The 144,179-nt window shown below is 43.1% G+C and overlaps 1 protein-coding gene across 1 annotated transcript; it reads right to left on the reverse strand.

Moving 5' to 3' along the window:
- Positions 1–40,585: 40,585 nt before the first annotated feature.
- LOC126474764 (protein-L-histidine N-pros-methyltransferase-like) lies at positions 40,586–78,314 on the reverse strand. The gene is made up of 3 exons (XM_050102241.1): positions 78,085–78,314; positions 50,362–50,543; positions 40,586–41,173 (listed from the first exon to the last, which is right to left on the reverse strand). Exons 1-3 carry the CDS (start codon positions 78,312–78,314, stop codon positions 40,959–40,961), a joined length of 627 nt encoding a protein of 208 aa, XP_049958198.1. The 3' UTR covers positions 40,586–40,958.
- Positions 78,315–144,179: the final 65,865 nt, after the last annotated feature.

The following is a 144,179-nucleotide window of genomic DNA, read 5'->3' on the forward strand; positions in this document are numbered from 1 at the left end:
GTGCTGTTTCACCAAGACAATGCACCCGCACATCGAGCTAACGTTACGCAACAGTTTCTTCGTGATAACAACTTTGAAGTGATTCCTCATGCTCCCTACTCACCTGACCTGGCTCCTAGTGACTTTTGGCTTTTTCCAACAGTGAAAGACACTCTCTGTGGCCGCACAGTCACCAGCCATGCTGCTATTGCCTCAGCAATTTTCCAATGGTCAAAACAGACTCCTAAAGAAGCCTTCGCCGCTGCCATGGAATCATGGCATCAGTGTTGTGAAAAATGTGTACGTCTTCAGGGCGATTACGTCTAGAAGTAACTCCAGTTTCATCGATTTCGGGTGAGTAGTTAATTAGAAAAAAAATCGGAGGCCTTAGAACTTGAATGCACCTCGTATTACATTTGGCAATAAAATCCCATCTGTATTTAAGACTGCATATTTTGGGCATAAAAGAATGATGCTCTACATGTCAATAGTGGGTTCAGTGATTAACTTCATTTTTGCTGTCAAAAGTAAAGTTCACTGTTATGCTCCTAATAAAGGAAGTCAAGGTAATCTTCAAAATCTTGAGAAATAAATTTACAATTGATATAGCTAACATATCAAGAACTTTTCTCAAACCAGAGGAGGTCTTCAAGCAAAAGATCCCCTTGAGACTGATCATCTTCAGTTATTTCCTGGAACTTCCTTACTGCCACTGCTTTGGAACAAACTTGTTTCTTCAATACATAAAATAAATCTAATATTCTCAGGAAGATGGATCAGCACAAATGGTTAGGCCACCAATGTCCTGAGATCTTCCTTGTTTAAATAATTGCCTATGGGGATGACTGAAAGGTAAGGTTCACAAGGAAAAAGTAAATACAAGAGATGAACAAATTTTTTGATTATGAATAGCATCCGGATTACCTTAGAAAAGCTATGTCTAATGTTGTCAAAAGTATTCTTAAGTAAATTGAAGACAGAGGTGGAATTTATACTATCCAACTTCAGACTTACTCATTTGCTTTTAACACCCACTGTGAGCATTTGTTTGAATTACATTCTGACAGCTTTATTCCTGTAACCAATAAAACTGGGCACAAGTTATATCACATGCGTTATTTGAATTACAGTCTGTACTAATACCTCCTAAAATATTTACTACTCCTCCTGAAATACCATGTATATTGTCACATAAAATCTAGAATTAAGTAGGTCTCCATTCTTGACAACAGGGCCACCAACAAGAATCATAACTGATAAGTCATAAGGAGACAGGAATCAAAACAGTGACCTTCACATCACAACACATGAACTAAACCTGCTACGTAATAGTGGAAGATGTACTGCTGTTTCACAGTGGGTTATAGCTTCCTGCGTATGTGTTTTGGTCATTGTGTCATGTACTCACCATCATTAAAATGTTTAAATGGAATTGCTTTAATTGATCCATTATGATTGTAGGGAGATCTTGTTATGCCTTATATCAGAAGCCTCTAATGTTGATCTGCATCTAAGATAAAAGTTTCAGTAGGACAAAAGTAGTAATTTAATATATTTTATGACTGCCTGGCCCTTCACACACATGTAAAAGTCCATACAATGTTGCCTAAGCACACAGGTCAATGTTTGGCATTAAAATGTTCATGTTTATTAATCTTGGGATCCAAGGCCTGTATGGATGCCAGCTGCGTCTTGTTTCTTCACACTGAGTGATGAACCATTTAATTGGTCCATAAAGCCAAACATATGTGTGTTGTTGACAGTTGTCATCTCATGGACAATGTTGCTTTTGTAAAGTTACTTCTGAAGCTAGTCATGACTGATACATTGCTCCACAATCAGGATTCATTATATATAGCTCTTCAGGTTTTACAATGACTTTTACAAGAAACATTGTGATTTCTGGATCTTCAGACATTGCTAAAGTCTTGCTGACAACATAGTGGGTGAGATAATCAGTCCACAGTGTCACCAAATTCCTGATGTAGGAAACCTCTCAAGAGGACAGTTCTATTCTGGCGAAATGGAGTAACTAAAGGAGGAATTCATATAGGATGTTCTGCATGAACTGAGGCATATGTTTATGTTACTGGCATTCTCTACAGTGGCTTATTCAATCTCTGATAAATCAGTAGACATGACCAATAATACCTGCTTCTGATTCTATCAAATGTTTTCACAATTCCCAGATAACCTGGTGTCACAGCATCATGAAAATGCTTCAGTATGGCTGGGTGTAAATTATCTGAAATTATGGCCAACCATTTCTATCTCATTGTGTCATAATTCCTTTCGTACAATATTCTGTCTATTGGTCTGAATTCTCCTTTGACAGCTTCTCCTTTCTGTGAGGTCTCTGTTAATGCTTTATCTTCTCTGTGTTTAGCTACAGTGTTTGTTGATACAGTGATGACTGGGATAGCACCAGTGCTGTAACGTTCTTCTAATGTGTGGTGTGAAAGGTGGCCAGCATTCTTGTGTTTGCACAAATTTTTGTATACTAGTATGAAGCATCAGTACCCACCTACACAATTGTCCTGATTGTTAGCCATAATAAATAATGGTGGTCAGTCTCAGCAGTGAATGGTATGCTGAATAAACAGGGTTGGACAGTACTGATGATCCAAATGCACCAAGGCACACTATCTCATTTGTAGTGTAGTTCTTCTTGAACTTGGAGATTAGTCTAGAAGTGTAAGAAGTCACTCTTTTAGTGCCTCCCTGCATCTGTCCTATATCTGCACCTATGTTGTAATCACTAGCATTAGCTCTGTCTTGACATTCTCATCGAAAAGTGTCTAGAATGGTGAAGATGTCAGTGCATCTATAAGGACGCACAAAGATTTTTTGCTCCTTGGTCATGGAAAATTTGCTGTCTATTGTAATGGCTGTGCCCTTTGACTGAAACCCCTTATGAAGTGTCTGTAAAGTGAGCACATTTTCAGGATGTCTCTCACATCACATATGTACCAAGAAGTTGGAAAATCAATTAAGGCTCTTACTTTTTCTGGATCATGACAGACTCTGTTTCTGTTTACTAGGTACCCCCAAGATATTTATTTCTTAGCTGACAAATTTTCAAGCAGCTTAGATCCTCTTCAAATGGCCTCAGAAAAATATCAGTGTCAACCAGGAAGCAAAGACAAAACATCCACTTAAAATTTATAAGTGGTGTGTTCACTGTGTGCTGAAAGTCATCTGGAACAGACTAAACTGTATAAATTTGAACCCATAGAGGCTATTAGGTGTTAAGAAAGCAGTTTTCTCTGCCACTCCATCAGTCTTGATCTGCCACTAGCCAGTCTACATATACACAGTAGAGAAATGCTTCACTGCTTTCAAACAGTCCAAGATGTCATCATTTTGCAATATTGGGTGTACATTCTTTTGTTGGTAATTTTGTTCATCCATCAGTAATAAATGCAAAAATACAATGTACAATTTTTCTTCTTCATGAGGGCCACAGTGGCGCACCAAGGACATTCTGATGGCTGGATGATGTCATGCAGAAGCCTCTTCACTTTGTCTTGAATAATGTACCATTCATCGTGTTGAGGCATCTTAACTGATGAGTGGGAAGTGGCTGGGTGATGATTCTGTAAGTGACATCTAGCAATGGTGAATTACACTTTTTTAAGGATTCTTCTGACAAATGTCTGACTGACATGCCCACTGATTAGGATGTTCTATTTGTCCCATCTTAACTGTTGTAGTCATATACTCCTAGATACTTGTCAGTGATGATTCATTGCAGTGACTGATCACTAATCATGTATTCAAACAATGCCAGGACTCTTTATCTGCATCCACTGCATTACATTTACTTAATGTTGAGAGGGATATGAAAATCTTTTCACCGAGTGTTGATCCTCTGTTTAAGTTTCTCTGCTTTTTGTTAACAACTTTCTAACAATGTAACCTCCGTGTATACAAATGCACCCTTTATGGAATGCCTCAGAGAGGACAATGCAGATCTAATATTTCAAAATATGGAAATGTTGTGAGATTAGCAGACATCTACCTAAAATTACCTGGTTATCGCAAGTTACTATGATTTTGATAGTTCTAGTGTAGGTGCTGAAGACAAAATGTATATTAAGCTGACCAAACTCATGTAATATTGGCATTAATGGCCAAGCTATTGTGCACCCCACATACAAAAAATTTTCAGCTATAGCATATTTTTTTACTATCTCTAACACTGCTAATTATTTGGATGATACCTCTTTAAAACCCACTGTCAGCAACACATACTCCAACCTCACACAGAACATACATACTTAAAGGGAAGCTGACTGTCAGAGTACATATATGTTCTCGCCATGTACTTACATGGTGTTTACAGCTTTTTATATTGGCATCACAACTATCAAGTTTTCACCAAGAAAGAATGGTCAGAAATAAACAATGTATAAAAATGCACAATTGGAACATAACATCAGCAACATTCCTAACATTAATTGGAATGAGAGCCTTCAGAATCTCTTAGCCACCAATGTCAGTGCTTCAAAGCTCTTGGAAATCAGAAATTTGTCTCAAGCTCGTAATTCGCTTTCATCGTCTGCTGGTTCAAGTTCTCTTTGTCCCAGTATTGTCACACCTTTTAACACCTTTTTGTTGTTAATTATCATGTTACTTTTGCTTATTTACACCCTGTTTTACTCTCTTGATCTTTTCTTCAGTTGTAATCCACGATTTTTCTTAAGTTTGGCTCTCATCTTTGATGTACCTAGTAGTGGCAACCAATCAATGAAAATCTGGGGTTTGGATCTTGAAAGATAGTCAGTTTTTATTTTGTACCTCCCCTGAACAAATATGTCTTGATCTACATTCTACATACACTCACCCTCCAGAACCTGCTTATTCATTTCTCCTGTTATTTGTTTTTCCTTTTTTCCTGACTGAAAAAAATTTGTTCTCTTAGATCTTTTCATCAACTTCTACTTTTGCTTTTGGGAGGAAGACAATTCATTCATTCATTCATTCATTCATTCATTCATCCACCCATCCATTCATTCATTGTGTTCTCTAGATCCCATCAACAAGAAGAATATTTCATTTGTTTACTTACATTAGCATAAGACAAAGACGTCATGAAAACTTAATCTTTTTACTGTTTTAACAATAAAGTATCACTATAATTCTTAGTGCTACTCAAGCTTATGCCATCTAAATTTTACAGAGTAAATTAAAAAGAAAGTTTCTGCCTCTACATAACTGCTATTCATTTGTTATTAAGAGCTTGCTTGATATTAGCTTTAACATGATGGTAACTTGCAAAGAAAATATTTTTACATCTATAAATTCTGAGTCCAACTTATAGCACATTATTACTTGTCACACTGCATTATAACACACATAGCTACTTGCTAGAACTTTTTATTCCATGAATCTAGATTCAGATAATATCTATAAATATTAGCTCATAAAGTATGTTTTTAATCTTCCTTCAATTTTATGGGGATTCTGAATTTCTTCCATGTTACACTACTGGCCATTAAAATTGCTACACCTTGAAGATGACATGCTATAGGTGCAAAATTTAACCAACGGGAAGAAGATAATATGATATGCAAATGATTAGCTTTTCAGAGCATTCACGTGCTGACATGAGGAAAGTTTCCAACCAATTTCTCATACACAAACAGCAGTTGACTGGTATTGCCTGGTGAAACGTTGTTGTGATGCCTCGTGTAAGGAGGAGAAATGCGTACCATCACGTTTCCGACTTTGATAAGGTCGGATTGTAGCCTATTGTGATTGTGGTTTATTGTATCGCGACACTGCTGCTCGCGTTGGTCAAGATCCAATGACTGTTAGCAGAATATGGAACCGGTGGGTTCACGAGGGTAATACGGAATGCCATGGTGGATCCCAACAGCCTCCTATCACTAGCAGTCGAGATGATAGATGTCTTATCCGCATGGCTGTAATGGATCGTGCAGCCACGTCTCAATCCCTGAGTCAACAGATGGGGATGTTTGCAAGACAACAAACATCTGCACAAACAGTTCAACAATGTCTGCAGCAGCATGGACTATCAGCTCGGAGACCATGGCTGCGGTTACCCTTGACACTGCATCACAGACAGGAGCGCCTGTGATGGTGTACTCAATGACGAACCTGGGAGCACAAATGGCAAAACTTCATTTTTTCAGATGAATCCAGGTTCTGTTTACAGCATCATGATGGTCGCATCCGTGTTTGGCGACATCATGGTGAACTCAATTGGACGCGTGTATTCGTCATCGCCATACTGGCGTATCAACCGGCGTGATGGTATGATGTGCCATTGGTTACACGTCTCCATCTCCTCTTGTTCCCATTGACGGCACTTTGAACTGTGGACGTTACAGTTCAGATGTGTTATGACCCGTGGCTCTACCCTCCATTCGATCCCTGCGAAACCGTACATTTCAGCAGGATAATGCACGACAGCATGTTGCAGGTCCTGTACGGACCTTTCTGTATACAGAAAATGTTCGACTGCTGTCCTGGCCAGCACATTCTCCAGATCTCTCACGAATTGAAAACATGTGGTCAATGGTGGCCGAGCAACTAGCTCGTCGCAATACGCCAGTCACTACTCTTGATGAACTGTGGTATCATGTTGAAGCTGTATGGGCAGCTGTACCTATACACGCCATCCAAGCTCTGTTTGACTCAATGTCCAGGCGTATCAAGGCCGTTATTACGGCCAGAGGTGGTTGTTCTGGGTACTGATTTCTCAGGACCTATGCGCCCAAATTGTGTGAAAATGTAATCACATGTCAGTTCTAGTATAATATATTTATCCAATGAATACCCGCTTATCATCTGCATTTCTTCTTGGGGTAGCAATTTTAATGGCCAGTAATGTAGATGTGAGCTTCTTGGGTATCTTACCACCCGCAAACATAACTCCATTTTGAGCACTGGATAAGGAGATGAAGTCTACATGAAAATCATTTTTGTGTGTTATGTTGCGACTGCAAATGTCCCAGTTCAGTTAAAATTGACTTTTATCACATGCAATAAAAAGTATTAAGCAAAAATGTACTGGGAAGTGAATAGAATTCCAAGATTCTTAAAAAGGTTTCTGCAAGAAGTGCAGTTATCTACTTTAAATAATATTCTTACTGTTCACTTCTGCTGCTGAATAAACAATTAATTTACTTGTACAGGGGTTGAACAAAAATATGGGAACACGAAAAAACAACACTATAATGTCTAATATGGTGCAGGAAACCTGTTGATATTTTCAAAACAGCTTCCAGTCTTCTTGGGAATGGATTGACACAGGTCCCATATGGTTTTCAAGGGAATCTTATACCATTCTTCCTGCAAAATAGTGGGAAGCTCAGGTAACAATTGTGGAGTTGGAAGGAAAGAAAAGTACAGTTTAATATCCCATCGACAGCACAGTTGTTAGAGATGAAATGGAGGTGAACATTACCTCATCCCTGTCATCATACCTTTTTCTCTCCAAAGTAGACTACAAAGGCTCAATAACATTGAGATATGGTGACTATGCCATCCAGGGCAGACTCAACAGTTCATCCTTGTGATCACTAAATCAGTTCTGGTCAATGCAAACTGTGTGAACATGGGCTCTGTCATCTCGGAACACAGCATCACCATTGGGGAAGGAACATTGCACCACGGGATGGACCTGATCAACCACAAACATCACATAATACTTGGCAGTAGTGTGTCCTTGCAAAGTAACCATGGAGCCCACAGAACACCATGAAATGACTGCCCAAATCATTGCCAGACCCCATCATATTTCCTCTTGGGACATAAACTCAACCAGAAGATGGAAGCAGTGTGAAACAAGGCTCACCTGACCAAATGACTTTCTTCCATTACTGCACACTTCAGATTTTAAGACTTTGGCTCCAAGTTTTCCTGTTGTGTGCATTTGCATCACTGATAAGTGGTTTTCGAATTCCAACCCATCCTGAGAGTCCCTGCTTTTGGAACACCTTTTGATACTGTTGTGATGCTGACAGGGTTCACGAGTGCGACGTTCAGTTTTAAAGTCACTTTTGCAGCTGTCATCCTCAGTTTTGTCACAATCCTCTTCAATGATCGTCTGTCACAATCACTCAACACAAAATTTTGGCTCTGTGATTCCGTTGCTCCAGTCCTGGGTGGTACTAAGTACCTCATCCTCATTCATCGCTACTACATCCCAGCCCTCTACCCCTTGCCTGATGGCCCTCATCCCTGTAACAGACTGAGATGCAGGACCTGCCCCATACATTCTCCCACAACTACCTACTCCAGTCCAGTCACAAGCATCACCTATCCCATCAAAGGCAGGGCTACCTCTGAAAGCAGGTGTGTGATCTACAAGCTAAGCTGCAGCTACTGTGTGGGCATAACAGCCACCAAGTTCTCCATCCACATGAATGGCCACTGATAAACTACGGCCAAGAGACAGCTGAAACACCCAGTTTTGAAAATGCTGCCCAACACAACCTTCTTCACTACAGTGACTGCTTCACAGCCTGTGCTGTCTGGATCCTGCCTAACAACACCAGTTTTTCTCAACTGTGCAGTGGAAACTCTCCCTGCAATATATCCTATGTTTCCATAACCCCCACTGGCCTCAACTTTTGTTAGCCCCTGTTCTTCATCCACCTATCCCCTTGCCTGCTCCTACTCTAGCACTAAACAGCCTTCTATTCCACCAACATACCCACAGTCTTTTTCTCCCTCCTCTACATCTCTCTTTTTCTGCTCCCGTTCCCTCCCCCCTCCCCGTTCTAGCCTTTGAACCATACCTACTTGCCCTACCCTGCCTTTCCATGTCCCCGCAAGCTCCCACAAGGAATACTTTGTTGTCCTCCAACCCTACCCTGCTATATCCCCCCCCCCCCCCCCCTCCAATGCCTCCTCCTAACCCTACCACCCAGATTGCCAGATTGCTTCTCCTATCATGTACAGTTGCTAGTAGTCTGGTCTCAGTGACCAGAGACAGCAGACATGCATGTGTGAGTCATGCTTGTGTGAATGCAGGTGTGTATTGTCTACTTTAGAAGACCTTTTGGCTGAAAATTCAGATGTTTAGCAGTCTTTTTGTTGTGCCTGTCTGTGATTCATCATCTCCTCTATACAGTAAGAAGCAGTCTAACCTTTTCATAATATTATCATTATTACATCTGCATTTAGATATTTATGAATGTGTGCAATGTTTGCATACATTGTGATGAAGTAATCACTGAATTTTGAGGACAATAATTTGAAAGGGTTACCACTTCTGCCAGAGCTATTTTCTCAGGACCCAATTTATTTTAATAATTAGCTTAGTTTGTTTCTTGTTTAATAATGTTCCAAACAGTTTTTACCTTATTTTTTGGGTGTTTTATTTTTTGAGCATAGTGCATGAGTCCTGCTTTTTTAATGACAGAGTATAAGATTTGGCAAAATTGATGGTAATGGAGTCTCAAATCATATTTGTTGCTTGTTCTGTGAATTACATACTGCTTTCTCTTCTTAGATTGAGAAAGAGTTAAATTTGCAGTCATCACTGTCTGCTTTATTTCATTTTCAGTGAAGTACTGAATTGGCCTGGCTACATTGGTCAGAGAGATTCTGTTAATAATATGAAGATTTTCCAGAATAAAACTAAGCTCAAATGGAAGGTAGACAGACCCATAAATGAAGAAACAATTATTGTTGTGGCCTTCAGTCTGAAGATTGGTTTTGATGCAGCTCTCCACATTACTCTGTTCATCGTCCCCAAATAATGATTACAACCTATAACCTTTTGAACCTACTTACTGTATCCATCTCTTGGTCTTACTCTACAATTTTTACCCCCTCCCCCCCCCCCATCCCCCCACACACACAATTCCATAAAATACTAAATTGGTGACCCCTTGATGTCAGAATGTGTCCTATCAATAGATCCCTTCTTTAGTTAAGTTATTCCACTAATTTTTTTTCTCCCCAATTACATCTAGTACCTCCTCATTGATTATATGACATACTCTAGATGTGTAGTTACTTTTGCAGCATCACATTTTAAAAGCTTCTGTTATCTTCTTTTCTGAACTGCTTATCATCCATATCTCACTTCCAAACAAGGCTACATTTGAGACAAATACCTTCAGAAATGACTTCCCAACACTTGAATCCATATTCAATGTTAAAAAATTTCTCTTCTCAGAAATGCCTTGCTAGTCTACATTTTATATCCTGTCTACTTTGGCCACCATCAGTTTTTTCTGCCCAAATAGCAAAACGCATCTACTACTTTTATTGTCTTTATTTCCTAATATAACTCCCTCACCATCATCTGATTTTATTCTACTCCATCCATTGTCCTTGTTTCAATTTTATTAATGTTAATCTTGTATCCTTTCAAGACACTGTCCATTCATTCAGCTGCTCTTCCAAGTTCTTTTCTGTCTCTCCTAGAATTACAATGTCATCAACAAACATAAAAGTTTTCATTTCTTCCCCCTGAACTTTAATTACACCTACAAATTTTTCTTTGGCTTTGGCTTCCTTTACTGTTCAATCAACGTACGGATTCAATAACACTGCCAATAAGCTGCACCTCTGCTTCATGCCATTCTCAACCACTGCCCTCCTTCCATGTTCTTTGACTATTATGACTTCGATCTGGTTTCTGAACAAGTTGTAAATAGCCTTTCAATCCTTGTATTTTATGCCTGCTATCTTCAGAATTTTAGAGTGTATATTCTAGTTGACACTGTCAAAAGCTTTCTTCATATCTATAAAAGCTATAAACACAGGTTTGCCTTTCCTTAACCCATCCTCTAAGGTATATCATTGGGTAAGTATTGCCTTGTGTGTTCCTACATTTCTCCAGAATCCAGTCTGATCTTCCCCAGCTGGGCTTCTACCAGTTTTTCCACTCCTCTGTAAAGAATTTGTGTCAATAATTTGCAACCATGACTTATTAAACTGACAGTTCAGTAATATTCATACCTGTCTGCACCTGCTTTCTTTCAAATTGGCAGTATTATATTCTTCTTGAAGTCTGGGGATGTTTTTCTTGTCTTATACATCCTGCTCACCAGAGGGAAGAGTTTTGTCATGGCTGGTTCTCCAAAGGCTATCAGTAATTCTGACAGAATGTTGTCTACTCTCGGGGTCTTGTTTTGACTTAGGTATTTCAGTGCCCTGGCAAATTCTTCTGTCTCACTTTCATATAAATCCTTTTCCATGTCTGTGATATTGCCTTCTAGTTCATTTCCCTTGTACAGCCATATTTTCAGCTTTCCCTCCTTTGCTTAGTATCTGAGCTCGTGATATACATACAGCTGCTTTTCCTTTCCTCAAAAATTTCTTTTGTTTTCTGATAGGTGGTATCTATCTTTCCCCTAATTATATTTGCTTCTACTTCCTTATATTTGTCCTCGAGTCATCATCTAAGTTTTTAGATGTTTGTACTCTCTTTTGCCTGTTTCAATTGCTGCATTTTTATATATTCTCATTTCATCAATTACATTCAGTATCTCCAGTGATGCCCAAGGGTTTCTACAAGGTCTTGTCTTTTTACTTACTTGATTGTTTGCTCCCTTCATTGATTTATTGATTTCATCTCTCAAAGCTAGTCATTCATCTTCTGCTGTATTCTTTTCACCTGTTTCAGTCAGTTGTCATGCTCCCTCTTAAACTCTTACAGCTTCTGCTTCTTTCAGCTCCCAGGTCCCATATCTTGAATTTCCTACATTTTTGCCATTTCTTAAGTTTTAATCTACAGTTTATATCCAAAAAATTGTGGCCAGAGTTTACATCTGCCCCTGGAAATGTCTTACAGTTTAAAATCTGGTTTGGAAATGTCTCTCTTCCCATTGTGTAATCAATATGAAACCTTCCAGTGTCTTTAGGTCTCTTCTGTGTATAGAACCTTCTTTAATGATTCTCAAACCAAGTGTTAGCAATGGTTAAATGATGCTCTGTGCAAATTCTATCAGCTCCTTTTCATTGCTTTTCCCTAGTTCGTGTTCACTCACTATTTTGCATCTCTTCCCCTTCCTACTACAAATGCCAGTCCCCCACCACAGTGAAAGTGTCTTCTACTTTAACTGTCTGAATAATTTCTTTTACCTCATCACACATTCTTTCAATCTCTTCATCATCTGTGAATTCAGTTGGGATATAAATTTGTACTAATGTGGTGAGAGTTGGCTTCATGTCTGTCATGGCTGCAATAGTGCATACACTATGCTGTTCATAGTAGCTTACCTGCATTCCTATTTTATTATTAATTATTACACCATTCCTACATTTCACTATTTGATTTTGTATTTATAAACCTGCACTTGCCACTACATGCAACTTCAACATATCCATCTCCCTTTTTAAATTTTCTAATCCAAATGTCCAATTAAGAGATCTTATTCTCCATGCCCTAATCCATAGCTTGATAGTTTTGTTTTTCATGATGATGACATCCTCTTGGGTAGTCCCCATTGTGAGATCCAAATGGAGGCAATTTTACATCCAGAATATTTTATTAAAGAGGATGCCACCATCGTTTAACTACAGAGTAGAGTTCCATATCTTTGGGAAAAATTATGGCTGTGGTTTCCCCTTGCTTTCAGTTGGTTGCAGTACTATCACAGCAAGGTGGTGATGGCTGATGTTACAAAGCCAGGTAAGTCAGTCATCCAGACTGTTGGCCCTGCAACTACTGAAAAGACTGCTGCCCTGTTTCAGGGACCACATGTTTTTCTGGCCTCTCAAGAGATATGGTACAACCATCTGTATCATTGAGGCACAAAAGGCATCCAACCCCAGAAAAGTCCATGGTTTATGGTGGTGGGGATAGGGAGAGTAAGAAATGATTGCCTTTAAATCATGCCTCCAGGATGCAAACTGGAACTGGAGGCACATCAATTATGAACCAGATGTCATCCAAATATAATATGACTAGCAATGAAACTGCAGCAATATTTGAAGATTCTTCCCCCCCCCCCCCACCCCCACCCCAAAAAAAAAAAAAGGATTATGGGAATAAGTCAAAAGAAACTACAAAAAGCCTTAGATCACAAAGGGAGTAAGGATATTTTACAAACAAAAATGACAATGGTACATTACAGCAAAAATTCAGGAAACCTTACCCAAATAAATTGTTTCAAAAAATACTGTAAAATATTTAAAAAAGTAATCAAACAGTCAAAAAGTTTATATTCTAGCACCGAAATAACAAATCCTGCAATAAAATCAAAGCAGTCTGGACATAACGAGTGAGAAAAGTGTCAACTGTGCAAGTCAGACCAAGGACTTTGCCTTAAATATTGGTGATAAAAATACAGGGTGTTACAAAAAGGTATGGCCAAACTTTCAGAAAAGATGTTATGTGGACATGTGTCTGGAAATGCTTAATTACCATGATAGAGCTCATTTTAGTTTCGTCAGTATGTACTGTACTTCCTCGATTCACCGCCAGTTGGCACAATTGAAGGAAGGTAATGTTGACACGTCATCAATACAGATTTTCTGTGAACGTTTGGGCAGGCATTGTTGGTGATGTCTTGATTGGGCCCCATGTTCTTCCACCTACGCTCAATGGAGCACGTTATCATGATTTCATACGGTATACTCTACCTGTGCTGCTAGAACATGTGGCTTTACAAGTAGGACACAGCATGTGGGTCATGCACGATGGAGCTCCTACACATTTCAGTCAAAGTGTTCATACACTTCTCAACAACAGATTCGGTGACCGATGGATTGGTAGAGGTGGACCAATTCCATGGCCTCCACGCTCTCCTGACCTGAAACCTCTTGACTTTCATTTATGGAGGCATTTGAAAGCTCTTGTCTACGCAACCCCGGTACCAAATGTAGAGACTCTTCGTGCTCGTATTGTGGATGGCTGTGATACAATACACCATTCTCCAGGGCTGCATCAGCGCATCAGGGATTCCATGCAACAGAGGGTGGATGCATGTATCCTCGCTAACGGAGGACATTTTGAACATTTCCTGTAACAAAGTGTTTGAAGTCATGCTGGTATGTTGTGTTGCTGTGTGTTTCCATTTCATGATTAATGTGATTTGAAGAGAAGTAATAAAATGAGCTCTAACATGGAAAGTAAGTATTTCCGGACACATGTCCACATAACATATTTTCTTTCTTTGTGTATGAGGAATGTTTGCTGAAAGTTTGGCTGTACCTTTTTGTAATACCCTGTATAACCAAGTGAGACATAATTGCAAAAATCTTCAATGACCATTCCTTAAATGCTGCTGACCAAATCGGTTGCAACCACTCCTTATAAAGTGTCATCCCCCATAGCTAGAAATGAAGTACTGAGCAACATTGCCTCTTTAATAAGCAAAGGGTCATGAGATGTAGATAAAATTTCATCTAAAAGTCTACTCAGATCAATTATGCAAAATTTTGGCTCAAATATTTAATACTTCTATGTATCATTGTGTATTCCTTGAGGGAGATAAACTTGCTATATTGAAGCCTCTCTAAAAAAGGAAGACACAACACAAATAACAAACTATCATCCCATCTCCCTCCTGACAATATTCACAGAAGTTCTTAAGAAAGTACAGCATTCCAGAATTGTGGAGTACTTCAAAAATTGGCATCAATAAAAGACAGTTTGGTTTCCAAAAAAGTATGTCCACAACTGAAGCTATATTCTCCTTCATAAACAATGTACTGTAGTCCCTAGTTAAAAAATGAAGCCGATTGGGACAGTGTGAATCACAAAATACTTCTCAACAAATCATGCCAATAAGGCATCAGATGGAAAGTGGGTAACACGCTACCTGCAAGACAGAAAGCACAAAGTAGTTTTTGATGAGAACAGCAAAGCAGGTGAGGGGGTAGAGTCTGATTGGGGCACTGTGTTATAAGGAGTTCTTCAGGGATCTATCGTTGGTCCACTGTTGTTTCTTATAAATACAGATGACGTACCTTTGTTGTCCAAAGTATGCAAGTTCACTATATTTGCTGATTGTACTAGCATTGTGATGAACAACATACAGTCTACTAATGTCAATAAATTACTTTCACAGCTCATAACTCAGTTCAAAGGTAGATAGTTAGTTTCACATTCCATGGACCATTTGCATGATAAAGTGTAATGATATGGAAATCAGTCATTTTATGCACAAATAACAAATTAATTTGTAAACATGGCTGCATGCTGTCCATTTACATTTTTTCTTTTCTCTCTCTCTCTCTATATCTCTCTCTCTCTCTCTCTCTCTCTCTCTATCTCTCTCTGTCTCTCCAGTGAAGCAGAGCAAGAATAAATAACAACACAATTCACTGAAGGAAACATATGAGCTGGTTTGCATGTTGTTTATTCCTAAAGACTAACTGCTACAACCAAACATAATGAATTTAAATTTTCAGAATTAAGAGGTGCCCTCATTCTTGGTGGAGACTTTTAAATGGAGCAAGGCATTTCACAGTTTACAGTATTTTGTTTGGCAATGTCTGGTGACTTGAAAGAAGAACAAACACTGAAGGGGAAACATTACTGCAATGGTATCATTGAATCAAGGGAGGGGGAGGGGGAGGGGGAGGGGAAGGGGGAGGGGGAGGGGGAGGGGAAGGGGGAGGGGGAGGGGGAGAGGGGAAGGGGGAAATTGGTTCCAAGATGTGCTTTCCAAGTGAAGGGAACCAGTGTGATCAGACAAAAGAAACTCATTTCTGGGTGTGCTTGGTAGTATGGGATTGGTGCAGCAGAAAATCAGGGGACTGAGGTGGTGGTGATGTAATGCGTGGTGTCATGCTGCAGGTTTCGGAGGGCTATGGGTGGCCATAGGCAATAATGTGAAATTTTGCAAGGAGCTTGGCATACAGGCCTAAAATTGTCAGCTGTTTCACAGAGAAACAGGTGGTAGAACAGGAACTGTAGAAGACGGACCAACCAGAGGCTATTATTTGCTATGTCAGATAGTAGGCAGTAATGACCGAGAAAATCTGCAACCAGAAAGGAGTCAAGAACATGACTGTGGAGGTCCACAGGAGTATGTGGTGAAAGCATAAGTCAAGCAAGCTGGTATGCACCCTGTAAGTAGCTGAATTGTTGGGATCAGTGATCAGGAGAGGAGGGGCAGGGCCTGGATTCAGGAGCAGTTTGTGGGGATAGGTTGGAACTGGTGACAGTATGGTAGTGAACAGGAGAAATGGCATCATTCAATTGCCAGATGAATAGATGCTGTGAAGTAGTACAGCAACCAAGTGCACCTAATGCCACTGGTGTTTGGGAACCAGGGACAAGGGGGTTTACAATGTGTGGCATCTTTGGCAGTACCAGCAAGCTGCAGTAAGTTGGCCATGGTCATCGGAGGGCAGCTATAACTGCACTAGTGGGGGCGACTGTTTTCACCTGAGCCTGTGTTACGCGAGGGAGCACAGTCAGTACCCCATGAAAGGTGCGTAAGGTGTAGGAGAGTGATACTGGGGGTAACTGCTGCCACATTGGAACTCAGTCATGTTGAATCTGGTGGAGGTCAAGGACTGTGTGTTGGACAGGAGGTCGCAAGCAGCAGGGGTTGCGAGTGACATGTGCAAGCACAGGCTTGGGGTAGGGTGGAGGGGACAAGTGAGTAGCTGTCATACTAGCAGTTGCTGCCAGCTGCTAACGGGTGCCATGTGGCGATATATGGTGGAACAAATCACAACAGTAGGTGAGAAGGAATTCGGAGCCTCAAACAGTTTGTTGGCCAAGACAGTTGTGACATCTAATGAGGTCAGAGTAGCCTGTATGGAGGGAGGAAGGTGCATGAGCCAGTAATTTAGAAGCAGGCCTTTGGGAAGGACATGTGGTTCAGTGAGTGCTTGGATGTGATCCAGCAACAGATGGCATATGTCACTTGTGCTGATCGGAATATATATTGTGTGTCCATTGCAGCAGTGAAGGTGGGAAATGATGGACTCTTTTAGTTTAGTGTAGCTGCCTGGAGAGAATGGGTGTGAAATGACATCCTGGACATGGGCAGCAGAGGTCAGATCAGAGTGGCCAATGACCATCCCATACCTTGTTGCATTGTTTGTGACAGAACTTGCTATGAAAACTGCCTCGACGGAAGCAAACCACAAGCATTGATCCAGTGGGTTGGAGGGTAGCCTCAGTGGGATGCACTGGTTCTAGACCCATGGCCCTAGTGGTTAGCTGAGACAGGCATTTATGTGGTGCTAACAATTGTGTGTGGGGCTCTGAAACCTCTGAAGTGTTCATGAGCACTGTGTCAGGAGGGATAATGGGAAGGTACTGGAAGGTGCTGGCAAAAAGTAAATAAATAAATAATACTGTGGAAAGTGAGCATGACCCACGAGGCAGGGATCAAGCAAAGATAAAGTTCAGAATGCCACATGATAAACCAGTGACTGCTCCAAGAGTACAGTACCAGGGTGTGTGGTGACACACTCAACCTACTGACTGAGCAGTGGGAATGAGGGTGGGACGATGGGGTGTGCAGAAAGTGGTGGTGCAAGCTGAGAGTGGGGCACAGGTAGGGTGCATGCTGAGAATGGGGGGTGTGAGTGGAGGGTGGTGAGGAGGGGGGCATGAGCAGAATGTGTCCTGTAGACTTAATGAAACATAATTGCCCTCATTACCATGTGGACCATGCCAAATGAATAAAGTAAAAACCAGTGGGTTTCGGTAGTGAGACTTGGTGCTTGTATTAGAGTGGGTCACCAGTGAAGGAACAACTTAGGGTTTACAAGTTTCTTGGCTTAGACAAATTTGGCAAGAATAAATAATTATCAATGAAATGTACTACAGGAAACACAGAAACTGAATACCGGCACAAAATCCTGCTGTTAACGCAAATTCCAGTTAAGCACAGCCGCTAACAACAGAAGCCAAGTGGCACTGTGTGAGGGTGTGGAGATATTACCTCATCGAAGCAGGAACAGAGATTGGGCAAGTAATGGAGAAGGCACGTAGCTCCATAAAAGTTTAATGGTCAAACATCTACCTGCAGTGGAAGTGAGTAGTGTGGTGCTGGAGAAATGTGGCGACACATTGGACCTGCAGGAGCTTTGGTGATTGTCAGTTTTTGGCCAGCATGGCACATCATCTGCAACTGTCAGTGCAGCCAAACAGAGGGAGTCACCATGGCATCAAATTCATGAGCCTCCACATAAACAGGAGGGCTAGCTGCTGTCATCATATCTTCAAGACCATAAAAAGTTTGTCCTCTGGTGCTTTTGCCATTGGGATGATCTCATGTATAGGACACATCAATGTCACAAAGTCAACTCACTTTGGGTACCTCCACTCTATCATGTACCATGGAATTATCTTCTGGAGCATTTCATCCACATCAAAGAAGATTTTCTTCTTGCAGAAAAATGATGTCCAAATTATGTGCAGAAGATGACAAAGAATTCCTGATGTAATCTCTTTAAGAAACCTTGGATACTTACTACAACTTTCCAATATACTTATTCCGTATGAGCTTCGTGGATGAGAATCCTGTGCACTATGAAACCAATGAAATGTATTGTGATCACAATATGACCAGGAAGGCTGTCATCCATTGAGATTCAAAAATCTAAGATGAGTACAGAAATGTGTTCAGTATTCCAGTATCAAAATATTTAATTCATTGCCAAATAGCATTACAGGGCTACATATAAACCTTTTTATTTATCAGATGAATTTTTTGAGAGACATATAGATTTTGTATGCACATATTTTTACTACTTGTTCGTTACGTATTGTACATCATGTGTTAATACTTGTATGATGTCTTTTTTTGCTTTGTTTCTGTTTTTTCCCTAGTTTCATGTTTTTGTTTTGCCTGAAACTATTTTTGTAAATTAACTTAACTACATCTAAGTAATTGACATTTATATATTATTTAGCTTATTCCATATCCTAGTACTGTACATGCATAGAAGAATCTACAGAATATGTATATAAATAAATAAGTAAATATAAATTTCTCTCTAGCTTTCTTGGCAAAATTTCTCACTAAAATCTGTGATTGAATCATTGTTTATGATTTTGTGATACAATATCTTTCTTCTGTGATCTTTATCGTACTAAACTGATCAGTAAATTTTGTGGTGAACATTTCAACATCACGGTTAAAAAAACTGTTCAGTACTACTGATTTTACAGCTAAGTGGTTGCACGTTATTGAGTCTAAAAACAAACTGTCAATAGCTGTTGCACTATATCCTCCAATCCTTGTGGAGAATTTTGCTGTTGAAAATAATCTAAAGTTGGTCATCAACTACTCTAGCTGCCCTCAGCCAGGCATTATCTGACATAAAATGAACATTAAAGTCTCCACAAACAATAATTTTCCAGTTAAGTCTACGTAACATTATTAAAACAGCTCATAGCTGCTTTATGAAGCTTGTGATACACCTTACTACCGGTCTGAAAAATGTCAGTATTACAAGCTTGTGTGTTTTCTGATTCCATGATTGTGGCTAAGCATCCGGAAAACTATTCAATACAATACTCATTAACTTAAAGGACCTGGGAATTAACTCCATATTTTGAATATATAGCCACTCCACATTTCTTTTCTTATTGGTTCTACAATAGTATGACATCAGCTTGTATCCATCAGCGTGTATCTGTTCAGTTTTCAGTGATTTCCATGTGATGTTCTGATATGCACAAGTCTGCTGAAATTCCATCATCCTTTTCATGAAATAGTGTCTGTTTCAACTGTGACTATATTTATTCTGCAGCCCTGTCTGTTGGATGAATCTATCCTAGAAGCAGGCTAGTGAACACAATGGGATAGGATGGATATGCTTTGGTCAGCCTAGAAGCCTAGTTGCTTCTGGCAATTCACTGTGCAAATATACCATTCTTACCTGAGTCAAATGCAGTTAAAAACAAACTTGTAGAGTGTAGAACAATATACTAAAAATAAATGCAGAGATACAGCTTACGTACACATCCAGTGGCATCGTATCAATATTTCACCACCGTCACTCAGTGAAAAAATATCAACCAAAGTGGAAACATGAAAGTATATGCCAGGGTGCATTATCAATATCAAAGGGTGCAATATCAGAAAATAACTGAATTCAAATGGATCAGAGTGATTGACATCTGAGAAATGGGTTTGTCATATAGTGACAAAACGTCTTTTAGAGGGCTGGCTATTATGAAAGTGATGGATTGTTTAGAAACAGTAGTAAGAAAAGGATCATAAGCAGCAAAAATGGTTATTGAACCACATAGTGTGAGCACAGGACAGTGTGGCGGTCTTCTGTATGTGTGTTAATTCATTCACATTCATCCACAAGTTTGACTCAACATGGAGCACTATAATGGGTGTGAAATGATCTGTGTCAGCTGTTCAATGATGTATGTCTACTATGGATTTGCCAGAACAAGGTGGCATGGCGGTTAGCACACTTGACTTGTATTCAGAAAGAGAATGGTTCAAACCCATGTCCGAACATACTGATTTAGGTTTTCTGTCATTTCCCTAAATCGTTTCAGGCAAATCCCAGGGTGGTTCCTTTGAATGGGGATGGCTGATTTCCTTCTCCATTCTTCCCTAATCCAATAGTCCCCTCCCTCCCAATAAACCAACCAGCAAAACCTCTGATGTGAGCCAATCTAGAGCTTCTTTGCTTATAGTGGTCACAGATTAGTCCGGTACATTGTCTATCATAATGGTTGTGTTGTCAGCAAATAGGGCAAAGTGTGTTTTTTGTGTCATACACCATGGTAGCTCATTGATAAAGATTAGGAAAAGTGAGGGACCAAGCATTGAGCCCTGTGATTCTCCACATTTCACTGTGCTCCAGTTGGTTTGGGGGAGGGGGGTTGTTTGGGGGAAGAGACCAAACAGCGAGGTCATCTGTCTCATCAGATCAGGGAAGGACGGGAAAGGAAGTCGGCCGTGCCCTTTCAAAAGAACCATCCTGGCATTTGCCTGGAGCAATTTAGGGAAATCACGGAAAACCTAAATCAGGATTGCCGGATGCAGGATTGAACCGTCATCTTCCCGAATGCGAGTCCAGTGTGCTAACCACTGCGTCACCTCACTCGGTGTGCTCCAGTCAGAGCAGGTTGGTGCCAATGCAGAATTATTGAATACTCTTTTGTCATCTAGATACAATTCGAGCCACATCCCTACTTTACCATATAAGCTATAGTGCTCAGTCTTCATAAGTAGAATTTTATGGTGTACACAGTCAAATGGATTCCAACTGGTGACATTTTATCGTTTAGAGTTTCAAGCAGTTGGTTGACAAATGGGAAAATGGCATGTTCATTTGAAATATCCTTTTGGAATCCAAATTGATTTTTATTAAGAATGTTATGGTTTTAAGACGATCCATGATTCCCTTGAACACAAATTTCTCAAGGGTTTTAGAAAGCCTTGTTAGCAATGAAATTGGCTTGTAGTTGGAAACCTCATGTTTATCTCCATTTTTGCACAGTGGCTTAAAAACTGCATATATGACTCCATTAGGAACAGTACCTTGATTTATGAAATCATTAAATATGTGACAAAGAATTTTAAGAATCAATTTGCAGCAGTGCTTCAGTACTTTAGTGGATTTTATACTGTAGGCATCACTTAAGAAGGGATTTTTCGAAATTCCAAACCTAAAGGGGTGAAACAGGAGATGAGGAATTTTTCTATTTTTGCTTTTTTGAAAAATGTCACTATTAAGGCAATTTTGAAGCTTGACCTACAAAAACTGCTATTTGATTTCTCAGTCAGAAATAAAGAAATACATGTGTCACAATTTTTGGAAATTTAACCCCATGGGGTGAAATAGTGAGTGAAAGCTTTCCTGTAAATTCATCCCCTAAGGGAGAGCAATAGGGGATGAAAATTTTTAAGAAAAATTTGTTACACTACAGAAACTTTAAAGCTAAATTTATGAAAATTGGTATTTCACTTCTCAGTTAGATATAAAGAAATATTAGTCAGGGTACGAAAGTTGCTACAGAAACATCTTCACATGAATGCAAAAGGCATGATTAATAAAAACTTATGACTCTAGCCACCAAAATCACTTTTTGGTCAGAAGTACATTCGGAAAAGACCATGCTTATATGGGTTCATTAGCATGAAAAGCTTAGAAGGTGATGCAATTTGTGAACAACAACAAAAAATTTGATGAAATAAAAACAAAAGATCTCCGCCAGCCATACAGTCTGTGTGAGCAAAGCTGCAGGCAGTAAGGTAGTATGGGGTATATGCAGCTGACTAATTTGTTCTGCACTGCTTTTTCAAGAAGATTCATGGCTTGAACCCTACCTCTTTTACAGCCAATTTGATCTGCTACTGTCAAAGAATGGTTGTTGAAGATATTGACATCTGTATCACCTTCATCTACAATGCTTCCATTATGACATACTTTGATACTGTCTATATCTTCTGAAATTTTTACTGTCTCCTTTTTGACCACCTTCCAAATAGTTTTTATTTTGTTATGTGAACTGTCAGTTTCAGATTTAATACACATGCTCTTGGATTTTTGATTACATTCTTTAGGACGCTGCAGTATAATTTGTAGTGCTCACTATCCTGATGCTCATTAGAATTTCTGAATGAAAGATAAAGCATTTGTTTTGTTTTACAAGATGTTTCGATTACTTTAGTGAACCATTGTCTCCTGTAATTACTTAGGTTGGTACTTTTTGAAATTTTCATAGGAAATGCAGATTCAAAAAGGGTAACAAATTCATCATAACTGTTTTTTAGCCTTATATAATGTGTCCCATTCTAACTGCTGTAAATGTCTGCTTAAGGATTCCAGATTCTCAGAGTTGGTTACTCTAAAAGATATGTTGATAAAACAACTCCTGTTAGCATGGCTTATGTCATGCCTTTTCACACCTGCCCATCATGGTTGGAAAGGCCATTTAAGATTTGACAAATATGTCATGCCTTTTCACACCTGCCCATCATGGTCGGAAATGCCATTTAAGATTTGTGTTACACAAATGTCATAAATTCTGTTGCTGTCTACAAAAATACTGCCAGTCAGCCTTGTGCAGTCCCTTGTCATGCTTGTGGGAAAGACTAAAACTGCCCTCAGATTAAAAGAGCTCATTACAGTCTTAAAATCTGCTCTGTCATTATTATAAGTAAGAAAATTTACGTAAAGCTACCAAGCATGATTATTTCTTTAGTTTTTGAGAACAGGAGAGTTAAAAGTGATTCTAATTGCTTGAGGGATATACTAAACTTTCCTGAGGGAGTTCTGCAAACAGTAATCACATAAATAGGCAAAGTATCAACATGAAGTTCAATGCAACAAGCCTCAAAATGTTGGTCAACATAATACTTTTGTTTTCATCTGTATACTTGTATGCTATATTATTTATAACATACATTATTACTCCACCTTTATCCATTGTATTCCTAATGTAATGTGCTGCTAAGTTGTACTTACATAGTTGCAAAATTTCAATTCTTCTTTCAAATTATATTCAGTAAAATATAATACATGGCCATTTTTAAATGCATTGCTGTTATTAATGCAAACATACAACTGGTCCAGTTTGCTTCTTGGGCACATTAGATACTGGTGAAAAATACAAAGTTAGTAATTTACTAAACTCTTTGTTCTGGCATCCCTGTTTTGTTGTAAACTGCAGTTAGACATTATAGAAAGTGTACCTGTAGGTTTATGACTTAAGTTAGTCCTGGAACTGAGGGCAGATACCAAAAATCCTGTAGAGTTGTGTGTTTCATGGTTCTTGCGTTTCTTTTGCTTCCCTCTGTTACTACTGCTGATGGTGGAGATACATCAGGTGGTGAAGGGTCTTGCACTGCTGAAGACTGTTTTTTGTGGGGAGGGGGGGGGGGGCAAGGGGGAAGGGGGGAGGACTAATACTGATCGTCATAGGTCCCGAGATGTTGATGGAAGGTGAACAGCAGATGAAGTTTTTGACACTGCTGCTGATGAATGCAGGGGAACAGTAATTGTAGGTTCGATGAGATCCCAAGACCACTGTTGCTGCACCTGAATTACAGATACAGGTAGATTCCCTGTTGATTTATCAGAGTTAGGAAATGTTTTAAACTTAATTAAGCAATTACAGTGGGCACTAACAACATGTAGTATAAATAACTGGCAAGTGATTGTATTGCAGCTTTGGTTTGAGCCCCACAGTAACATTCTCAAGAAGAATAGAAGATCATAATACAACTGCAATTGATAATTTATTTCTAAGTTCAGCAGTCTTTCATTAAATAAATGTGAGTCTCATAACAAATGGTTTATCTTACCGTGATGGTCAGATAGTAGTAATGAAGCATCCCTATCAACTAACTCACCATCAGTTACTTACACAACTCAAGGACAATTCAGAGGATGAAAAATGGGAAGAAATTTTTCATGGACACACACAGATGAGAAACTTAATATTCTCCCAACATTATGAGCTCAATGTTCCTTTACAGTGGGACAAAGAAAATTATGGTGGAAGCTGAGAAAAAGGGTAGCTAATATCTGTATCTACCTACATTCTCCAAAAATCACTGTAAATTGTATGGCAGAGGATATTTAGCATTGCATCATCACTCATTAGGGTTTCTTCCTGTTTCAATGTGCTTGGAGTGTAGGAAGAGTGACAGTTTACATTTCTCAGTGCACTCTACATTTGTCTAACTTTGTCTTTGTAGTCCCTACAGGAGTGATTTGTAGGGGGCTGAAGTATTTGATATCCCATTAACTTTTGTTAATAAGTGGTGGTGTAGTACTGAGACAAATTCTTTTTGGATGTCAAAGAATACTGGATCCACCTTATTTCCTTGATCCATCTGGGATCAAAGTATCTTGTGCTAGGAACAAATAGCTTTATTTAATGGAAATGAGTAGCTCTATTGTGCACAGCTCATAGCCTAGTGGTTAGCTTTGCTGCTTCTTGAACATGGAGTCATGTGTTTGATCCCTGGGCAGGTCGGATTTTACCCACTCTGGGAATGAGTGTTGTGTTGACCTCATCATCATTTCATCATCATTGATGTACAAATCACCAAAGTGGCATCAAATAAATAAAAAAACTTGCCATAGATGGCCGAACTACCTCAGAAGGGTTTCCCAACCAGTAACGTCATACAATCATTTCATTCATTCACTAACTCTAACCCAGACTTAAAAATGCACTACAAAGAGTAACATGTCATCATAACTGCATAAAAATGTGCTATGTATGAAAAATTCAGAATTGCAAGAACAAGGAAAAGCAATAAGAAGAATTACTAGGCACGAAATGTATAAATTCTGTAAGGCATGCAGTAGCCAATTCTCTGACAACGGTCGCAATGAGGCAAATGATATGAAATTTGAATCATCAGCTACTAAATACAGTGAAATCTTCCAAACAGTAACTGCAGACAGAAGGATGAAAAGTGGATCCATTAGACTTGGACAGGCATTGGAGTCTCCATCACCACACATCAGTTTTGGCTGCTGTTACCACAGGAATGACAATATGACAATTATTTACAATGAAGATGAAGCTGAAACAATATTGTGTAAGTCAAACTAGGTGAAAAAAAGGTGCAAATTCCACATAACTGCAAAACAATGAAGTACGAGAAGCTCTTTGAGGCCATTCACAGATGACGCTGTTGTCTAAAGTGAGATTGCTGTGCCAGAAGACCAGCCAGATTTAGGAACACATATAGGGGATTGAAGATTGGAGAAGTGGCAAGAAGCTGTCAACCACTCCCAAAAAAAACAAAAACCTCTGATTTCATGTGCTACTTTTAATAGAACAACAATTTCTTTCTATATTACGAGAAGGAAAGTTGCTGTTCACCATATAGTGGAGATGCTGAGTCGCAGATAGGCACAACAAACAGACCCTCACAATTATAGCTTTCAGCCATTAAGGCCTTTGTTGACAGTAGACAAACATATGCACGCACACACTCACACAAATGTAACTCACACAGCCGACTGCACTTTCAGGCAACTGAAACCACACTGCGAGCAGCAGCACCCGTGCATGTGGTAACTAGGTAGGGGTAAGGAGGAGGCTGGAGTGGGGAGAGGAAGGGATAGTATGGTGGAGTGGTGGACAGCGAAGTGCTGCAGGTTAGACTGAGAGTAGGGGAGAGGTGGGGAGGGGAATGGGGAAGTAGCAGAAAAGGAGAGAAATAAAAAGACTGGGTGTGGTGGCGGAATGACGGCTGTGTAGTGGTGGAGTGGGAACAGGAAGTGGCTGGCTGGATGAGGACAGTGACTAACAAAGGTTGAGGCCAGGAGGGTTATGAGAACATAAGACATATTGCAGCGAAAGTTACTGCATGTTCAATTCAGAAAAGCTAATTATCCTCCCAACCTTGTACAAAAACAAATCTCCCATGCCTTATCTTTCCAGTTTCCCACCACCTCCCAAAGTCCCACCGTCCGCCCACAGATGAGCATTCCCCTTGTCACTCAGTACCACCCAGGACTGGAGCAACTGAATTACATTCTCCCACAGGGTTTTGATTACCTCTTGACATGCCCTGAAATGAGAAATGTCCTGCCGCTATCCTCCACACCCCTCCCACAGTGGTATTCTGCCATCCATCAAACTTACACAATATACTCATCTATCCTTACACAGCCTCTGTTCCCAATCCTTTACCTCATGTCTCATAGCCTGTAATAGACCTAGATGCAAGACCTATCCCATACATCCTCCCACCACCACCTACTCCATTCTGGTCACTAACATCACCTATCCCATCAAAGGCACGGCTACCTGTGAAACCAGTCATTTGGTCTACAAGCTAAGCTGCAACCAATGTGCTGCATTCTATGTAGGCATGACAACCAACAAGCTGTCTGTCCACATGAATGGCCACTGACAAACTTTGGCCAAGAAGCAAGTGGACCACCCTGTTGCTGAACATGCTGCCAAACATGATATCATTCATTTCAATGACTGCTTCACAGGATATGCCATATGGGTCTTTCCCACCAACACCAGCTTTTCTCAATTGTGCAAGTGGGAACTTTCCCTGCAATACATGCTATGTTCCCATAACCCTCCTGGCCTCAACCTTCATTACTCACTGTCCTCACCCATTCAGCCCTTTCTGTGTTCCCATTCCAGCACTGCACAGACGTGATTCCACCACCAGCTCCAGTCTCTTTATTTCTCTCCTTTTCAACTACTTCCCCCCCCCCTCCCTGCCCACCCCCCTCCCCACCTCTCCCCTGCCCACAGTCTAACCTGCAGCCCTTCGCTGTTTGCCACCCCCTTCATACTATCCCTCCCCCTCCCCACTCCAGCCTCCTCCTTACCACCACCCAAGCCGCTCCCATCGTGCACTGGTGTTGCTGCTCGCAGTGTGGTTTTGGTTTCCTGAGACTGCAGTCTTGTGTGTGTGTGTGTGTGTGTGTGTGTTTGTGTTTCTTAAGGGTTGAAAGCTATAATTGCGTGAGTCTTTTTGTTGCGCCTCTCTGCAGCTCAGCATCTTCACTATATGTTGAGTAGCAACTTTCCTTCTCATAATACTGTTATATTCCATCCTGGATTTTCCATTGTGTAACAGTTGCTTTCTCAGTGATAAGAGCATCTTGTGAAGTGCTGTCCATTTCCATGAATTTCCTTAGCTTATGAAATGCTTTCCAGCACTGTGAGATAGGTAACAAGGAACAACAATGTGCTATGCCTACATGTGCTTTTGCATTTATACAGTGAATAGACACAGAGCCTGTTGTGCAGTATTGTTTCTGCAATGACAATATGTGTTTGAGGGTGATTCAAAAAGTACAATTAGAAATCCTGTTTAAGAAAAGTTTTATTTGGAAATAAAAAAATGTACACAAAGATATTAAGGCATTGGCACATGCTAATTTTCCACATGGTCACCACGCTGTCTAAGCATTTATTCTATTGGTAAAGTAATCTGTTGAACTCAGCATAAAATAAATCAGGTTTCAGCGTTAGGAGCCACTTAAACAACAGACTACTGAATGTAAGTATTGGTTTAGTTATGCCAGCTGGCCATGTGTTTCTTTAATGGTCTGAAGAGATGTAAACCAGTTGCTACAAAATCTGAGTTATAAGGAGGATGCTACAGTACAAATCACCGTAAGCAGACCAAATCATACGTAACGTTTGTGGTTGGGAGTCATCATAGAATGTGACATTTTTTTAAAGCAACAGCGATCATTTCCTCCAGATAGTCTTCTGCAACTGTTCCAGACAGGCACAATAATTAGTAGCATATGTGGTCTCTCCACTGGTGAAAAGAACAACTAGTGGCACAACCTGTGTGTTCAAAAAGACTGTTACTATTACTGCCTTTGGATACACTGTTGTTTTAAACCTCTTACGGGTGTGAAATGAGATGTATGTCTATAAAATCAATGTTTTCTTCATCTTAGGTGTCACAAGATGCACCTGCATTTCATTCCCTGTGATGATATGTTGCAGAAATGAAACCTTACCTATTGAAACTCCCTGTATTAGACACTCATAATGACATGCACATATTAAACTGGCATTTTGTGACCTGATGATGACCTCATTAATCAAAACTTATAGCCCAATACAGGGATTCTCTTTGCAACTGCAGAGCCTATCATTTCTGCTTCCATATTCACCATGTCACATTCTTGTAGCCATGAGCTGCAATGAGACAAGAGCCACAGAATGAAATCTAGTGCAACAAGCCTGTAAACTCCAACTGTGCCCATACAACTTTTAAGACACATTGACACTTATTCTATGAATGCTGACAGACATGATGAACACTCTATCCAGAATAAGCTGGGGTAGTTCCAGATGGGTATTTTCAAGATAGGTAAAAGGTAAAGTTCCACACGCATTCTGGACCTAGACAGGCCACCTGGGCCTGCCTATCATCCTCTGCCAATGGGTCATCGGATGTAGTATGGAGGGGCATGTCATCAGCACTCAACTCTCCTGGTTATTGTTGGGTTTCTTGACTTTGGAATCACTGCTAATCTGTTGAGTAGCCCCTCAGTTGGCCTCACGGAGGTGAGTAGACCCCGTACCTGCCCTCCTACCAAGGAATAATCCCTGGCACTGCCACAAATCAGACCTGCGTCCTCCATATGGCAGACTGCTGTGTTGACCTCTCAGCTACCGAGGCAAGCAGTTTCAAGGTACCATTTGTTAAATTTTACTAGACATTTATCTCATTTCATATCAGATGAATGAGGTACTCAATCAAACGTTAGCAGATTTCCCTTAAATTTTCCTTGTTTGCTCTTACAACTGTCTGGAATAAGTATGCTTTAATTTTATTTTCATGACTCTCAGATAAAGATTATAAAAAATGATGCATCTCTTTTGGTCATCTTATTTAATTAAGCTATATTGGTACCAAAACAGCTAAATAGCTCTGTTATTGGGTAAGGTTCAGGAATATGAACAGCTATTGCAGTTAAAAAGAACTGAAACTGAAAATAAATTTTGAGAACATAATTAAAAAGTATTCCTTTGATGTAACTGAAGAATTTGAATGATATTCCCTATTTATGGAAGGAATCATCTGTCAAGTTTCAAATTGGAATCATTGTAGGAATCATAATATTTTCTTTTGCTTTTTTCTTGATCTCTCATTTTCAAGAAAAGTGCTTCATTATCTTAATGGGATAAGGGAAAAAGACAGAAACTTATTTGGCAGAACAAATAGTAATTATGTAATGCCAGATAGTGGCTGAGAGAGATACTTGTGGTCCAGTAGGTTACATTCAGTGTACTAGAGAGGAATGCAAAGCATTATTGTTATACAAGGGAAGCATCATGGACATAGTAAGACATAACTGCAAAAATATCAAACACTAGAAAACCTGGCAATGCTTCATAATTGCTAAATCTGCATAGGAGTCGTCCTAACCTCCTTCTACCTCCTCTCTCTATCCCTCTCCTCCTCCCCCTCCCTTTGTCTATCTCCTCTCTTCCTCCCCTCTATCTCTGTCCATCACCATCCCCCTGCTCCCTCTACATCTCTTATCCCACATTCTTACTACTCATCTCCTCCTCCCTCATCTCTCTGTCCATATCCTCCTTCCCTTCCTTTATATCCATTTCCTCACTCCTCCTCTATCTCCTCCTACCCCCTCCCCCCCTCTGGCCTTACTTATTGTTATTGATTGGCAATATAAGTCAAAATACATTGGTAAATTGGTTGGAATCATTGGTACATTGGTATGAGAGAGATCTTTCCAGCATCTGCATCTGAGAGGATAGTAGCTTCAATGACAGTATTTCGCACTGTTTTAATCTACAAACAGGAAGGACTATAAAGCTAGCCATAAAGACATCTTTCCTGCTTTCTGTTAAAATAGCTGCAAAAAGAAAACCCACACATTTTCACAGCACAGCTTAGCATGTTCTTTCTCACAGCTAATTTATTAGAAAGCATTTATTGTACAACACATTTATATCTCCAGCTGTTTAGGCTGTGCATTTTTTGTCAGCCAGCCACTCAGCCAGTTGGTTGAGAAAGGATTCATTCAGCTGGTTCTTTCCTTGAATTTGTGTGAACTGAAATGAAACAATTTCAGTAAGATCAAGAATTTATTGAAATGAAATAATATGGAATTCATTGTTCCAGAGTTGTAATGTATCACACTTGAGAAATTCTTATTCAGTTTGCCTCCAAACGCTGTCTACACTCTTTGTCAGCCCCACAATCACGTAGTTGGCTTGTGTTGCATGTACACTGACCAATATTTTGACACCTCACTGGCTGCACTTTTTCTAAAAAAATAAATCGTGAACTGAAATTGACTTAATGTTTGAGCGCACCAAATCATTATGAACATATATCAATTCAATCTCCGCCATACACCAAAGATGTGATCACCACTGATAACACACAAATATTTTACTTTCACTTGTATTCCTTTCTTGCAAACTATCATTATTCAATGCGGAGTTTGCTGTTGTTATGAAAAAATGCAACACCAGAACTGCCAAACTGGGTGTCACAGGTTTTATTTTATTTTATTTTTTTTTTTGAAACACATGACAGCAGGACTGTCAAACAGACTGACATTTCTTTCACAGAGATTTTCATACAAAAATACCATTCAAATTTCTGACTTTTCTGGTGGATTTTCCACAAGTTTTTTTTCGTACAAACCTTGTGCTGGTGAATAAGGAGGGGAAAAAAAGAACTGCCAAACTGGTCAAGCCATTCTCAATGTTCACCTTTCTAACATGCAGAAATTGAGTTTTATTTATACAGAATCAACATCCACTAGGGTTTTGAAGAGTGATAAAAAGACAGTAAGGAACAAGTGCACCCTAATGTGACCATTAGATCTACATTCCTACAATGTTGTCAGCAGAGATGGCTTTATTAGTCTTTCCAAAGATCTAATTGGGAATGGTTCCGAAATGGCGAAACATGAGCTCAAAAGATTTTGTCCTCAATGAGAATGAATTTTTGACATATTCAAGATGAAGCCAATGAAATGAGATGTGAGATTTTGCCTACAGTAAAGAAAGCCATTGACCAAAACGAATTGGCTATGGTGTGCAGTCTTTAGACTGACAATTATTGCAAGACACATTACCTCAGTGTCATATCCAGTATTATTGTAGATTTTGAGGACAGGAGTAAACCAAGAAACAATGTGATCCTTACAACAAAAATATCCTTATGTTACAAAGCCAAGTGAAAATATTCTTACAGAGTAATATGACAAAATATTAGAGCTACATATGACTCCTCTGGAACTAAGCAAAATGACATTTGTAATGGATCAAGGGCCAAACATAAAGACAGGTTTTGAATGCCACAATAATCTGTCATGTGCAGAACACTACTTTAAGGCACAAATTAGAAGAAAAGTTTCTTAAAGAAGAGTTGCCTGAGAATTTGTTATAAGAGAAAATAAAACAGGAAGTGATGTCTTTGTATCAGCCTGATGTAATGGATGACATAATTAAATCCCTGATACCTTTTAAAGAAGCCACAAATAATTTATGGTTGAAATGAAACCAACCCTGCCTTCTGTAGTGCCTTGGGCATTTAAGAAGAGTAGGAGGAGATTAGTGTTTAATGTCCTGTCAACAATGAGGTCATTAGAGACAGAGCACAACCTCACATTAGGGGAGGATGGGGAAGAAAATCAGCCATTCCCTTTGTCAAAGGAAGCATCCTGGCATTTGCCTGAAGTAGTTTAGGGAAATAAAAAAAAACCTAAATTGGGATGTCTGGATATCGGTTTGAACTATTGCCCTCTCAAATGAAGTGTGCTCCCTGCCGCCGTTGGATAAGCAGCTGCAGCAGCAAGTCGTATACTCCTAGCTCACTCATTTGTTACATAGTTTAATTCTTAATTTCTTTGCGTGTTTTTGGTACTTGCATTGTTTAATTCATAAATTTCGGGCGTATTATAGTATTTGAGAGTTGTAGCATCGCGTTTTAGTACCTGAATAGTGTAAATTCGCGTAGTCGTTTGTCTTCTGTTTTTGTTTTGAACGCCCAGTGTCGGTTGGTCACAGTCAGTGTGCTCCCTGCCGCCATTGGATAAGCAGCTGCAGCAGCAAGTCGTATACTCCTAGCTCACTCATTTGTTACATAGTTTAATTCTTAATTTCTTTGCGTGTTTTTGGTACTTGCATTGTTTAATTCATAAATTTCGGGCGTATTATAGTATTTGAGAGTGTAGCATCGCGTTTTAGTACCTGAATAGTGTAATTTCGCGTAGTCTCCTTCCGCCGCCGAGCAGTGTCAGCAGTGCGCAAGTAGCAGCATTACTGCATTTACTAGGCAATCTTGTATTTTAATAACCGTTTAAATTTTGTTGATTTGTTTGCGCTCTCTGTAGATTATTTCAGACGTTCTTTGCAGAACAGTTTTTAGCATGGATAGGGACTGCAACTGTTGTGTTCGGATGCAGTCTGAGTTGGCTTCCCTTCGCTCCCAGCTTCAGGCAGTGTTGGCTTCGGTCACACAGCTTGAGGCTGTTGCCAATGGGCATCACTGTGGGGGTCCGGATGGGGGTTTGTCGGGGACGGCCAGCTCGTCCCACGCATCCGCTGATCGGACTACGACTGTGGTTGCCTGGGATACTGCCTGCATTGAGGCTGATCCCTCACCTGTGGTAGAGTGGGAGGTCGTCTCAAGGTGTGGCAGGGGGCGAAAGACATTCCGGAGGGCTGAACAGAAAGCCTCTGCAGTTTGTCTGACGAACTAGTTTCAGGCTCTGTCTCAGGCTGATACTGATCTTCGGCCTGACATGGCTGCTTGTCCTGTTCCAGAGGTTGCCCCTCAGTCTGCAAGATGCGGGCAGTCGCAGAGGGTGGGCTTACTGGTAGTTGGGAGCTCCAACGTCAGGCGCGTAATGGGGCCCCTTAGGGAAATGGCAGCAAGAGAGGGGAAGAAAACCAATGTGCACTCCGTGTGCATACCGGGGGGAGTCATTCCAGATGTGGAAAGGGTCCTTCCGGATGCCATGAAGGGTACAGGGTGCACCCATCTGCAGGTGGTCGCTCATGTCGGCACCAATGATGTGTGTCGCTATGGATCGGAGGAAATCCTCTCTGGCTTCCGGCGGCTATCTGATTTGGTGAAGACTGCCAGTCTCGCTAGCGGGATGAAAGCAGAGCTCACCATCTGCAGCATCGTCGACAGGACTGACTGTGGACCTTTGGTACAGAGCCGAGTGGAGGGTCTGAATCAGAGGCTGAGACGGTTCTGCGACCGTGTGGGCTGCAGATTCCTTGACTTGCGCCATAGGGTGGTGGGGTTTCGGGTTCCGCTGGATAGGTCAGGAGTCCACTACACGCAACAAGCGGCTACACGGGTAGCAGGGGTTGTGTGGCGTGGGCTGGGCAGTTTTTTAGGTTAGATGGCCTTGGGCAAGTACAGAAAGGGCAACAGCCTCAACGGGTGCGGGGCAAAGTCAGGACATGCGGGGACCAAGCAGCAATCGGTATTGTAATTGTCAACTGTCGAAGCTGCGTTGGTAAAGTACCAGAACTTCAAGCGCTGATAGAAAGCACCGAAGCTGAAATCGTTATAGGTACAGAAAGCTGGCTTAAGCCAGAGATAAATTCTGCCGAAATTTTTACAAAGGTACAGACGGTGTTTAGAAAGGATAAATTGCATGCAACCGGTGGTGGAGTGTTTGTCGCTGTTAGTAGTAGTTTATCCTGTAGTGAAGTAGAAGTGGATAGTTCCTGTGAATCATTATGGGTGGAGGTTACACTCAACAACCGAACTAGGTTAATAATTGGCTCCCTTTACCGACCTCCCGACTCAGCAGCATTAGTGGCAGAACAACTGAGAGAAAATTTGGAATACATTTCACATAAATTTTCTCAGCATGTTATAGTCTTAGGTGGAGATTTCAATTTACCAGATATAGACTGGGACACTCAGATGTTTAGGACGGGTGGTAGGGACAGAGCATCGAGTGACATTATACTGAGTGCACTATCCGAAAATTACCTCGAGCAATTAAACAGAGAACCGACTCGTGGAGATAACATCTTGGACCTACTGATAACAAACAGACCCGAACTTTTCGACTCTGTATGTACAGAACAGGGAATCAGTGATCATAAGGCCGTTGCAGCATCCCTCAATATGGAAGTTAATAGGAATATAAAAAAAAGGGAGGAAGGTTTATCTGTTTAGCAAGAGTAATAGAAGGCAGATTTCATACTACCTAACAGATCAAAACGAAAATTTCTGTTCCGACACTGACAATGTTGAGTGTTTATGGAAAAAGTTCAAGGCAATCGTAAAATGCGTTTTAGACAGGTACGTGCCGAGTAAAACTGTGAGGGACAGGAAAAACCCACCGTGGTACAACAACAAAGTTAGGAAACTACTGCGAAAGCAAAGAGAGCTCCACTCCAAGTTTAAACGCAGCCAAAACCTCTCAGACAAACAGAAGCTAAATGATGTCAAAGTTAGCGTAAGGAGGGCTATGCGTGAAGCGTTCAGTGAATTCGAAAGTAAAATTCTATGTACCGACTTGACAGAAAATCCTAGGAAGTTCTGGTCTTACATTAAATCAGTAAGTGGCTCGAAACAGCATATCCAGACATTCTGGGATGATGATGGCATTGAAACAGAGGATGACACGCGTAAAGCTGAAATACTAAACACCTTTTTCCAAAGCTGTTTCACAGAGGAAGACCGCACTGCAGTTCCTTCTCTAAATCCTCGCACAAACGAAAAAATGGCTGACATCGAAATAAGTGTCCAAGGAATAAAAAAGCAACTGGAATCACTCAATAGAGGAAAGTCCACTGGACCTGACGGGATACCAATTCGATTCTACACAGAGTACGCGAAAGAACTTGCCCCCCTTCTAACAGCCGTGTACCGCAAGTCTCTAAAGGAACGGAGGGTTCCAAATGATTGGAAAAGAGCACAGATAGTCCCAGTCTTCAAGAAGGGTCGTCGAGCAGATGCGCAAAACTATAGACCTATATCTCTGACGTCGATCTGTTGTAGAATTTTAGAACATGTTTTTTGCTCGAGTATCATGTCGTTTTTGGAAACCCAGAATCTACTATGTAGGAATCAACATGGATTCCGGAAACAGCGATCGTGTGAGACCCAACTCGCTTTATTTGTTCATGAGACCCAGAAAATATTAGATACAGGCTCCCAGGTAGATGCTATTTTTCTTGACTTCCAGAATGCGTTCGATACAGTTCCGCACTGTCGCCTGATAAACAAAGTAAGAGCCTACGGAAAATCAGATCAGCTGAGTGGCTGGATTGAAGAGTTTTTAGCAAACAGAACACAGCATGTTGTTATCAATGGAGAGACGTCTATAGACGTTAAAGTAACCTCTGGCGTGCCACAGGGGAGTGTTATGGGACCATTGCTTTTCACAATATATATAAATGATCTAGTAGATAGTGTCGGAAGTTCCATGCGGCTTTTCGCGGATGATGTTGTAGTATATAGAGAAGTTGCAGCATTAGAAAATTGTAGCGAAATGCAGGAAGATCTGCAGCGGATAGGCACTTGGTGCAGGGAATGGCAAGTGACCCTTAACATAGACAAATGTAATGTATTGCGAATACATAGAAAGAAGGATCCTTTATTGTACGATTATATGATAGCGGAACAAACACTGGTAGCAGTTACTTCTGTAAAATATCTGGGAGTATGCGTGCGGAACGATTTGAAGTGGAATGATCATATAAAATTAATTGTTGGTAAGGCGGGTACCAGGTTGAGATTCATTGGGAGAGTGCTTAGAAAATGTAGTCCATCAACAAAGGAGGTGGCTTACAAAACACTCGTTCGACCTATACTTGAGTATTGCTCATCAGTGTGGGATCCGTACCAGATCGGTCTGACGGAGGAGATAGAGGAGATCCAAAGAAGAGCGGCGCGTTTCATCACTGGGTTATTTGGTAACCGTGATAGCGTTACGGAGATGTTTAATAAACTCAAGTGGCAGACTCTGCAAGAGAGGCGCTCTGCATCGTGGTGTAGCTTGCTCACCAGGTTTCGAGAAGGTGCGTTTCTGGATGAGGTATCGAATATATTGCTTCCCCCTACTTATACCTCCCGAGGAGATCATGAATGTAAAATTAGAGAGATTAGAGCGCGCACGGAGGCTTTCAGACAGTCGTTCTTCCCGGGAACCATACGCGACTGGAACAGGAAAGGGAGGTAATGATAGTGGCACGTAAAGTGCCCTCCGCCACACACCGATGTGTGGCTTGCGGAGTATAAATGTAGATGTAGATGTAGATGTAGAAGTCCAGTGTGCTAACCACTGTGCCACTCGCTTAGTTTAGTTCACTAGATTCATGCCAAATGAAAGATGACAATGCTGTATGTGCAGAAACCTTCCAAACAGTTGTTACAAGCTATTGGATTCTCATTACAGGGCTACATTTTCTTCATCCATGTTCCAGGAAACCCCTAATTCCATGTGTGGAAAATAAATAAAATGAAACTGGTTATCAGACTCTAGATAGCACAGTTGTGGAAAAAGAGATGAAAGGTCACATCCCCTCTTCCATAAAGAAGTTCCAAGACAGGTGTTCATCAGCTTCTAAACATAAAGGTGAATTTTAGAGTTATTTGAACTTGGATTTCCCCATTGTTAACTTACAGACTGTGATATCTTGCTGGAAGGTTAACAGAATGTGATATCTTGCTGGAAGGTTAATGTCTGTGCCTCCTCCAAACTCTCCAAAGTTGAGAAAGATGTCTTATGTGTCTGCACCATTATTGCTGCAAGTGAAAGAAATTTCAGCAGGACAGGCTTAGTTGTGTCAGAGAAGCGATGCTGTATTGATCTAGACTGTGTTAATAAAATTTTATTAATTCATAACAATAAGAGGGACAAGTGAATTACGGTATGAAGACAATCATATCTTAAGAGATAAAACACGATGAATCTGTGAAAATAGCCTCTACTCAGATTAAATAAAATATGCATGAGGCTATGGCCTCCCATCAGGTAGACAGGTTGCCTGATGCAAGTCTTCTTAGTTGATGCCACTTCAGTGACTAGTATGTTGATGAAGATGAAATAATGATGAAGACAACAACCAGTGTCCGAACAGAGAAAATCTCTGACCAAGCTAGGAAATGAACTCAGGCCCCTCACATGGCATTCCACTCGGGCATGAAGGTGGGCTCTGCTTAGATGATATACACTTTTGCATTTTATAGCCAACAGTCATGCCACATTGGTAACACTGATTCCCTGCTGATCACTGAAGTTAAGCAATGTTGGACCTGGCTGGTTCTTGGATGGGTGACCGTTTGGGGAAAACCAGATGCCACTGGTTTTCAGGACACACAAGTTGCCGAAGTGGCATCCTATTGTAAGACTTGCACCAAGATGTTGTGCTGCATGACATTTATTTATTTTGCATTCTATAAAAACTGATACAAATAATTTTTTGTTTTCTAGATACTGTCATGTACTATATTATGTTATCTTGAACGACTACTACATTAAAATGATCCTTTCTCTTTTATGACCCAGTTATCTCATATTTAAAATTTTATTTTTCATTTAAATATCATGAAAACTGTTATTACTTTCACTAAATAGTCATGAAATGACTCCACAAATTGAGTGTGATTAAAGAAGACAAAGTTTTGGTTCTAGACATATGATCAACAAATGAAACATGTGGCCATTTGATTTTCTGATGCTATGGTTTCTAAACAGGAGAGCAAGAAAATATAAAAGACTGAAATATGATGATGATGAAATAATATAATCACTAAATATGTATTTGACACACATGCAGTTTTCATTGCACATCATTCATTATCACACTTTTCTGACTTTATTCTATCCGACTACCCACCTTCAGCATCATTTCAAAACTTTTCTCACTGAAAAATCAGTTTTAAACAAAATTTAATAGCCAATCTCTGATCCTTCTCTTTTTACATATCCCAAAACCGGCATACACACACCATATCTCGTCATACCATATTTCCACACATTTCAGCAACAATAGTTATACTAATGTCTTTCAATATATCTCTTCAAGATGGTTCAAACTTCACATATAAAAACCTCTCTAACAGATGGAATTTGTTGACTGTTCAATGGAATACAAGGCTATTTTTGATCACAACATCAACAGTTTTTGTTTAAACCTTTGGTGAGTTAGAAAGTAAAACAAATCTACATATTACAAGGATTTATCTATAAATACTACATGCACACACTGATTATTTCTCAACATAATTGCCATAATGACTCCCTCAGTAAACAAATGCTATTGCCCTTTTGTCAAGCCATGTTAGCATGGTACTCTTCATTTCCTCATCTGAACAAAGCACAGTTCTTCTTGCTATAGTGACCAAAAATTAATATTGCTGCACACTGCTGTTGTATTGTGTGTGTGTGTGTTTTGTATATTTACACATACGCCTTTTCTGATACAAGTTTTAATTCCTAACCCACGAACATTAATGAAGAAACAAACTGGGGCTGTTAAAACATTTATTTCAAGATATTTAACAATATTTGAATTGAATATAGCTGAAAACAGAAAACAACATCTCTCAAATTAATGTTTTTCAGTTTGTTAACAACTCCTCATAATAACTGGTTAGAAGTTCAGCACATCATAACAGGTGATAATATTTTGCTATTTACCTTGAAGTATGGTTTTAGTATATTCTGAGAATAAAGTGCATTGTATGATGCTAACTGGGGAAACCAGATAAAAAAGGAAAAATTACATGTGACTGGAATTTTCAGACAAAAAACTAACATTAAAAGCTGGCCACAACCATTGTGTTGGGATTAGCCATGCAGAGGTCCTGCAAACTGCAGCTCTTTGGACACCGTTCAAACTGCATGAGGTAAATGGTAGTGCGCAGGTGTCCACAATCACAAAAAGAGTCTTTTCATTCAGGAAGCCATGCCTCCACATGTTTTCTTTGGATCTAGCAACTTTAGAGAATCTCACACATAAAACCACCATCACCATCATCATCATTAACAGCTAAGGCACAATGAAGAATTAGAAGTGCAACTACAACCAAGTAATAGCTGGCAACAGTGCATTGCAGACCATGTGCAACGTACCTCCATAATGTATGTAACTCACAAATGATAAGTTAAAATGGAACTATTCCTTAACAAAAAATAATTCACTGTTTGTGACCAATGGTTCTTCAAAGTTTTTTGGTGAGATCCTGAAATAGCCACTATTTATGCATCCCAGAAAAATATTTTAGTCTTTGGAACTTATATTTTATTCAGGTGGTCCAGTTAATTTTATTTTAAAAAAAGTCAGTAGTACTAACAGGTAACAAACAGCATTTCAGAAGGACACAAATCGCAGTACAGTAAAGCCAAACATTGTAGTATTAAGGCCCATTAATGTATTATTGGGAATGTACCCTATTGTATATTTCATATAAAAACATCTTCGCTGCCATTAAATAGCTGGTACTCACAGCAGGTAATTAAATAACAAGATCTATTCTTCCAAAATCTATCCATCACTAACACCCCTGCACCTGGACAGTCACCATGAGCGTGCCGTGTGTGTGTGTGTGTGTGTGTGTGTGTGTGTGTGTGTGTGTGTGTGTGTGTGTGTAAGGGGGGGGGGGGGGGAGGCATGCATTTTCTGTTTCAGAAGAAAGACTTTTTTGTCCAGAAGGTTAAGTGTTCAGCAGGGTTTATCACTGTGCTTGTCGATGAGTCAATGCACTCTACCATCCTATAAATAGGAAGATTAAAATAACAGCTTGCCCATACATATGAGGATAATCTTTCAAGTGTAAGTTTTGTTCCTTTACTTAAGTATTTGCACTGGAGTCTGACTGAGGAAATGATATGCCTGCCTAATTCTTGTGACAACACAAACACACACACACACACACACACACACACACACACACACACACACACACACACACACACACATTTTATTTTTAGTGATATATGTGTTTTTTTAAATTTTGATGAAATAAGTTTTCATATTCTCAGTGAAATCAACAGACAGCCATTTGTCAATTGCTATGACACTTAAAAGCTAAATTACACCATTAAGTTTCTTTTTTATGTGTTTACAAGTTTTTCACTGTATCTTCTGAAGCGTGTCTCATTTCATTTCTTCATTCTGTTACTAGTGATGAGTATTTCAAGTTTCCCTCTGGTTATTACACTGATACTCTTAAGTTATAGAAATTTGAAAATAGGCTTTGGGAATCAAATATGGCATAGTAATAACACCACAGAATCTGAATGTATTTCATATTTATTTACAGCAAGTTATTTCACACATGTATGTAAATAACAAAAGAGGATCTGTAAAACATGCCTCTCATCTTGTATGTGATGTATCAATAATATACTGATTCTTTTAGTTGATTTTAACTATCAGATATGTAAAATTACACCTAAGGGAACAACAGAAGTGATGTAATACCTTCAGGACATTGAGTTTTATGAACACAGTTGAATTTATTCATGGCTGTGGTATTTACTGCTAAAGGCACTGTATATACCATTGATTGGAATGTTTTAAGTTTTTATTATTGCTGAGCAGATTTCCAATGCACTTAAAGAAGACACAATATAAATAACACCTTTGCACATAAGTTACTTTCTGATCAGCTGTTGGATACACTAAGAACAAAAAGTGCATCATCTAGCCAGTAAAACGCCTGATTGAGATCTCCTTCACACAAATATGGTAGTCTGCACCATCGTTCAACATGGAAGCCTGCTGGTTCAAATAAGTCAACAATGGCTGATGCTGCCTGCTCCTCAAATGTTTCTCCTTTGATGGGTAACCATTCAGTTGGACGATGATCTGCTTGTCCACCTTCCAAAAAATAAAACCAGTTCTTAATGTTAATACTTTTATATCAAGGAAACAATGTAAACTGTAAAAAACAATGATTCTTCTGAGATCATAACAAATAAAAATTATAACCAATTAAAAACAAGAAGCTTTTGATCTTACAGGCCTACATATTTACAGACCACAGATTTAAAAAAAAGCATTACAGGATCACGCAAAGCGTTGGAAAAATATATGGAGTTTTATCTAATGAAATAACAGTGAATGACAGGTGAAATCTCAATAAATCACACATGAAAACAAAAATGCTTTTATGTTTTGAATAAAATGAGTACTCACTTTTTGCTACCTTATTTCTGCTGTGTACTGAAGATTTTCATATATGATTTAATTACAACTAGAAATTGTAGTTCTTTCTTTAATTTAACAATTTTTATTTCAGTGCAAAAAAGTGGAATTTCAGATAACATAGAAACTAATGCCTTTGACATAGTACCTAAATGTGGAATACTTTTAGAAACATGGCACTTGTATCAGAATTGTTATCTGCACAAAAAGGTACTTGTAGTTTTGAATAACTGCAAGGAATTTAAGCAGTCGACATTTAAACAAATTTTACATCTAAAATTGGTCTATTATACTTTACCAGCCATTCAGTTCTCTGTTGTGGTATATGGGAATACCGCCACTGAGGGAACAGAGTTTGCAGACGATCACAGCTTACACTGACACAAGGGACATATGAAAATCAAATTAAATGCATAAAAATGAAACTGATAGATGAAATTCATAACTTTATTTATCCTCTGTTACAAGGTAACACATGCATCTCCAGCAACTCAATACCACTAACAAAGTTAATGTCAGGTGTGGGCACATCCCATATATTATACTGGGGTTTCTATTTTAAGGAATTTACAGTATAATTGGCACAAAGTGTAGGTAACTTAAATTGATATGACTACTTGAGAATTTGGCTGCCTGAAAGGACTGTGTTTTCATATTCTACTTGTAGCTTATTCAATACTGCTTTCACATCAGATAGTATTGATTGGGGGCATCCAGAGATTCTGATGCTCAACTTTGGTTACTCCCACACAGTAACTTTCCCAGCAAGAATAGAAAGACATAGTGGAAAAGTGGCTGGTAATTACTAAATCCAACTGTCTTTCATAAAACAATTGTGAACACCATAAGAAATGGTTTATGTGCACTTGATGGTCAAATGGCACCAATGCGGCACTCTACCATTGAGGATTAGCTACAGAGGGAAAGATACTCCACAATGAATTTTCACTCTGCGCAGAGTGTACACTGATTTGAAACTTCCTGGCAGATTAAAACTGTGTGCCAGGCCAGGACTCAAACCTGGGACCTTTGCCATCCACAGGTGACAGTTCTACCAACTGAACTATCCATACATGATTCATGACCCACCCTCACAACCTCCATTTCTTCCAGGAATGCTAGTCCTGCAAGGTATGCCAGAGAACTTCTCTGGAGATTGGAAGGGAGGCAATAATAATTCCAAGAACAGAGCACAGCTACTTTGGAGCATTATGAAGTGTGAAATAAACAAACAAGGTAGTGGAAATGATAATCAGGGGAACAGAGTCCAGTGCTAGGTTCACAGATGATGTACCGATTTGGCAGCATGTAAGGAATACTTGGAGGCCTCTTTAAAGGAATTGACAGGATAGTTGGCACAGGATGTGGATAATTAATAAAAAAAACATAGACAAAAATTATGAATAATAGTAGAATGGACAATAATGACTTAGCAGGAGTGACACAGAAGTGAAAGTAACTAAAGTACTCCCCAACACAGGAAGCAAGATTATACAGGATGCTCAAACCAAGGAATATATCATAAGTGAAATAGTACAGGTGAAGAAAACTTTTTTCAGTAAAAGACCTCTATAGTTATCAGATGCTGATATGGAACTAAGGATGACCTTCCGGAAAGTTTTCACCTGGTATGGAAGTCAAATATGTACAATTGGAAATAAGGGAAAGGAACAACTGGAAGCATTTGGAATCTATTGCTATCAAAGAATGCCTGAAGGTCTGAAATGAAGTACTAAAATGAATAGGTGAGTACATGACAGAAGTAATCTATGGTGTACCCCCATAAGAGGAAGGGGCAGGTGACTGGGACATCAGCTATCACATCCAAGAATAATTAACATAATGCTGGAAGGATGATATTTGGTATGGTCTGTGGGGCACCCAACTGCACGTTTATCAGCATCCATACAAAGTCCTAGTCTTTTCATAGTCATGTCATGTCACTTCTTCTGAATGATGATGAAATGATGAGGACAACACAAACACCCACTCCCCGGGTGGAGAAAATTCCTGACCAGGCTGGGAATTGAACCTGGGATGCCACGATCCAGAGGCAGCAATGCTATTCACTAGACCAAGAGCTGTGGACTGATGCTGAATGGAGCAGACAGAGACTACAATATGAAAAATTTTTAGAGAATATGTGTAGTAGCTATTGTGGTCATGAAAATACTAGCACACAGTAGAGAAAGGTGGAGCACAGCATCAAAACAGACTGATAACTTAAAAATAAAATCACAGTTTTGTACATAGGTGGCACCAAAGTACTGGTCACCAATAATCATTCTGACTGAACATTAGTTTCATAGTAAATACACTGACAAAATAGACAGGATGACATCAAGAACTCCTTGACCAAACGCTGCTCAAATGATACTACAGTACTGCCATGCCTGTGTGGTATCTGATTAAAATTTCATCCATATTTTTATCCTTATTATGGTGGAGATCACGACACAGCATGTACACAGGACACACAATATGCAACTTATCACCATTTTTCAGACTTTAACCCTTCACTCACAAGGTGTGGTGTCTCAGAATGTGCAAAAATTTTCAAACTTGTGCTCCAAGGTCAGCTGCGGTGGAATGTTTCTATACTCCCCCTACCCTCCTTAAATTGCCAACATTACAGTGTTTTGTTGGCAGTTACATTATTACCTTCTTTGTTTGTTACTGACACATGTTACTGACAAGTGTTAGGGTCTCCTAGACTATACCCTGTGAACTACACACCTGTTTTTTCCAGTCCAGTACCATCTAGAACAAAATGTGTTCACAGGAATTTGTCAGTTTTAACTTTTCCAAATTTAATGAAATTGATAGAGGAAGGTGTCAAGTGATATAGATAAATAAATAGGTGAAAAAGATGATGATTTTACAATAGGCAGTGCTAGCAAACAACAGCATCATTCAGATGAAGAACTTCAGGACTACTGTGATGGGGATCTGCCTGTTTCTCTAATAAAATACTTAAAATGTTAGTTATAGTAAAATGCATTCTGAGTAATTATAAAAGAAATGTAGATCCAAGCACTGAATGTCTGTTTTGCAGACTTTCTTTTTATACCTGTCAAGTGGAACTGAAACCCTGGAATTTAGTTTTATGTGGAAATTTACTTGCTACAAAGATAAAATAATTTTTCAGAACGTAAAATTCAATTCTCTAACAGTCTCTCTCTCTCTCTCTCTCTGTATGTGTGTGTGTGTGTGTGTGTGTGTGTGTGTGTGTGTGTGTGTGTGTGTGTGTGTGTGTGTGTACTATTTAAATCACAGAAAAGTATGTTTTTTGCATGATAAATGCTCAAATTCTTTGGGCTTTATTTAGTGCAGTAAAATTAACAAGGAGCATTTAAACAACACTTGAATAATTGTAAAAATAAATGGTGTATAATAACATAAATTAAAAATTTCAAATGGTTTGTGCCCTAAATCTTGGTTTAAACATAATAGTCCCAGAGAAACCACCCATCCCTATCCTCTCCCCCTCTCTGCTTGTATTATATATTACAGAAAAGCCATCTCATTATTTAAGGATGAAAAAACACTGAATCATTAGCACGAGGGGGGCTCGGGAGTATCATACTGGAATGGTTGCCTGGCTCTGATGGATATACAGATGATGGCTGCTGAAACCTGGGCAGAGATTATAAGCAGGGTATGACCACAAGTTGTTGGGAACAGATTACTGGTAGCTGGGTTTTCATTTTGAGTTTCAACAAGTGATTTACCACTGACACCATATTGCAGACAACAGTGACTTGCATGGTGAAGAGCCAGAGGTAAATGGGATGCTGAGTGGTGTCTTGCAGTGTTCAGAGATCACTCCTATTTCTGTCTGTGCCAGTCAGCTAAATGCAAACATGTCTGTAGACAGCCTGCCAAAAGAGCACAAATCGCAGTGATGCTCGAGATCTATACCACACCAACTCCTGGAATCATCGTTCGGAGAGCTATTAATGTCACAATAGGACTGATATTGTGATTATTGAAGGGAGGCTGAATGATCACAGAATGTGGCAACAATTGTAAAACCTGTTCCTGTATGTTTCGAGACTGCGATACCAAATGGTATATTCAACAGGACAATGGATGACCCCACATTGTATTTCATATCACATATCCTTGACTGGCTTTTCTGGTCCCCTGATTTATCACCCACAGAATATGTCTGAAATGTGATGGTAAGACACACACTTTCATACCAGCCTCCATCCAGCAGTCATCATGAAATGACACAGCATATGTTTCCAGCTTGCCAAGAAATTCCTCAAGTTATTTGAAAGCTGTTTGCTCCAGGCTGGAATGAATACAAGAGTGTACTTATGGCAGTGGCAGTCACACCTCAGACTGACGTTGATGATAGGCACCAATTATGAATACAATGTAAGTATAATAATTTAATACCAATAGTTGATGATCATGATCTCCACAAAGTTAGATAAATACCAGAATGGTGCTTCATGGAGTAACACTTTACAATTCCACCAGTTTAGTAATTCTAGTGCATTGTACTGAGGGCTGAAACATGCAACACAACTACGTGATTCTACGCCTGCTATTCACTTCCCCATTAAGGTAGTTTGAATATATACTGCCTCTAGTTTAGTTTAGTTTTTTTCCATGTTCTCTGTATTTTTTTTGCAACAAATTGCCATGATGTGGAACGTGTCAATAGATTCATGAGTAAGTTACACCTTCTTTGTGAAAACATGGATAGACTCTGGTTATTTACAACAAGGATTTTTTTGAAACTTGAAACTTCCTGGCAGATTAAAACCATGTGCCCGACCGAGACTCGAACTCGGGACCTTTGCCTTTCGCGGGCAAGTGCTCTACCATCTGAGCTACCGAAGCATGACTCACGCCCGGTACTCACAGCCTTACTTCTGCCAGTAGCTCGTCTCCTACCTTCCAAACTGTACAGAAAGTCTCCTGCAAACCTTGCAGAACTAGCACTCCTGAAAGAAAGGATATTGTGGAGACACGACTTAGCCACAGCCTGAGGGATGCTTCCAGAATGAGATTTTCACTCTGCAGTGGAGTGTGCACTGATATGAAACTTCCTGGCAGATTAAAACTGTGTGCCCGAAAGAGACTTGAACTCGAGACCTTTGCCTTTCGCGGGCAAGTGCTCTACCATCTGCGCTACCGAAGCACGACTCACGCCCGGTACTCACAGCCTTACTTCTGCCAGTACCTCGTCTCCTACCTTCCAAACTTTACAGAAGCTCTCCTGCGAACCTTGCAGAACTAGCACTCCTGAAAGAAAGGATATTGCGTAGACATGGCTTAGCCACAGCCTGGGGGATGTTTCCAGAATGAGATTTTCACTCTGCAGTGGAGTGTGCGCTGATATGAACAAAGGTCCCAAGTTCGAGTCTCGGTCGAGCACACAGTTTTAATCTGCCAGGAAGTTTCATATCAGCGCACACTCCGCTGCAGAGTGAAAATCTCATTCTTCAAGGATTTTTTTGTTTCAGCCTGAATCTACAACATAATGCAATAAAAGTAACCAAAGCACATACAGTGTATCTACTCTGATATGCATCACTGGATTAGGTGTGGTCAAGTAGAAATGATTTCAATTTGTTTCTAGAACTCTCATCATCTGCCAGCACTTTAGTGAATGAAGGAGGTAATCAAATATTTTTATGACTGCACACTTTGCACCTTTATAGGCAAGTGGATATTAGAGGCTATTGTTGTTCCAAGTGAAATATCAGTTAACAGACTTGCCAAAATGGTTAGACCAGTTCCTATCAGATCAAGGAAGTTAAGTGCTGTCTGGCTTGGCTAGCACTTGGATGGGTCACCGTCCAGATCTGCCGAGTACTGTTGGCAGGCAGGGTACACACAGCCCTTGTGAGGAGGTACTTGACTGATAAGTAGTGGCTAAGATCATGAAAACTGACAACAGCTGGGAGAGTGGTGTGGTAACCACATACCCCTCCATATCCACATCCAGTGATGCCAATCAGCTGAGGATGACATGGCAGTCGGCCAATAGCATTGGGGATTCTGAGACCTGTTCAGGTATAGTTTAGTTTTAGTTATATTTCTTAACACTAGCATTACCTTCAAATAATTGCTGAATGTTCACAGAAAACTTAATGAGGGAATAAAAGAGCTGTGTAGCTGTTGTTAGTATACGTAATATTTTGAAGGCCAAGAAAGCCATTATCTATACAGCAGAATTAATTGCTTCAAAGAGATCTGCTACAGTTGTACTAAAGATTACTCATCATGACCAGTTTCAGGATGTTAAAAACCCATCTTCAGGTAAATTTATTGTATTTGGTAAAGCATAACACGCAGTCAGGCCAGTGAGTGCAAGGGCTCCAAATCTCGGCATCTTTAGGTAGAAACTGTCAGCCATCAGGATGCTGTATGGTATGAACACCAACCACAACTCTTACCATACAAAATATGTTATTAATACTTTCTCTACATGTGGAATTGCTCCAGAAAATTATTCAATGTTTCATAAAGGAATGAAATTACGCACAGTCAACAAATTTTCTGCTTCTTTCCTCACCAAAATCAGCAATTACACATATGGTGTGGGGGTACTCTGCCCATAACCTCTGCCCATATGTCAGCAGTCACCATCTGTATAACCAGCAGAGCCTGTCGAACAATCCTATGATCTTCTCGTGGTGTCGTCTTTCTGTCAGGATATGTGCCTACTGTTCTTGCCATAAAATTGTCTCGTCCTTCTTGCCACTACTCAGTGTGCAGTCACTGCATTACTGCTAGTTGTCCGTGCAACCTGTCAGTATGATGATCCCATGCCCCTCATGCTAATGATTCAATCTTTTTTAACCCTTAAATCTCAGGGTTACCTTTCTGCACAGTGTGCTACAAAGAGGGGTTCTCTGGGACCATGATGTTTAAACCAAGATTTAAGGCACAAATCATTTGAAATTTTTAATTTATATTATTATGTAACATTTATTTTTGCAGTTCTTTAAGTGTTGTTCTATGCCCCTTCTTTATTTTATTGCGCTAAATAAAGCCTGCAGCATTTTACTATTTATCACACAAAAACATACTTTTGTGTGGTTTTTTTAATGGTATACGCAAATAGATGGTCAGAGATCCGAATTTTACAGTCTGAAGAATTACAGTATCTCTGTAACAAGTACACTATGTGATCAAAATTATTCGGACACCTGTCTGAAAAGACTTACAAGTTGGCACCCTCCATCGGTAATGCTGGAATTCAACATGGTGTTGGCCCACCCTTAGCCTTGATGACAGCTTCCACTCTCGCAGGCATATGTTCAATCAGGTGCTAGAAGGTTTCTTCGATAATGGCGGCCCATTCTTCACGGAGTGCTGCACTGAGGAAAGGTATCGATATGACTTGGTGAGGCCTGGCATGAAGTTGGCGTTCCAAAACATCCCAAAGGTGTTCTATTGGATTCAGGTCAGGACTCTGTGCAAGTCCGTCCATTACAGGGATGTTATCATCGTGTAACCTCTCCGCCACAGGCTGTGCATTATGAACACGTGCTCCGTCGTGTTGAAAGATGCAATCGCCACCCCCAATTTGCTCTTCAACAGTGGGAAGCAAGAAGGTGCTTAAAACAGCAATGTAGGCCTGCGCTGTGATAGTGCCACACAAAACAACAAAGGGTGCAAGCCCCCTCCATGAAAAACACGACCACATCATAGCACCACCGCCTCCGAATTTTACTGTTGGCACTACACACGCTGGCAGATGACGTTCACCGGGCATTCGCCATACACACACCCTGCCATCGGATAGCCACACTGTGTACCGTGATTCGTCACTCCATACAATGTTTTTCCACTGTTCAATCGTCCAGTGTTTACACTTCTTACACCAAGCGAGGCGTCGTTTGGCATTTACAGGCGTGATGTGTGATTTACGAGCAGCTGCTCGACCATGAAATCCAAGTTTTCTCACCTCCCGCCTAACTGTCATAGTACTTGCAGTGGATCCTGATGCGGTTTGGAATTCCTGTGTGATGGTCTGGCTAGATGTCTGCCTATTACACATTATGACACTCTTCAACTGTCAGCGGTCTCTGTCAGTCAACAGACGAGGTCGGCCTGTACGCTTTCGTGCTGTACGTGTCCCTTGACATTTAGACTTCACTATCACAACGGAAACAGTGGACATAAGGATGCTTAGGGGTGTGGAAATCTCGCGCACAGTCGTATGGCGTAAGTGACACCCAATCACCTGACCACGTGGGAAATCCATGAGTTCTGCGGAGCACCCCATTCTGCTCTCTCACGATGTCTAGTGACTACTGAGGTCGCTGATATGGAGTAGCTGGCAGCAGGCGGCAGCACAATGCACCTAGCATGAAAAACTTATGTTTCTTGGGGTGTTGGGTTGTTTGGGAGGGAGGAGACCAGACGGTGAGGTCATCGGTCTTGTCGGATTAGGATGGGGTAGGAAGTAGGCCGTGCCCTTTCAAAAGGAACCATCCCGGCATTTGCCTGGAGCGATTTAGGGAAATCACATGATGGCCGGACGCGGGATTGAACCATCGTCCTCCTCAATGCGAGTCCAGTGCGCTAGTCACTGCGCCACCCCGCTCGGTCTTTGGGGGTGTCTGGATACTTTTATCACATAGTGCATATTTCCAGATAAAACTAAATTCCAGGGTTTTAATTAGTACGTTAAAATTTCACTAGATAGGTACAAAAAGAAAGTCTGCAAAACTGACATTCAGCACTGGATCTACATTTTTCTTATCACTACTCAGAACACATTTGACTATAAGCACTGGAGAAGAGGGGTCGCAAACAGTACTGTGCCAATTATAAATAATGTACGGTATGTGTAATTACTAGTGCGTTAACCGTAGTAACTGGCACACCTGTCTCGACGTAGTGATGGTAGGGCAGCACGAGCGCGACCAGAGCGCGCCCCCCGGGCCTGAGTGTCTCTCGCAGCTGCCGCAGCAGCGTCAGCGGACGGTCGCAGCGGTCCAGCAGGTTCAGCGCGCTAATCACGTGTGGCCGCAGCTCCAGGTACGGCCACTCGTCCGCCTCCACCAGCCTACGGACACATTGAACACAATAATGAAACTAGAAAAAAAACACAAGGAGGAGGGACGTGGTTTTGGAGAGGGAAGGGGCTGGAAAATCATTGTGACCTATTCACGAAGAGAACACGGTAAGTGCCATTTCGTGATTTCCCAGAAACTTCAGTCAGTGGAAGACGGGTCAAAATAATCGAAGGTGTGTCTCTGCTTATTCGTAGATACTCGACCGTTTCTGAGAAAACTACGATCAAAGGCTGACCGGGGTGGTCGAGCGGTTCTAGGCGCTACTATCTGGAACCACGAGACCGCTACGGTCGCAGGTTCGAATTCTGCCTCGGGCATGGATGTGTGTGATGTCCTTAGGTTGGTTAGTTTTAATTAGTTCTAAGTACTAGGGGACTGATGACCTTAGAAGTTAAGTCCCATAGTGCTCAGAGCCATTTGAACCATTTACGATCAAACTTTTCGAGGTACTGTGCCTTTTAGAAAGTAAACACGTCGACCAAAGTGGCTAGCGTCGCGGCTTCATACTTTTGCGCCCCATGTTGAATATCCGATTACTAGTTTTATTTTTGTTTTTCATTAATCTACCCACGTCCGTAGAAGATTACTACACAAATGCTTCCCAGTGTATACTGAAATAACGTTGTCGTTTTCGTCTACTAATTGTATGTCTGCTAGATGAATTAAACAAATACGATAAATGAATGGAAAAATTATTTCAAATTGTTTTCTGTGAAATTCCTGAGTGAATTTTGATGCTGCAAGCGCCAGTTTTTGGAAAAGCTATCCGTTACGCGTAGTTTGCCGCGAAATTATTGCCAAAGCGTGAAATCTTCAGCAATGTTAGCGACGTTTCTTTTCAGAGTGAGATTAATAGGAATAAATGTCGCTGTGACAAAGTTGCCTTCTCGCGATGCTCATGGTGTTCGGAATTTCTGCTTCGAATGTTTCTACGATCAATATCACCCAGGCGATTGCACTAAATCTCCCTGAAGAATAAGAATAAAATATAAGAATTAATAATGAAATTTAAGAATATGAGGAGTTAAAAAAATGGTAACCCCTGAAAATACAAAACACACTTTATTATGTCATAAACGCATGACAATTATTGTGAGACCCAGTTGTAATTTTACATTTAATGTAACTCCCTTGTATCCCCTAACCTGATAAGAAACATTCGTTTAGTAACCTTCTACGGATATGGGTAGATAAATGAAAAAATAACATAAATGAAAACAGTAATGGAGTTTCGAACACGGGACGCAAAAAGTGAGAGACTGCGATCCTAACCACTATGCCACCAATTGGGTTAGCTTATAGCGTGTTAAAAAGCATTTAAGTATTTCGAAATTGTTTACGGTCGTTATCTCACAAAAGGTCAAGTATTTACGTATAAGCTGAGCCACGTGTTCGCTTATTTTGACTCCTTTTCCACCGAGCGAAGTTTTTGGGAAATCGGGGTATGGCACTGCCATCTTCTGCTCTTCAGACAAACCCTCTCCACATTTGTCTCAAGTGATCTTCTGTAACCAGTACAAAACTCTATCAGTTCACTGATAGAACTGGAACGAAAAACTAATCTAATCTAATCACGAGGCCTAGCGGGTCAGATTATCCCAACTGTACCACCTTCAGGCATGCAGCTACCAAGAAACACCTGGAGACGCAGCAACCGCATCGCAACTAAACATGCAAGATTTGTGTCAAAGCATCCTTTTACAAATCGAATCTTGCACACAGCGCTATGACTGTGTTGTGGTGGAATGAATGACCAACAAGAAGATTTGAAGGAGACTGAAAGCACTTAATGAAGGCACTCACATCAATGTGCAGCAGCCCCTTGCAGTCAGAGAGAAAGATCATGACTTTCCCAGAGGTGGCGTGCACGGCTTTGGATTTTTGCTGTGAGGGTGAATCCATGTGTCTCCATGGTTGAATATGACGCTTACTCTCTGGCTCAAAATGATGACGCCATGTTTCATCTCCAGTGACAATACGAGACAGCAAACGGTATTCTTCAGCGTGATACCGTTCCAGTCGCTGAAGTGATGCCGACATTCTGTTTAACTTCTGTTCCTCCGTCAGGCTGTGGAGGACCCATTGCGCACAGATTTTCTGGAACTTCAGATGCTCTTCCATCATGGCATCAGCGGTACCGTGACTGATGCCGAACCTTTCTGACGGCAGCATCCACCACAGCAATGACAGAAGGGTTAATGACACGACGAGCCCGCCCTGGCCAACTGCTGTCTTTCAACGACACCCGACCTTCTTGAAATCGTTTATTCCATGCAAACACACGGACACAAAAATGGCTCTGAGCACTATGCGACTTAACTGCTGAGGTCATCAGTCGCCTAGAACTTAGAACTACACTCCTGGAAATGGAAAAAAGAACACATTGACACCGGTGTGTCAGACCCACCATACTTGCTCCGGACACTGCGAGAGGGCTGTACAAGCAATGATCACACGCACGGCACAGCGGACACACCAGGAACCGCGGTGTTGGCCGTCGAATGGCGCTAGCTGCGCAGCATTTGTGCACCGCCGCCGTCAGTGTCAGCCAGTTTGCCGTGGCATACGGAGCTCCATCGCAGTCTTTAACACTGGTAGCATGCCGCGACAGCGTGGACCTGAACCGTATGTGCAGTTGACGGACTTTGAGCGAGGGCGTATAGTGGGCATGCGGGAGGCCGGGTGCACGTACCGCCGAATTGCTCAACACATGGGGCGTGAGGTCTCCACAGTACATCGATGTTGTCGCCAGTGGTCGGCGGAAGGTGCACGTGCCCGTCGACCTGGGACCGGACCGCAGCGACGCACGGATGCACGCCAAGACCGTAGGATCCTACGCAGTGCCGTAGGGGACCGCACCGCCACTTCCCAGCAAATTAGGGACACTGTTGCTCCTGGGGTATCGGCGAGGACCATTCGCAACCGTCTCCATGAAGCTGGGCTACGGTCCCGCACACCGTTAGGCCGTCTTCCGCTCACGCCCCAACATCGTGCAGCCCGCCTCCAGTGGTGTCGCGACAGGCGTGAATGGAGGGACGAATGGAGACGTGTCGTCTTCAGCGATGAGAGTCGCTTCTGCCTTGGTGCCAATGATGGTCGTATGCGTGTTTGGCGCCGTGCAGGTGAGCGCCACAATCAGGACTGCATACGACCGAGGCACACTGGGCCAACACCCGGCATCATGGTTTGGGGAGCGATCTCCTACACTGGCCGTACACCACTGGTGATCGTCGAGGGGACACTGAATAGTGCACGGTACATCCAAACCGTCATCGAACCCATCGTTCTACCATTCCTAGACCGACAAGGGAACTTGCTGTTCCAACAGGACAATGCACGTCCGCATGTATCCCGTGCCACCCAACGTGCTCTAGAAGGTGTAAGTCAACTACCCTGGCCAGCAAGATCTCCGGATCTGTCCCCCATTGAGCATGTTTGGGACTGGATGAAGCGTCGTCTCACGCGGTCTGCACGTCCAGCACGAACGCTGGTCCAACTGAGGCGCCAGGTGGAAATGGCATGGCAAGCCGTTCCACAGGACTACATCCAGCATCTCTACGATCGTCTCCATGGGAGAATAGCAGCCTGCATTGCTGCGAAAGGTGGATATACACTGTACTAGTGCCGACATTGTGCATGCTCTGTTGCCTGTGTCTATGTGCCTGTGGTTCTGTCAGTGTGATCATGTGATGTATCTGACCCCAGGAATGTGTCAATAAAGTTTCCCCTTCCTATGACAATGAATTCACGGTGTTCTTATTTCAATTTCCAGGAGTGTAATTAAACCTAACTAACCTAAGGACATCACACACATCCATGCCCGAGGCAGGATTCGAATCTGCGACCGTAGTGGTCGCTCGGCTCCAGACTGTAGCGCCCAGAACCGCACGGCCACTCCGGCCGGCACACACGGACACGTGACATACTGTGTTCGCCATACACATACATAAGTGTACACGTACCTAAGGGTAATGTGAAATGAAATGGTATTGTTTACACCGTCTGTTGAATTTCATATTGTTTCCTTATTTATGGAGGCCCGATGATGCCTAGTACGAACAGGTGAAACACGTTTGGTTACAAACAAAATAAACATTTATTACAAAAGATGGAGGCCGGTCGAAGTGGCCGTGCGGTTAAAGGCGCTGCAGTCTGGAACCGCAAGACCGCCACGGTCGCAGGTTCGAATCCTGCCTCGGGCATGGATGTTTGTGATGTCCTTAGGTTAGTTAGGTTTAACTAGTTCTAAGTTCTAGGGGACTAATGACCTCAGTAGTTGAGTCCCATAGTGCTCAGAGCCATTTGAACCATTTGAACAAAAGATGGATTTGTTCTTATCTACGCAATAAGCATAACAACATCATAATTAACTCTCGTACGGAGCGAAGGAAAGCAAAATTCCTGTATGTCTCCGCATGCGCTCTAACTTCTTTTTCTTACGATTCCTATTTTTGCCACATAATACGATGCAGGCAGTAGAATTGTTGCACACTGCACTTCGAATATTGGTTCTCCAAATATCCCACCATTTTTCTCTGGAACATATGCCTTTCATTGAACGATTCCCACACGTTTTCTGAGTATCCGTACCACACTTTCGATGAAACATACCGACCTGTTCGATCCAAGCCTTCCGATCTCTCGATCCTCTCGACTTATGCCGTCAGGTCCATCTGATAAGGAGTCAATACACAGAAGCAATATGCTAGAATAGGGCACACTCAACTAGAGTCTCGTAATGCAGCTTTCGAACATATGCGATACATTGGCACCCTTGCCGCACCTCCTAATACTTATTTCATATCTTCATAGTTCATACCGCTCTGTAGTTTCTCTGGACGACCTTTACCGTTACGATGGAAAGGCGAACACAATAGGCAATGAAAGACTGACCAGACTAGCATTAATCACTCGTTTCATTGTAGAAAACTGACCACAATGACACAAGTGAAGATTTAATTAGAGAATACAATGGGCAATGAAAGACTGACAAAACTAGCGGCAACATCAGTACATAGCCCTCTTCCTTTTACAACAGAATATTTAAATGTCATTGCAAGAGGAGGAAAAAAACAAAGATTTTACTATAGTTATCAAATGAAGTTTTGTGGTGATTATACTCGTACATGCACATAAATAAATTTAATGTTGATTAAGAAAAGTAGTCACAAATTTGAATTACATCAAATATATATTTAAATAATTAATTATATAAGAAGTCCATCTTTCATGTAAAACGAATACCTGTTTAGATGATATATCTATCTAATCTTCAATGAACACCCTGATTTTATGCGACATGGATAGCATAAGGGAATAATATTTTCATTTTGTTGTGGTACATTAAAATATTTTAATTAAATTGGTTAACTCATTTTACAATTTGCCTGCTGCCTTCATGTGAAGACAATTGTTATATAAATCATTCACATAACGATTATTTTTACTCATGTCCTTTTGTTTAGTAGTTTTTATTCTTTTTCAAATGTTCTATAATTGCCATCAAACAGTAATTTTCTAATTTTTAGAAACAATGATATAAAAATTGTTTTCATTACTTTTGTAACAGTACTTATCTTGAGTTTGGGAATATTTCTTTATTTCTTGGTCTGACAGTATTTAATTTTAATGTTGGTTTGAGGAACATTCCCAATATGCTTAGTTCAGTGATATTTACATCAGATGGTGGCTAGTGATCAACAATATGTACTATGCATCTGTGCATAAACAGTGATATATCATGACTTCAAGTTTTATCAGAAGAACAATGTTCCACTGTGAAATGTCTTATTCATAATATCTTGGAACAGTGAGTCCAACCATCACAACCACAGAGGATTTCTGAATGAAGAACATATAAATGACAATATATGTTGTATTGTGGAGGAGTTTATTAGCATTAAAGAGTGTATAACTATGATATTACGAATAAATACAAACTCTTTATGAGGTCGCTTATATCAGAAGTCTAGTTGAAATCAATGTGTAAAGCAATGTTAAGATCCTAAAACTGCAGCTCACAATAACTGTGTATTCAGATTTAAATAAATTTGATTGCTATAGTTTCAATCTGACTTTCGAATCAATAATCTTGTTCTTGATCACTTAAAGAAACTGAAGAATTTTGATTAAATGAAAGATACTTTACTGAAATTTGATGTTGAATTGAGAAACTTGAGAAGCTTTGATGTGCTGAAGGAATTCTGACTTGGTTTTATGTAAGCTTTAAATTTAAATACAAGAATGTAGTACGAAGAAAGATAGCTATTGTCAATAGAGTTTTGGACCCATTTAACTTTACAAGTTATTCAACACAAGGTCAAGATTCTTCTCTGTTATAGTGAGTCTTGTATTAGATGACAGCTGTGTTTTGTTAGCAAAGAGGCAATACTTTATATTAGAAATTTAATTTGTCTGGCAATAGAGTGAAATTATATTACCAAGTAAAGAAATATTTAACTTTGCATTGGGGTATTTGTTATATATACGAATACATGTCACACTTTCTTAAGAAAAGCTTTTCTTGCTTAATTTTATGGACGAAATACTATTTGTATGAAGTTCTCCCAAAAGCAAATTGTCTGCAGAAAATTAAAAAATAAATAAATATGTTTTCAGAATAAATAAAAAAAACATGAGCCTTTTTAAAGTCCTCTTTAAACCTTGGGTAAAATCCTGGATACATACTTAAGAGTCTTCGCTTACTTCTGTACATAATTTTAATAGTCACTATACAGAACACGTCACATGAATCAACACTATATTTACAAAGGCTACTTCTACTGCGAGCAATGGCAGCTAGTATAAACATTCTGGAACGGCACGACGTCAGCCGACTTTCACTGACCAAAGAGGGTCAAGTTAAAGAGTGCAACTAATAGTCTATCTGTATGGTATTAGCCATATGGCATAATCAGTCTGGCGTCAGGTGTCAAAAGGGTCAGAAATGCTTTGGCAACATCGGCAATTGTTTATTTTGTATAAAAATGGATCAGTTCATATTAAATGTTGGTATAAGAACGGAATAAAGCGACGAAAAGTTTTTGAACGTTAAATACTGCATTTGGCGAATCTGCTATGAGTAAAACAAAGGTTTTGAAGTGGGATAAGCGTTTCGAACAAGGCGGTTCATGAAGATCACGAGTGCCCTAAGCTCTCCAGCACATAATCTGCTAATGAAACTGTGGAAAAAATGAGAGAAATAATTATTAACAGTCACTGTATCACAATCAAATAAGTTCTGGATGATGTTCTATACCTATTGGTTCATGCCGTGAAATTTTGTCGGAAGTTTTGGGCATGGAGGATATGACAGAAAAGTTAGATTCGAAATTATTGAAGTTCGAAAAAGAAACCATCGGAGAATGAAAGTTGCTTAGCTAACAACGATGCAGAATTACTGAAACGTATCATGAACGTAATGGAACATGGGTTTACGGGTATTCAGTCGATACTAAGTCTCGATCGTCAGAGCGCAAGCATTTTGGATCGCCAGGATCGAATAAGCTCGACAGGGTGAATGTGAAATGTTCAAAAGAGCTCGGCAGCTGCGGCGAAATGTGAAACATTCTTCGATTCTAACGGCTTTGTGCACCACGAGTTCTTATTATAGGGTTGAAAGTGCAATACGCAGAGCTACCTACAAGTTGAACGCCCTTTGCGTGAAGCAATACGAAAAAAAGACTGGATTTGGAGAAACAATTCATACTTTTTGCACCACTGTATTGTAGCTGTTCACGCTGCTTGCTTGTTCGTGAATTGTTGGCCAAAAATATAAAATTAAACTTTACAGAATTAAACTTTACAGAAGCTCTCCTCGCAGGAGAGCGTCTGTAAAGTTTGGAATGTAGGAGACGAGGTACTGGCAGAAGTAAAACTGTGAGGACGGGACGTAAGTCGTGCTTGGGTAGCTCAGATTTTAGAGGACTTGCCCGCGAAATGCAAAGGCCCCGAGTTCGAGTTTCGGTCCGACACACAGTTTTAATCTGCCAGGAAGTTTCAGTCTACAGGGTGATTCAGTTGCCCCTTCCGATCAATTTTATGCAACCCGCAAAGCATTCAAAAACCACACGCGAAATTTTGGTATATCCTCGCTAACTACGTGCTAACTATTATTTCTACAGAAAAAATGAACTGCATCTTTTTGTAGGTAATTTAATGTGGTTAAATTGCGTACTGGGATACGTTTTCACTGGAGAACACGGTTTTCGAGTTATTCACGAGAAACGTGTTTGAAGATCACTTTTACGCGTTTCTATTGGATAATTCGAAAACCACGGCCTCTAGCGAAAACGTATCCCAGTACAAAGTTTAACTACATTAAATTTCCTACAAAACAGTCCTGTTTATTTTTCCTGTAAGAATAATAGATGAGTATAGGACAATATCAACAGCAGCAGAAAATGGTTAAACAGGATAAGGATTCGTTACGAATAGGAAGTAGTTCAGAGAGTAAGTTCCCGTGACCAGTTCAGTGAGAGGGTTATTCTCGTCATAATAGACAGCAAACCAGCAACGACAATTTCTAGTATACATGCCGACGTCAGAAGCAGAATATGAAGAGACAGAGAAAGTATATGAGGATATTGAACAGGTAATACAATAAGTAAATGCATATGAACATCTGATAGTCATCGGAGATTGGAATGCGTTTGTAGGGGAAGGAGAAGAAGAGTTTGTTACAGGAGAATATTGTCTTCGTAGTAGGAATGAGAGAGGATAAAGACTTATTGAGTTCTGCAATAAATTTCAGCTAGTAATAGCGAATACTCTGTTCGAAAATGCCAAGAGGAGGTGGTATACTTGGAAAAGGTCGGGAGATACAGAAAAAATTCAGTTAGATAACATCATGGTCAGGGAGAGATTCCGAAATCAGATACTGGATTGAAGGGTGTACCGAGGAGCAGATATAAATTCAGATCACAATTTAGTAATGACGACGAGTAGGTTGAAGTTTAAGAGATTAATCAGGAAGAACGAATGTGCAAGAAGGTGGGATATGGATGTACTAAGGAATGAAGAGATACGCTTGAAGTTCTCTAAGGTTACAGGTACTGCGATAATGAATAGCTCAGTAGGCAATACATCTGAAGAGAGCTCTAAAGAGAGCAGTCACAAAAGTTGGAAAGAAAAATATAGGTACAAAGAAGATAACTGCGAAGAAACCATGGGTAACAGAAGAAATACTTAAGTTGATCGATGAAAGAAGGAAGTACAAAAATGTTTTGGGAGATTCAGGAATACAAAAATAAAAGTCACTTAGGAATGAAATAAATAAGAAGTGCAGGGAAGCTAAGATGAAATGGCTGCAGCAAAAATGTGATGGTATCGAAAAAGAAATGATTATCGGAAGGACAGACTCAGCATACAGGAAAGTCAAAACAACTTTCGGTGACATTAAAAGCAAGGGTGATAACATTAAGAATGCAATAGGAATTGCACTGTTAAATCCAGAGGAGAGAGCGGATAGGTGGATAGAATACATTGAAGGCCTCTATGAGGGGGAAGATTTGTTTAATGTGATAGAAGAAGAAACAGGAGTCGATTCCGAAGAGATAGGGGATCCAGTATTAGAATCAGAATTTAAAAGAGCTTTGGAGGACTTCAGATCAAAGATTGGATCGATAACATTCCATCAGAAATTCTAAAAGCATTCGGGGAAATGGAAACAAAATGACTATTTACGATGGTGTGTAGAACGTATGAATCCGGCGACATACCATCTGACTTTCAGAAAAGCATCGGCCACACAATTCCAAAGACAGCAAGTGCTGACAAGTGTGAGAATTATCACACAATCAGCCTAACAGCTCACGCATTCAAATTGCTGAGAAGAATAGTATACAATAATGAACAAGAAAATTGAAGAACTGTTAGATAACGATCAGTTTGGATTAGGAAAGGTAGAGGCACCACAGAAGCAGTTCTCACGTTGCGGTCGAGAATGGAAAGAAAGGCTAAAGAGAAATCAAGACTCGTTCATTGGATTTGTAGACCTGGACGAAGCGTTCGACAGTGTCAAATGGTACAAGATTTTCGAAATTCTAAGAAAAAGCGGGGTAAGCTATAAGGAAAGATGGGTAATATAAATATGTACAAGAAACAACAGGAAACAATGTGACTGAAAGACAAAGAACGAAGAGCTCGCACTAAAAATAGTGTAAGGCAGGGATGTAGTTCTTCGCCAATACTGTTCAACATTGCTGTCCTCAGTGAAAAAAAGAAGAATTACAGATTCTGATGAATGTGATGAACAGTCTAATGAGTACATGATGTAGATTGAGTGTAAATCGAAGAAAGACGGAACTAATGAGAAATAGTAAAAATGAGAACAGTGAGAAGCTTAACATCAGGGTTGGTGATCACGAAGTATATGAAGTTAAGGAATTCTGCTGATTAGGAAGCAAAACAATCCTCGGTGGTCGTACCAAGGACGACACAAAAAGCAGGTTAGCACTGGCAAAAAGGGCATTTATTGCCAAGAGAAGTTTAGTAGTGTCAAACATAGAACTATAGAACTTAATTTGAGGAAGAAATTTCTGGGAATGTACGTTTGGAGCACTGCATTGTATGCAAGCGAAACATGGATTGTGGGAAAACCGGAACAGAAGATAATCGAAACTTTTGTGATGTAGTGTGGACTGATAGGATAAGAAATTAGGAGGTTCTCTGCATAATCAGCGAAGAAACAAATATATGAAAAACACTGACAAGAAGAAAGGACGAGATGGTGGGACATCTGTTAATACGTCACCGAATAGCTTCCACGATACTAGAGAGAGCTGTAGAGGGCAAAAACTGTAGAGGAAGACAGAGACTGGAATACATTCAGCAAATGATTCAGGACGTATGTTGCAAGTGCTACTCTGAGATGAAGAGGTTGGCACGAGAGAGGAATTCGTGATGGGCCACATGAAACCAGTCAAAAACTGACGACTCAATGAAAGGTTCGGGCATAGCAAGCGAAAGAATATGAAAAACTTGCGTGTAGTATTTGAATGCGTCGCAGGTTGCATAAAACACAACAGTAAGGGCAGCTGACTCTCACTGTAAGAAAGGTAGTAGGAGTAATCTACTAAATTACAGGCCCATATCGTTAACGTCGATATGCAGCAGGGTTTTGGAATATATATTGTGTTCGAAGATCATGAATTACCTCGAAGACAAGTCTATTGACACACAGTCAACACAGCTTTAGAAAACATCGTTCTTGTGAAACACAACTAGCTCTTTACTTGCACAAAGTGTTGAGTCCTATTGACAAGAGATTTCAAATTGATTCCGTATTTGTAGATTTCCAGAAACCTTTTGACACTGTACCTCACAAGTAGCTTGTAGTGAAATTGCGCGCTTAGGGAATATCATCTCAATTTTGCGACTGCTTCAAATGGTTCAAATGGCTCTGAGCACTATGGGACTTAACAGCTATGGTCATCAGTCCCCTAGAACTTAGAACTACTTAAACCTAACTAACCTAAGGACATCACACAACACCCAGGCATCACGAAGCAGAGAAAATCCCTAACCCCGCCGGGAATCGAATCCGGGAACCCGGGCGTGTGAAGCGAGAACGTTACCGCACGACCACGAGCTGCGGCCTTTTGCGACTGGATTCGTGATTTCCTGTCAGAGAGGTCACAGTTCGCAGTAACTGAAGTAATTGAAGGAAAGTCATCGAGTAAAACAGAAGTGATTTCCGGCGTTGCCCAAGGTAGTGTTGTAAGCCCTCTGCTGTTCCTTATCTTATAAATGATTTAGGAGACAATCTGAACAGACGTCTTAGGTTGTCTGCAGATGATGCTGTCTTTTCTCGACAAGTAAATTCATTAGAAGATCAAAACAAATTGCAAAACGATTTAGAAAAGATACCTATATGGTGCAAAAATTGGCAACGAAAAGTGTGAGCTCATCCATATGAGTGCTAAAAGGAATCCGTTGAATTTCTATTACACGATAAATCAATCAAATTGTAATGCCGTAAATTCAACCAAATACCTAGGAATTACAAAAAAATTTAAATTATGAGGAACACACAGCAAATGTTGTGAGGAAGGCTTATTGACAAGACACTTAGAAACTGTAAGAGATATACCAAAGAGACTGCCTACACCACGTTTGTCCGTCATCTTTTAGAATACTGCTGCGCGGTGTGGGATCCTTATCAGATAGGGTTGACGGAGTACATCGAGAAAGTTCAAAGAAGAGTAGCATGTTTTGTATTATCACGAAGTAGGGGCGAGAGTGTCACTGACATGACACAGGATCTCAGGTGGAGATCATTAAAACAAAGGCGTTTTTCGTTGCGGGGGAATCCTCTCACGAAATTTCAGTCACCTACTTTCTCCTCCGAATGCGAAAATATTGTTGACACCGATCTATATAATCATCATAATATAAGGGAATCCAGAGCTCGCACGGTAAGATATAGGTGTTCGTTTATTCCGCGCACTGTACGAGATTTGAATAATAGAGAATTATTGTGAAGGTGGTTCGATGAACCCTCTGCCAGGCACTTACATGTGATTTGCAGAGTATCCATGCAGATTTAGAAAATGACAGTTTTTCACTCTGGTAGGCCGCCAAATTTTCTGCTTGCCCACGCACGCAGTTACAGGTCCCTTCCGCGCAGCCCTACAGGTTTCACGCGGCCAGTTACCGCGCACCTTCGGAAGGTAGAAGTTTGGCCCGCTCAAGTCCGCTAAGAGCACGAGCGCAACTCTGGCAGTAATTGTCGCAACTGGGGCGACGCGAGACAGGAGACAAGACGGCGGCCGGCCGGACCTGGCGTGCATTAGCGCTGATTGGCCGGCGCGGGCCAGCCTTCGTTACTGCAGTAGTGGGCCCCGCGGGGCGGCTTAATTTGATGGCAGCGCCTTACGCGGACAACTTTAGTGCGCGGAGGAGGCGGCGCGCGCATTAAGACAGCCGCGCAGTAAAACCTGCCGGGAGGCTCCGCCATCTAATATGCCTGCGACGGTGTAAACACTTTTAAGGCCGGAGGGTCTCGCCTGCATGTAAAACGCAGCCTGGCAGCTACGCCGCGCCGCCCTCGCCCGAGGCGCTGTTGCTTCTGCTTCACGATAGCACGGGACCGCGACCGTAAATTACGTGCGCTTGTACTGACGTCAGATTTGTTCGCTTCTGCCAACAGACACGACAACACAGTGCGGGAATTTTGTGGACAAATTCGAATACCAATAAACTATCTCTCCGAATGTCCTTTGTATCCACTTTTAAACATGTACGAGGTGTGTGAGGAAAGTAATGAGACTGATTTTTGAAACTGAAGAGCCAGAAAAACTGGTACACCTGCTTAATATCGTTTCGGGCCCCCGCGAACACACAGAAGTGCCGCAACACGACGTGGAATGGACTCGACAAATGTCTGAAGTAGTGCTGGAGGGAACTGACACCTTGAATCCTGCAGCGCTGTCCATAAAGAGTACGAGGTGGTAAATAACTCTTCTGAACAGCATGGTGCAAGGCATCTCAGATATGCTCAATAATACTCATGTCTGGGGAGTTTAGTGGGCAGCGGAAGTGTTTAAACTCAGAAGAGGGTTCATGGAGCCACTCTGTAGCAATTCTGAACATGTGGGGCGTCGCACTGGCCTGCTGGAATTGCCCAAGTCCGTCGGAATGTACAATTGTCATGAATGGATGCAGGCACATGTCACCTGTCAGAGCCGTATCTAGACGTATCAGAGGTCCCTTATCACTCCAACTGCACACGCCCCACACCATTACAGAGCCTCCACCAGCTTGAACAGTCCCCTGCTGACAAGCAGGGTCCATTGATTCATAAGGTTTTCTCCGTACCCGTACACGTTCATTAGCTCGATACAATCTGAAATGAGACTCGTGCGACCAGGCAACATTTTTTCACTCATCAACACTCCATTATCGGTGTCGAAGGGCCCAGGCGAGGCGTAAAGTTTGTGTCGTACAGTCATCAAGGGTATACAACTGGGCATTCGGCTCTGAAAGCCCATATCGTTTCGTTGAATGGTTCGCACGCTAACACTTGTTGATGGCCCAGCATTAAAATCTGGAGCAATTTGCGGAAGGATTGCACTTCTGTCACGTTGAACGATTCTCTTCAGGCGTCGTTGGTCTCGTTCTTGCATGATCTTTTTCCGGCCGCAGCGATGTCAATTTGATGTTTTATCGGATTCCTGATGTACATGTGTGAAATGGTCGTACGAGAAAATCCCCATTTCATCGCTACCTCGGAGGTGCTGTGTCACATCGCTCGTGCGTCTACTGTAACACCACGTTCAAACCCACTTAAATCTTGATAACCTGCCATTGTAGCAGCAGTAACCGATCTAACAACCGCGCCAGACACTTGTTGTCTTATACAGGCGTTGCCGACCTCAGCACTGTACTCTGCCTCTTTACATATCCCTGTATTTGAATACGTATTCCTATTCCAGTTTCTGTGGCGCTTCAGTGTATCTATTACAGTTTTTATTTTTTTTCCAAACAACAATACTGTCCTCTTCAAAGTAGTTCTCTTCGGCAGGTATACACCAGCAGAGTCGAAGTTCTCAGTCTTGGTAGCAGCGCTGAAAAGCTTCAACTTGCCGTGTGACATGAGGCGTTGTCATGATGCAGCAACCACTTGTCTGGAATGTCCAGTCTCACTCTATTGACCCCTTTTTCTTGAGACTTTCAAGGACAGAATGCAAACCACTTGGTTGACAGTCCGTCCTGGAGGAACAAATTCCTTATACACAACACCCCTAGTATCAAAAAAGCAAATCTCCATTGCTTTCAGTTGTTCATTTGAGCTTTTTTCCGTCGGGGAAATGTCTCAGTGCGCCACTTCTCACTTCGCCACTTTGTCTCAATATCGTACTGTAAATCCAGGATTCATGACCTGTGATCACATGCGTGAACCATTCGTGGTCATTATCAATCCTCTCAAGAAGATCAACGCACACGTTTTTTCCCTTGTCCTCCTCCTCAGTTGTGACGTTTTTCGGCACCGTTTTGGAACAAACATTTTCGCATGTTCAAATCTTCGATCAAAATTGGATGCACGGCGAAAGTGTTAAACAAGTCACCCATCATCCTTATTGTTAAACGTCGGTTTGGTCTCACGCGAGCACACACACTTTCGACGTTTTCGTCGGTTTTTGAAGTTGAAGGTCTCCCAGAGCGAGTTTCATATGCGTTCTCAGACTTCCAAAAACGATTTGTGCCAGCGAAAAGCTTATGCTATTGATTCGCAATGTTCCCCATAGGCCTGTTTCAACTTTTCAAAGAGCACACTCACGAATTCACAAAGTTTAACACGAAACTTGAGTGCATAATGTAGCTCTAAATTACGCTGTTCCATTTTTGCAACACAAAACAAAGACACAGCCTCATTGATGGAGCTGTAAAAAATCACGTGATCGCTTTACGCAGCTGAAACGCGGACTGAGCATCTGGAAAGGATGAACACACCGGTCTACACATGTAGAACAACACACAGCGTTGCCAGATCGCTCACAGTGTTGTCACTCATTACTTTTCTCACACACTTCATACTCACACATTTTATATGCACACGGTAGCCTGGGATGAATTTGGAGTAGTTAACAGGCAGCCTCACCACTCCCAAAGGCATATTAACTCCGGTCAAACAGCTCTTATTTTCTTTTAGAACAATCTTTCTCGGGCATATATTTTGAAATAAACTAATTTCTTACTGCGTTTGCAGAAGCACTGATTAAGAGACTGTAGTTGTTTCAACAACTTCTAATTCAATTTTACATTGTTCATCAACAGTAGCTAAATTTTCTGCAGAATTCTAAGGGGCCCATCAAAAAGTTTCCTTTCGATGGCTGTACAATCCAGAATCGCTATGCCAGTCAGACAAAACTGCTGTCAGCACTGAGGCAATTATCCAACCACCACAAGATATCCTTTTGGTGAAACACAATGTCATACTGAGTGAAGAAATTCATAGCTGCTTCCAGCACATCCTCGTCCAACAGGGATCGTCGACCCTCCAAGATCTTTATAAGGGGCTGAAGGCGTGATAATCGCATGGAGACGTATCAGGACTATAGGGGGGGATGGGTGTTCGATTGTCTCCCCCAGATCGAGCAGCGCCTTGTGTTGAAATGCGACCAGCACGGAATTTGGCTCACCACTCCACAACGGTAGTTTTCACCAGACATGCTGCCCCATACACATTTTTCATTCTCCGATAGGTCTGCTGGTATGTAAGCTTGCAGGCTTTCGTGGCCATTGTCACTGAAGTTAAAATCTTCTGCCATCTCATATTTCCTCTAAGACAAACGATGTTTCGACCCCTCTGTTGGGATCTTCTTCAGGATCTTCCGCTGTCCACTACTGCTAGAACACTGTCAGAGACCAGTGTCGCGTTCTCTTATAAAGAGGAGTTTTCCCGCGTTTGTGCTGGAGAAGTGGTAGTATTGGTTAAAATTCTTATGGCTACCGTTGGTGGGCCATCGTCATAAGCTAATGTTCCCGCGCTGATGCAGAATAGGGGGCGTTATTGGCTAAACTCTCGTGGATACTATTGGTGGACCATCACAGTAGGAGGAATTTCAAACAATAACCCTTCTCCAGCGTAAGTATGGAATAGTGCCTTTCTAATCAATGACGAAGAACCACCAATAGTATCCACAAGAGTTTAGCCAAGAACGCCCCCTCTTCTGCATCAGCGCGGGGATATTATCTATGACGATGGCCCACCAATGGTATCCATAGGAATTTTAACCAGTACTACCACTCCTCCAGCACAAACGAGGGGAAAACTCCCGTTTACAAGAGAACGCGACACTAGTCTCTGACAGTGTTCTAGCAGTAGTTGACACTGGAAAATCCTGAAGAAGATCCCAGCAGAGCCGTCGAAACGTCTATTGTTTTAGAAGAAATACGACGCGGCCTAATAACCCAGAAGATTTTAACTTCGGGTCTTCTGGTGTTTGACCTTCGGCAGTCAAGAAAAGAATAACAGCACATTGGTCTTGTTTGAACGCGTTTGGTAACATCGTCGTAGTTCAAGCTTCTGCATTTACTGCACGCATATCGGAGAGACATGAATATCACACTCACCCCTTGGTTACATGTCGGTGCTTATACCCGCATCGCAGTCGTGCTAAGTTGCATATACGCAGGAGCAGGTCCCTTAACAGGAAATTTTTCCACTCTTGAAGCAAGGAATAAAATTTCTAGACATTAGTGTGGCAGAGAATGAAATTTTGGAAAAAAACTGTTGAGTTTCATATGCTTTGGGTAACTTTCAAATAGCATATTGTGATCGTTCACAACAAGGTGAGACTGATTTATACCTTGCAAAAGTGTTAGTTTTTGGAAAAAGCTCCACGAAGATTGATGGAAAACATAAATCCTACTCAGAGGAGCAGCTGCTTGCGATGGGCTACAGAAGCGACTGAAAATCCCAGTATAAGCATTAGGAAATATGGATTAAAGAAGGACTTATTTTCTCATCGCAGATTCTACGGCTGGAAGCAAGCCACTTATTCCAGAAGATAAAGAAGTGGAATTAGCAAACTCAGGGAAATGTATCACCAAACGGGTATTTGGACTAACAAAAAAAAGTCAAAGACATTAAAAAAGTATGCGAGTCAGCACAAAATTAATATTCCTTTTACCAAAAGCAGACCACGAGACGACCCGTTCCAAAACTTTAAGAAGCATCAGTCCAGAAGTCAGAGTCCTTACAGAAAGATACAAGAGATGGCACAAATGATCCATTTATAATTTACAGCTTTTATGCTTTGGTGAAAGAAAAATGAAGTGACGTGGTACAAAAGACGATCCAAAAGGTATTTACAACCTTTATGAGACAAGTTACTGCCTACAGCTATGTAAAACAAACGAAAGATGTGATGGAAGTTGAAATGAGATTTTTTAAGTGATTCCGAGAGGGTAGACACTCTTGGCCACTGAAACAACTAACTGAAGTTGTTGCAAAATCCTCCTTGTTTTTTGGGTCACTCAAGACAGTCGAAGAACCCTTTTCATGTTCAAACCATTGATTACGTAAAATACTCTACACAAATTTCAAAAATTTACACAAACATCTCTTTAAAGTTCAAAAAAGTTAAATTCTTTTTCCGACTGGTGACTTAACAACAAAAAACATGGAGTTTCATTGTTCTATTCTAACTCACCGAGTCCAGAGTCCTTGATACAAATAAACAAACACATATATACAACATACTTGTTTTTGAGAGAGCTATGCTCCCTAAAAATGGTAGCTGGAAATGCGTTGCTCATCAGTCAATCTGAAACGGCCTGTGGTAATGCAACGGTAACTGGCATACGGCCATATGTTACCGAGACACGTCACTCTTCACTGAGTTACGGAGACTACAGCTCTTCGTGAAATGAACAGGGTTTACACGCTGAACTCATTTCGGAATTAGTAATCCTGGATTCGCAGCAAGATTACACGACATGTTAAGCAAACATCAAGCAAAAAGCAATCTAAAAAGGTCGCTTTCGTGGTAGACGCTGATCCTCATCGTTAAAACAGAAACCAAGCTTTTTAGCTGCAAAGCGAATATCTGGAGTCCTGGAGATAGAAAACATGCACCTGCATTTCCATCTCAATAGTTTTCTTGCGTTTTCGCTGTCTTTACATTTCTCGAAATTACGTCGTGCCTTCTTCAACAAGTTATAAATCTTTTACTTACTGTATTTATTTTATTTGCTGTCTTCTTTCAGCCCATACCATGGATGTCTAAAAGGGTTCAGAGAATGTTAGGATAAAATACAGGAAACAGAAGAAACAAACGAAATACTTTTGCATTCGCGCCTTCAAATTCATCTCGATCGGACACAACAGTTTCTTGAGAACACTTAGCAGGCGTCACATTTCGAGACCGTTCGTGTAAATCTGATGCCGTCAGCCGAGTACTGTGAGTTGGCCGCCTACCCGACACACTGCCACAACGTCTCATCTCCTATAATGATGGCCTGCACCGAAGATTGGTGTCGGTCCCATGTGTCAACAAAATTTCGAGCATTTTACATCAGTGTTGCCTTATACTCGTCAAACTGTGCGGTAAAAACCAAGAATAAATGCGTTAACATCCTCCTCCTGTCCGCCCCCGGTAGCTGAGTGGTCAGCGCGACAGAATGTCAATTCTAAGGGCCCGGGTTCGATTCCCGGCTGGGTCGGAGATTTTCTCCGCTCAGGAACTGGGTGTTGTGTTGTCCTAATCATCTTCATTTCATCCCCATCGACACGCAAGTCGCCGAAGTGGGGTCAAATCGAAAGACTTGCACGCGGCGAACGGTCTACCCGACGGGAGGCCCTAGTCACGCGACATTTATTTATTTATCCTCCTCCTAATCTCCAACCTCACCAATCTTAACGTCGGAGAGAGACGCCAATCTTATGTAAAATCTGCCTCACTGCTGTTAGGCGTAATGACAGTTGCCGCGAACCTGGCACATAATCAGCAGTTTCTTTTCGGCATCAAGAATGCCTGAATCAGATGTAAAGATATTTTCTCCAAACAGCTTCGTTTTCCGTCCACTTGAGCCAACATAGCAAGTATGTATACCGCCTATTTTTTTGAGCTTTTAAAAATAATCTGATACCTCTTGAACATGGGCCTTTAAATTGATAGTTTACCTTTGTTTTTACACTTTGCACCCATTACAGTCGCCTCTGATCTGTAACCGGAATTTCCATTTTGTTGTTCTTTAAATGGCTGACACATTCTCAATATGAAATATCTGAAAATATGAGAAAAATACACCGGCTGTTTCAGATGCTGATGATGATGATAATGATGATGATAATGACAGAAGTTTTCATGGATCATGGACTCTTGATATGATCGTGATGAAAGTTAGGATGGGAAACGTATTTATAATAATAATAATAATTATTATTATTGTTATTATTATTATTCCTCTCCGAAGAAACAGGATTCATTGCAGCAATACAAGTGTACGAGACTCGAACTCTCAGTACGGGCAGACTTCTAGCCGCTGCTCCACGGCTGGCGCTCTCGGATGGTACTGTACTAGACAGGGTCGTAGAGCTTTCAATCTCGATTTCTCTTCGACGACTGAGAAGGGCATTGTACTAAAATAGCATTAGCTTCTAAGTGCGTACTAAAATCGTGTGAAATACGAGCAAAATCGGTGACCTTCGTCTCTGAATTTAAGTGAAGAATTCACTCAACTTTACTGCTAACGGACTAGTGAAACGGTTTATGTAGCACTGAGCTCGCTTAACCACAGATACTGGTTACAGTCACCTCTCGTTACGAATAATTTAACTACTTCACCAAAAATTCAACATTTAAACACCGTCATCCAAGAAATTTATCTGCCATGCTAACATTCACATAAACGCGCCTGTAAACGATCAATCTTGTTTGTGAAATTAGCTGTCTGTTATCCACGGGCTTTTTCAACCAAGCGCGGAGACCTAGCAACCAAGTTTGGCAAACTTAACTTCATTTTTGAAGCAGTTGTCACATGGTGTTTATCGTGTCACGAAGTATCCTGACATTAGCGGGCGATGTACGTGGTGCAATGCAAGGTATAAACTTCTACATCTTCGAAATCTGCTCCAGTTAAGAGCTATACATTACAGTTCGACAAGAAACCAGCTAGTGTTTTATAAACGCATACGCAAACGATCACAATTGTTTCTCAAATCGGCTGTCATTTAGAATTTCTTTCAAACAATATGTTTGACAAACACGTAAAGCAATGTAGCACACTGACAAATAATTTGGCAAACATATTAAGTTTGTCAAATTATTTTGTCGTCTACGGGGGCCTTAATCTACGATCTACGATTTTCAAAAATGCTCAGACTCGCGGTTCTACACCTTCTTACTGCACATAATGACTTCGTTTGAATATTAAAGCACAAATGCTTCTAGTTTTAGCACACTTCAGAATCAAACTTTTGTTCGCAGCTCTGGGCTACAGCCCATGTAACAACACCGACAGACACTTTCACTACTCGAAAGCTCACGCCGTCTTCCGAGGATCCGCTACCTGTAACTTCCAGACCTTCTACAGCACCAGCGATATTGCAGGCACCACAAATGAGCTGCTGATACCGATATTTTCATACGGGTATCGATAATGGTGCCCTTACAACAGGAAAGGAATTCATGGCGGATCGTATCAAACCCGTCAGATGAGTGATGACGCACCTTCCCCCAAATAATAATAATTCTAATAATAATAATAATAATAAACTGAGTGTCCACATTAAACCTCCGTGATTTTCAGATCCGATTAAAAAATTACGAAACACATGTACCTGCGGTTTGCGTCATCATGTGAAGCATATTGCGTGGCGTGGTACGCGGAAAGGAAATAATCCATTGCTGTCCAAAGGAATTTACGATGTGAATTTCAAAAGGAGTCACCATATCTTAGGACAATTAAGGGTTGGTACGACATGTTCCTAGTCAGTGTGGTACAATACACAGACAGACACGTTCTGGCAGAAAACGAACATCTGATGGACTGGTAGAGGAGTTCAGGGAAACCTTCCAAAGAAGCTCGTTGTAGTCAATTCGCCGTGCATTACGAGAGCTAAATATCCCTCGCTGAATAATCAGAAGGTGCTGCATATGCTACTTCGTTTGCACGCAGTTCACATTGTGCAAGCACTGAGTAGAACCACTTGCAGCTTCGCTATGAGTTTGCTATCGCAGTGTTGGACTACATCGGACAAAAACCCCAACTAAGTATCTAAGAAATGTCGTTTTCTCTGACGAAGCAACCTCCCATAAACGTAGGAAGGTTAATCGGCGCAACTTTCGCACTTGGTGTTCAGAAAACCTTCTCAGTTATCGGGAACATTTGACAGACAGCGAAAAGCTGAATGTGTGGCGGCTCTGATGAAATACAACATAGTTAAGCCATTTTTCTTCATCAAGCAAACAGTAACAGGGACCGTTTATCTGGCATGCTTGAGCAGTTAACTGTTCCTCAACTTCTTCCGCATCAACCAAATGTGATCCTCTGCCAGGATGGTTCACTGCCATGTTTGCGACTTTCTGGATCGGACATTTCCAGAGCGATGGATATGACGTGATGGACCAACCAAGTGGTCACCGCGATCTCCTCTGGATTTCTTCTTGAGAGGTCTACTGCTCGCCTGTACGTGAGCTTGGCTATGTAAGCAGGAGAATTCTGGATGCAATAGCCTCCATCACCCGCAACGATTGTTGTGCGCACAGAAGTTGAGACAGAGTACCGTCTAAACATTTTACGAATGCAGAAGTAACAATGTATTATTTTTTGTACAAAACGTTTTGTGTTACTTCACATGATGCTGCAAACTGCAAGTGTGTACGTTTCGAAGTTAGTTCCATGTCCCTTGGACCATTCGCACGATAAATCGTAATGGTATGGAAAGAAATGATTTTATATTCATATCACAAATTTCTCTATAAGTGTGCCCGCATGCTGTTCATTTACAAGCTTGGCTTTTTAATGAACATAAAGAATTGTGTTAATAATTGCTACCCACCACCCCTCACGCATTACAATAACAGATATTCTTCTACGGAATAAGAGTTCCCAAGGAGAAACTTTTTCAATTTATTCAAATTTTAATTTCGTGTCTGATATTTTATAACACTGAGTAAGTGATCAACAATTCTGGATGCAGCACTGTACATCCCTTTTAGTGCAAAAGATAATCTTCATGTATGTCACTTTTCTTCTGGTACTGTAATTACACTCCTGGAAATGGAAAAAAGAACACATTGACACCGGTGTGTCAGACCCACCATACTTGCTCCGCACACTGCGAGAGGGCTGTACAAGCAATGATCACACGCACGGCACAGCGGACACACCAGGAACCGCGGTGTTGGCCGTCAAATGGCGCTAGCTGCGCAGCATTTGTGCACCGCCGCCGTCAGTGTCAGCTAGTTTGCCGTGGCATACGGAGCTCCATCGCAGTCTTTAACACTGGTAGCATGCCGCCACAGCGTGGACGTGAACCGTATGTGCAGTTGACGGACTTTGAGCGAGGGCGTATAGTGGGCATGCGGGAGGCCGGGTGGACGTACCGCCGAATTGCTCAACACGTGGGGCGTGAGGTCTCCACAGTACATCGATGTTGTCGCCAGTGGTCGGCGGAAGGTGCACGTGCCCGTCGACCTGGGACCGGACCGCAGCGACGCACGGATGCACGCCAAGACCGTAGGATCCTACGCAGTGCCGTAGGGGACCGCACCGCCACTACCCAGTAAATTAGGGACACTGTTGCTCCTGGGGTATCGGCGAGGACCATTCGCAACCGTCTCCATGAAGCTGGGCTACGGTCCCGCACACCGTTAGGCCGTCTTCCGCTCACGCCCCAACATCGTGCAGCCCGCCTCCAGTGGTATCGCGACAGGCGTGAATGGAAGGACGAATGGAGACGTGTCGTCTTCAGCGATGAGAGTCGCTTCTGCCTTGGTGCCAATGATGGTCGTATGCGTGTTTGGCGCCGTGCAGGTGAGCGCCACAATCAGGACTGCATACGACCGAGGCACACAGGGCCAACACCCGGCATCATGGTGTGGGGAGCGATCTCCTACACTGGCCGTACACCATTGGTGATCGTCGAGGGGACACTGAATAGTGCACGGTACATCCAAACCGTCATCGAACCCATCGTTCTACCATTCCTAGACCGGCAAGGGAACTTGCTGTTCCAACAGGACAATGCACGTCCGCATGTATTCCGTGCCACCCAACGTGCTCCAGAAGGTGTAAGTCAACTACCCTGGCCAGCAAGATCTCCGGATCTGTCCCCCATTGAGCATGTTTGGGACTGGATGAAGCGTCGTCTCACGCGGTCTGCACGTCCAGCACGAACGCTGGTCCAACTGAGGCGCCAGGTGGAAATGACATGGCAAGCCGTTCCGCAGGACTACATCCAGCATCTCTACGATCGTCTCCATGGGAGAATAGCAGCCTACATTGCTGCGAAAGGTGGATATACACTGTACTAGTGCCGACATTGTGCATGCTCTGTTGCCTGTGTCTATGTGCCTGTGGTTCTGTCAGTGTGATCATGTGATGTATCTGACCCCAGGAATGTGTCAATAAAGTTTCCCCTTCCTGGGACAATGAATTCACGGTGTTCTTATTTCAATTTCCAGGAGTGTATGTATGTCATCGTTCCTTTTGAATTGCAGAGTGGATTATTTACAACAAAGTTCATGAGGGAACAAATATATTGTGAAGCAGTATGCAAAATAACTAACTCCTTAAACAGGTGTCTTCAAGATGATCGTTGGTGAGCACCACACATTATTCCTGCAGCACGTTCTTGAACAATTAAGACTTTCTTTGTTAAAGATGAGTTACCTCAGAACATTATCCCACATGCCGTTATTGAATGAAAGTGTGCGAAATATGTCAGCTTACTCATTTGTCTCTCCCCAGGATTCATAATGATTCAAGAAGAAATGTAGCTGAAGTAAGTTGTTTTAGGAGTTCCCGAATGTGTTTTTTCCAGTTTAATTCTCATCAATATGGACAGTTAAGAATTTTGAATTTACCACACTATTTATCATCCTCAACATGTGTTACCCATGTCATTGGTGTAGTATCCCTAGGTTTGCAGAACTGAATATGTTGTGTCCTTGTAAGATGAGTGTGGGACCATTCGCAGAATACCAGACAATGACACTTTCATTCGCAGAATACCAGACAATGACACTTTCAAGCAGACTGTTGACCATTTCTTGTGTTGCTTTTGTGTACCTGGATTGAGTACAATTCTAGTGACGACCGCAAAAAAATATTAAGGTTACAGAAAAATTGGATGATTTATTCACGAGGAAGAGCTTCACAAACTGAGCAAGTCAATAACTCGTTGGTCAAACTTTGGTCCTGATGCAAGCAGTTATTTGGCTTTTTGATTTTCAAATGCAAATAAAAACAGAATGAAATCCGGGGACATTACTCCAACTAGAGAGGAATTACGTTTGGGATTCCACAAGGCAATCATTGCTGGGTCCACCATTCTGCCTCGTATACACTCTAAGAGAAAAAAGACGACGCACAACGAAGGAGTGGGACGAAACACGGTCGATGTGATGTACATGGACAGCAAACAAATGATTCCAACTTGAGAAAAATTGGATGATTTATTCAAGAGAAAGAGCTTCACAAAATGACCAAGTTAACAAAGCCTTGGTTCACTTCTGACCCTTATAAAAGCGGTTATTCGGCTTGACACTGAGTCATAGACTTGTTGGATGTCAGCCAGAGTGATATCGTGCCAAATTCTGTCCGACCGGCGCGATGGATAGTCAGAATCCTGAGCTGGTTGGAGGACTCTGCCATAATACTTCATACGTTCTCCATTGGAGAGAGATCTGGATACCTTACTGGCGAAGGTAGGATTTGGCACGCACGAAGACAAACAGTAGAAATTTCCGCCATGTGCGGGCGGGCATGATACTGCTAAAATGAAAGTTCAGGATGGCATGCCATGAAGGACAACAAAACAGTGCGTAGATTATCTTCGACGTACTGCTGGGCCGTAAGGGTACTGCGGATGACAACCAAAGGTGTCCTACTACAAAAATGGCACCAAAGACCATAACTCCTGCTTGTTGAGCCGTATGGCAGACGACAGTCAGGTTGATATTCGACCACTGTCCAGGGAATCTCCAGACACGTCTTCGCTGTCATCAGGGCTCATTTCGAAGCAGGACTTATCACTGAAGATAATTCTATTCCAATTAGTGTGACTTGCAGGCTGAAGGCTTGTTTGTTTGTCATCCACGGGACCCGTACAGCTCAGAGGTACGTCGACGATATTCCACGCCTCGTTTTGTTGCCCTTTTTGGCAAGCCATCCCAGGCTTACATTTCAGCAACACGACGGCAGTTTGTACTGCTTGTCCTCGTACTTGTCAAACCCTGCCTTGGCTACCAAGGTCATCAGATTTTTCCCCAGTTGAGAACGCTTGGAGCATTATGGACAAGGCCCTCCAACCAGCCCAGTTTCAGTGGCGTCTGGCGATTGTCCGTGGCTGACATCGCTCATGCCCTCTTCGTCTTCATCCAGTATATCCATATTAGCAATTAACAGCCCTTTGTTAATCCTATGTCCTCTGCACCAAAATAATCTGTAGAAACCGGTACCTTCTTTTCAAACTTTATTTCTTCTGTGCGTACAGTACCTCTTTTAACTAAGCAACCTAACAGATCTAATACTTCATTCTCTTCTAACGGTCCCAACAGGGCCAAAATTCCTACCATCAAGCCTGACTCAACGCTGACCCAAAGTCATTTCACAGTACCCTTGTATGCACCGTCGTGAGAATCAAGTCTAAGCGTGGTTATTCGAGGTTTGATCGGTTCGTCTTTTGCGAATGGCTCGCTTCACGACACCGCAACCCTGGTAATGACTTCATTTAACTGAAATATTTTTCCATCAAGTTCCAACCTGTGTTGCCGAAGATCGAATATGGCACATTGCTGACACGAGAAAACTAACCCCAGATCATGTCGTAGCCCCCACTCATGTGTGGCATAATCTTTACACATTGTTTAAACTCAACCATATCTAGGCAGTTGTCTATGTCCACCGATCCTATATTAACCATACGAGCTTTCGTCCTATCAATTCTCCTCTGGTGATCGTACTCTTCGGCGCTCGTGATGCGGTCGCGAGATGGCGCGGACGAGAGGGGTGATGGGCCCAGCGAATGTGCAGGGTGAAGGGTAGTGGGCACGAGGGGCAGCCTTGGGAGCGAACACCGTCGCTATCAAAACGTCCGTTCGGGTCGGCGTCGGCTGTATTGAGCGCGTTTGGGGATGAACTGCGTAGCGAAGAAGTTTGGTGGTCGTTAGCCGATTATACACTGAAGTGCCAATAAATATATAAATAAATAAAATAAAATAAAAACTGGTATAGGCATGCATACTCAAATACAGAAATATGTAAATAGGCAGAATATGATGCGCTAATCTGACAGAATTTAGCATGATATCACTCTGCCTGACACCCAACAAGTCTATGAAGCACTCCCAAGCCGAATAACTGCTTGTATAAGGGTCAGAAGTGAACCAACGCTTTGTTAACTTGCTCAATTTGTGAAGCTCTTTCTCTTGAATAGATCGTGCAATTTTTCTCAATTTGGATTCATTTGTTTGTCTGCACATGTACATTGCATCGACCGAGTTTCATCCCACTCCTTCGTTGTGCGTCGTCTTTTTTCTCTTAGAGTGTAAATGAGGCACAGTGGTGGACCCAGCAATGAGCCTTGTGGAAGCCCAAACGTAATTCCACTCCAGTTGGGGTAATGTCCCCGGATTTCATTGTGTTTTTACTTGCACTTGAAAATAAAAAATGTGTCATATGGACATGCTGTAGTAACTCTCATGTGTGGTCCCAGCGTTGTGCATGCCTTCTAATACGATGTCGGCTTGCGTATCGCCGTTGCTGGCTGCAACTCGGTCCACCTTGTCGTACAGGGGACCCAGCACCAGTATCTAGTTGGTCACGAAGGCGCTTGCGGCAGTGGCGGAGACTTACTGGTAGCCCCTCCTGGCGAGTATCCAGCGCATGGGCACGGAGACCTCGGTGACGTAGACCTGCGAGAAGAGCGAGGCGATGGCGCTGGTGGCGCGGCCGTCGCCGGCGCCCAGGTCGAGCAGCACGCCGCCCCACAGCGAGGGACCGGCGTCGCCCACCAGCCGCTCCAGCTGCCGCCGCGACACCACGAACATCGAGCCGCGGCCCAGCAGCCTGCCGTGCAAACACATAGGCGTCTCACTCGTCTGGCCTCGGTCAGGCAAACGTGTTCACAAAGCATCCCTAAAGGCGTGACAAAATTAGAATAGTACAAGTAACACCCCAAATTAAAATAAGTAGAAGTAGCATCAAAATGTGCCACATCAAATACAGCCAATTAGCACACCATGAATACATAAAAATAACATACATAAACATGACATAACCACAACTAGTAAACCCCTCACCGTGGATTATTTAAAGAATCGGACTGCGATGTATGAAACAGCTTCAAACTTCCGATTTCTTTACAAATGAGTTAATGTGTTAAATACGATGGCGTTCAAAAAGTAATGCGACCCTTTTTCCTGAAAGCAGGTGGGGTTTTATTCACGATTCCATTACACCATATTACAGTACTGGCCATTAAAATTGCTACACCACGAAGATGACGTGCTACAGACGCGAAATTTAACCGACAGCAAGAATATGCTGTGATATGCAAATGATTAGCTTTTCAGAGCATTCACACGAGATTGGCGCCGGCGGTGACACCTACAACGTGCTGACATGAGGAAAGTTTCCAATCGATTTCTCATACACAAACAGCAGTTGACCGGCGTTGCCTGGTGAAATGTTGTTGTAGGAGTAGAAATGCGTAGCATCACGTTTCCGACTTTGATAAATGTCGGATTGTAGCCTATTGCGATTGCGGCTTATCGTATCGCGACATTGCTGCTCGCGTTGGTTGAAATCCAATGACTGTTAGCAGAATATGGAATCGGTGGGTTCAGGAGGGTAATACGGAACGCCGTGCTGGATCCCAACGACCTCGTATCACTAGCAGTCGAGATGACAGGCATCTTATCCGCATGGCTGTAACGGATCGTGCACCCACGTCTCAATCCCTTAGTCAACAGATGGGGACGTTTGCAAGAAAAGAACCATCTAGACGAACAGTTTGACGACGCTTGCAGCAGCATGGACTATCAGCTCGGAGACCATGGCTGCGGTTACCCTTGACGCTGCATCACAGACAACAGCGCCTGCGATGGTGTACTCAACGACGAACCTGGGTGCATGAATGGCAAAACGTCATTTTTTCGGATGCATCCAGGTTCTGTTTACAGCATCATGATAGTCGCATCCGTGTTTGGCCACATCGCAGTGAACGCACATTGGAAGCGTGTATTCGTCATCGCCATACTGGCGTATCACCCGGCGTGATGGTATAGGGTGCCACTGGTTACACGTCTCGGTCCCCTCTTGTTCGCATTGACGGCACTTTGAACAGTGGACGTTACATTTCAGATGTGTTACGACCCGTGGCTCTACCCTTCATTCGATCCTTGCGAAACCCTACATTTCAGCAGGATAATGTACGAACGCATGTTGCAGGTTTGTACGGAAGTTTCTGGATACAGAAAATGTTCGACTGCTGTCCTGGCCAGCACATTCTCCAGAACTCTCACCAATTGAAAACGTCTGGTCAATGGTGGCCGAGCATCTGGCTCATCACAATACGCCAGTCACTACTCTTGATGAACTGTGGTATCGTGTTGAAGCTGCTTGGGCAGCTGTACCTGTACACGCCATTCAAGCTCTGTTTGACTCAATGCCCAGGCGTATCAAGGCCGTTATTACGGCCAGAGGTGGTTGTTCTGGGTATTGATTTCTCAGGATCTATTCACCCAAATTGCGTGAAAATGTAATCACATGTCAGTTCTAGTAATATGTTTGTCCAATGAATACCCGTTTATCATCTGCATTTCTTCTTGGTGTAGCAATTTTAATGGCCAGTAGTGTATTCTCCACTCTTGATTTAAATAATGAAAACTGCGCAAGTTAATTATGTAGACTTGAAAATGAGAATAAATTCTCGAAACGCGTTGTGCTAAGCACAAAAACGTAAGTATCTGGCGCGTTTTTCATGATCTAAATCACGAATGACACAACTGCAGACTTCCCTCAATCATCTAATATCATGAACGACATTAAATTCCCTACTCTTCTGGCTACAAAAACTTGTTTTTCAACATAATCTGAACGACAGCCCGACGCCTAGGAAGGCCAGTATTCCCGCATAGAACCACTCTGCTCGTCGACGTCGGAGCCAACGTCTTGCTGCATTAATAATCTTCTCGCTCAGTCTCTTAATGCGCAAGCAATTCCGCACAGATGGCCGTTCGTTGCTCTTTATGGTCTTCCGTTAGGCGGTGACGAACCCAATAGGCACACACCTTTCAGTACCCTAACTAGTGGATTTTATTTATTTATTTAGCGTATGGCATTTAAGTACATTTCATTATTGGATCATGTTATTCTAGATTACGTAACATTACATATATTCACAGACAAACATCTAGTCCTTGTACATATTCAATGGATTTTTGGGATGCCATGAGGAATTCTTCAAAGTCCCCACTGAACGCGCTGGCACTGCATTCTTCTCTGATGTGTTGGATGGTCTGGTTAGGCGCGCCGCAGTCACATGCTGGCCAAGGCAGCAGTCCCCTTTTTAAGAGTGAGTCAGTAGGTTAGGTTAGGTTAGCACATCTTCCATGTCCAGTTCTTAGACCAGATCTTGTGGGGCTGATCAAACCCAGGAACTGCCTCAGTAATAAAAGGCATTAGATGGCAAGTTGTTGGGGCATTTTGGAGCCATTCTCTTCTCCAAGGGTTGACGTCAGCCCCAGTGAGGCTGTCGAGATCAAGAGGAGGATGTCTTGAACGAAGCCTCTTGAAACTAAGATCAGGTATATCGATGTGCACCGGTAGTCCAGGGTTTGCTTCGATCTTCTTGTATTCCCTGATCAAGGCTGCTTCTCGTCGTACTTTGGGGGGTGGTATATGACTGAGGAGAGGTATCCATATGTTAAGTGTAGACCTAACCGTTCCTGAAATAATGCGCATGGTGTTGTTAAGTTCGACATCGATTTTGTTCACAGTTTAGCCATACTGGTGCACAGTACTCCGCCGCAGAGTATACCAGGCTCAGCGCAGACGTCCCCAGAGTTGTTACTGTTGATCCCCAGGTAGTTCCGCAGAGTTTGTGGATGAGGTTGTTTCTTGTTCTCACCTTGGCAGCTTTTTTAAGGTGTGATTTAAATGGTAAGGTTCTGTCTAACGTGACCCCTAGGTACCTTCGCTCCTTGTTGTGGTTAAGGCGTGTATCGTCAAGGTATACTTTCAGAGCTCTGTCGGCTTCTCTGTTACTGAGGTCGAAGCAAGTAACTTCTATCTTCGTGGCGTTAGGCCTAAGCCTATACAGGGTGTTACAAAAAGGTACGGCCAAACTTTCAAGAAACATTCCTCACACACAAAGAAAGAAAATATGTTATGTGGACATGTGTCCGGAAACGCTTACTTTCCATGTCAGAGCTCATTTTATTACTTCTCTTCAAATCACATTAATCATGGAATGGAAACACACAGCAACAGAACGTGCCAGCGTGACTTCAAACACATTGTTACAGGAAATGTTCAAAATGTCCTCCGTTAGCGAGGATACGTGCATCCACCCTCCGTCGCATGGAATCCCTGATGCGCTGGTGCAGCCCTGGAGAATGGCGTATTGTATCACAGCCGTCAACAATACGAGCACGAAGAGTCTCTGCATTTGGTACCGGGGTTGCGTAGACTGCTTTCAAATGCCCCCATAAATGAAAGTCAAGAGGTTTGAGGTCAGGAGAGCGTGGAGGCCATGGAATTGGTCCGCCTCTACCAATCCATCGGTCACCGAATCTGTTGTTGAGAAGCGTACGAACACTTCGACTGAAATGTGTAAGAGCTCCATCGTGCATGAACCACACGTTGTATCGTACTTGTAAAGGCACATGTTCTAGCAGCACAGGTGGAGTATCCCGTATGAAATCATGATAACGTGCTCCATTGAGCGTAGGCGGAAGAACATGGGGCCCAATCAAGACATCACCAACAATGCCTGCCCAAACGTTCACAGAAAATCTGTGTTGATGACGTGATTGCACAATTGCGTGCGGATTCTCGTCAGCCCACACATGTTGATTGTGAAAATTTACAATTTGATCACGTTGGAATGAAGCCTCATTCGTAAAGAGAACATTTGCACTGAAATGAGGATTCACACATTGTTGGATGAACCATTCGCAGAAGTGTACCCGTGGAGGCCAATCAGCTGCTGATAGTGGCTGCACACGCTGTACATGGTACGGAAACAACTGGTTCTCCCGTAGCACTCTCCACACAGTGACGTGGTCAACTTTACCTTGTACAGCAGCAACTTCTCTGACGCTGGCATTAGGGTTATTGTCAACTGCACGAAGAATTGCCTCGTCCATTGCAGGTGTCCTCGTCGTTCTAGGTCTTCCCAGTCGCAAGTCATAGGCTGGAATGTTCCGTGCTCCCTAAGACGCCGATCAATTGCTTCGAACGTCTCCCTGTCGGGACACGTTCGTCCTGGAAATCTGTCTCGATACAAACGTACCGCGCCACGGCTATTGCCCCGTGCTAATCCATACATCAAATGGGCATCTGCCAACTCCGCATTTGTAAACATTGCACTGACTGCAAAACCACGTTCGTGATGAACACTAACCTGTTGATGCTACGTACTGATGTGTTTGATCCTAGTACTGTAAAGCAACGAGTCGCATGTCAACACAAGCACCGAAGTCATCATAACCTTCCTTCAATTGGGCCAACTGGCGGTGAATCGAGGAAGTACAGTACATACTGACGAAACTAAAATGAGCGTTCCGTATTACCCTCCTGAACCCCGTATGAAATCATGATAACGTGCTCCATTGAGCGTAGGTGGAAGAACATACTGACGAAACTAAAATGAGCTCTAACATGGAAATTAAGCGTTTCCGGACACATGTCCACATAACATCTTTTCTTTATTTGTGCGTGAGGAATGTTTCCTGAAAGTTTGACCGTACCTTTTAGTAACACCCTGTATTTACGGAAGTATGCTGCCAGGGCAGACAGATCGGATGTCAGGGTCTCTTCCATTGTTTCAAGATCGGTGTGCCTCGTTGTAATACCCAGTCATCAGCATAGATAAATTTCGTACAAGCTGTACTAGTGGATGAATGTGTCAGCACTACCAACAGAGACGTCCAGTTGAGTAGCGAGCTGCTTCATAGTGATCTGTCGATCACTTCGAACGAGACTGTCCGCATGTTCCTCACAGCTGTGTGCGGCCGTCTGGCATAAGGAAGGTCGGACACGTTTGGCGCGACCTTGTTGCGATGATGACAGATGCCTCGCCCAACAACCCACCGGTGTTTTATTCACCGGCAGGTCTCTGTAGACATTCTGCAACCGCCAATGAGTGTCTGCGATGCTCTGGTTTTCCACCGAAAGAAACTCAATGACAGCCATCTTCACGGAAGGCACATCCGTTACAGACGCCAATTTGATGGCCACGTACAGTGCTGCCACCTTCGGAACTTCATGAAACTACAGGGGCTGAAGCGGGAATATTCCAAGATGATCCACGACAAATTATACATTCGTTCAACCGAAACCGGCCGAGGAAAAAAAATATGTTGCGTTATTTATTGAACGCCCCTCGACGAAGAGCCACAACCCCTGGAAGCCATTAGATTGGTAACCAGCAACTGGGACTTCGCCGTGTGTTATTAGTTTAGTAATGCTGATTTAGCGTTAGTAGTGAAAAGTCTGTAGAAACACAGGACGGTAATTTTAGATATGAATGGCATTCTAAACTGGCCTATAGGCACAAACAAAGGGGTATGCAGCAATTCAAAAATGTTCAAATGTCTGTGAAATCAGTCCCTAAGCTTACACACTACTTAACGTAAATTATTCTAAGGACAAACACACACACCTATGCCCGAGGAAGGACTCGAACCCCCGCCGGGACCAGCCGCACGGTCCACGACTGTAGCGCCTTAAACCGCTCGGTTAATCCCGCGCGGCTATGCAGCATTTCACCAATACTTTTTAACATTTATTTCGATGAGACAATTCGGAAATAGAAAGGGATTTCGGACATCGGAATTAAGATAAACAGTGATTGCCGCTAAATTGTCTTATTGAGATGTGTACAGACATTCGCTCACCCTTGTCATCTATGACAACAGGTGCCTCAGCGTCTGTTTTGGATAGGGTCTTTTGCCATGGACGCTGTACTTTAACCAACGTAGCATACAGACAGTTTACGAACTTAGCCGTTTCGTAAATGCTCCCACTCTTGACTCGAAAGCCAACGATCATGAGCCGGCCGCTGTGGCCGAGCGGCTCTAGGCATATCACTCCGGAACCGCGCTGCTGCTGCGGTCGCAGGTTCGAATCCCGCCTCGGGGATGGATGTGTGTGATGTCCTTAGGTTAGTTAGGTTTAAGTAGTTCTAAGTCCAGGGGACTGATGACCTCAGTGTTGAGTCCTATAATGCTTGGAGCCATTTGAACCAATGATCATTCCCTTTCGACGTCAGATAAACCGCTCCGTTTCCGCATTCCGACAATGACTACACTGTTTTCCGCGTCCCTCCGACATTGTTTGTATATCGTCCACTGCTGTTGCTGGCACCTGCCGTCTGCGAGTGGTGATTGCACGTTGATGTCGAAAATAGTCGGCAATCAAGTCAATGTGAGTGGACCGTGTAGGTATGTTTCGAAAGAAGGTCTTAGATTACGATATCCAGTTGTAATATCTCTTTATATTCGATGAATTATTCTGATACAATTCCACCCTTGAATGACGTTTACTAATTTTCTATCTTCATGCTCGCAGAATCCATGCGCAAAGTAGTTTCATACAATAGCTATGCCATGAGCGCATAATTATTCTTTCTAGTACTCTGTCTGGGGGTTGTTAGAAAAAAAGCTTCCGAGATCGCCTTCGTGCCGATTAGCATGATCATTGTTTGAAGAATTGTAATCTGAATATTGAGATTTTTGACAAAAGATAATTGATACGAAATTGTACGATTAAAAGGGATATATATATATATATATATATATATATATATATATATATATATATATATTGCTCCTTCATACAAAAGGTGTGTAACAATTTACATTATTTGACATTTGAGAATTAATGATATTCATCGATATATTGCGTAGTTGTTAATCAGAAGAGAACTTCCGAAAGACTGGATACGAACCTGCATTTAATAATCCAAGAGCTCCATTACTTCTTCGGAAGGTCAAACATCAAAGCCAAATATCTGCTTGATCTGAGGTTTCCCGACTGATTATACAACGCTCCCAAAATTACGAGGCATTTTTTTTGTACAGATTAGCAGACTGGCGCAAAGCACGAGCCTGCAGAGAAGAAGAATCATCGCCTGATTTCTTTCTAAGAAGTAAAATTTCTGAATCATTTTGAATGACTGAGTCATGACTGTGTTTCCTATTATGAATGATTGATTGTTCGAACGAATTGAGAACTCCATAAATACATAATTACATAGATAGGAGGAAAAAATAACACAGTGAAAGCCAAAAAAGCGAAACCGGTTCAAAGTGAAACTTTCTGGCAGATTAAAACTGTGTTCCGGTCCGGCACACAGTTTTAATCTGCCAGGAAGTTTCATATCAGCGCACACTCCGCTGCAGAGTGGAAAATGTCTTTCTGGTTCAAAGTGGTCAGAAGTTCGAAAACAGTAGCACTCAGATAGAATGAAAATTATTGAAAAAGCGGAAGTTAAATCACGAGTAGTTACTTTCGGGTTCCTTAGGAGGCTCAAATCGACAAAAAAAGGGGGGTAGCGAAGAGAAACGAATTTTAGTGTAATCATGAATAGGTATATCGAGCAAGCATACGTGCAAACTGAGTGTGTTTATACGATGTATCTTAATACACTCCTGGAAATGGAAAAAAGAACACATTGACACCGGTGTGTCAGACCCACCATACTTGCTCCGGACACTGCGAGAGGGCTGTACAAGCAATGATCACACGCACGGCACAGCGGACACACCAGGAACCGCGGTGTTGGCCGTCGAATGGTGCTAGCTGCACAGCATTTGTGCACCGCCGCCGTCAGTGTCAGCCAGTTTGCCGTGGCATACGGAGCTCCATCGCAGTCTTTAACACTGGTAGCATGCCGCGACAGCGTGGACGTGAACCGTATGTGCAGTTGACGGACTTTGAGCGAGGGCGTATAGTGGGCATGCGGGAGGCCGGGTGGACGTACCGCCGAATTGCTCAACACGTGGGGCGTGAGGTCTCCACAGTACATCGATGTTGTCGCCAGTGGTCGGCGGAAGGTGCACGTGCCCGTCGACCTGGGACCGGACCGCAGCGACGCACGGATGCACGCCAAGACCGTAGGATCCTACGCAGTGCCGTAGGGGACCGCACCGCCACTTCCCAGCAAATTAGGGACACTGTTGCTCCTGGGGTGTCGGCAGAGGACCATTCGCAACCGTCTCCATGAAGCTGGGCTACGGTCCCGCACACCGTTAGGCCGTCTTCCGCTCACGCCCCAACATCGTGCAGCCCGCCTCCAGTGGTGTAGCGACAGGCGTGAATGGAGGGACGAATGGAGACGTGTCGTCTTCAGCGATGAGAGTCGCTTCTGCCTTGGTGCCAATGATGGTCGTATGCGTGTTTGGCGCCGTGCAGGTGAGCGCCACAATCAGGACTTCATACGACCGAGGCACACAGGGCCAACACCCGGCATCATGGTGTGGGGAGCGATCTCCTACACTGGCCGTACACCACTGGTGATCGTCGAGGGGACACTGAATAGTGCACGGTACATCCAAACCGTCATCGAACCCATCGTTCTACCATTCCTAGACCGGCAAGGGAACTTGCTGTTCCAACAGGACAATGCACGTCCGCATGTATCCCGTGCCACCCAACGTGCTCTAGAAGGTGTAAGTCAACTACCCTGGCCAGCAAGATCTCCGGATCTGTCCCCCATTGAGCATGTTTGGGACTGGATGAAGCGTCGTCTCACGCGGTCTGCACGTCTAGCACGAACGCTGGTCCAACTGAGGCGCCAGGTGGAAATGGCATGGCAAGCCGTTCCACAGGACTACATCCAGCATCTCTACGATCGTCTCCATGGGAGAATAGCAGCTTGCATTGCTGCGAAAGGTGGATATACACTGTACTAGTGCCGACATTGTGCATGCTCTGTTGCCTGTGTCTATGTGCCTGTGGTTCTGTCAGTGTGATCATGTGATGTATCTGACCCCAGGAATGTGTCAATAAAGTTTCCCCTTCCTGGGACAATGAATTTACGGTGTTCTTATTTCAATTTCCAGGAGTGTAGATGCAGTGTTTGGAAGCTACGCAGGTACGCAGCGTCGCGGACTAATTTATGTAACGGCACGCGCCGTGTAAGCACTCGCGGCCGATAAGCTGTTTGCTCTCAGGTATGCAGAACTTCATCTGCGAAAGCAATCTGCCCGCGCGGCGCGGCCGTAACGATCCGGCCCGTCTCCCTCCCGAGTGGTCTCGCGCGAATCGGCGAATACGGAATGCGACGGGATCGCGGGGGCAATAAAACCTTTTTAAAGAACGAGAAAATGACCCTGGCGCGCACGCTTATAAGGGAGGCGCGCGAGGCGCGAGCCGGCGACGGCGCATTTAAATTTGCTTTTGTTCGCAGTTCTAAATGCAAATGACGGCACGAGGAGGGCCAGCCAGGTGTCGGCCGCCCCGGTCCTCCGGGTCCGCCAGCTCGCCTCGGCTCATTGTCCATTCTCGCCGGCGGTCGCCCGGCCGGGGCAGACCCCGCCGTCATTACCAGCGCAGGGTCTTCAGTCCGAGCCGTCGATAACACACACCTATTCAGCGCCGAGGAGCGTGCTGAGATTTTGTTTCACTACTTCTGGGAAGAATGTAACAAATGAGAAACTGGAAATCTGGATTCTGCAAGAACATCTACACCCATTCTCTGCCAACCACTATGAAGTCCGGCGCGGATCCAAGGAGAAGGGGTCTCACCCCGCCCCCTCTCTCCACCCCTTCACCTCCCAGCGAAAAACATTTCAGCAAAAACGTTTATATTTTTACGTATATCAACTAGCTACCTACCCTGGCTTCGCACGGGTAGCAGCATGTGTCCACGGCCGGACGACTTGTCTGCCGTAGCGTTAATCTATACTATTACGTATATAAAGACAAGTCCCCTTTTAACGTTGTGCTCAGTTGGAAACAGACCTGATGGTCAGTTAGGACAAGGTAACATATCGACACACTGTAGAGCATGTTGGGTTACAACAGTGATATGTGAGCGAGCGTTATCCTGCTGGAAAGCACCCGCTGGAAAAGAGTCGTTGGAATCCTGTTCATGAATGGCAGCAGAACAGGTCGAATCAGCAGACTGACGTTCAAATTTGCAGTCAGTGTGCTTGGCGTAACTACGAGAGTGCTCGTGCTGCCATATGAAATCGAACCCCAGACCATAACTCCAGGTACAGGTACAGTGTGTCCAGCACGCAGACAGGTTGGTTGCAGGTCCTTAATTGGCCTCCTCCTAACTAACACACGGCGATCATTGGCACCGAAGCAGGACCAGCTTTCATCAGAAAACACAACAGATCTTCACCCTGCCCTCCAATGAGGTCTCACTTGACAGCACTTAAGACGCAAATGGCCATGGCTGGGGTCAGTGGAATGCACGGTACGGAGCGTCTGGCTCAGAGCTGTCCTTGAAGTAACAGATTTCTTAACAGTTTGTTGTGTCACTATGGTGTCAACTGCTGTTCAGATGGCTGCTGCAGATGCAGTACGATGCGCCAGAGTGGTACCAGATACGTACACCGAAGACGACGGACTTCCCTCTCTGTAGTGCCACGTGGCCGTACGGAGTCCCGCCTTCTTAAAACCGCATATTCCGGTGACCACTGCTGCCAGCAATCAAATAGAGTGGCTATATTTTTGGCAAGTCTTTCTGCAACATCGCAGAAGGAACATCCAGCTTGTCGTAGCCCTAGAGTGAGGTATTGACAATGGCATCTTTGTCGTCTTAAAGGCATTTTTAACTAACATCAACCCACTACGTCGAATCTCGAGGGCAACAAACGCTTATGACCGTTACAGCGCTTATTCAAAGCAAAGCTGATTAGCATCCTCATAGCGACGCTACCAGCACCACTCTTATGCGACTGGTGCGAAATCTGAGTAGGCATTGTCTTTCACATGTAACATCACACCTACCAGCTTTACGTCGCACAACTCCTTCTTCAAGCTGTGATTTTTTTCCCGTCAGTGTATTTTATACGTATTTACTTTTTTGATCTTCGAATCGTACGCTTTGAAAATTGTACCAACAGAAATGAGAGTTGCTCTGAAATTATTTGTGTTTTAATGTATTCCGGTCCATTTTCAGATTCCAATACTAAACGCAATAGCAGCTGCGAATTTAATCTCCTGTTGACAATTTATTCAATGGCTAACTCCCAGAAGCTGTGGAAAAGTCTGAGTTGCCGTTCTTCATGCATTCCAAGAAATGATTTTTCACTATCGGTTTGAGTGCGAATCAGCGCTATTTGGAATCTCGGGACTGTTCTCCTACCGTGGTAACGGTATTTTGTGACTGAACAAATTCTGAAATAAAAGAGTCTCTTGAAGACGGAAATTAGTTGGGAGTTAGCGTAGCTATTGTAGTCGACGGCCACTGCAGGCTGTAGCAAATATGTACGGCGCAAATTATAGGACACATTCTTCACACGCAGACGAAGAACTTATATGAAACGGGACGTGAAACGCTTTGTTTCCATGTTACAACTCATTTTCTCCAACCCATTAATCATGGGAAACGCACACGAACTGAACGCACAAGCATACCATATGCAACTCCTTCTCACAAGAGATGTTCAGTGTGCCCTCCGTGGGCACTGATACGTGCCTCGAGCCGCCGTCATAGCGAATCTCGGATGCGCTGATGTATCTCTGAGGTACTGTGTGTAGTTCGCAGCCTTCCGTAACCCGGGTACGGAGAATCAGAACGTCTTATACTGGGGTTCCATACACAAGCGCTTTCAAATGCCCCCACAAAATAAAAGTCCAGTGGGCTTAGGTCCGGAGAGCGCAGAGGCCACGCAATTGGTCGATCTCTGCGTATCCACCCGTCACTGAGTCTATTATTTACAAGCCGACGGACGTTAGCACTATAACGAGGAGGTGCTCCATCGTGCATGACGCCCATCTTTTGTCGCACAGCTAAAGGCACACCTAACAGATCACGTAGATCTCAATTCGAAATTATGACAACTTTGTCTGTTGAGCCTGGGTGGAAGAAAGTGAGGCCCTACCAACAGTCACCACCAATGCCGGCCCAAACTTTGACACAAAATCTTTGTTGATGACAACCTTCAACAGTTGAGTGAGAATTGACGTATGACGTACTTGCCAATTGTGAAAATTTGCAATTCAATCTCGTTGAAACTCGTTGGAGGAAATGAATAATAACATGCAACCAAAGCGTTTCCAGACACATGTTTAATAATTTCTTCGTCTAGGTATGAGGATGTGTCCTGCAGTTTGTGCCATACATTTCTGTTATACTCTTTGTATCTACCAGCACCTTCAGTGAACTCTTCGAATTCTGTCGATGCTGATCTTTGAGTTCTAACTCGACAGCCTTTACTATTGAGGGATTAACGGTGAGCGAGTACCACACCGTTTAATCCAAGAACAGAAAGCTTTGCGTTTGAAACTACCGTAGTCGGTGGCTAAATGTGGCTATATATCACGAGACGAGGCGGCAGTCGCAGGCCTGTGTCTTACCATTCTTGTTGGTTCAAAAAAATTGAAGAAGTATAATTTGAAGTACAAAGAGTCTTTCTGTGGTTGAAAATGGACTCGCTTGAACACATGAAAGTAACGGCAGGTTCGTATGGTGGCGTATGCTTTATCGTAAAAACCCTAGAAACGTGTTCAAAAATCAGCTGGTGCGAGGTTATCTCCCATGACAAAAAATGCTCTTGTTACCACACCTGGAAAAAATTGATACTCGTACGGACATTCCTTACAACCGTCCACTTCAAATACTTCCGAACCCATCTTACATGGCACGTCTGGTCTGATACGCCTTGTTAAAAGTAAAAGGAACCAACGGTGGGCGCTGAATGCGGCGCTGTCCAGTGCAGCAATACCTTAGAGAAAGTGGTCTAGGAGGATACATCAGCTCATAAACCTTGGAAACGTGTACTCTAAAACAAGTATAAATCTGGCTTTTAGGAAATACATGAATTATATTACTTTATCCAAACTAGCACTGTTCTTTGTATATTGAATGTTGAATGCGCCACAGTTTACGTATTGTTAGCATTATCTGCAACAGTAGTCACCAAACGAAGTAGCGCAGCGCTTAAAACGCTCGATTTACGTCTGGTGATCCCGACTCAGATGTCCTGTAACTCTGCTGAAACGCTTTAGGCGAATTCTTATTCCATGGCTGATTCTTTTCTCCTCCTCAAGTATCCTCGTCACAGCGCGTCCTTTAATAAATGGGGCTATTCTTTCACCGAAATCATTTTTGTTGCGTGATATTCGCGCCTTGTACTGAGCACAACATTCGAAAGTACTATTCTTGTCACCTTCCTGATCCAGTCGCATCAGTACTTCGTCTGTCACGATCTGTACATCTACGACAGCTATTTTTTTCTTTCAACCTCTGATCGATCGCAGAATTGAAACCATAACGAAAATCTGGCGAAGCACATGTGTTGCGCAGTGTCTCTTGTACCCCCGTCTATCGCGACGCGTCGCTCTTCTTAGTTCAGAACGCACAGTAAGCACGCAAGGATGCCTAGAAAATAATGTCTCCCGACAAGTGTGAAATGAATGTTGGAGGGTTTCGCCTGATTTCATGCACCCCACATAACGCATCTGTCATGCATTTCCCTCTCCATGACAATTCTCGGCCGCACACGAATGTAAGTGTAACGAAGAAGGTTCTGCAGCGGTTTCGATGGGAAGTGTTTGATCACCTACCACACAGTCCAGACTTGGCTCCCTCTGATTTGCATCTCTTCGTTCACATAAACTGCTGGCTATGAGGACAGTATTTTGGCACAGCTGCAGACCAGCGAAGGGTATTGGTGGCAATAACAGGTTGCTGCATTTAATGACGAGAGTATTGGAAAGTTGGTGCCACGCTACGACAAATGTCTAAGTCGCACCGATGACTATATAGAGAAGTACCTGTAAGGTGTAGCTAAGTGTTGCTAATAAAACATTTTTGATTTTCGCTATGGTTTCCATTTCGCGACCGACCAGGGGCTGAAAAAATAATAGCCGTCGTAGCTATGTGCTCAGCAAGACATTTTACCGTGCATGCGGAGTGCAGATAGTGTCAATATTACTGATTTTCTGCCCTGTTCCATTTGAAAACAGAGCGAGAGAAAAACTGCTGTCTCTACGCACCCTAATCTCTCTAATCTTGTCCTCACAATTCCTACGCAACATATACGGTCGCACAGTCTTCTGGAAAAACACGTTCTCTAAATTTAGCTATTGATGTTTTTGCGAGAACTAGGTCTTTCTACCGAAGACTCCCTTTCAATGTCCCCGAGCATTCCTGTCACATTTTAGTGAGGGCTGTACCGTCCTCTTACGATACTAGTAATGCGTCTCTGAATTAGATATCCGTTCTCGTGCCTACTTGATAAGGACTGCATGCGATTTCTTGTTCAGACAAGCTGCATTTTCCGTGAACCCTACAACAAAACCTAAGTCTCCCATTCGCCTACTCTGATAACTCTCAGATCTGTTGCGGCGTTCAAACATTGCTTCGGCAGTACCCTCAAGAGTCGAGACATTAATCTCTGACCTAATAATCTTAGCTCTTTATTTGTATTTCGAGCTTTGCTTTGCTCAGAAAGGGGCAACAGACTATAGGTTCTTGGTGTTTTCCGTTCCCTATCTGTGTTACACTAGTCAAAACTAATAGTTTTCTAGATGGTACAATACAGAACAGGAAAAATGAGGCACGTAATTTTATATTTCTCTTGCTCTACACTTACTTGATGTCGCTCATTACCAGACAGTTGCGAGATTCTCCCTCAGCCAGGCTTCGCATCGTTCACAGGAGAGCGCGGGAGACACCGGCAAGCCGACGAAAAACACGTAATTTTCTTTTGTACCGTACATAATTCCAAAGACTCCTCTTTAATGGAGGAAAAGAGACAAAGACGTCACGTAATTTAGTAGGTAACAATGGCGGGCGCGTGTTTGACGGATATGTGTAGCAAATTCGTAATTCGTGCCGGGTTTTGTACGACCATCAGGGCTATCCGGGACCGGTTTTTAATTCCATTGTCGAAAAATTACTGAAAAAGCTGGTATATCCCGAGGCGCGGCTATCGGAAGTAAAGAGCGGCAGGTGGAAGTGGGGGCGGGGGGGGGGGGGGGGCGGCGAGGGGGGACCGTGAAAGAGCGTTAAGCACAAGAGCATTACGTCTGCGTGACAACATAATCTCCCGCTACAATGGAGTCGTCCGCACCGGGCGTCCCGCCTAGAGACGACACCATGACCGCCCAAAACGAGACTCCGGTATTGTGCCTATACAGACAATGGAAAGATGTGAAGGCAGCACTTGAGAAACTGATCTAACATTGCCAGAATATAAAAGTTATGGTGTCACAAGCGTTCGTATTTTGCACGGTCAGTACATGTTAATACAGCAATCTGTACACCTGGAGGACAAAAAGGAAAATATCTCTTGGACTACGTACAAGTTATCAGCGCAAAAGAGATTCACTCAGTCGCCTAGTATAATAGCGCCATCCACCTCTATCGTTTATTAAATTTTTAATTTCTACATACGGCGAAAAACTTTTAACACGAAACATCTTAACACAAGAAATCAGCTGACGCGAAATATTACTTAGGTCCAGGCAAAATACTATGCAATTTGTTACATTTTTTTCTTTAAAGGCAAAACAGATATTAATTTATACGGAAAGATTTAGCTTCTCGGATAAGCAAATGTAAATGCTCTCTGCAGACTCTAACAACCTACCACAACAAAGGTCAGCATTTAATAACGATTGTGGTGTTGCTCACGCTGCATTTTCGGGCAACAACAGTCATATTATGTGGCAGGTGTCATTAGAGCACAGTTAATAAAGTAATTTCATGTAATAATCAAAAAACTAGGCACTCATATTTTTGTGTTTCCCACGCTGGTCTCGTATTATCATGGCTCAATCGTTGAAAATGTAGGTGGTTATGATTCCAAGCTCGGATGCAAAGAGGCCTAGGTTTTATTCTGCTATATTCAAAAGTTTTGTAGATGCGTTTCACAAATCATTCTTGAAGATTACACCTTTGCAGGACAATGGTGATGTAAAAAAAGCAATCAGCACTCCGAATTTAAGTTACACTTCCTTTTAATTGCAATATCACGTAAACACAAAACATCACTTCACAATACAAAACATACTTGAAAACATCTTCCTCACAATCACTGTTAAAGTTCACATTTTATAAGCGGACTACAATACGCGTCTTTCCTACATGACGTCCAAGACTTGACTTTTTCAAGGTCCGACTCTCTAACAAGTTAACAACTAACTAATAATCGCTTACGCGCCCAAAAATCAGAGTTACAAGTACGTCAAAGATCATAGTGACGAAAGAAAGAATACACATAAGAATAATATCATTCCAATATAAACATATCGATGTACCACAAATGAAATCAAATCTGAATGTTGTCTCAGAAATATGTTAAGTAGTTAACAGAAACACAGTAGAATATTACTGGTATCGAGAGGTTCAGATGAGGTGCTGTAATGGTTACGTAATTCAAGTACCATTACAAGACGCAATGTCACAGAAGTTTATCGGTTTATTTATTTTTGCTTCACAGAACAAGTAAACAAGCGTTGCTACTGCTGTTTCACAATTTGTCTTTGGGGACTGCCATAGCCAAAACATCCCAATAGTTTTCGAATTCGATGTTGAGTGTGTTGAAGTCGGTGAATTTTGTGTCGAAATCATTGAGTTATGTGTCTAAATTGTTTTGTGTTATGGCTTTTTTTAAATTTATTTCTGCATTTATTTCACTTGGCACGATTCAAAAGTAGTTTTGTTTTAAGAAGTTATTCACGAAAGAAAGTTTCGAATTACAGAACAGTCAACTATAAATTTGAAAACTATTTAAATAACCAATATTATAATCTTAACATGCTAAATTTCAAATTTCTGAAAATATATAATGCTCTCAAAATTAATTTACTATTTATAAAATTATTGTAATTAAAAAGTTTATGTTACTAGAAGTAAGCACGCTAATTCTTAGTTTGCATTCTTAGTTTGACACTATCTTCAACACGTAAACACGACTGGTGTGTCATTTTGACTTGTAAAAGTGTTATGTCTTACCTCAGAATCGTAGTTTTGTTCTACAGACATGGCGTGATAATTCTTATGGAAAGCTAAGCCGGCGTGAATAAATGAATAATCAAAAATACAAGTGTTTCAATCACTACATAACAGACCATATCTTGCACAACGAGTTGAAAGCAAAGAAGAAAGATAAGGAAAATAGTAATTCATTTGCAATTATTGTTCCTGTTCTTAATTACATAGTTCAATAATGGTGAAAACCTAACCTAAAATGCACTTACTGTGACGTTCATTATGGATTATTGATGTAGGAAGAAATATTACAAATGTATTGCTCGTCTGAGATTAAACATTACAATTGTTTGCGTTTTGGGAAGATGAATTGCAAGCGATACCTTTCAAATGGTGCGAAAGTAAACTTTCTGTATCGATATATAAGTTAAAATTCACACAAGTTTTTATCTTCATTCATCCAGAAGATATAGATTTATGAAATCGGATGGATATTTTTGAAACACCCAGTTTATCACTCGTCTTCCTCTGTGCTTCATTCCAATTCTTAGCTCCGTTTCCCATAGCTTCTGTCTCGCTCGATACAGTGCACAGAGTAACGGAAATACGACACGCGCATTTCGACAGTGAAGCTACAGTGACGTGCCAAAGAAACTGGTATAGGCATGCGTATTCAAATACAGATATTTGTAAACAGGCAGAATATGACGCTGCGATCGGTAGCGCCTACATAAATCAACAAGTGTGTGGCGCAGTTGTTAGATCGGTTTCTGCTGCTACAATGGTAGGTTATCAAGATCTGAGTGAGTTTGAACGTGGTGTTATAGTTGGCGCACGAGCGATGGGACACAGCATCTCCGAGGTACCTATGATGGGATACAGCATCTCCGAGGTACCTAAGAAGTGGAGATTTTTCCGTACAACCATTTCACGAGTGTACCGTGAACATACCAGGAATCCGGTAAAACACCAAAACTCCGACATCGTTGCGCCGGAAAAAGATCCTGCAAGAACGGGACCAACGACGAATGAAGAGAACGTCACAGAAGTGCAAACCTTCCGCAAATTGCTGCAGATTTCAGTCATGGGCCATCAACAAGTGTAGGCGTGAGAAGCATTCAACGAAACATCATCTACACGGGCTTTCGGAGCCGAAGGCCCACTCGTGTACCCTTGATGACTGCACGACACAAACCTTTCGCTTCGCCCGGGCCCGCCAACACCGACATCGGTGACTGGAAACATGTCACCTGCTCGGACGAGTCTCGTTTCAAATTGTATGGAGCAGATGGACGTGTACGGGTATGGAGACAACCTATTGAATCCATAGACCATGTATGTCAGCAGGGGACCGTTCAAGCTGGTGGAGGCTCTACAATGGTGTGGGGCGTGTGCAGTTGGAGTGATATGGCACCCCTGATACGTCTAGTTACGGCTATGACAGGTGACACGTACGTATGCGTCCTGTCTGATCACCTGCATCCATTCGTGTCCATTGTCCATTCCGACGGACTTTGGTAAAAATGAAATGAAATGAGCATAAGGCATTGGAGACCGCGAGGCACCATTCGGGGAAGTTCGGCCGCTTTTTCATCGACCCCACATTGGGCGACTTGCGCGCCGGTGATGAGGATCAAATGATGACGAGGGCAACATAGCACCCAGTCCACGAGCGGAGAAAATCTCCAACCCAGCCGGAAATCGAGCCCGGGCCCGCTGCACGGGACGCAATCACGTTACCACCCAGATAAGCAGGCGGACGGACTTGGGCAATTCCAGCACGACAATGCGACATCCCACACGTCCAGAATTGCTACAGAGTGGCTCTAGGAACACTCTTCTGAGTTTACACACTTCCGCTGGTCACCAAACTCCCCAGACATGAACATTATTGAGCATATCTGGGATGACTTGCAAAATGCTGTTCAGAAGAGATCCCCTTCCCGTCATGCTCTAACAGATTTATGGACAGCCCTGCAGGATTCCTGGTGTCAATTCCCTCCAGCACTACTTCAGACATTAGTCGAGTCCATTTGTGATGACCACAACCCACCGGAAAAATAATTATCAAAATCTGAACTGAGAAGTCACCCAAAATTTTAGTTGGAAAACCACACTCTTTCGTTATACTTCTCAATTGGTCACGATCCCACTTTGTTTATGAACTGAAAACTCTAATATTCACGAGAAACTGCTCTGAAATTAACCTGAACCGTCAAAATTGTGTATATATTCTTTGAAATTTCAGAAACATCTAAGACAATATCTGAAAGGAATTAGAAAAAGTGACAAAATTTCGTGAATCATACACAATACTGTTAATAACTGCATGAACACTGGGGGGGGGGGGGGGTTCACCATACATCTACCCACTTTTGAGTATAACCAGTGTCTCTTAATACTACGACTCGTAGCAATACAATATCAAAACTTTTATTACTGGGTAAACAGTCCCTACGTGATTTGACAGCTGACATTTATAATTCACGCTCACGTCAGGAAATGCACCAATACGGGAATAGCAGCTTTTACGTTATTGGTCAGAACGCAAGCAATTATGGTGGTCGCTGTACTTTTCGCGCGACGCCATATTTTGTTACAAAATGCTCTTATTAGTCACTGTCATATAACTAGTCTCATAACAATACATAAAACTGCATAAAATAACAACAATAATATTGACATGCAAGGAGAATTAGTTCTAATGAGAGGAAGAAGTTCATATTTACTGGTGTTTCAACAATGACTACCAGGCAACTTTTAATTCACTGATAGTAATTTTATTTTCGTTAGCAGAAAGCAAACATAAACTAAACAAAGAATTTATTTGAATAGAGTCTGTAAGTCTTATACTTTTAATAGAGAGCGAAAGTTTCTAGGTCAGGGGATAGCGTTCGGCGAAATCTCTCAACTTTTTGTTGCATACGAAGCGTTGCGTTGGGCAGCACGATGTCGGCGGGTTACGATGATGAGAGCAGGATACAGGCAGTTCCGCTGGTTAATCTTCTCCGGCGAAACGCAAATAAAGTTCCGACACAGCTGCATCATTAATCCCGTGCTGATTAACAAACCACAAGACGCCAGTATACGACCGTTGTTAACATGTCCTCTCTTTCACAGTACATTACGTAGACATCGCTCGTTTTTACACTTTATGCACTGTCCGTGACGCTATCGTCCATAATTACACAGTTCGTCACATTCATATAGTCTTAGCCACAAATACACGGTTCATAGAATTGTTCTTGTGTGTGAAGCAAACCGTAAACAATGTCCACTCTGTTCTCGCATTTCAAACTTCGCAACGTCACTGAAAGTCATTTATATTGCACAGTTAATTAAAGTCTTCACTTTCACGGCTTGATAGAATGTAAGTTCGCTGGCGATGGCATTACATACCGCAGTGGTGAAGAGAATTAACAATCTGATAGTTCGGTATCACTATCCATACAATTACGTATGCTTTTCATAAAACACAGTACTATTTTTCCGCGCACGCTTCACAGACACACCATCCACCATCCCCTCTACTACACAACAACCTTTCGACTATCGATACCGAGCGAGGTGGCGCTGTGGTTAGCACACTGGACTCGCATTCGGGAGGACGACGATTCAATCCCGTCTCCGGCCATCCTGATTTAGATTTACCGTGATTTCCCTAAATCGCTTCAGGCAAATGCCGGGATGGTTCCTTTGAAAGGGCACGGCCGATTTCCTTCCCCATCCTTCCCTCACCCGAGCTTGTGCTCCGTCTCTAATGACCTCGTTGTCGACGGGACGTTCAACACTAATATCCTCCTCCTCCTCCTCGACTATCGATATCACTATCGCTGTCCCCTGTCTATAGATGTTATATCGTTATCGTAAATTACATAAATCTTTATAAATGCTATTGACTGCATTTTCACAATTAATAATATTCCAAAAGAGAACTTTACAAACTTTACCACAGGTTCAAATGGTTCAAATGGCTCTGAACACTATGGGACTCAACTGCTGAGGTCATTAGTCCCCTAGAACTTAGAACTAGTTAAACCTAACTAACCTAAGGACATCACAAACATCCATGCCCGAGGCAGGATTCGAACCTGCGACCGTAGCGGTCTTGCGGTTCCAGACTGCAGCGCCTTTAACCGCACGGCCACTTCGGCCGGCTTTACCACAGGTACAAAGCAAGAAACATATTTATCCATTGGCAAACGAAATAATCACAATTACATCTTTACATTTAAAAACCACAGTAGAATGTTACATAATCACAATTAGAAATGCCCATATGAACAAAAGAAAAAGAATAGACATCTAAAGAAAATCACGAAAAAAAATTTGTATGCGTAATTAGCAAGGCCTTCACGCATTCCATGTCGTGTTGCGACACTTAAGCGTGTTCGAGGGGGCCCTCGACGATATTAGGCAGGTGTGCCAGTGTCTTTGGCTCTTCAGTGTAAATCACAATAACTCTGCGTCGTTCGATACGAAGGTACCTAATGTAGACGGTGACCGGGTTAAACACACGAAATATAAAATGTTGTAACTTGAAACCTATGTAAGTATGTATATATGTACGTATGTATTGAACTGGGGACCTAGCAGCGACGTAGCCCTCAGTGGTACACAACCCCACAACAGTCTACACCAGTCCACTCACCCCACCGCCGCCCCACACCGAACCCATGGTTATTGTGCGGTTCGGCCCCCAGTGGACCTCGCCGACATAGTGTAACTGAGGCGGAATAAGGGGAACCACCCCGCATTCACCGAGGCAGATAGAAAACCGCCTTAAAAACCATCCACAGGCCGGCCGGCACACCGGACCTCGACACTAACCCGCCGGGCGGATTCCCCGCACGCCTTCCCGCTCGGGAAGCAGTGCTTAGACCGCACGACTAGCCGCGCGAGCTACTTGAAACATAACAGAGATATTTATTGGCGATTTGCTGCTTCAAGCATGCTAACTCATAGTGTTTTCTGTGTTTGCTTGCCGCGAATGGTACAGCGTGTGCATGCGTATAACTGCTTTGATCACGTAAACGAACGTCGGTAGCAACTTGGACCCAACAGCAGAAGGAGTTCTGTGTGCTTCCTCTCACGTAGTTGAAGTCAGTTATAGGTGAAGTCTGTTACACTGGTACAACGTAGTTTTCGGAATGAATATGGACTGCGTCAACTGACGATGTTGTCACTTGCGTCATAATCGGGAACTGAGTTTTGCTTTCGCTGCCGTTCACTACGCCAAGCACTCATTTCCTGAGGCTGCTGTTGAAATACTCCGCACGTCCTTCCAGCGAAGCCATCGGAAGTCAGTACGACAGTATACGATGTCGTCCATAAAACGTTGCGCCAACGGGCGTACAAACTGCAACTTTGTTCCAAAATCAGGCCTGATGGCAGGCCGCGACCGAAGGTATTCTCGGAAACAATTCCGGCAGAAACAGATTACGCCATTTGATATTTACTGTGGAGGTTTATCAAGAATCAAGTATTACAGCCACCGGTTTGTGATCCACCACACCTGCGCCATCGCACTCGTGTATCTATTGCAGATATTATGCCTGCAACGCTGCAAAACAGTTGTAGATGAGTGGAATACAGATTAGATGTCTGTCACGCCATTAATGGTGTGCATATCGAGATTTATTAGGTATGCAAAAAGAAATATTGAGTTTCCATACTTGTAGAAAACATACCGTCAATAAATATCTCAAATACTTCTCAAGTTATAACATTTTATATTATTATATGTTTAACCACGATACCCTGTACTTCGACAACAGAAGAAATATTCAACACCAAATGGTTGTAGAATGTATGCTAACGTACTCGTTTAAATTTCGAACACTCTCAACGCGTACTATATAGCGGTGTTTGTCTGTTAGTTAGGTACTCTTCAATGGAGTAGGCTCAGTGTCTGCTGACGATACCACACCGGTTTATTACTTAAAGGGCAGCTCTTTGCAACATAGTAAGGCCCCAAATTAGGCTTCCTTACAAATGTGAAGTGAATGATAATAGCAAATTCTTATCAGTTCTAATGTGCTGATCGCGAATATCACAAAGACAATTCAAAATTAGCTATAGTTTTTAGTTTACACAGTTTCTTTTTTTTCTTTTTTTTTACGGTGAGATAATTATATACGCATTTTTATGTTAAGTTTAAAATCAAATATTATAATGGTTTATCAAAGTCATAATAACTAGTAACAATGCATTATATCATTGTTCCTGGTCTTACTTGTGTGCAATATTTTGGATATAAACATTTTGATACCAGTTTTAGTGATCTTTTTGTCTCCCTCCTCTTCAACTTCAGTGACTTTATTAATGCATGTAATAATGGTGACTTGAAAGCGGTTGCACTGCTATTTGGTATGCAGTTAGGGTGTACTAAATATTGCTGCTTTCTCTGTAAATGGGATAGCCGAGCTCGTGCATCTCACTGCAGTAAACATGAATGGCCCACCAGAAAATCTCTTCAACCAGGTATAAAGAACATTAAGAGTGAACCTCTAGTAGACCCTCTAAAGATTCGGCTCCCGCCCTTGCACATCAAGTTTAGTTTCAGGAAAAAATTTCGAAGGGACTGAACAAAGATGGCGACGCGTTTAAGTACTTAAGGCAAAAATTCCCTTACTTAAGTGATGCCAAAGTAAAGGAGGGCATCTTTGTATGCCCACAGATTCGAGAGCTTTGCGGAGACCTTACCTTTGATGGAGTCATACAAGGTGAAGAGAAGTATGTATGGGAATGTTTTAAGACAGTCTGTTTACAGTTCTTAGGGAAGAAACGAGCAATAAATTACAAGGAGGTTGTAAATAACATGTTGTGATCTCATGAAAAACTTGGTTGCAAAATGTCATTGACAATGCGTTTCTTACATAGTCATCTTGACTTCTTCCCCAAAGATTGTGGTGCAGTAAGTGATGAACATGGGGAGCGATTTCATCAAGATATTGCCACACTTGAGAAGAGGTATGCCGGAAAGTGGAGCCCTTCTATTTTAGCAGATTACTGCTGGACTGTCATAAGGGATGTTCCCGAGTATGTGTATAAATGTCAAGCCAAGCGAAAATGGTCATCTTCTGAATTTATCTCCGAACAAAATATGTAATTGTATATACTATACATACGGACATTTAACATTTTTAACCCTTTATATACAATTGTGACCAGTTAATTTATATATTTTCTTTTGTGCTTTACATAGTTCTGATACAAAATAGACTTATAAAGTATTTTTATTCATGTAATATTATCTTCATTTTTTCTTAATATTTTACTTTTGTACTTCCAGAATGGCACTGAAATTTATCAATGCATAACAAATAACATAATTAAATTAATTATTCATTTAAAATTTGTTATGATGAATCTTGGAACAAGAATGTGTAGTTAGTTAGTTACCTACTTATACGAAAACGTAGATTACTTAAAAAAAAAAACTAGAGCTAAATATTTATGAAGATGATGATTTTGTATCATTTTATACTGAAATAAACACAACTAACTCAAAATCATTCAATTTACACACTTTCACTTCAAATTTGTTGTTTAGTGTTATTATAAATTGAGCATCTGAACATTATGAGTGAGTATGTTATTACTATCAATAGAGCGTTTCGAATGTTTTCACTTGCTGTTACTTATATCTGCATAAAAAACACCAGTTGCACCTCCTTTCTAAGGCTTGTGTGATACAAGAGGAAACTGTCTTGTTATTCCACACAGCGTCTGATTAGCTGGGAAGCACTAGAGTATCGAGGCCTCTGAGCACAGTAGCAGTTGTGTGGCGTCTGTCACACAATGTTGGCAGCATTCACCTCTAAGCACTGTGGACGACGCTACGGAGAGAAGGTGAAAACGGCCTTTACGAGCGGCTTTTAGAAGCAGATCGAAAATATTAATGGGAAAATTATAGCGTCAGCAGCTTCTGTGCGGCGTCTTTACGCCAAGTCGCCCGCTATCACAGACTTCTCCCTAATGGACAGGTTAATGGAACTATGAGGAATCGATGGAGCATAGTGCAGTCATCCCTTTGGTAGCCGGCGGCCCAAGTACTTTAATAAGAAATGGGGGAAGCCTGCGATTGACCCCAGACGCCACCCCATCACTTCCACAGAATCTGTTGTTGCTGCTCGCGGGGGTGTGAAGTCTGGAAAAACAACCAATCTCTTCCCGCTTCTAGATGAATTAAAGGAGCGTCTTATTAAAATCTCGCCCGTCACGACGCCAGTGATCGCTTCGTCAACCTTCTCAAAACAGAGCAGCAACGAATTAAAAAAAGGAAAAAAATGCTATCAGCCATTATTCGCGCATCATTCCCGCGTAAGAAGCGTTCCTGGAAAAATCCATTAATTCTGAATCAAGACAACACCTTTGTCTGTACGTCCATCGAAAATCTCCTACGTCTGAGGAAATTATAAGAAAATGATGCTGTATAGAAATCTTACATGTTCAGAATCATTACACAGGATCCTCTAATCTAAAATTATTGTCAGTCAAAATAACACGTTATACTCGGACCACTCTCGGAAACGTTATTTACAAGTTACGTAGGAGTCATGAAAATTCAATCAGATCGAATCTGTTCCTGATTATCTTGGTGATGGATGTGGTAGTGGTGATGACGATGATGATAATGACAATTATGATGATGATGATGAACACCGTTATTCAAGATGAGCCACAAATGTTCTGGCAAATTTCACTTTTTGATTAAGACACCAGTTTACTAGAATCATCATATTATAACTGGAAGTTGTATTTATTGACAGGCACATAGGAGGTGTGATCAAAAAGTAACGGGAATTTTTGTTTTGCTCAAAGAACCCTTATTCATTCATCAAACAGTACAGGGAATTTTTGTTTTTCTCAAAGACACCTTATTTATTCATCAACATCCCCCTCACAGTGATCTCCTTCAGATATAACACACTAGTGCTAGCGGTTTTTCCAATCTGTTCAGAGGTGGTTTTCCAAGCTCGTTTAGGCAAATGCTGGTTTTGTCCCCAATCTATGTGTAAAAAAAAAAAATACATTAGGTATAGTGTTAAAATACGATATCACAACAAAGTTTACACGACTCACGGGCAGATAGCACACACTTATTCCGTCCCTCAGGTTAACTGTCGACTATAGTTCCAGGAAGGGCATCCAGCTACAAAAATTAACAAAATAGGTTTGTTAAATCATGTAAACAGCGGGCCTCGTACTACGGGATTAACGTTATGAAAGAGGGAGATCTCTACGTAATGATTAATTCTTGAAACTTTCTGGCAGATTAAAACTGTCTCTCCACAATATCTTTTCTTCCAGAAGTGCTAGTCACGCAAATTTCGCAGGAGAACTGCTGTGAAGTTTGGAAAGTAGAAGAGGCTGTACTGTCGGAAGTAACTCTGTTAGGACGGGTACTGAGTCGTGCTTGGGTAGCCCAGTTGGTAAAGAACTCGCTCGAGAAGGGCAAAGGTCCCGAGTTCGAGTCTCGGTCCGGAACATAGTTTTAATCTGCCACGAAGTTTCATATCAGCGCTAACCCCGCCGCGGAGTGAGGATTTAATTAATGAATTCTTGTTCCAATACTCCGTCTGAAAATCGCCCAGTTGTCGTCAAAGAATACAGAGCCGTGTTCAGCACACCACAAGGATTTCTTTCATTTCCTCTGATAAAACATCTTCCCATGACAACCTCATTGATTGTTGCACTAGTGGAATAACATTCAGTAATTTTCTCTTCTGGCTGTCCAAGACGTCTTTCCCTAATTACATACATTCATAAGGCATACCGCATAAAATATGACACGGACAAATACTTTTTTATCTTGAATTGCGTGTGACATATTCAAGTTTTTGTATACATACAACTATCACTTTGTTTGTTACAGGGCCCAGTGACGTAATAGCAGAATCGAATACTATTTGTAAATAACACGTACTCAAATCAGAAATGGCTCTGAGCACTATGGGACTTAACATCTATGGTCATCAGTCCCCTAGAACTTAGAACTACTTAAACCTAACTAACCTAAGGACATCACACAACACCCAGTCATCACGAGGCAGAGAAAATCCCTGACCCCGCCGGGAATCGAACCCTGGAACCCGGGCGTGGGAAGCGAGAACGCTACCGCACGACCACGAGCTGCGGACTCTCAAATCAGAAGAAAGCCCAATGTGTCCTCTGGTATCACGAGACACAGTCACCAAAAACAGTCCAAAGAAAATTCCGGACGGCATAGTGTAAACAGCCACCAGAGGTTAAAAGCACACAGTTGTGATATGCGAAGTTTAAGGAAACAGGGAGCGTCTTTGATGTCTCTGCAACAGGCAGGCCTGAACGTAGTGCGCATACAGTACAGACAGTGAGAGACGGCTTTGTGAGAAGTCTCCGCAGAGCCTCGCGTGAGTTGCAGATTCCGCAGACATCAGTGTAGCGCATCCCGCATAAACAACTTCTCTAGGTCGTGCATTCCCTCCAACCAACGGATTACAGTGCTCGTTAAGACTTTGTTGTTGCCATGCTGGCTGAAAACGAGGAAAATACTGACTATCTGAAATGCGTCCTTTTCTCAGATGAGGCCACATTTCATTTGAACGATGTTGTCAATCGACAGAATGCTAGGATCTATGAGTCCGAGAATCCCCACGCAGTGCGTGACCGTCAGAGACAGCCCTAGACGGTCTTATACAAAATAAAAATTAATGGGCATTTTTCTTCAGTGAAACGGCGATCACAGCCAATACCCATCTCGATATTTTGCATTTATTTGTCATGCCACCGATTCAGTACATTGCGGAACTTAATTTTCCAACAAGGTACCACGCCTCCTAACTGGCCTCAGTGATCACCTGACAAAACACCCCTGGGTTTCTTGCTTTGGGATTTAAGACAAGGACCAGGTATACTAAAAACCAGTGAACGACATTGCAGCATTACGGCGCAGAATACTGACGTTATAACATACACCATAACGAAATACAGACGAACACTTGGGTGGAATTGGAATATTGTCTGGATGTCCTTTGGGCAACGAAAGAATGACACATCTAAATTTATTAATTGCATATGTGTGTACACAAAAACCTGAATATGTTACCCGCACTTTAAGATAAACGATGTTCGTCTGTGTGTGTCTTATTTTTTGCCTCATGCATGTCTGTAACCAGTGAAACACTACTGAGACACCCGGTATATTTGTTGTGATCAACGCCGGCCAGTGTGGCCGAGCGGTTCTAGGCGCTTCAGTCTGGAACCGCGCGACCGCTACGGTCGCAGGTTCGAATCCTGCCTCGGGCATGGATGTGTGTGATGTTCTTAGGTTAGTTAGGTTTAAGTAGTTCTAAGTTCTAGGGGACTGATGACCTCAGATGTTAAGTCCCATAGTGCTCAGAGCCATTTGAACCATTTTTTTGTTGTGATCAAAATTTCACGATCAACGTCGTCCGTAAAAAAAGTAGTCAATACTTGATTTTCACTGTTGGTCGAAGACGTTGATAAACAGTGGAGCACTGCTAAAAAGAATATGAGAACTTGATGTGGACACTACCACGATCACCAAACATCTTCCATTTGCAGGTTCGAATCCTGCCTCTGGCATGGATGTTTGTGATGTCCTTAGGTTAGTTAGGTTTAACTAGTTCTAAGTTCTAGGGGACTAATGACCTCAGCAGTTGAGTCCCATAGTGCTCAGAGCCATTTTTGAACCATTTGCATGCAATAGACTCCATATTATACACAATTTCTTTTCCTTCGCCAACTTGAGATTCTCTGACGCTTCGATCACGGCAAAAGTCAAGGGATGGAACGGGAAAGGAAGATTGGGGTTTAACGTGCCGTCCACGACGAGGTAATTAGGAGACGGACCATAGACTGAGATTGGGAGAGGGAACTGGTCGTGTCCTTTCAAAGGAATTATCGAAACATTTAGCTTAGGCAATGCAGGAAAATCACGAAAAACTTAAATATGGATGGCCGGACGGGGATTTGCATCGTCGTCCTCCCGAATACGAGTTCAGTAACTTATCACTGCGTCACCTCGCTCGGTGGACTGAGTTCTTTCTTGTTCACTCATTAATAAACTCACTCTGTTCTCAGTATCCTTCGAAAGCCACTTCGCGATATCTTTATCAATTAGACGTCTCCTACGTGACATCATCTCGCAAGTGAAAATACACAATTCGTTGCATTTTCTTAATCATCTAGCTTAGTATTGCATACAAAAGACAACGTGGGGTGAATGGTGATCAGAATTGATAATGATGATGATGATGATGATGAAGTCCCATACTTCTTTACAGAGCGCAGGGGAGCGACGCGGGAGACCCGCGCGCCTTACTAGGGAAGGTCCTAGTGGAGGTGGTTTGCCATTGCCGTCCTCCGACCGTAATGGGGATGAATGATGGTGTTGAAGACGACACAACACCCAGTCATCTCGAGGCAGGAAAAATCCCTGACCCCGCCGTGAATCGAACCCGGGACCTCGTGCTCGGGAAGCGAGAACGCTACCGCGAGACCACGAGCTGCGGACGAATTGATAATACATGGCGAAATATGTTGAAACAGCCCGCGACTGCAGACGAGGCAAGCAAGGGAACAACGACGGTGCACTTGTCGTTGCCTGGACTTGATTATGTTTGCTCCTCATCTAGTGAATAGTGCTCACAGCTCCTAAGGTATGCATTTTAGAGCCAATGTTTACTTGACATTTTTTTCTTGTTTTGGTCCATACTACTTCTTCCCCAATGTTTACTTGACTTTTTTTCCTTGTTTTGGTCCATACTACCTCCTCCCCAGGATACGGAAAGCAAAGAGCTAGCAGTAGAAGACGTCCAGTGTCAGAGGCATCTGAACGCTTTTCGCTTATAATGTTCGACTCGGTCGTTACCAGACCAGGGTCCCTTAACTAAAATTGACACATTTACCCTTCTCCAGCACCCATGGAAGATTGTAAGATCATCACAGAATCACGCTCGCATGTGCCAGTGGAATGTGTGTCCTGAAGTGGATCAAGTACACTGAGGTGCCAAAAGTCACGGGATGCCTCCTAATATCGTGTCGGCCTTCCTTTTGCCCGGCGTAGTGCAGGAACTCGGCGTGCCATGGATTTAATAAGTGTCGTTGGAAGTCCCCTGCAGAAATGTCGAGTCCTGGTGCCTCTATTGGCGAAAGCTTTACTGGAGGACGAACTGACCACTCTATAAAAACTAAAAACTAAACTCCGCCCAAAAAGGCCATGAAGGCCCAACGGGACGGACCGGCCGCCGTGACATCCTCAGCCCACAGGCGTCACTGGATGCGGATATGGAGAGGCATGTGGTCAGCACACTGCTCTCCCGACCGTATGTCAGTTTCCGAGACCGGAGCCCCTACGTCTACATCTACATCGACACTCCACAAGCAAACGTACGGTGCGTGACGGAGGGTGCCCTGTACAACTTGTCATTTCCTTGCCCATTCCAGAGCGAGGAAAAAACGAATGTCTTTATGTGTCCGTATGAGCTCTACTTGCCGGCCGCTGTGGCCGAGTGGTTCTAGGCGCTTCAGTCCGGAACCGCACTGCTGCTACGGTCGTAGGTTCGAATCCTGCCTCGGGCATGGATATGTGTGATGTCCTTAGGTTGGTAAGGTTTAACTAGTTCTAAGTCTAGGGGACTGATGACCTCAGATGTTAAGTCCCATAGTGCTTGGAGCCATTTGATTTTTGAGCCCTAATTTCTCATGTATGTTATCTTCGTGGTCCTTACCCGCAATGTATGTTGGCGGTAGTACAATTGTTCGACAATTAGCTTCAAATGGTGGTTCTCTAGATTTTCGAATGTGTGTGAAATCTTATGGGACTTAGCCGGCCGCTGGTGGCCGAGCGGTTCTGGCGCTACAGTCTGGAACCGCGCGACCGCTACGGTCGCAGGTTCGAATCCTGCCTCGGGCATGGATGTGTGTGTTGTCCTTAGGTTAGTTAGGTTTAAGGAGTTCTAAGTTCTAGGGGACTTATAACCTCAGCAGTTGAGTCCCATAGTGCTCAGAGCCATTTGATCTTATGGGACTTAACTGCTAAGGTCATCAGTACCTAAGCTTACACACTACTTAACCTAAATTATCCTAAGGACAAACACACACACACACCCATGCCCGAGGGAGGACTCGAACCTCCGCCGGGACCAGCCGCACAGTCCATGACTGCAGCGCCTAGACCGCTCGGCTAATCCCGCGCAGCCTCTAGATTTTCTTAACGGTGTTTTTCTAATCACCTGAGCACAAATGAGAGTTCTGCCAGTGCACTGCTGTTTATACCTTCTCAACCAAGTAGCTCCTCAGTTTGCCTCACAAGGGCTGAGTGCACTCTGCTTGCCAACAGCGCTCGGCAGACCGGATGGTCAAGCTGAGCCGTGTGCGGCTCGCGTTGTTGCCGTTCATAGCTTGTCATCTTGTAATAGCGGTAGTGGCGTCTCGTTTTCTTAGTGTGTTCACTGGCGCCACTACGTTTGCCCGCCTTGTCTGTCCGTGAGTGGCAGCAGTAGCGCTTTTCGATAGCGCGTACTGTGGTACCATCTTTGGAGCGGCCTCTAGTATTTTCCGGGTCGTCGTGTGTCGAGCGAATTGAATTGCGACGGAGCAGCAGTGAGATCCGGACAGCCAGTACTCGCCCGACCGCTGGCGACACACATGCACTGTCTGACGGAAGGACGTGGTCGCGAGAGTGCACGACCACGTCAAGGACCGGATTCAGTGAGTTTTAGTTGAATGGATAGTGATATTCGAGTAGTGCAACTTTCACCTGTGTGTGTGTGTGTGTGTGTGTGTGTGTGTGTGTGTGTGTGTGTGTGTGTCCGTCGAAGTGACCTTTCCCGTGCCTGACTTGAGTGGGGACGACCGTTGGTTGGTCGTTCGGTCGGTCGTCGCAGCCGACGACGTGTGTTTGGTCTTCCGACCGCTTCTGGTTTTTCTGTGTTTGTGCCGACTTATAATTCGTCCGTCTTGTTTCACAGTGACTGGTTTTAGTATAGTGAGTTGTTGGTGGAATTGTTTTCCCGTGTGTATTTTGTGCTTTGAATGAGCAGTTATTAAAAAAAGAAAAAAAAATGTTCTTCTGACTTTAATTCAGGCCTTCAGCCGAACAATAATTTCACTTCTTTCATTATAAGGCCTTCACCCGTGTTACAGTTTGTTTTAAAACGACATAGTTATCTTAATATGTGCTATTTGGAATTGTTCGCCGGTCGAAGTGGCCATGAGGTTAAAGGCGCTGCAGTCTGGAACCGCAAGACCGCTACGGTCGCAGGTTCGAATCCTGCCTCGGGCATGGATGTATGTGATGTCCTTAGGTTAGTTAGGTTTAACTAGTTCTAAGTTCTAGGGGACTAATGACCTCAGAAGTTGAGTCCCATAGTGCTCAGAGCCATTTGAACCATTTTTTGAATTGTTCTTCTAACTCCTAATCCAGGCCTTCGGCCATTTCTTGTTTGAGGTCATTGTTGGTGGCCTTCAGCCTAGAAATTGTGGATTTTTTTTCCTGTGATATAGCCTTCAGCCGTCATACATTCAATTGTGTTTTTTTTTAAAGAGATTGTTTTAAAATTTTAATTTCTTTAAATAATGTTTACGTATTAGTTGTGCAACCTAGAGTAACTGATTACGGCCCCGTCCACAATCGTAACCTTATCCTGCCCCATCCTGAGAAACCAGGTCTCACAAGTATCCAAGGGCTAGTCCAGCCCGACAGCACTTAACTTCGGTAATCTGACGGGAACCGGTGTTACCACTACGCCAAGGCCGTTGGCGACCTCTCGATTCTGCACCATAAATGCTTGATGAGATTCATGTAGGGTGATCTGGGTGCCCAAATCATTCGCTCGAACTGTCCAGAATGTCCTTCAAACCAATCGCGAACAACTGTGGCCCGATAACATGGCACATTGTCATACACAGAAAAGAAGCCCATGAAGGCTGGAAATGGTCTGCAAGCAGCCGAACGTAACCATTTACGATCAATGATTGGTTCAATTGTCCCAGAGAACCCAGTCCATTCGATCTAAACGCAGACCACGCCATTATGGAGGCAACATCAATTAGCACAGTGCCTTGTCGACAACTTGGATCCGTGGCTTCATGAGGTTCAAATGGCTCTAAGCACTATGGGACTTAATATCTGCCTAGAACCGCTCGGCCACAGCGGGCGGCTGCTTCGTGGGGTCTGCGCCACACTTGACCCCTACCATCAGCTCTTAGCAACTGAAATCGGGACTCATCTGACTACCTCGAGGTTTTCCGGTCGTCTAGGGTCCAACTGATATCGACACGAGCAACGGGGAGGCGCTACAGGCGATGTCGTGCTGTTAGCAACGACGCTCGCGTCTGTCGTCTCCTCCCATAGCCCATTAACGCCGAATTTCACCACACTGCCCTAAAGGCTACGTTGTTGTACGTCCCACTTTAATTTCTGGGGTTATTTCACGCAGAATTATTTGTCTGTTAGCACTGACAACTCTAAGCGAACGCCGCTGCTCTCGGTCGTTAAATGAAGTCCGTTGACAATTCGGAGCCCTTGGTAAGAGGTAATGCCTGAAAACTGGTATTCTGGGGAGACTCTTGACACTGTTGATCACGGAACAATAAATTTCTCTAACGATTTCCGAAATGAGATGTCCCATGCTAGCTAGCGCCAACTGCCATTTCGCGTTCATAGTCTGCTAATTCTCGTGGTACCGCCATAATCACGTGGCAGACCTTTTCACATGAATCATCTGAGTACAAATGACAGCTCCACCACTGCACTGCTGTTTTATACCTTGTGTACGTGATACTACCGTCATCGCATGACTTTTTCATCTCTCTGTATGTTATACGAGTAATCATGAGTAATATCAAAAAACAAATTGACCACCTCTACACAGTTCGCGTTAGTAGTTAACAACTATGATATAGTAATTGCAGGAAACCTAAAATACGACGATAATGTTACATTAAACGCCTTTCAGCCGTTAATTTTCAACCTTATTTTATTAGGCAATCCGTTTCGGCGCTTTATTACGCTATCTTCAGGCCGCTGACCGACGTGTACGAATAATCTACCTCGCTTGTGATCGAAGCGGCGGCCAGCAAAACTGGTATTAGTAGACATCTACTTGCTACAGCGACAGCTTCAAACATCAACCGCCGAAGTGGTCAACTAATACCCGTATTTCTGGCCGCTGCTTCGATCACAAGCGAAGCAGATTATTCGTACACGTCGGTCAGCGGCCTGAAGATGGCGTACTAAAGCGCCGAAACTGGCTGCCTAATAAAATAAAGTTGAAAGGTGTTTAATCTAACGTCACCAATCGAACAGCCGAGTCCCGCGACCATCGCTAAACAGATGGACATACAGAGACGTAAAATACAACGGCCGCGAGGTGATTTGAAGCTCTCCCCTCCTGCACACGACAGTTACGTCTTAACCACAACGGTATCTCTCTCGATCTGGAGAAGGATATTAAGCGTAAACGTTATGAATGTTTTCGCTTTCCTTGCACATACGGAGGTATTCCGCGGGAATGGGAAAGTGCAAAGGGGAAAAGGGCTGGGGGTTGGAGCGGAAAGTGCGCGCGAGGTGCCGTGCGCTATATTTCAGGGAAGGGTGGAGGGGAGGCGTGGATATAAGGCAATCACGACGCAGCCGGCGGGGAAGAGTCGCGACAATCCGCCGAAAAACACGCGCGGAGCTGCGGCGGCCGCGGCGACACGGCAAGGGCTGGGGGAGGCAGGGTCGCGATGAGTAAGAGCTGATAAACCGCCGCGATCCGACAAAAGAGCAGCGGGGCGGCCGCGGCAGAGGCCGTTTTAAAAAATTTAGGAATCCGAAAGGGAGGCGAGCGAGCGGCCTGCGCTGTGGAGGCGGCGCGTGACTCAGCCGGTGCTGTGGGGTTCCGGCTGGCCGCCACTCAACGGCGGCTCTTCCCCAACACTTGGCAAACCAACAACAGCTCCGGCTGCTAAAAAGTTGTTTACCTTAGACCACGATCGGTTTCGGATTTCATATTGAAGCTATTTTCTAGTGGAATCTGAAACTGCCATCCACACCTCTCTACTCCGAAAACCACATTACCGCTAGTGGCGGATGCTAACTGGTACACAATTCCTTCACAAATACGATGTTCCTTCGAACTTGCATGCATGTCCATCGACATTCTATAGGATTCAGGCCAGTCCATTACAGGGATGTTATTGTCGTGTGACCACTCCGCCACAGGCCGCGCATTATAAACAGGTACTCGATCGATTTGAAAGATGCAATCGCCATCCCCGAATTGCTCTTCAACAGTGGGAACGCATAAGGTGCTTAAAACATCAATGTAGGCCTGAGCTGTGATAGTGCCACGCAAAACAACAAGGGAGTGCCAGCTCCCTCCATGAAAAACACGACCACACCGTAACACCACCGCCTCCGAATTTTACTGTTGGCACTACACACGCTGGCAGATGACGTTCACCGGGCATTCGCCATACCCACACCTTGCTATCGGATCGCCACATTGTGTACCGTGATTAGTCACTCCACACAACGTTTTTCCACTGTTCAGTCGTCCAATGTTTACGCTTCATACACCAAGCGAGGTGTCGTTTGGTGTGATGGTCTTGATAGATGTCTGCCTTTTTTTCCTATCATTTCGGCCTGCTATGGACCACGAAGAATTTTATCTCTTCCCTGATTGTGTTTTCATCTTTTGCCAGTCGTTTTTCATTTTGGCTGACTGTGCTTCTTTTCTCTGTTTTGACAATTTGCAGGGAGGACGTACAACTGGCGTAGTAAGCGAAATAAGGTTTTTAGTAATTTTGGGTTTTTCTCTGAAAACGTCTCGATCCTGAATGTCATCAAATCAAATTTCAGCTTCCTGTCAATCCTTTTCAACTTGGCTTGCCCACTTTGAATACGATTTTGTTTTTGAAATTGATGAATGTATGCGATGAGTAAGTCTTTGGGGGTTCATTTTTTCCAGATGACCAAAAAACATCATTCTCCGTTTCCTCATGCTGGTAACAACGTCTTCTGTATGTTCGTATAATTCACAGTTGTGTCTTCGGCGGAAAACTCAGTTTTCTTTGATAGGGCCAAGGATTTTCCTCAAAATTTTCCAGTCTTTTATTTCAAGTTTTCGTAGTGGTCCTTTCTTTGTCGTGTTTAAAAATTCTGATGCATACAAAGCTGACGGTCTAATTACGATGTTATAACGACAAAGTTTTAGGTTTAAAGACAGGCTTTTGCTTTTTTATATGTCTGCCTATTACACAATCGACCCTCTTCAACTGTCGGCGTTCCCTGTCAGTCAACGGACGAGATAGGCCTGTACGCATTTGTGCTGTACGTGTCCCTCCACGTTTCTACTTCACTATCACATCGGAAACAGTGGACCTAGAGATGTTTAGGAGTGTGGAAATCTCGTGTACCGACGTATGACACAAGTGACCACGTTCGAAGACCGTGAGTTCCGCGAAGCTCCCCATTCCGCTCTCTCACGATGTCTAATGACTACTGAGGTCGCTGATGTGGACTACCTGGCAGAAGGTGGCAGCACAATGCACCAAATATGAAAAACGCATTTTTTGGGGGGTTTCCGGATACTTTTGATCACATAGTGTATTGACCATTATTTCGGTTTAGTTACAGTGTAAACAACGTAAAAATAATAAGTAAAAAAAGCGTATGGACTCGACCTCACGACCCTCGGATTACCGTTCTGGATTCATTCAGCTGCGCCAAACGCTGTCTAGGATCTACGTTAACATAAATAGCTTACGCATCACCCAATACTTGTCAAAAATGCTATTTTTTCTAAACTGTTGGCCATCTGGCGCTCTCACTTCTATCACTTAGACGTGTGCCCATACCATAAATTAGGATGAAATAGGTGAAGACAAGTAGGCGCGGTCCCCTTGACAGTTGGCAGAGCGCTAGGCTGCTAAAGACAAAGGTCACAGTTTCGAGTCCCGCTCCGGTGCACAGTTTTTATCAGTCAGGAAATTTCATATCTGCGCGCACTGCGCTGCAGATTGAAGAAATTAAGAGGTGGTGTTTTTCTGACAAGAAAGAAACGTGCATTAGTACTTGAGTGTTATTCACCAAAGGAATTGAATTAATAGTTTTACCTAACATGAGGCGAACACAGTTCGAGATTATATCAACAGTAGTGTCACAAAATATTTAAGCAACTTTCATACTGAAGCACTTTCAGTAGTTCAACAATCTGAATTTAAAAATCAAATACTTCGTTCATAAGAAATTTCTGCTGTTTCATTCAAAATTGTTCGTTTGCGAGTTATTTGCGAATGTGAGCTCATGATGATGTTTGGTTTGTGGGGCGCTCAACTGCGTGGTTATCAGCGCCCGTACAAGCATCCAATCTTTGCTCAGTCCAATTTCGCCACTTTCCTGGATGATGATGAAATGATGAGGACAACACAAACACCCAGTCATCTCGAGGCAGGTGAAAATCCCTGACCCCGCCGGGAATCGAACCCGGGACCCCGTGCTCGGGAAGCGAGAACGCTACCGCGAGACCACGAGCGGCGGACACTGTTCATGTGAGCTCATGAACCGCCGCTCTCCTCAGTATGAAATATTCTTCTGATTAGTAGGAATGTATTTGGACTGTAAACTTTTGGATCAAGTCAACAGCTAAAGTGGGCCCACCTTAACAAGAAATACAATACTGCTTCAGCATGTTGCACGTTACAGTTCAGTGTACACGAGTACGTATCTGTAAAAGGAGGTGAACCACGTGTCGTCCTCGCATTTGGAGGCAGTACTGTTCTCTTCTCTACAGCGAGTTACGAATTCTCTCGATCACAGTTGGATCATCGCGAACATCTCGAGAAGATTACACATTGTGGTGCTTCAGTTCTTCAATAGTAGCGAAGGGAGTGCTGTACACTGCAGTTTTGAGATGATCCCACACTGAAAAATCCATAGGGTTGAGGTGTAGTGAGCTTGCGGGCCAAAGTACAGGCCCTGCTCAACCTTTCCATTTTGGACCATACTGGTGCGTGAGATGTTGCCTCACGTCAGCAGCTAAATTTGCCGATGCCCCAGCATGCATTTGCCACATACCTCAAGCATGGGCCATAAGCGAAATCTGAATTAGATGGGGACGTAATAGACAAGTTTACATTTCAAATATATTTGTTCTAACTGGAACCATATTTCATACTGAAGTCAGTGGCGACTCGAGCCACACATTCCCAACCATCTCGCAAACTACTCATTTGCAGAAGCGTATTCACTAGAACGTTCTTGCTCCTGTTGTCGTATACCTTCACTCGCCTCAGTTTTGGATATTAATTATGGTACGTCCCGTATAATAGAAACTCGTGGCTCAGGCGTGCCGGCTGGCGGAGCTTTTACTTGCCGACAGTTTGGGCTTGTTTCGCCGCTGGAGGGAGCGGGGGGGCAGTCCACGCCGCGAGGCAAGCTGGGACCGGGGTGCTCGCATAAACTTAAATCTCGTCGCTGATCTTGTTTAGAGTTAATGGCCAAGGGGGAGCCGCTGACGTCATGTCCCTTGTTGACGTCATACGGAACGGGATTTAAGCCACGCGCACAGTTACCAGCGACGTTAAATCCGTTGTGCAGGCGAAAGGTTTGTAAAGCGATCGAATTTTATCTGTAAATAAATATGCTATTTCGTTTTATTAACACTCTTGACAAGGGCTCTTTTTGCGCCAACATCGAAGCCGCGTTCCGCAGCTGTTTTATTAAACACGTGTCACCAACTTTCAGCGTTACACACTTCGATAAGTCTATCTTAAAATAAAAAAAAGCGTGCAAAGAAAGCAGGTATAATCTTTGTGTGTCCGATACATCTCAAAGTCGGAGCGGTAAAATAAAGGATCTGGAAGAGGCACTAAGTGTAGAAATACAGGTCTGGCGCGAAGCCGGTAGCACCGCAGTCGTAAACTATACTGAAAGTGATTGTTGAGTTGAATGAACATCTAAATAACAGTGTCAACTGAAACACGCGACTGCGACTACATAAGCATGAGATTCATGGTAGAGATGCTATGGTGACATCTGCTAGATGGCTCCATTGCTGGAAGGAGACCAAAATTTGAACCCATTGATCCATGGAAACACGAAATGCCGTGCAGCCAATCTACTGGTACGTTATTCCCCACCACTGGACGAATTTAGTTACGGCAAATGTTTGCCCACGGGAATAATGTCCCCACTGAGAAAGACGTAATGTCTAAGGTTGGTTAGATGTGCACGAGGATTAAATAACACGCCTTTCCTGATCATCGCAGTTTTCGGATTGAAATACTAACAACCCATTGCGATTTTCACTAGAAAATTATACTCCTTAAGTTGTCGCAACGATTTGGGATAGTTTTTTAGTGTCAAAGCCGTGAAATATCATCGACGACCATCCAGGAGCAACAGAAGCTATTTCTCAGGATTCTAGATCTCTTGGATACCAAACACGGACGGTGTCTTTATCGTGCATTCCGGATGGTATAGCAAAGGAAGTGGAGCATATCTCGATGACAAAGCCTGCTCTGTCGTGGTAACATGACATCTGTCGTGTTCACGTGACACGGAGGCAACAAGTGTTTCTTACAGACAGAGAACACGGGACTGAGTAAGACATTCGGCTGGATTATAGAAGTTTAATGCCTGGTAATGGTAATGGTAAGGTAAAGAGCGATAATCCCTCCATTGTCGAGTGTGGACCACTGTTGAAGTTAGTTAGCTGGTTAGTATCATGTTCCAAAGGTCATAACCATGACAAACGTTACGGTGGGGAAAACTTTTGTGTTAGCAGAAGAGCCAACACCGTGTTACGAGTTGGAGGCCGAAATGCACGCGTTTTAGCTCACGCAGGCTGGCGTGAGGAGGGAAGAACTGTACTGACGTGAGGTCTGGAACATGACAAGGAATGAGAATTCAGAAAGCGCACGTAATTAGTTTGATACTTAACTTTAATCCATCAATGACGAACGTCGCTCTTGACGGTACATGATTCACAATATGATCTGTTCCGAATACATTCTTGAAGATAGTAATTATAGTAACTGAATATGGCGCCTTGCTAGGTCCTAGCAAATGACGTAGCTGAAGGTTATGCTAAACTGTCGTCTCTGCAAATGAGAGCGTATGTAGGCAGTGAACCATCGCTAGCAAAGTCGGCTGTACAACTGGGGCGAGTGCTAGGGAGTCTCTCTAGACTAGATCTGCCGTGTGGCGGCGCTCGGTCTGCAATCACTGATAGTGGCTACACGCGGGTCCGACGTATACTAACGGACCGCGGCCGATTTAAAGGCTACCACCTATATCGCACAGATAATCAAAAACTATACGTGGTGTCTATTCCTTCGGACATGTGTGGAAGACCAGACACCATGTATATATATAGTTACGGCGAGGACGGCCAACGATATCTTCAGTGCGGATGAACACCAGATTCGAACTCTTACGGGAATCGGCGAACTGTCGCGAGTAATGAGGGTAATGGGCAAGGGGCACTACGTCAGTAGTATGTGAGTTAGTTGAGAATCTGGGTTTGACTGGAGGCGTGCTAGGGTAGTGCGTGCAGCTGCGACGGCCACTGTGCCCGGATGGCGCAGTGGTCAGGGCATCTGCCTAGTGAGCAAGAGAGACAGGTTCGAATCCCGGGCAGGCACATTGATTTAAATCAATTTCCACTCGCAGCCATTGTCTGTAATTCCTTTGTGTATTAAAAAATATACATTCAAAAGGCTAAATGGGACCTATTTGTAAAAGACTACTGGTTTCTGTTGGAGGATTCTTCTATAATACAGGCGAATGTCTTGAAGAAGAGATGAGATTTATAGCAGTGTATTTCATCCTTTCGTTGCTTAAGTCACAATAACTAGAGGGAAGATCCGACTGTTTTTCTTTCTGCTATTGTGATTACCCTTAACTGCAATTAATTACAATTCTGCCGGCCGAAGTGGCCGTGCGGTTAAAGGCGCTGCAGTCTGGAACCGCGGGACCGCTACGGTCGCAGGTTCGAATCCTGCCTCGGGCATGGATGTTTGTGATGTCCTTAGGTTAGTTAGGTTTAAGTAGTTCTAAGTTCTAGGGGACTAATGACCTCAGCAGTTGAGTCCCATAGTGCTCAGAGCCATTTGAACCAATTACAATTCTAATCGCTTTGTTTTGTGCAATTACCCCAGAATATTTCCGCCATAAAACATTACAGTGAATGAGAATATGCAAAATATGTTAACTTATTGACTCATATAACACCAAGGTTGTCAATTTTCCTTGTGGCAAAAGTAACTGAACCTAAATGTTTAATACGTTGTGTTCAAAAAGTCTCTCCGCAGTGCCGTATGGTTGTTAGCCGCGCGTGCCGTATGCCGCAGTGAATATACCGAAATGAAACTCAGTGAAATACAACTTATTAATTTATTGAATACTCATTTTTACTTACAAATTTTCACATTAAATGTTGAAAGTGTTCCCCCTGTTGTTGAATACACAATTCAATTCGTCTAATCATGTTTCCAAACACAAGCTGTAACATTTCTTCTGTTACAGAAGCAGTGAAAGTGGATACTGTAGTTTTCAATTCATCGATGGATTTTGGACGGTTTTTTATAGACAGTTGCTTTCGCTGCACCCCAGAAGGAGAAGTCAGGTGGTGTTAGGTCAGGCGATCGTGAAGGCCCAAGTCCCTGTGAAATTATGCGATTACCAAAAACATCAGAAAGCAGTGAAATTGAAACGCGAGCTGTATGCGCGGTTGCACCATCTTGTTGAAAATAACCGTTCAGTATTTCACTTAACACAAGTTCTCCTACGAATGGGTACAGAATATCACTGCAGTATCGTTGTGAGTTTACCGTTTCGTCGAAAAATATGGGACCCACAATCGGACGTCTAGAAATTGGAAACCAAACTCCTATTTTCACAGAAAGAAGTGGTTCCTCATGAATACACAAAGGATTTGCAGTACTCCACATACGAGAATTTTGCGAGTTCATGTAGCCGGATAAATGAAACCACGCCTCATCAGTGAATAACATTTCATTAAGAATATCCCTTCCATTTTGTTGAACGAAATTTTTGAACCATTGACAATAATGCAGTCTCTTGCCATGATCAGTATTTTTCAGTTCTTGCACGACTGTCACTTTGTATGGGAAAAGTTCTGATTTCTTCCTTACAGCTGTTTGGGCCGTTCCGACACTAACATCGATTTCCTGAGCGAGTTTTCTTACTGACTTGTTCGGACTCATGGACCCTTTATCGAAAATATCGAGTAGTTTATCCTCAGATAAAACGCTAGGACGACCACTTCTCGGTGCATCTGTCACTGAACCCGTACTTCCAAATTTGCTAATCAAATCTCGCACAGTATAGCGATGTGGGAGTGTTGTCTCCGGGAAAACTGAATTAAATGTTTGATGAACTGAAACTGTGTATTTATCGCCAATTTTGAACGCTTGTTCGACTAAAAACACACGTTCTTCAATGGTTAGCATTTTAACAGTGACAAAACGAAAGAAACGAACAAAGGAACTAAACTTAAACGTTCACGTCAACACGTAACGACACACACCAACGATACTACTGTCGCTGGCTGGGATAAACGAAACAGTGGAATGTTGGGAGAGTCCACTTGAAGGGAAGTAATCCAGGCAGGCGAACAATCATACGACACGCGCGGCTAACAGTCATAAGGCACTGCGGAGAGACTTTTTGAACACCCCGTATATAGTTGGATATGGAGCATATCTGATAGGAAAAAAGCACATGATCTATTTTTGTACTAAGTATACAGGTAATCCATTTGAACAAACAAAACGTTAAGAAAAACGTCATTTATTGTTTCCCCTGTTGATGCGTCTTGCTCTTCTTGGGAATAATGCTTGGATCATCTGATAAAAAAAGATGAAATCTTCCTCGTATTGCAAATGCTGTAAAATGGTAGATAATTCACACAGAGCACCTATAGCAATACACTGAGTTGACAAAAGTCATGGTGTACCTCCTAATATCGTGGCTGACCAACTTTTTCCCAGAGTAGAGCAGCAGCTCGTCGTAGCATGGACTCAAAGGTCGTCCGAAGACCCCAACAGGAGCACTGAGCCATGCTGCCTCTATAGCCGTCCATAACTGTGCATGAGCTGACCTGTGGATTACGTCCCATGAAATTTCGATGGGATTCATGTCGGGTGATATGGACGGACAAATCATTTCGCTCGAAGTGTCCAGAACGTGACCTGGTGCAAGGCGCATTCTCATCCATAAAAATTCTATCATTTTTTGGGAACATGACGTCCATGAATGGCTGTAAATGGTCTCCGAGTAGCCGAACATAACCATTTCCGGCCAATGATCGGTTCAGTTGGACCAGAGGAACCAGCCCATTATATGTAAACACAGTCCACACCATTGTGGGGCCACCACCGGTTCGCACAGCGCCTTGTTGACAACTTGGGGACACGGCTGCGTGGGGTCTACGCCACTCTCGAGCCCTGCCATCAGTTCATAGCAACCGAAACCGGGACTCATCTCACCAGGCCACTGATTTTCAGTGGTCTAGGGTCCAACCGATATGGTGACGGGCCCAGGAGAGGCACTACAGTGCTGTTAGCAAAGGCAATCTGCTGCCATAGCCCGTTAACGCCAAACGTCGCCGCTCTGTCCTAGCGGATATACGTTCGCTGTTTCGCCCCACAATGATTTCTGCGGTTATTTACTTTTAATTGTCTGCTGGCACTGAGAACTCTACGGAAACGTCGGTGCTCTCAGATCCTGGGCCACCGCGTTGTCCGTGATGTGAGGTAATGCCTGAAATTTGGTATTGTCGGCACAATCTTGACAATGTAGATCTCGAAATATTGAGTTACCTACCGATTTCCCATGGAATGTCCCATGCGTCTAGCTCCAACTACCATTCTGTGTTCAAAGTCTGTTAATTGCCGTCTTGTGGCCATGATCGCCTCGGAAACATTTTCTCATGAATCATGTGAGTACAAATGACAACTCTGCCAATCTGCATATGTGCACATCGCTCGCCCATGATTTGTTACCACAGTGTAGGTCCATGATCGAATCCCGTGAAACCCCAATTGTGATTTTTTCCCATTCTTATGATGTGGCGTCATAATATGCAAGCCTCTAACATCCCTGTGTAACTTTCTACATGCTGCTTCTTAACTGTTAACCAAGCCACAGATGTGGTTCACCATGTATCACACGAAAGGTTATCTTCTGTAGAAGAATATTATCATTGACACAGTCAATTACCTTCGATAGGCGCAACTAGTCACAGTCTATCATTTATACAAAGTAATGATATTACATGCTGAGTGATACTCACTCGCATGGCGTAACGCGCAGTGCGCTTGCCCGCGAGATTGTGGGGTGAGTCAGACCGAGACAGAATTCGCGCGGCTGATTCATGACGGTGGACTCGTACACCGGCTGGCCTGAGAGTGGTTTTTTGGTGATTTCACACGCTCGGTCTCCAAATTCCGTATCAGAGAATACGATTCACAAAGAATTAAAACACGAAACAGGCGTAGCCGTGCTGGTGAGGGTATTGGCGTGATGTAGATGGGTGCAACGCGCCGTTTTGACAGCTACAAAGGTGCATGTTTTCAAGATGACGCTGTAATGTGTTTGCCTAGTGTGAAGACACTGATGCAGCGAGCTATTTCAATGCAAAGAACATTACTCCTGTGTTAATGTTTTTGTACTGAACAACAACAGACGGACATTACGCGAAGTTTTTGTCTGTTACTTATAAGTTCAGGATCACGTCACTGATGAAATGGACATGTGGACCTGCAACCCAGGACAAATCAAAGACCAAAAGATAGGCGTGTCCATGGGAGCTGTGGATTTGCGATTCTACGAGGGTATGCTGAAAAGTAGTGCCCCCGATTTTTTTATATCAAAGCTCGTAAAGTTTTTTAAATAATACAAACGTTATTAATATTGCAAATCTTTAGTCATCATGTCTACATATTTATTTCTCAATATTCACACTGGCGACAAACACATTTCTCCCGACGAGAGACCAATTTGTAGACACCGTCACTATAGAATGTTTGACTTCGATGACGCAGCTACAACGTCATCTCTGCTTGCACCGCTTCATCACTACCCTCGAAGGTCTTCTTTAAGTTCTGGAAACAGATGAAAATAGGATGGGGCCAAGTCGGAACCGTATTGAGGACGATCGATGACAGTGAACCGAAGGTGCCAGATTGTTGCAGATATCGCAGCTATCGTGTGTGGTATGGGGTTTTAACGCTCAAGGAGTGGGTGCTGCATGTATGGACGAACTTTCTGAGGATCTCGGAGTAACTCGCAGAGTTTATCGTGGTGTTTTAGGCATGAACTCCAAATGCACCACACCTTGAACATCCCGTAACACTCTGAGCGTGATTTTGCCTGCTGATGTCATTGTGTTAAAGTTTTCTTGCGGCCGGTGAACGTCTGTGGCGGAACTCCATTCATGCACTCTTGTTTTCGGCGTCAAAATGGTGAACCCAGCTTTCATCAGCTATCACAATGTTGTCACGAATTCCATCACCCTTTCGCTCAAAATGATCCCCCTTTCGCTCAAAATGCAAAAGAAATTGCTGACAGATGTTCAATCTCCTGTGCTTCATGTTAGCAGTGAGCATACGAGGCACTCACTGAGGATTCCTCTGCTGCTTTAGCCCCTCAACGCCAAATTACACCGCAATGTCCTGACGAATACGTGCGTCGTACGTCCCACATTGATTTATGTGGTTATCACAGACAATTCTACGCAAACGCCGCTGCTCTCGGTCGTTAAGTGAAGGCCGTCGACCACTTCACTGACGTGGTGGGAGGTAATGCCTGAAATTTGATATTCTCGGCGCACTCGTGATTTCGGAATATTGAAACCCATAACGACTTCCGAAATGGAATGTCCCATGTGTCTAGTACCAACTACCATTCCGCGTTCAAAGTCTGTTAATTCCCGTCCTGCAGCTATAACCACGTCGGAAACCTTTTCACATGAATCACCTGAGTACAAATGGCAGCTCCGCAGATGCAGTGTCTTTTTATGCGTCGTGTACGTGATACTAAAGTCATTTTTATATGTACGAGGGTGAGTCAAATGTAAACCTTAATTGTTTTTTAAATATTATTTATTGTGCAGAAGTGGTAGAAAGCTGTATCATTTTTCAACATAATCTCCCCCACGCTCAATGCAAGTCCTCCAGCGCTTACAAAGTGTATACATTCCTTTAGAAAAAAATTCTTTTGGTAGTCCGCACAACCACTCATGCACCGCGTGGCGTACCTCTTCATCAGAACGGAACTTCTTTCCTCCCATTGCGTCTTTGAGTGGTCGAACCATATGGAAATCATTTGGTGATGAGGAATGGCGTCATTCCTTGCTCGCCCTCCTCGTTTCCGGTTGGTGGAAGTGAACCAGGTTTCGTCCCCAGTAACGATTCTTGCAAAGAAGCCGTCACCTTCTCCATGAAAGCGCCGAAGAAGTTCTTCACAAGCATCCACACGTCGTTCGATGTCATTCAGTGTCACTCGGCGGGTTTCCTTCACTACGGCTTCAACTGCTGCAATGTTCTGAGCAGTCACAACTCGTTGTGCCTGACCTGGACTAGGAGCATATTCCACTGCAGTCACACCATTTGCAAACTTCCTACTCCATTCATAGACTTGCTGCTGTGACATACATGCATCACCATACTGAACCTTCATTCGTCGATGAATTTCAATAGGTTTCACACCTTCAGGATGGAAAAATCGAATAACAGAACGCTGTTCTTCCCTGGCGCAAGTCGCAAGTGGGGCGGCCATCTTTATACTGGTACTGCGACGGTGTGTGCGCAACTGCACTATGCTGCCACCTACAGGCCATTCTGCATGCTGTTTTTTGCACGCTCACCAACTTACAGAGTAACGGCGAGAAATTTCGATTTGTTATTAGAAAATTTAAGGTTTTCATTTGACTCACTCTCGTACATATCGCGGCTGTCTGTGACCTCAGTGTAAGTTGGGTTGCCTGTTCTATGGTGCACGAAATATTTTGAGGCACAGATTTTTTTGCTCACCCTGTGTTGTGTACATAGTTCCGCATAGTCAGCGCGTACACAACTTTCCCACTAGAGAGCGCCCCGCTAAGCACAACAGCGCAGGCGCAGCGCTCGTCTGTCTCCGCACTACGAGATGGCGCTGCCATAGAGACGGACCAAATTCTGCTTCCGCCGATCCGCGTATTAATATGTAACGCAGCCAATGAGATTGCTGCTAACGTAGAACCTTTTCTCCTCGCGGATCACACTCGCGCAGTGATACCTGAACGCTCGAGGTATTATAACGAGTGTACAAACCTCCGATTAGTCAGTCTGCATTAGTCTGCATTTGTCTGTAGTCAAGTTTCAGTCTGCGCCTAATAAAATTATCATATTCCTGTACATAGCCATGAAGAGAAATGTATAGACACTTTGTCAAGTATCAGAGATATGTGAGAATAAGATTAACGTACCAAGACCCAAAGGAACTTCAGATTGTCAATTGTAAATAGCATCCAGAACCAAGTTAAGTTATTTTTATGCCTGTTACTATTTTAATAAATGTGTGTGAAGCCGGCCGCGGTGGTCTAGTGGTTCTAGGCGCGCAGTCCGGAACCGCGGGACTGCTACGGTCGCAGGTTCAAATCCTGCCTCGGGCATGGATGTGTGTGATGTCCTTAGGTTAGTTAGGTTTAAGTAGTTCTAAGTTCTAGGGGACTGATGACCACAGAAGTTGAGTCCCATAGTGCTCAGAGCCATTTGAACCATTTTTGAAATGTGTGTGAAAATTAATCAAGTTCTGTTTAAAGTTGCTCACCGTCAATCTGCTACTCTAAGCGTGCAAGTGGCATTTCTATCGTCTGCCCTAACGGCAGAAGATAAACACGCCACGATAAGACCACAAGACATATTGCTGACACTCGCCTACTTCGTTAGAGCGACAAGCCAAAAAATCTGATGGTGTGTGTACCGAAGGTCTTACAGTACGCACACCACACCCTGTATGCCGTAGGACACGGTACAGTTAAGGTTCTGCAGAATTATACGGCGGCTGCACCGTTGCGGCCTCGCACCGCAGCAGCGTTGGCTACCCGACGCGAGTGGTTTGTCGCGGAAGGGCCAGGTGGATGTGACGAGACAGAGGAGCAGTCGGCCTGCGATAGAGCTATACGACATTAGCAGGCCCATCCAGGGGCCAATCGAGCGTGCGAGAGGAAACTGCGTGACAACGGAGACAGGAAGGCGGGCAGCGGCCGGGACGGGCCGCAGAGAACCCGAGGGCGGCTGCGAATAAAGGCGAATAACGGGGGAGGAGGAAAGGCAACGCCATAATACAAGAATGATGCAGCCACCTGGGGATTGAAGAGTCCAGTCCATGCGGAAGAAATGTCGCCATCGGAGCAACTGTAGACACACTCAGAGCGCAGCCGCGCGGCGCGCCGGGAGACGGCCGGGCGCGGTGGAAAGAAAAGAAATGTTAAACGAGGGCGCTGCGGGGGGGTGGGGGGGGTTGTGGGGGGTGAGGGTGGGGGTGGAAGACAGGGGCGGTGGAGGAGGCGCTGGCGACAGCCGCCCGAATGGGGGAGCGGGCAGGCCCCAAAATCTCCTCTATTGAAAAAAACAAAATGTTTTCACACTCACTGCAAATGCATTAGACTTTCAAAAAGTACAGGACGGCGGCCGATGCGGAGGAGACGGCGGGGGGCGGCGGAGGCGGCGGGGGAGAATGTGCGAGGGCCGCGCAGCGCCGGAGGTTACCATGGAGACGCCGAAATGGCTATTCGAGATATTCCGACTGCAGGGGGCCGCGGGCAATTTAATAAGATTTGCCCCTCCCGCCGCCCGCCGCCCACGCCCGCCACGTCCGACCTCCGCTCCGGTACAGCGCCGTGGAAATGGGAAAGGTGACAAGCGGAGCGTGCATATCTGCGGCGCCGCCGGCCACGGGCTGCGGCTCGCGCCCCCACCACTGTGCTGCTCCGCGGCAATTAGCTTCGACACTCTGCAGTAGCAGATTTTCGGAATTCCCTGATTATCAAATTACGATTAGCTGGTTTCAGACCTATTCCTCTAAGTTACGTGGTACTCTAGAATTGCTAGCTACTAACGCAGCTCAATACCACACACCTATTTATATGCGTAAAACAATACTGACCATACCAACATCCGTAGAAGAGGCACTATACTGTGACTTAACCTGTTCGAATCCTGGTGGTGGTCGGAATGTTCACTGCCAATACTTGACTGGCAAGGAATGGAGAGGTGGTAACGTAAAGTTCCTGACAGCCACTGCCCTGGATTAAGTTCCAAACCTCTCCACAGTACCTCATGAACTGAGCGCATGACACACAGAATGAACTCCCAAACTGCAATAATGGTTCCGCATCAGCTGTAGAAAATTTCAGAGCAACTGAAAATTTGTGCTGGGTCGGGACTTGGGCTCGGATTCACCGCTTGTCGCGTGCGGTCGCCTTAACAATTTTGGATATCGGAGCACGCTGCTAGGAGCGGCCCAAATCTCTGTTAGTCCTGTTGCCTACTCTCTCTTGCACTATATTACCGTGGTTCCCGCACAGGGACAAGCAGGAAATTCGGATTCGAGTCCCGGTATCGACCAATTTTTCACTTTGTTGTGGGACAACGGCTGGCATGTATTTCTTAATGCAATAATTTACCAGCACCCGTAGAAATTTATTTTATGAACTTCTTATGTGCTTCCAGTTTCGGCATTACTTTGATGCCATCTTCAGGCCCCTGTACAATGAGTAGAAGAAATGTACTAAAAAAAAAAAAAAAGAACATACGTTAACAATTGACAGGTATCATGTTAACTATGCAAGTGGTTCAAAAAGACATATTTTATATCATTAAAACTGTATGTAACATTAGGGCAAATATGCTTCTGCCTGTGTCATACTATTGTTAACATTTTTCACGGTTTTACTCGAATATAGCATAATAGATGAACATATGTATACACTATTATTCATAAATCCGTACCACACAGTTGTAATAGGCCATGCAACACAACAATCAAATGTACTGCATACAATCATATGTCCAGTGGAAGAATATTTTTTAAAATAACTTACTAATATAAATAAATAATACAATAAATTAAAATACAAGAAAATGTGACATAACCATGTCAGAATACATGATTTCATATGTGTAGTCTAGGTAGTATTATGTGTGGTACGCCAAATAGCTGCCGCAATATTGACGATAAAAAGCATAAAAAGCTTGTCTTAAAACCAAATTGCATTCACGAACTAAACCAATGCACTCGTACTATAAAGATCATCATACACCTGGTTCCGTTGATTGTTGTGTTGCATGGCCTATTACAACTGTGTGGTACGGATTTCTGAATAATAGCGTATACATATGTACATCTGTTACGCTATATTTGAGTAAAACAGTGAAAAGTATTAACAACAGTATGACATAGGCAGAAGCATATTTGCAATCAGAGACATGAAGGCGGCAGCAGAAGAACAAAGAGGTGTTGTGCGTTTTCTGACAGCGGAAGGAGTAGGAGGAATGGACATTCATCGACGAATGTCACAAGTGTACGGCGAACACTGCATGTTCCTTGCAAGCGTCAAGGCGTGGGACAAGCGCTTCAGGGAAGGACGGGTGTCGTTAGCCGATGACGCACGGTCTGGAGCACCAGACTTCATTACCGATGACATCGTCCAGCTGGTGGATGCACTCATTACCCACGACCCCTGAGTGACAGTGAAATCCATAGCCGCCGTGGTCGGATTGAGTGTCGGAAGTGTTCACACCATCATGAAAGAACGACTGCACATGCGCAAAGTGTGTGCCCAATGGGTGCTCCACAGTCTTCAACCACACCCGGAAGCATGACGAATGGCCCACTGTGTTGCTCATCTGCAGCGCTATGCTCGGGAAGGGAATGCGTTCCTGGCACGAGTGGTGGCTGGAGATGAGTCATGGTGTCATCACTTCGAACCAGAATCAAAACGACAATGTCTCCAGGGTCACCACCACCAAAAAAAGTCAAGGCCATCCACACGAATGCAGGAAAGGTTATGCTGACGTCCCTCTTTCACCAAGATGGCCCCCTTCTGATTCACTTCCTGCAGCACGGGACAACAGTAAATACCCAGCATTACTCGCAAACCTTGACCACCCTTCACCAAGCGATCAAATCAAAACGATCAGGCAATCTCACCCGCGGGATCATTCTGCTTCACGACAATGTAAAACCTCATACGGCCAACACAGTCGCGGTACTCCTGCAGAAATTCAAATGGGAGGTTCTCGGCCACCCTCCATACAGTCCGGACCTCTCTCCTTGTGATTACGCCATTTTTGGTCCCCTCAAAAAGGCTTTGAGGGGCAAACGATTCAACTCGGACGACGACGTCCAGCTGTACGTGCGGAACTGGTTAACATCGCAGCCCCGGGAATTTTATGAGACAGCCATTCACCGCCTTGTGTCACAGTGGGACAAGTGTCTCAACAGCCAGGGTCACTAATTAAACCTACAGGTTCTGGTTTCTGTAATTATGCCTCCGGCTCGGTTTTTTTTTTTTTTTTTGAGCGCCCCTTATATGATGTGGTTCGAAAAAATTAAGCAAAACGTTTAGATCTTGTCTGAGACAGGTCACGATGGTGAATGGAAAATTGTTTAGAGACTCGCTGTCCACTTCAGGCTGTTTTAGGACAGTTGTTCCTAACATTTCTGAGTTGAGATATTAGCTAGTACCCCCGTTCTCCCCCGCCATCTACACTAGATCCTAACTAAACTTTAGAATGGAAAACTATGTTGTTCTTAAATTTTCATTTTTAAATGACGAAAGATAAATCGTATTTACTTTTTGTAGGTGTTTCAGTAGACCAGTAGTTCGCCCGCCCGGTTAGCCGTGCGGTCTAACGCACGGCTGTCAGGATTGGGAAGGAGCGCCTGATCCCCGGCACGAATCCGCCCGGCAGACTTGTGTCGAGGTCCGGTGATCTGGCCAGTCTATGGGTGGTTTTTAGGCGGTTTTCCATCTGCCTCGGCGAATGCGGACTGGTTCCCCTTATTCAGCCTCAGCTATACTATGTCCGCGATTGCTGCGCAAAGAAGTTCTCCACGTACGCGTACAGCACCATTACTCTACCATCCAAACATAGGGGTTACACTCGTCTGGTGAGCGACGTTCCCTGGTGGGGAGGGGGTTCCATCGGGGGCCGAACCGCATAAGAACCCTGAAAGAGTGGTTTGGTTCGGTGTGGGGCTACGGAGGGGTGAAGTGGATTGTAGACTGTAGTAGTCGTCGTGGGGTTGTGAACCACTGCGGCTGGGGCAGGGACGGAGCCTCTCCGTCGTTTCTAGGTCCCCGGTTAACATACAATACAATACAAAGCAGTTGTTCTCAGAAAAAAATAATTATCCGCAATGAGGGAAGACACTTGCTACAGAACATGTTTGCTCGGCACCAATCCTATCCTAGCGATACTCGCTTCACCCATACCCTGCTCCCCCATATAAAATCAACTAATTTAAAATGTGTGTCCTATATTTAGGACTACTGTTTGTAAATCATTTGACTACTGGCCTCCTTACTTCTGAACTGGCAGAAATTGGAAGACTTGGGTCTTTCAATGCCTTGTGTCCGGCCACTGCCTCTTCTGCTACTACCACTAGTACTGCGAACAGTATTGGCCTTACAGCAGTGTAGCAGCCATTACATAGTTACTGTTGTTGTTGCGAAGTGATTAATGAAGCAATTTGAAGTCTATTGTGGGAACTATCTACAACCCTGAGAAGGTATTTTCATGACATATTTAAGAATATGCGATATCTCAATTTTCCAGCCATAGATGCATTTGACAAAGTACGTGAGTAGTGGATAGATGATGCTAGGAAGCCGATGTTCATACATTCGTTTCACAAGCTGCAACTTCCCCAACACTGTATCACCTCCACAACACTGTATCACTTGCTAGTATTTGAAAAACTCTTTTGTTTTTACCCCTCAGAAAAATTCGTTGTTACCTGTGAGTAGGTAATTATCCCTAAGTTGGGAACCATTGTTCTGGAAAGAAATAGTGCCAGGAAGAACTGGTCAGATGAGTGGAGGAAAGTTGCCACAAAGATGGAACGGTTTGCACACACCAGAGATGACCCAAAATTATACAAATAATAATAACAATAAAAGGAAGAGCAACAATAATACAGTCCTATGGCTGACAGTCCAGTGTAATCCTTTACATGTGACAATCCTTGTGGAAATTATTGCTTGTCTATTTCTTTGATAATTTGTTCAAGTATCTTTCGTGTTGGCCTCACACAATGAGTGGACACCATTCTACATTTCGTACATCAGCAGAATTTGAATGGTGACTGGGAACTGAACTCAGAATCTCCACATCAACAGACTGTGCTGCTAACCACTACACCATGAGATGTCCTCGTATAATAGGACAAAGATTACAATGCATACTCACTGAGCCATGCCGGCTTTGCGGCTATCGATATTTGTTCAGAGATGCTAACCTTTCGGCGCTTGTGAGCCCGTCGCGAGGTGGCGCGGCAGGGAGTGGAGCGACAGGCGAGCGCGAGTGAGGTGAGGTGAGTGCTGAGGTGGAGAGAGGACGGCCCGAGGAGGGGAGGTACCCCGGTACGTGAAGAGGTGTTTTGAAGAGGCATTGTACAGGCGACAATTGTAACGGCTGTGTCTTGAGATGGTCTGAGCAGCCAAGGAGTTGGTGGCGGTTAACCGACGACATTTTATTGGGAGATTGTAGTGACGATCAACTTCTCTGATGCTGTTGGACGATTATTTCGTTGAACTGATAAGGTGAAATCATTCTATTTCTTTCACTGGCCATGCACTTTCTGCCTTCCGTATTGCAAGTCCTGAGACGAACTATTAGCGAGTGTTCAGTTATGAAAATATGTTAGTAATCCATGTTGGGATCGGACGCTACGCAATTTGTTGCACCGTTCTGATCGAACTGTTGTTGCTTGGTGTCTAGGAGCGTCGGCATTCTGCCTTACCATCCAAGCCGTGGGGCTTGTTGTGTATAATGTTCTAAAACAGTGTTTAGTTGTTCCAGACAATATTGTGCATCTTGAACTGTATGATGTACCAGAGTACGCTAACTCCATGAGTAACTCGTGCGGAGGTTTGAATATTGGCATCCGGGAAGTGAAGTCGGACACACCTACTGTACTTCGCGCCCTCGGTCGGGCCGATAAATCGGGTCCGATCGGTACAAAGAGGTGTGGCCCGTGTTGGATGCTCCGCAGGACGTTCATGCCCGCACTTGGCCGATTATGAGTTGGGAACTATTTGTAAGAGAAGTGTCTGATGTATATTATTGCCTGCCTAGTTGAGAGTCCGTATGTAACGCTACTGTTTCTTTTGAACGAATATATTTGGGTAAGGGCTTAAAACTGCAAGTGAACATACGATAGCCCTTTGGGCGTCCAGTGTTTTCTATTTTCTATAAAAAGGTATTACCTTTCTCATTTGAAAAGTTGTTATAAATTTGTTAGTAACTAAAGCCAACTGATAGCCTTCATGTATAAATGTTCCCTGGCTGGTAGTTCATTATTACAAATGTTATTTCTTCACTATTTGTTAATGCAAAATAGTTATTCACAGTTCATGTGTAAGGTTAATTTTTCTTTTAAATGAGTATATTTGGGCAAAGTTTTAAAACTGAGTAAACTTACTGTAACTATTTAGGCGTTCAGGGCATTCTATTTTTTTTGTAATATTAAAAGGTATTATCTTTCTCATCTGAAAAGTTGTTATACTTGCTGTGCTAGCGAAAGCTAACCGATGTGTTTGATGTACAAATGTTCTCACTTGAAGCTTGACAATTGTTATCTGTTGACTAACTTTAACAAATATTGTGAACAATAAAAGGTGAATGTTCCCCCGCCTTAAGGTCCAGTCCTTCCGCTTGGTCCTTTGGGCGTTTTATGATACGCAGAGGTAATTCCGGTTTCACTCACAATCCCTACATATAAACTTAAGAAAGTAACAGGATAGCAGACAGAGTCGAGCTCTGAAATAAACTGTGACAAGGATCACAGCTTTGTAATTACTGAGTCACCTTCCTTATCGCTGATCAGTCACATTATTACTAGCGTCTCTTATTTTAGTATCCAAATGTGACAGGTATTTGTCAGTTAAAGGTGACATAACTCAAAACTAAATTGCGTAAAAAAAAGAGATTGATTTATGTAAGAATTCCCATGATCGAATACACAAAAACCGTCTGGCTCCTTATCTATATGATCGGTTTCACCTCTCACTTTATATTCCTCCTCTTTCAACTGACGGTAAGAAAAAACTTGTTTATTTACACACCCACTAGCCCCTACTCTGCGCTCGCATACGAGTAGTTTTGTTATGAGTGATGTTGAGTAAATGAGCTAATGTGCGAGCAATAGCGTCAGCTGCCCTCACGTGTCTGCCTGTTCAGATAAGCATAACTCGTGATGTGTTCCCTCCCCCGCCCCCCCCCCCCCCTCCCTCCAATTGCACCAACTGACGACGACGCGGTGGCATGCGTAGCATCGTTGTCTAGCAGCATATGCCGAGGTGCTTGGGCAGGAGTGCTCATCTATGCATCGTTCTACTGAATTAGCTATACATTATATACTATGTACATTGTGCAACAAATTTAATAATAATTAGCATGGTTTATGTTATAGATGTCAAAAGTCCCATTCCGTACTTTACCCTCTATGGGGGTAGATTTTTTTTATTTTCTTCATGTTCTAAAGTAGCCTATGTTCTTCCTCAGTTTCAAACTATACTCATACCTGACTCAATGGAAACTGGTTAAGCAGTTTAGTCGTCCAACTGTAACAGAGTTACTCTCGCATTTGTTATATTAGTATTGATTGCAGCATATGTTTCAAATGAAAGTGAAAGAAAATGCAAAACTTGTGTGATTAGACGATATAAAATTCTCTGAACGTGACAGAAATGGGATTCTCTTCTTTAAAAAATACTTTATTGTCTTTGCTTCCCTTATCCAAACTTTTTTTGCAAGTAGAATCGTCTCATTATTACCAGTATTTCTGCCAACATGGTCACCTGACGTGAAGTATGGTCTTTAAATTTGCTATACATGTTAGTATACTGCCGTTCTTCTATTTCTATAATAGTCGTAAGAAAGAGACTTATGGCTTGTATACGTATAATATGCAACAGTCGTTTTTTGAATTTCATACGTATAAACAAAAGAAAAATTCAGAGTAGGTATTAAAATCCATGAAGAAGGAATAAAAACTTTGAGGTTCGCCGATGACATTGTTAATTGTCAAGAGACAGCAAAGGACTTGGAAGAGCAGTTGAACGGAATGTACAGTGTCTTGAATGGACGATATAAGATGAACATCAACAAAAGCAAAACGAGGATAATGGAATGTAGTCGAATTAAGTCGGATGATACTGAGGGAATTAGATTAGGAAATGAGACACTTAAAGTAGTAAAGGAGTTTTGCTATTTGTGGAGCAAAATAGATGATGATGGTCGAAGTAGAGAGGATATAAAATGTAGACAGGCAATGGTAAGGAAAGCGTACCTGAAGAAGAGAAATTGGTTAACATAAAGTATAGATTTAAGCGTCAGGAAGTCGTGAGGATGGTAGTGCAGTGACAGTAACATCCGCTCGATATGTTGAAATGCTTCAAACATTCTTTACACCGAGACTGTACGAGCTTAATCTTAACGTCGAAAACATGTGGTTTCAGCACGACGGAGCCACGTCACACACTGCTCGACAATCGATGGCAGTAGTGTGGTGTCACCGCCAGACACCACACTTGCTAGGCGGTAGCCTTTAAATCGGCCGCGGTCCGTTAGTATACGTCGGACCCGCGTGTCGCCACTATCATTGATTGCAGACCGAGCGCCGCCACACTGCAGGTTTAGAGAGACTTCCTAGCACTCGCCCCAGTTGTACAACCGACTTTGCTAGCGATGGGTCACTGACAAAATACGCTCTCATTTGCCGAGACGATAGTTAGCATAGCCTTCAGCTACGTCATTTGCTACGACCTAGCAAGGCGCCATTATCAGTTGCTATTGATCTTGTGATGCATGTACCGTCAGACCGACGTTCACCATTAATGGATTAAAGTTAAGTATTCCACCAGCTACGTCCGTTTTTTCTAAAGTCTAATTTCCTTGTCCTGTTCCAGACCTCACGCCAGCCTGTGTGAGCTAAAACGCGTGCCTTTCGGCTTCCTCTATTAATAGGGTGTTGGCTCTCCCGCCAACTCACAACAAGTAGTTCGTCAATCGTTTGGAAGACGCATTATTTCACGTGACGGTGACATTGCATGGCCTGCGAGATCCCCTGATCTTAGTGTGTGCGACTTCTTCCTGTGGGGATATCTCAAAGGCAAGGTGTACCATACACGTCCTGCAACGATCCATGAACTGAAGGAGAACATTGAAAACGAAATCACTGCCATTCCCCACGATTTGCTACACCGCGCATTCCAGAGTTTTCATAACAGAGTGTGAACGCCGAATGGGAGCACATCTTTCCGATGTCATCTTTAAAAAGTAAAGACCCGGACATTTTGATTGTAAAGACATACTGAATAATGGCATACTGAATACATTCACTTTCGTTAATAAATTACTAATTTTATGAATTTATTCATGAAAATGACGTTATTTCGAAATTTCCCGTTTCCCTGCGCCACCCCGTATTTGCTACCTCCGGAGGAAAATCTGACATTGCATGGCTTTCGTAAGCATGTAGGTGTTAGATTCAGCCTCCTTTCTGGTGGCGGTCGAGAATTCTGTTCCATTATAAAAACAATGCAGCAATAATTTGAAAGAAAAGAACGTTGCAGACTGTAAGGCTATTGAAGGACTTGCAATGGTATGGCAGCAAACGCGGATGAAATTTCTCAAAACAGCTAATATCGGCGCTAGAAGTGAAGGTCATTCGCTTTTCACCTGTGTTTAGTGGCGCCCATGACACTGTAATAATTGTAAGCTGCAGGTCCCGTGTGCCTGGACCGGGCGTTGCTAGATTCCGGCTCGAAACTCGGCGGGAGATGGAAGCGATGATGAGAGCGTCCGGTGTCACAGATGAGTTTCCATTACGGGGCCGCTACTGAGATCTATAGCCTTTCCCAGAGGCCGGCCACCCCCAGGCAGTGCCATTGCAGCTCTCCCGTGCGCAAAATGCGTATCGCAGCAGGCATCGAGAGAATTCTCTCATCGGCACGCGGGAGACCTGCCATTCTGGCGGCCTGCGACGTTTTATCTCATCGCACCTTCTGGATGCCAAAGAAGAGAAAGGGCACGAGGAAACCGCAGAACCCGCCACACGCCAGCAGGCGAGTACTACCTGCAGACGTCCGCACGATAACACGCCGCACAGTAGGAAGTACCTTAGCGGCGACGCTGGAGTGCTGACGTAAACGGTCGTTTGTCCTCTCTTCATTGCACTGGACACTTTTGCCCTTCATAATATCGCACTTTACTAATCCGTTTGTAATAAAATAAAGAGAAAATTACGATACAAACCTATAGCTTGCAAAAGTAACAATCACACACAATAAGTGAAATGATATAAAAATGTAACAACATGCAGAACAGCTATTACATGTAGAAGCGGGATAGAAAATTGCTGGTATGAGGCCCGTCATTCCGAGCCCTGCCCCTCATTCCAGCACATACGCCGGCTGCAGTCGCCGAGCGGTTCTAGGCGCTTCAGTCCGGAACCGAGCTGCTGCTACGGTCACAGGTTCGAATCCTGCCTCGGGCATGGATGTGTGTGGTGTCCTTAGGTTAGTTAGGTTTAAGCAGTTCTAAGTCTAGGGGACTGATGACCTCAGATGGTCCCATACTGCTTAGAGCCATTTGAACCATTTGAATTTGGTAAAACCTGAAACGGAAGACAGACTGGAATGTATACAATAAATAATTGAAGGTTTTGGGTGAAGGTGCTACTCTGAGCTGATAACGTCGGCACAGGGGAGGAAGTCGTGGCGGGCAGCATCAAACCAGCCAGAGAACTGTCAAAAAATAAATAAAAATATCCTACATGTCTAAAAGTACTTTTCTGTAACTTACTTTCTCGGTATTACATTCAGCACTACAGCTGCAAGACATCTGCCCCTAAGACGACGCTTCTGGATGCACCTGTTTACGGAAAACGGACTCTTCTACCCGACGGGAAATCAAGTAATTCAATTTGGGGCTTTAGTGGACTCTTCCTCGACCCTTTGTGAATTGCGGAGTTCGTGTCTGCCCGAATTGCAGAATGGTGTCTGTTCTTCCTTCAGAACTGTGATGTAGTGTAAACATGCCTGCCGAACATTCACTCTAACTTCATGCATAAAAGATGGCATGCTGAACAGTTCATTCGATGGATGAAAGACTCACTACCACGATTCGCAGGGTGACTGGGACTGGGAGTGTGTCTCCTCATCATGAGGAGAACGTACTTTCTTGGTTTAAGGAGATAGACGGGGAGGTAGGTAAGTGTAGAGAGAGAGAGAGAGAGAGAGAGAGAGAGAGAGAGAGAGAGAGAGAGAGAGAGAGAGAGGTGTACTACGACACCGTATCCGAACGTATATTAGTGGTCATTAATATGAGATGCCTCTAACCTTTGCCTTTATGACGGCTTGAGCTCTGCTGGGGCCACTTTTAGTGAGGTGTCTGAATGTCTGTGGAGAAATGGCAGCCCATTCTTTCACAGGAGAGGGAACCAGAGAACGTAATGCTTTTGGACGCTGGGATCTGGAGTGACACTGACGTTCTAAATCATCGCCCAGTGGTGTTTCATTGGATTCAGGTCGGGACTTCGGGCAGTCCAATCCATTTCAGGAATGCTATTTTCCACAAATCATTGCCTCACAGGTGCTGCTTTATGACAGGATGCATTGTCATGTAGACACAGACATCGTCTCCTGACTGTGCCTCTACTGTACGCAGTACATAATTGTGTAAAATGTGTTCATATTCTTCCGCTTTTTGCGTTTTCTTAAGGGCAATAGTGGGACCTTAACCCCAGATCACGTAAGAAACAGATTGACCGTCCTTACGGCGGAACAGGCAACCGTAAAAATAGTTTTCCCGTCGGTCAACAGATGTCACAGGCGACGGTTATGATGCGAATTAAGGCTGGACATATTTCAGTGACAGTGATTTCAAATTTAAATTCTTTTACTTTGCATGTAACTTAGCGTAAATGATATACGAGTGGCACAAAACGATGAATTTTGGATTGTTGTTGAAAGGGGGCTGCAAACGCGGTAATATACAAGTGAAAGCGTGTTTTTTCGAGCATATTCTGGCGGTGTCAACTTTAAAGAGCCACAGCGGCAAACCATAATTATGTTAAAAATTTACTTTGTACAGTTTAAAGATAACCCGCAAATATTCGCAACAGACGTACGCTTTTATCTGCAACACAGTTATTACTGGGAATATCCGCACTCGCGCAGACCTGTTACTATAAGGATAAAAATAGTTGGTATAGCATCTACCTTCAGTCATACACGTCCAAATTTTTCTCTGTCTAAACATTCCCCTTCAAAGTGTTTTGAACATACTTCGGAATATTTTGTGGGGACAAAATTACTCATTTTCTGGAGCCACATCTTTACTCGTTGTTCATCCTTCGGGAAACTAAAATATAAATGACAATCATTCTCCATGTCCTAGACACACTTCACATGGTCTCCTACTGTAACTTTATAGTAAACAAAAAGGTTTGGACACACTTATTATACGAAGACAATTACAGACTCCCACTCTAATGAATTTATCTGTCTCCCGTCTTTCAAATCTATATACATAATCGACAAGTCACTGATAAATGCATGGAGGATAGTATTTGCTGAAACAACTAACCATTCACTTTCCTGTTCCACTAGCAAATTTACGAGAGGAAGCGATTGTTTGTAAGCTTTTGTACGAGCCATAATATCTATTACACAGTCATAAAATCGTACAAAAATAGGTCTACAGAATCAAACCTTAATTATAATGCGTCTCAAAATTTTTAAACATAGTACCCATGAAAAGTTACTATCCCTCCTTTGACATATTTTTCTTTGTATCCGTAGCAACAACAGTAGTTCACCGTCAACAAACGGTGAAAACACAACAAAAACTCTTGATATTATAAACTTCAAACTCTGCGGAAAGCACACACGCACAGCGAAGTCCCGAAAACACGTGACAATCCTGGTTTAATGTTGACAACATGCGCAGAACGCAATGCTCACTCCAGAGATATTTTTTTTTTTATGGAAAGAACGCACACCAAGTTTCAGCCATATTGGTCTATTTCTTTGTGTTTGGCATTCGTGTGAATCAAGGAAGCCGAGCGATTGTCAAAAAATAGACGAAAAAGAATTTCGAGTGGTGATTAAACATTACTTTGTGAAAGGCAAAACGCCTCAAGAGACTAAAGAGAAGCTTCATAAACATTACGGTGACTTCGATTACAGCAGTTTATAAGTAGTTTCAAAATTTTGGTGGAGTGGCCATATGGGCACAAGTGATGCTGAACGTTCTGAACGCCCTGTGGAGGTTACGACTCGAGAAATCATTGATAAAATCCACGATATAGTATTGGATGACAGAAAAGTTAAGGTGCGTGAGATTGCTAGTGCTGTGGGCATCGCGAATGAACGGGGACATAATATTTTGCATAAACAATTGGACATAAGAAAGCTATCCGCAAGATGGGTTCTACATCTACATTTACATTGCCACTCCCTGCAGCAAGTGCCTATCCGCTGCAGATCTTCCTGCATTTCGCTGAAATTTTCTAATGCTGCAACTTCTCTGTATACTACAGCACCATCTGCGAAAAGCCGCATGGAACTTCCGACACGCTTGACCAAAAACGGAATCGTGTGAGGTGTTGCAAGGATGGTTTGCAGCTATTCAGGAAGAATCAGCAGGACTTTAAGCATCGTTTCGTCATTGTGGATGAAACATGGATACTATACTCCTGAGACCAAACAACACTCTAAACAATGGGTTACCAAGGGAGAATCTGCACCAAAAACGGCTAAGGCCATTCCTTCGGCCGGAAAGGTTATGGCGACTGTCTTTTGCGATTCGCAATGGATAATTCTCATCTACTATTTGGAAAATGGTAAAACTATTACAGGTGCATATTATTCGTCGTTATTGGACCGTTTGAAAGCCGAGCTGCAAGAAAAACGCCGTCGATTGGACCGCAAAATAGTCCTTTTCCATCACGACAATGCACCAGCACACACCTCAGAAGTTGAGTCGCAAAATTATTGGAAATACGATTTCAACTCGTTTCACATCCCCCCCCAGTTCTCCAGACTTGGCTCCCTCGGATTACTATTTGTTCCCCAATTTAAAGAAATGGCTGGCGGGACAAAGATTTTATTGAAATGATGAGGTGATTGCAGCAACTAATAGCGATTTTGCAGATTTGGGCAGTTCCTATTATTCGGAAGGGATTAACAAATTAGAACAGCGTTGGACGAAGTGTGTAAGTCTAAAAGGAGGTTTACCCCACCCAACACGTAAGTAGTTTGTATGTTTGCAAGAACTTTTCAAATGCCCCCGGTAGTCCACGTTCGAAGTCAATGAACTCTCCTGACCGACCCATCTGCTTTTACTGCTTCTCTGCTGTTGACTCAGTGCTCCCCGCCTCCTTTTATAATGGCTGGTTAGAGAGACTGTATAGGGAGAGAATGGCCAACCGGACGATATGGTGGCCATTTTTCTGCCATACTGCGGGCGGGAATGACCAGTAGTGGAGTACACACTCACCGAATCAAAAACACAAGACAATATGGCGAAATCATTCGTAAAATGCCTTTGTTTATAAGAATAATGTGTTATAATAATTTTCACAGAGCCAATTTACAGGTCTGTTTTCAAATTTAACTATGTATATTGCAAGTTGTTTTATATGTAGTAAAAGGCAAAAACGACTTACTCCGCATAGATAAGAGTACTTGGTTTCCACAAGGCTCCTGTTTGATTTATGTCAGCCCTGTTGACGCATAGATAAGAGTACTTGGTTGGTTTCCACAAGGCTCCTGTTTGATTTATGTCAGCCCTGTTGACTGGGACTGCCCACTGCTTTCGTCTCTCTTCATTGCGTGGAAATGCTAACATGTGAAATCTACCTTCGCCTCTGTTGGAACAACCAAATGCAGCACAACCTGGCATCGTTTACGAACGTCTGCAGAACGAATTACAGATGTCAAAAAAAAAAAAAAATACAGTACAATTAGTGACGTGTTTACTTTAAACATGTAGGCCTACCAACTTCATCACAAAACGCTTAATTATTTCAACTCGTATTTAAGATCGCAAACGCTAATTACGTACTAAAAACGATATACAACTAAATCGAACATGCATGCAAAACGCATAACAAGTCTCTCAATAGTTCAAATACCTATTAATCGTTTCCAAAAGTCCTCTGAACTTCAACTCAACTCAAAAGCACGGCGAACATAGGAAGCGCGAGAGACGTTTGGCAGAAAAATGGCGCCGACACTAAACAACCAATCACGGGCAACTTCACCTATGGCCACTCTCTCTGTATACAGGCTCTCTATGGCTTATCCGGCTCTCATGACATCTAGCGGACATTTTCGCATTACGCAAGGATTTCCAGATACTTTTGGTCGGGCAGTGTATGCAGTGGCCTTGTTGAAGAAAACATGAAAAGCCTTAATCATGTTAGTCCCCATACGAGCCCAGGAACGATCTGAAGGTGTCGTTGCTGGGCTGCTTGGCCCTTATTACCGCCTGGCGCAGAGTTGGCCGGGCGCCTGGACGGGACCGGCGCACGAGTTGTCGGCCGGTGTGTTATTAATGGTGGGCCAGGGGCGCAGTGTCCGAGCGGCTCCGCCATCAGTCAGCCAACTAAGAGCACACCGGTGTCGTTATTACTAGTGGCGGCGCGGCGGCGGCAGAGGCGCAGATAAGGCGGCACAGCCGAGCTCTGGATGGGCGGGGCAGCTCGCCGCCGCCTCCCATCCATCACGTGTGTATGCAGCGCGCCTTATCGGCCGGCGTGTTTACAAAACGGACGCTGCCGTCGTCGCCGTCGCCGCCTGCGCGACACTCCCGTCTCCCACGGAAGACACCTCGCGTCACCCTTGGAGCGTCCGTGCCTCCTACCTACCCACATCAACCGTCCTACCATCCTGCCGCAGTTCGCATTCGCAGGTACAATCTAAGCTGACTATTTCAAGGCACAAAAGTAAATCAACGAATTCATACAGGTTCGGGACGACTACTGATACGTTGTAACGGTCCGACTATATGTGGCGTACTGTGCTTTTGTACGACAGCTGTGATATGCAAATGATTAGCTTTTCAGAGCATTCACACGAGGTTGGCGCCGGTGGCGACTCCTACAACGCGCTGACATGAGGAAAGTTTCCAACCGATTTCTCGTACGCAAACAGGAGTTGACGGGCTTTTCCTGGTGTAACGAGGAGAAATGCGTAACATCACGTTTCCGACTTTGATAAAGGTCGGATTGTAGACTATCGCGATTGCGGTTCATCGTATCGCGACATTGCTGCTCGCGTTGGTCGAGATCCAATGACTGTTAGCAGAATATGGAATCGGTGGGCTCAGGAGGGTAATACGGAACGCCGTGCTGGATCCCAACGGCCTCGTATCACAAGCATTCGAGATGACAGGCATCTTATCCGCATGGCTGTAATGGATCGTGCAGCCACATCTCGATCCCTGAGTCAACAGATGGGGACGTTTACAAGATAACAACTATCTGCACGAAAAGTTCGACGACGTTTGCAGCAGCATGGAGTATCAGCTCGGAGACCATCGCTGCGGTTACCCTTGACGCTGCATCACAGACAGGAGCGCCTGCGATGGTGTACTCAACGACGAACCTGGGTGCACGAATCGCAAAACGTCATTTTTTCGGGTAAATCCAGGTTCTGTTTACAGCATCATGATGGTCGCATCCGTGTTTGGCGACATCGCGGTGAACGCACACTGGAAGCGTGTATTCGCCATCCCCATACTGCCGTATCACCTAGCGTTGATGGTATGGGGTGCCATTCGTTACACACCTCGGTCACCTCTTGTTCGCACTGACGGCACTTTGAACAGTGGACGTTACATTTCAGATGTGTTACGACCCGTGGCTCTACCCTTCATTCGATCCCTGCGAAACCCTACATTTCAGCAGGATAATGCACGACCGCAACTTGCAAGTCCTGTACGGGCCTTTCTGGATACAGAAAATGTTCGATTGCTGCCCTGGTCAGCACATTATCCAGATCTCTCACCAACTGAAAACGTCTGGTCAATGGTGACCGAGCAACTGGTTCGTCACAATACGCCAGTCACTACTCTTGATGAACTGTGGTATCGTGTTGAAGCTGCATGGGCAGCTGTACCTGTACACGCCATCCAAGCTCTGTTTGACTCAATGCCCAGGCGTATCAAGGCCGTTATTACGGCCAGAGGTGGTTGTTCTGGGTACTGATTTCTCAAGATCTATGCACCCAAATTGCGTGAAAATGTATCTCATGTCAGTTCTAGTATAATATCTTTGTCCAATGAATATCCGTTT

The sequence above is a fragment of the Schistocerca serialis genome, chromosome 4 (assembly GCF_023864345.2).
Source record: "Schistocerca serialis cubense isolate TAMUIC-IGC-003099 chromosome 4, iqSchSeri2.2, whole genome shotgun sequence".
In the NCBI taxonomy this organism is placed as follows: Eukaryota; Metazoa; Arthropoda; class Insecta; order Orthoptera; family Acrididae; genus Schistocerca; species Schistocerca serialis.

Coding starts and splice junctions, on each gene's coding strand:
- LOC126474764 (XM_050102241.1), bottom strand. CDS start 78,314: ATGTGTTTGCACGGCAGGCTGCTGGGCCGCGGCTCGATGTTCGTGGTG. Junction 50,544..78,084: donor CTCGCCAGGAGGGGCTACCA/GTAAGTCTCCGC, acceptor ATGTGTCCGTAG/GCTGGTGGAGGCGGACGAGT. Junction 41,174..50,361: donor CCATCACTACGTCGAGACAG/GTGTGCCAGTTA, acceptor ATTTTTTGGAAG/GTGGACAAGCAGATCATCGT.